General features: G+C 39.9%; 5 protein-coding genes and 1 long non-coding RNA gene across 8 annotated transcripts; 4 read left to right on the top strand and 2 right to left on the bottom strand.

Moving 5' to 3' along the window:
- Positions 1–20,470: 20,470 nt before the first annotated feature.
- LOC124869259 lies at positions 20,471–22,892 on the bottom strand. The gene is made up of 3 exons (XR_007038542.1): positions 22,316–22,892; positions 21,242–21,330; positions 20,471–21,159 (listed from the first exon to the last, which is right to left on the bottom strand). It is a non-coding gene; the product is annotated as an uncharacterized LOC124869259 (long non-coding RNA).
- A 2,882-nt stretch (positions 22,893–25,774) lies between these two features.
- LOC124870491 (tripartite motif-containing protein 16-like) lies at positions 25,775–27,329 on the top strand. The gene has a single exon (XM_047369211.1). The coding sequence runs from the start codon at positions 25,780–25,782 to the stop codon at positions 26,965–26,967; it is 1,188 nt and encodes a 395-aa protein (XP_047225167.1). The 5' UTR covers positions 25,775–25,779; the 3' UTR covers positions 26,968–27,329.
- Positions 27,330–42,059: 14,730 nt separating this feature from the next.
- Positions 42,060–45,334, top strand: LOC124870489 (tripartite motif-containing protein 16-like). The gene is made up of 2 exons (XM_047369209.1): positions 42,060–42,161; positions 43,126–45,334. The coding sequence occupies exons 1-2, from the start codon at positions 42,075–42,077 to the stop codon at positions 44,836–44,838; spliced, it is 1,800 nt and encodes a 599-aa protein (XP_047225165.1). The 5' UTR covers positions 42,060–42,074; the 3' UTR covers positions 44,839–45,334.
- Positions 45,335–52,944: 7,610 nt separating this feature from the next.
- On the top strand, positions 52,945–55,107 carry LOC124870490 (tripartite motif-containing protein 16-like). The gene has a single exon (XM_047369210.1). The coding sequence runs from the start codon at positions 52,974–52,976 to the stop codon at positions 54,660–54,662; it is 1,689 nt and encodes a 562-aa protein (XP_047225166.1). The 5' UTR covers positions 52,945–52,973; the 3' UTR covers positions 54,663–55,107.
- Positions 55,108–60,699: 5,592 nt separating this feature from the next.
- On the top strand, positions 60,700–85,848 carry stard3nl (STARD3 N-terminal like). 3 transcript variants are annotated; one of them, XM_047369212.1, is made up of 8 exons: positions 60,700–60,900; positions 65,678–65,755; positions 65,843–65,920; positions 78,788–78,841; positions 81,785–81,902; positions 82,036–82,134; positions 82,383–82,450; positions 84,999–85,848. In XM_047369212.1, exons 1-7 carry the CDS (start codon positions 60,700–60,702, stop codon positions 82,445–82,447), a joined length of 693 nt encoding a protein of 230 aa, XP_047225168.1. In that variant the 3' UTR covers positions 82,448–82,450; positions 84,999–85,848. The 3 variants fall into 3 exon arrangements, with proteins under 3 accessions (XP_047225168.1, XP_047225170.1, XP_047225169.1); XM_047369214.1 differs by lacking the exon at positions 84,999–85,848 and adding an exon at positions 84,341–84,992; XM_047369213.1 differs by lacking the exon at positions 84,999–85,848 and adding an exon at positions 83,134–84,290.
- A 1,217-nt stretch (positions 85,849–87,065) lies between these two features.
- On the bottom strand, positions 87,066–137,654 carry LOC124870081 (solute carrier organic anion transporter family member 5A1-like). Its single transcript, XM_047368549.1, has 9 exons — positions 135,774–137,654; positions 108,756–108,888; positions 105,965–106,185; positions 103,558–103,722; positions 98,245–98,443; positions 95,818–95,977; positions 94,576–94,820; positions 92,517–92,581; positions 87,066–92,380 (listed from the first exon to the last, which is right to left on the bottom strand). Exons 1-9 carry the CDS (start codon positions 136,735–136,737, stop codon positions 91,854–91,856), a joined length of 2,679 nt encoding a protein of 892 aa, XP_047224505.1. The 5' UTR covers positions 136,738–137,654; the 3' UTR covers positions 87,066–91,853.
- Between the last annotated feature and the right edge of the window lie 6,525 nt (positions 137,655–144,179).

The raw sequence follows: 144,179 nt of genomic DNA, 5'->3' as shown, positions 1-144,179 counted from the left end.
CAACTAAAAACAGGGACCTAACTGGTCCTTCAAAGAAAGAAATTACCAAAAGACTAAATGAAGAAAACAAAAATGGGAGTGGCACAAGAGTGGGAGTCGTTCTGAATGGGAGCGGGACGGGAGTGGGAGTCAATTTACCAGGAGTGGGATGGGACAGGATTTTTTTCGTTATGCTGGCCTGGGATTGGGATGGGACAACATTTTTCTGTGGGAGCGGGATGGGACAGGAGAGAAAATCCACTCCCGTGTCACCCTCTAGTCAATAACTGAACCAAACACAACTTTCAATACGAGTTAGAGAATTTAAGTGCACCCTTCCATCAAACATTTTGACAGGTGGGCGGGACTTCCGGTGAGGGCGGGACTTCCGGTGGGGGGCATATGGGCGCCATGTGGTTGCCATGTGGGCAGGGGGGGTGTGTCCAAGGGGCGTAACAGTGGATGTTGATTGGTTGTCGTCATTAGGGGCGATACCTTAAATGAGTCAATTAAAACACAGGGGTGTGTTTAAGGGTGTTACGGGGAAGGCCTTAAATGAGCCAATTAAAACACACAGGGGTGTGTTTAAGGGTGTTATTAATAATCTGTATGTTTTTTTCAGGCGTTAATACATCTAAAAAACAAAACAACAACAAAAAGACATGCATCCTTTTATATTTTTAAAGGTATAATCAACTTAATGTTGACCTATCACATGAAATCCTAATAAAGGAACTGTGTAACCTGACAGAATTGTAAGTTAATTTTTGCTTTACAGCAGGACCTATTTGTTGAATATATGAGCCAGTCTAAATCCGTTCAAAATAGAAAAGACCTAAAAAAAAGTAAATAAAAAAAATTGTGCTTCACTACATCGATGGAACGAGAAAAACCTTCAGCTTCTGCGTCAACATACTGGAAAAGCAGCTGAAAATAGGTAAGACGAATATCAGATTAACAGAAAAAAAAAAGAACATCAGTATACTGTTTCCAAGTTACAAATTGACTAGCAATGATGTGTTTGTTTTTGAATCATGAGAGACTCCATTTTAGGAAAAAGGAATGATAATTTAAGTTACCTGTAGCTTTTCTAAAAAACATTTTTACTTTTTCATCTTAGAGTTACAGGGGGTTACAACTGTTAGGGGCAATGTCAGGAAAGGGGCAGTTACGTCTGTTTCTTAGATAACATATCACCTTTGAACTCAAGAAGGGTTTTGGTCTTAAAAACATAGGCAGCTGAAATAGGTAAGACGAATATCAGATTAACAGAAAAAAAAAGAACATCAGTATACTGTTTCCAAGTTACAAATTGACTAGCAATGATGTGTTTGTTTTTTGAATCATGAGAGACTCCATTTTAGGAAAAAGGAATGATAATTTTAGTTACCTGTAGCTTTTCTAAAAACATTTTACTTTTTCATCTTAGAGTTACAGGGTTACAGTTATTCTATATCCCAACTGTTAGGGGCGATGTCAGGAAGGGGCAGTTACGTCTGTTTCTTAGATAACATATCACCTTTGAACTCAAGAAGGGTTTTGGTCTTAAAAACATAGTCTTTGCAGTTGAGATAACACTGTCATGTTCTGGTATAAATACTGTGTGTAAATGTTGGGGGCTCTGTTTCACTGGTTAACCTCAGTGTCAGGGGTCTTCAAATGCTGAATGTCATTGAACCATAACACTTGTTACATTGAAAAATACCAGTACTGACAAGAAAAAATGTCGGTAAATATTTCAGGAAACCCGGAAATTGTGGCTTCTTCTTCTGATAATTCACAAAAGCACAATGACATCTTAAAACGTAAGTAAGTAAGTAAGTATCATTAAATGCATGTGAATGTTCTCAATTTTTGTTTATATATATTGTTTATATATATATATATATATATATATATATATATTTTTGTTTCTTTGTCATAGAACCCACCGCTGATGACCTTGATGATTTCATCTTGACACAATCAGATTATGGTAAGTAAATGTTAAATGCAATAATATATATATATATATATATATATTATAGTTAACCCTTGACAATGTTTCAATTTATAGATTTGATGAGAGAGGTAAACCCGAATGATCAAGTTGGAGGATTTAGCAGCTGGAATCGACACTCTAAATTGAGAAGGCGAATTATCTCCAAACAAGAAAAACTCGCAACAACTGAACTTTCTTCTAACACAGAAATTACGACAGATTCTTTGAATACTCCTCCGCCAATTATCATCATTTCCCCTGAAGACACACCGGATAAGTTACCGGCACCTCCAGAAAGTAAGTCCTAAGAACTAACTGTTTTTCTTTGAGAGTGAATGTATTTTATTTATGTGTTATTAGAGACTTTTGTTTTAAACCTCAGATAAAACTGTTTACAGATTCGACTGAGAGCTCTGTGGAAGACATAGTTGTCGAGCAGGAGCAAGGTAAGGAAATAAAAATTAAATAAAAACAATATATATATATATATATATATATATGTATTTTAAGCATAGTTCAATAAAAATGTCATATAAACCTGTTTACAGATACATCCAAAGATGTCACATTAAATCCGCCCACCAGAAGGTCGCTTTTCAAAGATCAAGACAGCTTTCAGCAGAACGGCACAGTTTCAGTCCAACAAGAAGTGAAATCTGGAGGTTTTACCGCAAAGAATCGGAGTAAGATTAAAAAAAAAAACTTGTGTATTTTAAAAACTATTTTCGTTTTATTTATGAACGCTGTGCTGCGCAGCGTAAGATAACTTTTATTGTCTTCTGTTTTTACAGAATATTTAACCCCGGCCAAAAGACAGCGACTCTTTGCGCTACAATCCCGAGCAACGCTAGTGAGTGGTTTAATGAACGGTACGTTTTAATTCATACATACATACTGAATTAATTTTAATTCCCCTTTTTTTTTTTTTTTTTTTTTTTTTTTTTTTTCAGCTTTAATGTGATTATTTCAATATATATATATATATATATATATATATATATATATATATATATTTATTATCTTTTTATTTATTTTTTTTCTTTATCTTTTCCAGAGGCGACGTTGATGGTGGAGCAGATTTCATCGAGACCTGGACAGCGCAGGAAGACAGTCTCTACAGTCTCACGGGATCTTCGTAATAAGGCCTCATCGTTAACGCTTCTGGCAGCATGTCAGATTCTGTTAAAGAAGCATTTTGGTGACATCAAGGTGATTTTAAACTGAACTGATCACTGTGTTTTTTTTTTTTTTTTTTTTTTTTTTTTTCTGTAGGTTAGTTTTTTTTTTATTTTCGTTTCTTATGTTCATAGAAAATGGATAACCGAATCAGACTTGCCCTGGATGAAATAAGAAATTTAGTTAATGAACTTAACGAAATTCCCGTTAATGCAGAAGAAAATAGCACACCGTCTCCACACAGCATTGAGCAAAATGATCCACCTGACACTCATCATAACCCCTCTACGACACACTCCGCAGATCATCACGGGGGTCATTTCAATACGGGAGTAGCGGTTAGTTCTGATCAAGTAATCAGACTTGCCCTGGATGAAATAAGAAATTTAGTTAATGAACTTAACGAAATTCCCGTTAATGCATCTCCTGCTAACAGTGAAAATTTAATAAATGAACATCAGCACGGTGACGTTTTAAACGTAATCAATCAGGCTCTTTCCGATTTGAACAGCGAACCGTCTCCACACAGCAGCATTGAGGAAAATGATTCACCTGCACACGCCGCAGATCGGCACTGTGACGTTTTAAACGTAATCAATCAGGCTCTTTCCGATTTGAACAGCGAACCGTCTCCACACAGCAGCAGCATTGAGCAAAATGATCCACCTGACACTCATCATAACCCCTCTACGTCACACTCCGCAGATCATCACGGGGGTAATTTCAATACGGGAGTAGCGGTTAGTTCTAATCAAATAGAGCGAGATCCTCCAGCTGTGGTTGAACGTGAACATTTTAATAACCATGAAATAAGGAGACCTTTTACCATACCGCCGCCCTGTCCAAGTGACGTTCCAGATTTAGCAGCATTCTATACAGACATCATGCGTATTATAATTGAATTAGCCGACGCTGCGAGATCGTTAACCAGACGTAACGACGTTGTGCAGCTGGAATTAGTGGGTGAAAATCTCAATCGTCACATCACATTTACTGTTACAGATGATGGAAATATGATCCTGCCTGCTTTCGAAAACTTCCTCGACGATTTAGTACAATCGAATGCAAATATACCTGTAGATAATAACATGGAATTTGTTCTTCAGGTTGTTAATGACCCAGCAGGAGGTTCTAAGCGTAAAGCTGCAGGAACGTTAGACTGTGAACTGTTTAATAAGAAAATGCGTCATTTGTATATTATAAACAATACCGGTAATCAGTTATGTTTTGCAATCAGCCTCGCACACGTCTCTGACCCTGAGCTCACGGATCACCGTGCTGTAGAACTGGGGAGGAGATGGCAGCATCAGGCAGGCCTTGACGAGCAAACAGCAGTTACTTTTAGTGATATTGGTAAATTTGAAACCATTCTGAAGAGAAAAATTGTAGTGTTTCACAGAACCACGGGCTCTACTGCTCTGTGTAAATTTGAGACCAGTTTCCCCGATCGTTCAAACCCTCTGTTTTTGCTGTTATTTCAAGGTCATTACTATGGGATAAAAAATCTCAAAGGTTTTATGGGGTGCAGATATATTTGTAATTACTGTTACGCCAGCTATCAGAATGCCAATACACACCATTGTGAAGGTTATTGTCCAGTGTGTCGAACATATAAATGTATGCAAGAGATTAGCAATCCTGTAAGCTGTGCAGGCTGTCAAAGAATCTGTCGTAATTCTTCATGTTTCAGCAGACACAGGGAACCGCGCATCAGAAATAGTGCTGAAAGGCCTATCAGTGACTGTGAATTGGTAAAACTGTGTAAAGTATGCAAACGGATATACGTTATTCCAATCAGTAAACCGAATAAACCACACGTGTGTAATGTAAAATGCAGTATTTGCGGTGAAAATGTACCCCCCAGCCTAGACGTTACATGCGATGATCATAAGTGTTACATTCTGCCTTGCAGTGCAATTAATCAGCTTGATGATAAACTGATTTTTTATGATTTCGAATGCCTCGTCAATGACAGCGGCGTGCATACCCCCTTTCTGGTCTGTGCTAAAACGTTGAAAGGTGATGAATGGTACGCTTATGGACTGAATTGCACCCAAAAAATTCTCCTGCATTTCAGGAGGCCAATGTACAAAGGTTACACCTTAATAGCGCACAATGCGCGGGGGTACGATGGTTACCTGATTCTCACAGCAATGCTGCAGTTAGGCATTAAACCACATATCGTCATGGTAGGGAGTAAAGTTCTCTGTTTAACCGACCCTGATTACAGGTTAAAATACATTGATAGCCTGTCCTTCATGTGCATGAAGCTTAGTGCCATGCCGAAAGCGTTAGGCTTTACCGATCAAAGCAAGGGTTTTTTCCCCCACCTATTTTCCTCTGAACAACATCTCCAGTATGTAGGGGCTTTTCCTCCTCCATCCTGCTACGCTGTAGAACGCATGAGTCTTCAAGAACAACAGGTGTTTAGCAGCTGGTACAGAGAAGCGAGCAAAGAGGTCTTTGACTTTAAGAAAGAAGCTATTCGTTATTGTAAAAATGACGTTGAAATTCTTTTTCAAGGATGCTTAAAATTCAGAGACGAGTTCTTTAAGGAGACAAGTGTGGATCCGTTTAAAAGTATCACAATAGCATCAGCCTGCATGAAGGTTTTTGTAACCAATTTCCTTCCTCCTCAAACCTTAGCCATTCCATCACCTCTGGACTACAGAAGTAGCAGTAAAACGTTCTCCAGCGCGTCCATTCAATGGCTCGGCTGGATTGCAGACAGCAGAGCCATATTTATCGAGCATGCATTAAATAGGGGTGAAAAGAAAATCGGGCCATATTCAGTGGATGGGTATGCAGAGATTAACGGTGTCAAAGTTGCGTTTGAATTTTATGGCTGTTTTTTCCACGGCTGTAAAAAGTGTTACATGCCTCATGACAAGTGTCCGTTGAGAGGGGTCGCATTTGAACAGTTTTACGCAGCCACTGTTGAGAGAAGCAAGGTGTTACAAACTGTGTACGGCCTTCGTCTCGAAGTCATATGGGAGCATGAGTGGATTGAAATGAAAAAATCAGACCCAGGGGTGATCAGCTTTCTTGAGAAAGTTAATGCACCCGAACCGTTATCACCCCGGGATGCGCTGTATGGTGGACGCACCTGTCCTATGAAGTTGAGGTACACAGCGGAACCGGATGAAACTGTACACTATGTGGATTACACATCTCTGTACCCTTATGTAAACGCCAACTGCGTTTTTCCCCTCGGACACCCCACCATCATTTACAAAGATTTTGATGACCCCAGCAGCTACTTCGGTATAATCAAAGCTGTGGTCTACCCACCACGTAACCTGTTGTTCCCTGTTTTACCTTACAGAACATCCCAAGGTAAACTTGTGTTCACTCTCTGCCGCTCATGCGCTGAATTAAATTACCAGTCAGGTCCCTGCATGCATAATGATCAAGAAAGAGCTCTGACCGGAGTTTGGGTCACTGTAGAACTATGTAAAGCTTTGGAGTGTAGTTATCGTCTTGCTAAAATCACAGAGGTGTGGCATTTTGAAAAGAGAAGTGATACAATCTTTAAAGGTTACATTCATTGCTTTTTAAAGGGTAAGCAGGAGGCTTCAGGCTATCCATCTGATGCAGTGGATCAGGAGAGTAAGTCAAAGTATATAAGCGACTACAAACTGCATCAGGGCATCCAATTAGACCCTGAGAAAATCGAGATGAATCCTGCCAAAAGGCAGGTTGCAAAATTGTGTTTAAACAGTTTTTGGGGGAAATTTGCGCAAAGAAGTGATCTGTCTCAGACCACAGTCATCACTAACCCTGAAGACTTTTTCAGCTTCATGTTCTCGAGTAAATACAGGGTTAACTATTTTCATTTTTTCAACCCTGAAATGTGTGTAGTGCAGTGGAATTTCAATAAACATGTCATATATCCACCAAGTAAGACAAATAATGTGTTTATAGCAGCATTCACCACCGCTTATGCACGTTTAAAACTTCTCAGCAGCATGGAGAAGTTACAGGACAGATTGATTTATATTGACACGGACAGTTTGATTTATGTGACAAAAAGTGGTGAAACTCCTCTGGAATTGGGGAATTATCTGGGTGATCTTACTGACGAGTTAGATGGTGACAGCATTTCGGAGTTTGCATCGACAGGACCCAAGAGTTATGCATACCAGACCAAAAACCGTAAAAATGTAATGATACGTGCTAAAGGCATCACTCAGACGCATGAATGCAGCGAGAGGGTCAATTTTGACAGCATCAAAGGGCTGGTCGAGGGCTACTTACAGGGGTCAAGTGAGGGTGTCATTGAAATCCCTCAGCACACGATCAGGAGGGATAAAAAGAGATTCCGTTTGACAAACGCGACATTTCTTAAAAAGTTTCGACTGGTGTATGATAAGAGACGTCTTTTTTCTGACGGGACAACTCTGCCTTTCGGTTATTAGAGTTGAAGAAGAAATAAAATAAAAAGTCACATGGATTTACAGGAGATTGATTTTGATCCTAGATTTAGAGTCCCTTTCTCATGTATGATAGTTGGACCCAGCGGCTGCGGGAAAACTTTCTTTGTAAAAAGTATTTTACAAAACTGTAATCATGTCATGGATATTGTTCCAGAAAATATTGTATGGATTTACACATCTTTTCAACCCATGTATGCTGAATTGCAGAAGATGAATAAAAATATTACCTTTGTGGAAGGATTGCCTCATTCTTTTGAAGATGAAAACCTGTTTCCTCCTGATCAGAATCATTTGATTATTCTAGACGATGTTATTGCTCAAGCCTCAGATGATGAAAACGTGATGAAGGTCTTTACCCAGTTTCGTCACCATCGTAATATGAGTGTTATGATGTTGACTCAGAATGTATTTCATCAGGGAAAGTTCAGTCGCACTATTAGTTTGAACTGTAATTATATGGTGTTGTTTAAGAACCCGAGAGATAAACTCCAGCTGAATATACTGGCCCGCCAAATGTTTCCATCTCAAAAGGGTCTCTTCTTGGAGAGTTTTGAAGACGCAACGAGAGAAGCTCATGGATATTTAATCATCGATTTTACGCCTACCTGCCCAGAACATTTCAGACTGAGAACGGGGATACTTCCTCAGCAGTGGCCTGCTATGTACGTACCCAGAACAAAGTAAGTCATCATGTCAGCGCGTATAAAAAGGAATTTACCATTATTCAGAGCTTTGTACCAGGCCTGTCCACAGAAACGTAAAGATATTCTCGCACACTGCTCTCCCGACTTTATTCAGGCTCTGTGCGAGATTGCACTGAATATCCTAAAAGGTAACATTAAACTATCACCCTCTCAACACCGACAATTAAAGAAACAAAGACATATCATCAGATTGTTGGGTGATAAAAGAACCGGGATAAAAACTAAACAGTTGGCTCTCAAAAAGCAACGAGGTGGTTTTATTCTGCCCATCTTAACGGCTCTTGCACCCTTGATCGGTGATCTAGTGGGTGGAATCATCAGGAGATAATGTCTCTCAGAACATCGCAGAAGATGTTTCTCATTTCCCCTCATCAATTCAAGCGTCTGACCCAGTCAGACACGTCCATCAGACAGACGGCGGAGGAGAATTTGGATGCTGAAATGAGAGCGATATTAAACGAGCCGGGTTTGACTTCTTATGAAAAAATCAAGAGATACGATGCTCTTCTCCAGAGGTATCTGACTTTACTTAAGCAAGGTGTCAAAGAAGAAAAACAGCGGGTCAGTTTAACGCTGCAGCGTGACACAGAGGTTCCTGAACATGAGCGGTCCCAAGAAAAACAAGGCCCAGGGCAGGACGAGGCCCCTAAGGATCAGGTTCTTACGGAAGTACTGAAAAGCCTTCCTAAACACAATCGTAAAAATGCCGAGTACATTTTGAAGAAATTATCCGAAAGAAGTGAGAGTTGGACTTCGCGAGGTGAATTTGTATTTAACGGAAATATTATAAAAGGGTCCCACATGATTGATTTGTTGAAAAATCTCATGCTTCCGTTTAAAAAATCTGGAGCATCACAAACCCGAGGATGGTCTGATTTTCTACACTCCATGTCAGAAGTAAACATCCCTATATCTTCAGTCATTAACCCTTATGCTCGTGAAGAATATAGACGTTTCAAAACAGAGGGTACATCGATTGAAAATGGGGGTACACCCACCAGCGTTAAGCAGAGTAGAAAAAGAAGAAGAAGAAGGCAGATAACTCATTCTCCCTACTGGTCGAGATCTGAGCTGGAAGATCCAAAAAATGCTGATGGGAGATCAAAAAAGTCTCTTCGTAAGACGACACTACCACCCCGATGGATTACATTTTCACCATAAACCGTTATAAGAAAATGAAACATGTAGCCTATTTCTTTTTATTCAATAAAATATTTATTGATTATATTTTTCAAGTCTAACTTCGTTCTCTACTTCACACACTAACATATGATATCATTACACAAATATTAAATCATAAGAAGAAAAAAAAAAACAAACAATGAAAAAAAAAATAAGACATTTTAAATTCCATAACAATCCAGAAACATCTCCAAAGAGCATGTTCCGTGAGTATAAAATGTACAACTTTGATTAATGACACATTTCTGATATTTTTTCACAAAGTTAGATACCATTAAATCATTCTTAATCACATCTCCGGTGTATTTCGACAACACTTGCTGCATTGATAATCCGCACGCTCTATGACATAGATAAAAAATGCAATGGTGACCGCACACAGTGGACAGAGTGTTTTGAAGCTGATTATTATGATACAATATTTTTGAGGATCTGTCTTCTAAAAATGTTACGATGCTTGACGGGTAGAACTCGAAATCCGGAGAGAATCCATAAGAGTCAAAAAAGCTGGATTGACCATTCTCATCCAATGTCAGAGCTAGCCAGTGTTCCCCCGGCATGTGTGAAGGATGTGTATTCACGATAAAGTAGGCCGGCCCTGGGAATTTGTCAGCTAGCAGCGGCAGCTGGTCGCACGGCCACACACCGCAAAACAAATCTCCCAGCAGATGACGCATCAGGCTCTCAATTTCATGATTATTCATGCCTGATTAGATTAATAATAATCCACCAGCACACGCCTCTTTGAATCAATCTCTAAAATAGAATCATAACAAGCGTAGATGATCAGCGTGGTGGTATATGGCAACGGGTTTCTGAAGCGCATTTCCAATCTTAAATTCCCACTGGAAACTGGAGATAGAGCATCTGTGTCCTCACCCGGGTTAAGATTAAATGTGAATAGAGAGTATCCTTGATTAAATTCCTGACGTGATATACTCAGTGGAAGATCTTTTAGATGTCGTCCTGTAGCCGTAAACAAGTTGTAATACTCTCTCACTGAATGACCTTGGTTAAAATTTGGCTGGAAGGCTTTAGCAGGAATTTGTCTGCCATCCTTACACAAAGCTAAATATTCCATATCAAAATGATTAAAGTCAAACGGATTGAGATTGCGTGTTCCTGTAAAAGCGAAATGATCCAGTAACGCAATCACCACATACTTGGGAAAGACGCCTAAGAAAAGATTCTCTTGGTTGCATACCCTTGAATTTTCAGGGATGGAATATGTTTTTACATTCACACGTGAAAGTGGATACAGAGCATTTGCTTTCATTAAAGCTGAAGCGTGCCCCAGTCGTACAGCTGGAGAGACAGTAACTTTTTTGATAAAAAGAGATGCTCCTAATATCCTGAGTTTGTAAGTGGAGTCTCTTGCGGCCATGAGACAAAAGGCATCGTTGGCTCTTGTAAGTTTAATTTTAAGGTCAACAGAGTTTAAAAGAAGTCTCTCGCAGAAAAATATGTCGGCATGCAGGGGGCCTAGGAGATGTACCTCCCTGGAATTTGCCGTAAAGCCTGCTCTACTGTTAAGACCTTGGTTAGGGCCGTTAGTTGTAACAATAGAGTTCAGAGCACCTGCAGTGTCTTTATAAAAAAGACCAGAGCTAAACTGGGTTTTTAAAGAATCCTCAGAAAAGTTTAACAATGTCTCAATCATGGCTCTATATGGATGTGTAGCGCTGGATTGTGAAATCATTCGATCTCCGAGAGTGACGTCACACTGACTGAAGATGGTGTTTAACGGGTAGTTGATGAGCCCTACAGGTGCATCATCTGGCAGGTTTGTTCCATTCTCGTTAGTAATTTTCACTCTGAGATGCAACAGCGTATCGTTGAGATCCAGATACTTTTCTCCGTCTCCCGGAATGAAAAACTCGATCGGGCCTCCATCAGTGATTGCTGATAAAGGCTGGATCTCGGTGTAAATTTTATCTTCGATCGATAGCTGCGTCATCGGGGCAGAAAATAAGTCCAACTCTGCCAGCGTGCACTCTGATGATTTGTTATGTAAAAGAGCCATTATTTAAATATATCAAAACTTGCGGATGACTTCCTTCCTCTTCGTTTGTCAGCTGCGACTGATCTCCTTTTTCGCGTTTGTCGTTGTTTTTTAACCGTCCTTAAACGATCACCAGGGGGTCTTGTTCTGGGTCTTTTGGATAAAACCATAATTCCTGAACCTTCTTGACCGTCGATGTGTGCAGAACCACTCATTTTACTCACGGCTCTACCGATGACATCCGAAGCGATATTTGATGCAGCCGTTTTAAGATGGGGTTTTGCAATTGCAAATCCTTTTTTAACCAGAGGGGATACGAAGCGGAATAATTTTGAAAATAATGATCCAATTCCGCGTCCGTACATGACCGGGGCCCCATAAAACCCTGGCAGATTACCGCCTGATTGACTTACATAGTAATTTACAAAGCGATTTGGATCACGTCTCAGACTTAGATGTGCCATGTTCTCTCTTGCCTGCTTGATGCAGTGTTGAATGACCAGCGTAATATGAATGATAACCAATCAATCTTAGAGGTTATATACATATCTCTGGAATAGTTTATACAAATAAAATTTATCTCAGGCTACGTTGTGATATCACCGGTCTGAAGTGTAGTCTTATGACGGTCTTTCCATAGACGAAATTTACAGGAACGTTTTGGTCCGATTTAATTTCTATATGGATATTTTCAATATGTCTTCTGGAGACTGGAAGGTAGTGGGCGGGGTTAAACGTCTGAGTAATCATATCACTGAATGTGCCTTGTACTTTGACGGTCCGCAGTAAAGGTGCAAAAGTGTCGCCTACTATTTGAGGGCTGACCACGTCGCTGTAACAGTATAGGTGATAGAAACAAGCCTTTATATCTGCCGGAAAAGGAGCCAGTTTTGGTTCAGAAACATGAATCCATTCCCCTGGTTTCACGCCAATCATATAAGCTAGAGTGCTGAAGAAGCGTATTTCATACGGACTATTTGCTTGAAATGCAAATCTCTTTTGAACTTTGCTGAATTTAATGCGTAAACCCGATTTCAATTTTTTGAAAAACATTTCCATCTCTGTCTCGAGTTGAACAACGCTGTTATAGTAGCCACTTCTGATCCTTTGCGTATTGATCTCCACATCACCAACCTTCCTCCATTCAAAGTAGGCATCATAATCCGGTAAATTATGCCATGTATGAGGGTATGAAATCTCGGCTAATGCAACCATCCATTGGCCTTCTAAATCAATATGTTGAGCTAAATTTACACGGAAACTTGAACTGGTATTATTTTTAAACACTTCCATGCTAGCATTAGATGGAAGAGTAACGTAAAAGCCATCATCCTCTACCTGACGGTTCATGATGCTGTGTCAACTGTGAGGTTTAGTGCAAACCTTTTTTATACGTTTCGAAGTTCATCAAACTTGATCCAACTGTTGAATTTCTCAGGCCAGTTTTTCCAGCTTACAAAAACCTGTTTGACTCCCTTGACCGTACGTCGTTTTAATATTTTTTCCACTTGATACATCTTGTCGTTAAATATTTTTACTTTTTGAAGTTCCTCAGCGTAAAAGGAACCCTCGATAGGTTCTCCATCCAAATCTTTGAGTTTGTATACAGGAGGAGAACGGGGTATCCGGTCATAGACTGTAAACACTTCATCCGTAAAACTCTGTTCGTATTTTTTGTCAAACACTCCACGGACCTTGGATATTCTGACAAGATCCCCTTGTTTAAACGTTGTCACTGAGTCCTTGCAATATCTGTTGGACTTGACATCATACAGATTCTGAAACACTTGAAAGGCATTTTCTGGGGTCACTTCCATAGGGCTCATTTTAATGCTGGAGTGGTAGGAATGGTTGTAGCTTCTAGCTAGGTTTTGCAGTACATCGACGTACCGCCGGGTATTGTTAGCTGTAAAATATCTCCACATCCTTGTTTTTAATGTGCGGTTAAATCTCTCGACCACTGAAGCTTTTGCTTCACTCGCTGTGGCAAAATGTTCAATACCGTGTTTCTCCATTAAAACTTTAAATTTCTTGTTAAAAAATTCTTTACCGGCATCAGTCTGAAGTTTTTTGGGAATCTGGCTTTCTGTAAAAACTGATTCAAATGCCTTTACCACCTCAGCGGCTGTTTTCCTCTTCAAAACTCGTACATACGCCCTTTTTGAAAAGATGTCAATGACTGTTAATAAATAATTATAACCATCATTTTCCATGGCCAGAGCTTGCATGTCACAGAGATCAGCCTGGAACTGCCTCAATGGTCTGGTGACAAAAACTCTGTTTCTCGGGAACTTTATTCTTGCAGGTTTATGTAGAGTATATGTATCTTCTCCTGATAAAAAATCTTTAACTTTTTCAACCGCAACCTTCTTTCCCGTTTCATCTTGCATAACCCTCCTCAGCCTATCTACACCCCCAAAACTTCCCGGATTTGAAGGGCTATAATATACTTTCTTCATCAGCCGTCTTCCTGCCATCTCTGCCGATTACTTGTTAAATAATGAGAAAAAACACACAGGAGGGTAGATTTATCCTTATTTTTTTTTTATTTTTTATTTTTTATTTAATATAAACAAAAAACAACCAGAAAACAAAATCAGATAAAATGCAGATGAATTCAAACACTACTAGCTTTTTTAAACAACACTTTTTGGGAAAGGTTACTATGTTCCTACTTTAATTGTATTTAATAGTAAAAAAGAAAAAAGAAGAAAAATCATATAATGCAGATTAACTAAAGTACTGGAATACTAAAAAAAAAAAAATGATACAACAACAAGTCATCAAACATGTGAGATCAGTTTGTCAGTCCATAGCACTCTGAAACAGAGTTAAGTTGTTTGAGATGTTTCTCATCGACCATGCGATCATAAACGTGCGCTATTGCACTGTGGATGCCTTGTACCGATTTCAGTTCATATAAAACCGTCTTGGCAATCGTCTTAACTCTGAAGTCATCTGCTTGTATGCTTCGAAGTACCAGAAGATTCTGAATAGCAGGAATGAGTTTGGGGGTTACGAGTCGTCGTACGATGCGTTGAAAGTTGACTTGGTAATAATCCTCCCCCAGTACCTCCAGGCAATGGTGTTGACGCTGGCTTGGGTGGTTCGTTATACATCCATAGCAGGTTTCTCTGAGATAGTTCAAAGAGGTTATGTTGAATAAATGAAGTATCGCTGTTTTCACCGTATTGATGAGGGTGGTTGAGAACCAACCGTCAATTTCGTCCTCCTGGTTACTCTCATCCTCTGCTGAAGGCTGAGGGTCCTCCATCGGTTCCAGGGTTTGTGTAGGGGCTTCGGTAGAGGGTGAGTAGCCGGTGGCTACCTCCTCCTCCACGACCACCTTCATGTCTTCAGGCAGGACATTCGCGTCTACAGACTCAGCCATGAATAGCGGTGATGGTGAGCAGAGGTCTGGAGAAAGCGGTAGATATTTCATGTTGTATCCTGTAGGTGATGCAGGACTGTAGTGGTTTTCTGAGAATGAGGATGTTGAGGTGGATGGTGAGAAGAGGTCAGGGGAAGGCGGATGATATGGTCCAATGTTGAAGCTTTCATCGTGCTCAGGAGAGAAGTGGATCTCTGCTCGGTGGTTGTAGAGATCCCTGTATGGTGTCGGTCCACTCATTCTCATGATACGATTCTCAGTGTCTGTGAGCTTGCAGTTATCCCCCCGTATATATATCATAGGAAGGGGCGTGTCCTCAGAAGAGGGTTCGTTCTAAACGTAAAACAGGAAACGTCAGCGTTTTTTTCACTGACATGACATCGATCCAACTTCGTGACTTTTGGAAAAGGTCGGAAAGACGATGTCCAATTTCACTCATCTTCTCTGCCCAAGCTTCAAACGGCAGAGCCAGCATTGTCTTGAATACGCCGCAGTCCTGATTGAAAGCCTCCAACACAAACAGATCTGAGGGACTCGTCCGGTTGTTCCTGCGTCTGCTTGCCCGAAAAGACCAGCGGCCATTTGCTGTGGTTTTTGACCCCCACACTGCGCTAAAGAGAGGTTCTCTCTCAGCTATTTCAACATCGGATGGTATATGAAACATTCTCGCCCGTTTTACAGGTCGAGGAGACAGTTCATTTTCTTCTTCTTCTTCTTCTTCTTTCTCCCTCTCCTGCCTTGAGACTGTTTCAGGGCTATCATTAAGGTGCGGGATTGCAAGCTTTAACACAGCCCAGTCGCTGTGGGTGAGTGTACACAGAGCCAGTGATCCATTAAATACCTCGTCTTGATCCAATTGATACAGGCAAAGCTCTCCTATTTCATACATGAAAATATAACCCCAGCTGCCAACCAGGCCATATGGCTCCAAAGACCATTCTTCCTGCAGAGTCTTGAACGGGGGTCTTTGTACCCTGCAGATGTAGTATGTTGATTTCTTAGGAGCATTCAATTCACGGGATGAATACTGGTAGACGGTCACTGGGGTTTCGCACAGAACTGACATACCTCTTGGCCGAACCGAGGTCTGATTTTCAACCATGGTTGTTGAAGTTGATTTTGGATCCTCATCATCGGTAGAGTATGTCACGACGGGAATTCCGATAGGTATCTCCGTTGAGGAAGTATATGATGCAGTTGCTTGTTCATCATCATCATCTTGGCACGCGTTGCGTTTCTCCTCCGCTTGACGATAAACTCTCTTAACTCTAGCCATTGTTGAACGGGTGTCCTTTTTTTTCCAACGAATGCTGCATGTAAAGTGCAGAGTTTTATCTCTGTATTTAAAGTAAACACTAAGGCACGCCCTATTGTTTTCATTGGGTTATTCAAGGTTTAACGATGCTTACAAACACACCCCCTCTATTTTTAATTGGTGCTGATGCCAAACAGTTTCCGATAATACCATATTTGTCTTGTTCTATTTATAACAAACACACCCCTGTGTTTTAATTGACTCATTTAAGGTATTGCCCCTAATGACGACAACCAATCAGCATCCACTGTTACGCCCCCCCTTGGACACACCACCTGCTTGACCACGTGACCTCCTGCCCACGTGGCAACCACATGGAGCCCATATGGCCCCCACCGGAAATCCCGCCCTCACCGGAAGTCCCACCCACCTGTCAAAAAGTTTGATGAAAGGGTGTACTCAAATTCTCTCGAGTTTGTAGGACTAAAGCTGACAAACAACTTTGCTTCCCTGATTTTTTTCTGTCAGGGCAAAAGTTAAATGTTTGTTCCAAAACTAAATATCTGGGTCACTACATCACAGACCAGCTCTGTGATGATGATGATGATGACATTTATCGGCAGTGTCGCATGTTGTACGCCCAGGCAAACATTCTGGAGAGGAAATTCCACATGTGCACTGATGAGGTAAAAATAAGTCTATTTAAAGCTTACTGTACATCCTTGTATACAGCTCCTTTGTGGTGTAAATTTAAAAAAGCTAGTATGCAGAAGCTTAAGGTTGCCTATAATGACTCTTTGAGAATTCTGCTCAAGAAACCCAGGTTCAGCAGTGCAAGTGAGATGTTTTGTGATGCACATGTCAGAACATTCCAGGCACTTGTGAGAAATCAGATATGTGTCGTTTGTGCAGCTCATTGAACAGTCTTATTGTAATGTTTACACATCCATCTCTTAGTGCGCTAAGATACCAGTCGGCTCTGTGGAAACAATGGTATGCAAGTCTTTTATAAAAAAAAAATTATTTTTATTTTTTTTCTCTCTCTTCTCTTTTTATATGTCGTGTTGTTGTTTCCTTGTGGTCCATGAGTCTGTTGAATAAAGTAATCAATCAATCAATTTCAGGCAAATAAAAACTACACTTTCATCGTCAGAACGCACAAGCACTCATACACACAAGACTAGCAAAGGATTGGAACGGGATGCAACTCCTGCACCTTGGATGCTGCTCTCACAGCTCTGAGCCACGCTACAGAAAACAGAAAGTGACTCGCTAAGCTACAGGCGGGTGTAACTACAAACATACACGTGCATCATGGGTAATGTAGTGCTAAATCAGGGCATTGACTTTGAACAATCTGTCGACTATTTTTTTTCCCCGAGTAATCAAGTAATAATCGGATAGCAAAAGGTGCTTAAAGGGGACATATGATGCTATTAAATCCTTCCTTTTCACACCTAAATCATTCAGTTGTGGTTTATATAAAGTGGAACTGCAATGCTTTGGTCTGAATCCTTGTTATTGTAGCTCCACAGGCTCCTCTTTTATCCCTGTTCTGGGGTGCATTTTGTTGCGGTCTCTTTAAATGCTACTGAGGCACTTCACACCCCGCCCCCTCCAGGTCAAACAGCATTCCACTCCACCTCGTTTGGCCATTTTTGTAGTTTATAACAGAGATGCAATTATATACTGTAGCGCTGCAGAAACAGGACAAAAATGGCAAAAACAATGCAAAACTGTTTAGGTAATAATACTATTCATACTATAGCTAAAAGCCGCACACAGTGCTAACATAAGCAGAAGCCACATTTGCTACTGCTTTGCTGTGTCCGTTGTTTCCATAGACAGAAGGAACTGACCTCTTAATCAGATGAAGTCTTTCAGAGAATCCTTCCTGATACTGGTGAAGGTCACTGAAGCACTTGTCCTCGAAGTGGGGAAATAAGAATTTTCCCCACAGGTGAGGGCCCTCCGCTCCATGAAGGACTCCACCCATCCCACACACAGACTGTTTCAACCCCTCCCCACAGGCAGGCGGTTGAGAAGCATTCAGAGCAAGACCACCAAGCTCAGAAACACTTTCCTGAAGCTGTCAGACTGCTGAACTCGAGCCACACTCAGTAGACACTGACCTGCACTAAACACTTCACCCAGCAAAGGTGCAATATTTAACTCACTTATAGGTGCAATATTAAGGACCACCACATGCTTTACATGTGTATTTAGTTGAGTTTTCTTTTTACTTAAGTATTAGGCTTCTTAACAGGGACCTGAGTCCAAATTTCATACCTTAATGTGTAAATGTGAGCTGGTATTTCAATAAAAATCCTTGAATCCATGAAATATCATCTACCAAATTTAACATTATATGTCTCACGTGTCGAGTCATTTACATTTTTATTCAGTTAAATACATATTAGCAAGATAAAATCCAAAAGATTGTCGATTTTAATAATTTGTCTTTGAAATTTTTTTTTTTTCTCATAGCAAGCAAGTCCAACCGGTGAGGTGTTTGAGTGTCTTGCATGTGCTTCAGTGGATGACTGGGCAAGCCCACATTCCCATCCTTCCAAATGAAAAGCAACATTTTAAAGTAACATTCACGTTTGACAATGAGTGCAGGGAGCGTCAGGGCGATCACTCCATTTGCTGTCCAGGTGTGAGTGCATGTTCTTGTACAGTCACTTTTCCAGTGCAACATCTGACCACTTATTCTGAGTTTAGAAGCTTCATGACTGAAGCAGTTTGATATGGTGGTGGATTCCACAGAGGTTAAGATAAATATTCCTTTCTGAAAGCAGTACACACTGGGGGACTAATTATTCTTTCCCCTTCAGATTTTGGTACTTTGCTCACTTACAAAATAAAATGAAAATGAACATTTTCAATTTAATGGCGTAACAGAATATGAGCTAAAATTTCAGAAAAAAAAATAATTGCATTAAAGTTTCAAATTGAATTCTGTCAAATTCAGTGAAATGAAATACTTATTTCTGGTAGTGATTTATCAATAAATTATTCTGCCGCTCTCAGTGGAAGTGAAACCAACATCAGCAACCTTTCAAAGTCAGAAGGACATGAAATGAACTATCTCCTAGTAGATGATGTTCTGAAGTTTGTCCAGTGCTGATGAAACTAACAAGTCTTACTGAAACTGTCCACATGTTCAGTCTGTTCATGTTGAAATGTTGCGGTTTTGGCACCATGTGTAGTTTCAATGTACAAGTCATGGCCGTGTTCTCCAGAATGATCTGATGGATTGACGGTTCTCTGAGATTCTGCAAGGGTGTCCTCATCCTTGGGCACTCAACCTTAGGGAGCACAACTGAGTTGTTTTCTTGGAGCACTGAACTCTATTGGGGTCGTCCATTTGGGCCGACTGGGCTGCGCAGTGAACATGCGCAACTTACCCTTCGTTGCAGTGATGGACATCGAAGCTGACGTCATCAGAGCTATAAAAGCTGAAGAAACAAACTTTAAAACCGCCATTTCTCACGGGAAGATGCATTGGAGGCACATATCTGGAGAGACAAAAGCTCGCAGTCAAACTTTTCCGGTCATTCCCAGAAGAGCTTGAAAGCTGGAAATCTGTCTGATACAAGAAGGTCAGAAGATTCATATATCGATCGAAGACCACGCCGACACGGGTTGGCGCGGGTGAAAAACCTACACAGGTTTTATTTCCAAGGAGAGGAGTTTCCTCCTTGTCGATTCAGTCGACTAAACGGTTCTTCGTATTTTTCCCCATTTTGGATTTTTTTTTTTATGAGTTGATCACAGATGCGTGGTCCCCCCTCGTTTTTCTTCAGGACTGACCCATCCTCAACCAGTGGAGAGAAGAAATCAACTTCAAAGTAATTTTGTTCTATTTATATTAAATTGGGTAGGTGCATTTAGAGGTCTGGGCAGGGTGAGGCAAGAGTGATTTATCTGTCAAAATAAGGTCAAAGTTCCCCCCACCTTCGGTGAAGCGGTTGAATAAAAAGTGACATTTAGTGGTTTTGGTTAATAATTATCAATTATTAATGATAAATAGCTAAATTTAATTATTAAGAACAACACCAGAGGACATTGCCGATTTCTATTTGTACGTAATGATTTTTAGTTAAGAAATTATTTTCCTGCATTATGATTTTTAATTATAATTTTTGATAAATATTAATTAATCAATAATCATAATCCTTACAACTCTCCCAGTCAATCCCTGGGTCCTGAAGGTCCGTCAAGTCCAGACACACAAACAGTTTTCAAAACAGTGACAACAGAAACTATTTTAATTTTCTTTTCATTGTCAGCTTGTGTTAAAATAAAAAAATACATAAAAAGAATGAGTTGCTTACATTTTCTCTATGAATGACCTTTAACCTTAACTGCTGATGACTGTTTATATTTGTTGTATGCCTCCCACCACCATTTAATTCAAAGGAATTATGGATTTTAGATTTAAAAAACGTAGACCACTGCATTTTCTGGAAGTTAAAAGACAGATTGAAGCAGACATCAGATATCTGGTTTTCAGTCTTTTTAAGCAGCACAACTATTAAAACTTATTTTATGCATCTCTTATCTTTACCTCAAGTCTCTCCCCATCCTCTAGATCCTGGAGATGTCCCAAAGACCACAGCTGTTCAGGGGTCAGTCCTTCTGTCTGTAGAGGATGGTTAATCCATCCTCTCACAAGGATTTCAAGGACCACCTTCAGTCATGGGACAAAGATGTAGCAGACACTAAATAGCTAAACACCATCAGAAATGTGACCTTCCTCCTCCAGAAAGTGTTGAATGCTATGGTACTTGCTAGTAACTGCAACCCAGACATCACTCCATAGTTGTTCAATTCTCCAATTACAAATTCAAATATTTATGTAGCACTGCATTTTCTTTTAAATAATTAAAAAACACACATTGTAGTCTACAAAAATGCGGTCAGCTGAAATTTAAGAATATCCAAAGAACTAGACCTCTGATTATGAAAACTGTTTCCACAGGTGAAGCTCGCTCTCCGTTCCCCGTTTGGCCAACGTGAAACGTGCAATGTCCACGTTCTCAACTCCCTGAAATTAAAATGCATTTTAACACCATTTAGTCAGATTTACCACATTTACTTATCACATTATATAAATCAGGTCAAAATACCTTGAAGGTAATCCATAAAACTGGGTTGCTCTGTGAAAGAATGAAAAAGCTGTTTTTGCTGTTTTCTGTTGCTGCATCAAGTGTAAAATCTGCAAGAGAATAATAAAACTTTTATTTAGATCAGCTGTGAGCTTGTGATTTTGACTCCTATGTTGGAGATCTTGTGACCAATTGCCTTGTAGCTAATCCTTAGTTCTGTGAAATTTAACCGTTTTAGTTTCTTCCTTGTTGCATTTCTGTCTTCACTGTAATAAATAAAGGCAAAATGGCCATTTCAAAACTGGACGACACCAGTGTAAGCCATTGTGAATACAACATTTCTACATGAATACATTAAGAATGACATATTTAACAGTAGGAAACTATCTTTCTAGAGTAGCCATCCACTCCACCAAAGATGACCATGTTATACCTGTTCAAGGAGGGAGAAAAATGTTTCCTCAGTATTTAATTCATTCTCATTTTACATTAAGATTACTTTTTCATGGGTATATATATATATTTTACTTAAAAATTAAAAGAAATGTATTGTCTATCGTAGACCTCTGTCATTATCAATTTTACATTGCTTATTATGAGCAAATGAATTCTTGATTAATATTACTGAAAATAAGCAGGAATTGATTAACAGTCATGTGTTTAATGTAATCACAGGAAACCAATAGCTGTTACTCAGTAACAGTTCATGATTCATAAAGAAAATACCGCTTTTCATAGAGTATTCTTTAAATTTGAAAACTGTAATATTAATTAAGACCCTGATGGGCTTCCTTACAGAAATGACCTTTGACCAGTTGCCATCACAATCTCAACAACATTGTCTTGTAATACATTTATGATTATTCTAGACTATCTCATCAAATCTGTCTCCATGATTGTATGTATTGCTATGAATTTGATTCATTGTGTTTAATCAGAAATGAATTCAGCCATTTTTTTCTTGTGCCTTGAGATAGCATTCGTTGTGATTTGACACTATAAGTTCAACAAAATAGTTTCCTTTAATTTACTTTAAAAAGGACAAATCTCCTAAAATGTAACTTCTTAGACATTTCTTTAAGCAGGTTAACTCACCTTATTAATTTGTGCTTAGTGTTGATGTGGAGCAGGGAGAGTGCGCCTCACACAGAATAGCTTGTTCCCATAATGCACTTGTGATACGTGAGAAGATCCCCGCAGCATCAACTCGGTGCACTGAAGCCGTCATCCTCCACCACTGAATATGGAGACCAAATGTCCTTGGACCATTAGTAGCCAGCATTTGATGCTTGATAGATAAAATGACCTGGTTAAGATCCTGATCAGTCACTGTACTGTATGATCCTCTCACTGACGAATTAAATTCTTGCATTCTGTGATAAACCGTCCTTCTTGATGCTCCAAGGCATTAAGTTATGCAGGCAGCTGGTAGATATGTGTTCAGCAGTCTCTGCAGCGTTCCTTTCTTTAGTAAAACTCTTGGACGAGAGGAATCTGGACCAGTTTCTGTTTCATAATCAACACTACTCATTGAGTTGGCATTAATCTCACATTAAATGAGATTATAGAGATTTTGAAGTGCTTCTGAGATATCAGACACCCAACCAATTAGCTCAGATAAAAAGGCAAACATGGTTAACTCATGACGAGTCGAAAACTCCAAATAATCTAAATGAAGTTGCTGCTGGCTTAATGCAGAGTGCTGTCAGGTGAGGAGTCCCTCCATTAGCTGTTGTCTTAGTATATCCTGGTAAGAGAAATAACTGATATCAGCAACAAAGAGGGACTCTTTTGATAGAATAACAGACTTGGAAAATCTGCAATAGAAAAATACCAAAAACAAGTAATAGATCTTCTTATTCAACATTTGACAAACTGCCATTACAGCAAAAACTTACAAATAAGGCTAGAAGCTAATAAACTACAGAAAAGATTGGCTGAGGAGGAAAAACAATTCATAAAACGCTATAAACATATTTACTTAATAAATACGTACATGAGTTTACTTAAATACGTACATGTGATTGTGATGCAGACCCCATCATTGAAGTGGAGCCAACTTAAGATGTTTGAGTCTGTTTTGACATGTCACTAAGTGGCTCGAGAAAGGTTGAAATATTACCTAATGACAGTAAGCACATTTATAAACCTAACTACATATTCCTTGGCTACAAAATTCAAATGTTTACCTTATTATTTTCTCTTGTGTTTTTCATAAATTTTGTTTTGTAAATCCCACCTCTTTGTGTAGTATTTTGATTTGCTGGTTGTGATTGGTTGTTTTAATCCAACATGCAGTATTTGCAAGGAATACTCTGATTGGATGAAATTGACCTCTGTGATTGGCTGATGGTATGATTCATTTGCATTAATTGTCTAGTAGCAAGCAGAGACCAAGCTAGAGCACGGAGCAGGTGGAGCACGAGTTTGTCAGAGTTCAGCTCCACATCACTTTTTTAACAATCGAGTGTGAGATTTAAAGGCACAAACCACAAATTATTGTTTGCTCATAGATTTATAAGCTCACATGTGACCTCAGGTTGGTGGCACAAATATTACGCCATATGATCCAGGCAGCTCTGATCCTCTTCCCATCAGGAAAGTAGTGCAGACTAACAACTGCTGTTGCAGTATTTCTGTGTTAAGGGAAATTTTAGTTTTAGCTATAAATCCTTGGTTTATGACTAAAACTCTGCTGAACCTGATAAAAGTATTTAAGTCCCTTCTGTGTTGTTCTGTTACAGACTTGATCTATGACAGATGGTTCCGTTCAGTTTTAGAGAGATGACTCCTCAACATTCTCCAGAGCACCTTTATGAGATAACCTGTATGCCACACGGTGTAAGGCTCAGTTTCTATTGTCAACATATCTAGGAGAGAATTACAACAGGTTTGACCTCGTCTCCCTCAGCTGTGAGTCTGGGTATCATGAAAATCACCTTGAAAAATGCTGAAGCTGTTATAAGGAGAACTTTTCTTTTTCTAGTTGGAATGATTTGGCAGCAATCCTGAGCACAACAGTTGCAACCACCAGCAATGCACCGTTTCACTATATTAACGTTGTTTTTAATGCAACTTGGCTTCTACCTAAACAGTTTATAATTGACACACACACAATGAATGACCGGAGATTTCCCCTTTCACATCACTTCCAGATGATTTTAGACTTACAAATTTAAACCAAAAATATGCCTATTTTGTGTGACTATTGTCGTATATCACGTCTGTAATCTAGTTACTGCCCAATTTCCTTAATATTATGTTTTCTTTCAATTTCAGAATTTGTGGGAAAATGTGTGTCACAGGCACTTCAAAATAGTCTAGGATCGTCGCTGAGTTCAGTACAGAACTGGGTGTCATTTGTGGTCCAGTATTTATTTGACTTTTTTAATACTGAAATCTGTTTTGAAACTTGATTATGTTAATGCTTTTCTTGCATCTTTAATCACAGCAAGAAATGGCTTCAGGCAAATCTTGGAGAATCAGAAACCTGTTGTAAGAAGGGTTAAACTGCCAGTCTGACTTTAAAGCCACTCATCTTGCTGGAATCAAGCTGATATTCCTCTAATTCCTGCTCTAAGCTGCTCCAATCAGAACACATATTTCCTTGTTCCCCTCAGCTAATTGGCTGCATCTTCTGTACTGACACCTAGTTAATGGATCTGAGCTCAAACTTGGTATTTGACCATCACTGCTTTGTAGAACCAGATGTTGTCTAAACGGACCAGAAATCAGGCATCTTCACTCCATGGAGACTGATCAATATTAAGCAGATAAAGAACAAAACTGCTGTTTCATGTTGTTTCTCCTCAGCAAATACAACTTCTAAACCATCTCAAGTGTTTTTAAGCTCTAAAAGGAGATGTTGATAGTTTATAAAAGTGAAATTAAAGAAGGTTTGATGGTTCTTCTGTTGTTGAAGCAGAGTTTTACTCCTGAAATCATCAATGCTGGAAAGGTTCTGCTGGAGGATGGAGTTAAAGATCTCCAGGACTCGGACCTCTGCCAGACACGTTTGGTTGCAGCACCTCTATCTGCTGTGAGTTGTGTAAACGTTTTCCAGGATTTTAAAAAGATGCATTATCAGCAACCGCAAACTAAACTGATTTGAATATGATGCAAACATTGTTCTCTCTGTGTCCTGCTGCCATTATACTGCAGCTAGGAAACAGGCAACAGATTTCCCTGAACAACTAAACACATCCAGTTTCTTCAGCAGCAATGATTCTTTTATTTCAGTATCTGATACTGTGGAGAGATTAGATTTTAGAGATCTGAGTTTTGGTGACTCAGTTGTTTTCAACAAAAAAACTGTTGTAAAGACGGTTAAACTTACAGTGTTATTTTAAGAGCCCTCCTCTTCCTGGAATCAAAACTTGATCTTCCTCCCTCTTCTTTCTGCTCTCAAACACACCTTGAAGCTGGGTGGAACCAACATCTGCTGACAGCTGATTGGCTGCAGCTTCTCTGCACTGACACATGATTTGTACATCAGAGCTCAAAGTTGTTTCTATTTTCAGGAAGTGAAACTCACACAGTCACTGAGACGGAGAGGAGAAATGGAGCAGCAGGCAGTTCAGGTGGACCAAGAAACCTTCTCCTGTTCGATCTGTCTGGATCTACTGAAGGATCCGGTGACTACCTCCTGTGGACACAGTTACTGTAGGAACTGTATTAAAACACACTGGAATGAAGAAGATCAGAAAGGAATCCACAGCTGTCCTCAGTGCAGGAAAACTTTCATACCGAGGCCTGTCCTGGAGAAGAACACGATGTTAGCCACTTTAGTGGAGCAGCTGAAGAAGACTGGACTCCAAGCTTCTCCTGCTGATCACTGCTATACTGGACCTGAAGATGTGGCCTGTGATTTCTGCACTGGAAGAAAACTGAAAGCCATCAAGTCCTGTTTAGTCTGTCTGGCCTTTTACTGTGAGAAACATCTTCAGCCTCATTATGATGTGGCTCCATTAAAGAAACACAAGCTGGTGGAGCCCTCCAAGAACCTCCAGGAGAACATCTGCTCTCGTCATGATGAGGTGATGAAGATGTTCTGTCGTACTGATCAGAAGTGTATCTGTTATCTCTGCTCTGTGGATGAACATAAAGGTCACGACACAGTCTCAGCTGCAGCAGAAAGGACTGAGAGGCAGAGAGAGCTGGAGGTGAGACGAGAAGAAATCCAGCAGAGAATCCAGGACAGAGAGAAAGATGTGAAGCTGCTTCAACAGGAGGTGGAGGCCATCAATCACTCTGCTGATAAAACAGTGGAGGACAGTGAGAAGATCTTCACTGAGCTGATCCGTCTCATCCAGAAAAGAAGCTCTGATGTGAAGCAGCAGATCAGATCCCAGCAGGAAACTGAAGTGAGTCGAGTCAAAGAGCTTCAGGAGAAGCTGGAGCAGGAGATCACTGAGCTGAAGAGAAAAGATGCTGAGCTGAAGCAGCTCTCAAACACAGAGGATCACAACCAGTTTCTCCACAACTACCCCTCACTGTCAGCACTCAGTGAGTCTACACACTCATCCAGCATCAATATCCGTCCTCTGAGATACTTTGAGGATGTGACAGCAGCTGTGTCAGAGCTCAGAGATAAACTACAGGACATCCTGAGAGACACATGGACAAACATCTCACTGACCCTCACTGAGGTGGAGGTTTTACAGTCAGAACCAGAACCAAAGAGTAGAGCTGAATTCTTAAAATATTCATGTGAAATCACACTGGATCCAAACACAGCAAACAGATGACTGTTACTATCAGAGGAGAACAGGAAGGTGACAGGAATGGATCAACATCAGTCTTATTCTAGTCATCCAGACAGATTCACTGCTAGGCCTCAGGTTCTGAGTAGAGAGAGTCTGACTGGACGTTGTTACTGGGAGGTGGAGTGGAGAGGGTTAGTTTATGTAGCAGTCGCATACAAGAACATCAGCAGAGCAGGAAGTGGGAATGAATGTAGATTTGGATTTAATGACAAATCTTGGGCATTAAGATGTTCCCATAACAGTTATAAATTTGGTCACAACAACATCTGGACCTCCATCTCAGGTCCTGGTTCCTCCAGAGTAGGAGTGTACCTGGATCACAGAGCGGGTCTTCTGTCCTTCTACAGCGTCTCTGAAACCATGACTCTCCTCCACAGAGTCCAGACCACATTCACTCAGCCGCTGCATGCTGGGGTTGGAGTTGGGTTGAAATCTTCTGCAGAGTTGTGTAAACCCAAATAGATGTTCGGTCTTGTTTCTGATTGTTGATCAGGGTTCATGGTTCTGATGTCTCTGCTCTGCTGTTCTGTTCTTCTTCATTGTTCTTGTTTAAATGTAGTTCTCTGTGTCTGTGTTCCAGGAACCAGAAAGGATTTCACTGCTGATGTTTTCTTTCATTCTTATTTGACACAGAAATATTTCTCCACATGAAAATCTAAACTTCTCTGGGCTCTAATGGTTCTGGTTTCATTTTTGTATTGATGTATTTGGATGTTCTGGTTTCTCTTCCACTGTTCTGCAGAACAAATTGTCAAATGAGGTGAGATCCTCCCATGTATACATGCAAAAATAAATCCATACAATTGGAAGAAAATGTAAATGAGTAAATATTGACATTCTGATGCTGTATAGACTGGGGAGGCCCATTGTGAAATAATTTATTAATTTTCTTTTCTTTTGCAGAAGTAGGACTATGATTGTGGTTAAAGAAGTTGTTCTTAAAAGTATAAAATTAAATGAATTATTTACACTATTGAATGATTTTGTGTACAGTAATGGCATTGGTGAGATTTTCCAGTCTGGTTTTAAACATTTACACTGCACAGAAACAGCACTGATAAGGGTTTTTAATGACATCCTTTTAGCGAACGACTCTGAAAACTCTGCGATTCTTGTGCTTATAGATCTTACGTCTGCCTCACAGACTAAAACCGGGAGCTGGTTCCACAGGAGAGGAGCCTGATAACTAAAGGATCTGCCTCCCATTCTACTTCTAGAGACTCTAGGAACCACCAGTAAACCTGCAGTCTGAGAACGAAGTGCTCTGTTAGGAACATATGGACCAATCAAATCTCTGATGTATGATGGAGCTAGATCATTAAGGGCTTTATATGTGAGGAGGAGAAGTTTAAATTCTATTCTGGATTTAACAGGGACCCAATGAAGGGAAGCTAAAATTGGAGAAATATGATCTCTCTTTTTAATTTTCATCAGAACTCTTGCTGCAGCATTTTGGATCAGCTGAAAGCTTTTAACTACATTTCACGGTTGTAGGGAGGTGCAAACCAACATTACAAAATCTGAAACACTTTCACAAAGCTTGAAAAAAATTCCAATTTCAGAAAACAATTTACCAAGATGTGAAATACTTTTACATGTCCCAAAACACATTTACAAATGACAAAATCTAACGGAAAGGTAATGTACCGATGTGGAGGTTGACTCGAAAGTGATAACAAGAGCTCTCATGGTGACCCAAGATGACAGCAATCGAGTGGTGTTTTGCCAGTTTTGTGGCACACATGAGTAGATTATCACGGTTTTGTTTTTCATGTGGTTGGTCCTGAGTGTCTGAGAGATAACAAGCTCAATACGTGGCAGTGGCTGCTGGAAATGGCACTTCTGCCACCATAGGGTGCCACCGGGTGCCAGAAACAGCTGTAAAAGCCTCTAAGATGCTGTCCTGCCGGCTGTCGCTGTTTTTGTGGAAGCTAAAGCTGATTATATGCAAACAGGTTGTCATTATAGTAACTAGCTATTGACTGTTAGTCAGTAAGTACTTTCAAATTATGATGTCGTTATTGGTTATTATCTAATAAACAATGTTAGACCCATAATACAAGGTGACTGTATTTAATTGAGATAGAAACTATCCCCTAAGTAGCATTATGTGTATGTATAAGGTGCTCATGGGATGATGGAGAGACATTCAACAAACAGTCAATTCATTATAGATTATAATTGGTTACTGTGAATTGTTATGCACAGAAAATAAAAATGAATTATTTAAAAACACGCTGGCACTCTGTAGAGTCCCTGGCCATGAGGGTGTCACAGGTTGCCACAACGATGCCAGAGGGTGCCAGACCAGCTGTAAAAGCCTCTAAGACGCTGCCATGGCGGCTCCCTACACTTTGAAAACAACTGTCAAATCAGGGCTGAGAGAAGTTGACCCCCCCCCCCCCCCACCACCACAATTAAAGCCCTTAAAAGCAGTGATTACTCTCACTTCATGATGACAGGAGAACACTTTCAGATTCCTCTCAATGAATTACATAAATATCTGATGTGGAATTTCAAATTTAAAGCCTGTCAATGTTAACCATTTTCCATTTATCTTTTACTAAGTTGTCGAATATATTCATGATATCATGTTTTGTTTTCTGATCATTTGTGATCTCTTAGCACTTGAAATATGTTTCATGGTTGACTATCTGCAACGCCCACACCTATTGCAGTCCAGTATCTGAATAATTGAAAGGGTAGATGCGAACACGGGGCAATCACCACTCAATTGCTGTCCATCTTCGATCTCCATGATCGCTCCCGTTATCACTTACAGGTCAACCTCAGAGTTGGAACATTACATCTGTTTGATTTTGTCATTTGTTAATGTGTTTCGGGTGTTGTTAAATAGTTTTTTTTAAATGTACATTTCTTTTATGAAATGTTATTTTCTGAAATATTAATTCGTTTTGGTACTTGTAAAATTGTTTCACGTCTTGTTAATTTGTTTTGTGAAACGTGAATTTTGTCTCAGATTTTGCTGTGTTGGTTTGCACCTCCTGGCCACCGTACATTTATCCTTATTTAACATATTGCATTATTGTTTGTGCTAGTACATTTCCATCTTACCTGCATAATATTCTGGTGCTTCAGAGGAGAGCTGTTAGATTAGCAGCTGTTTCTGGAAGAGTGCTCCTTTAATTTTTATACTGAAATAACTGAATATATTTGCTAAAAATATTTAGCAAACTTGTACTTTTGTCTATAAAGTGAGATATTTGATATTGGATTTACAGATTGCAATTATTTTCACTTCATAATAAATCAGCAAGAGAGGCCAAGAATCTCCATCTACCATTGTTTAAAATATCACGCTGTCAGTTTTCTTTGAAGTACCACAGAGTTATTCTTTGTTCATCTTATTGGACCCATTGTCTCATTGTCTGCATAAAGAAAATTACTAAAAAGACGTTTACTGCCAAAATAATTTAGGATTTTCTTCATTTCTAGGTAGTGAAATGTTTTACATCAAACTGTTTTTCTTTTATTTTTCAATTAAGTGCTTTATGTGTATAATTGATTTATATTTGATATGTATGTATTGTTTATAGTCTGTTGTTGGGACCTCAAACATTGATGAACATGGAATCTGAAATATGCATTATCAAAGGCCACTATGAATCTTTTCACCTTTCAAAATCACCCTGACCTATTTCTACCACAGCCCGAGAAGAGCAGGAGAAAGAGCTGGAATTTCTGGCCCTAGAGCACATTTCCCCCTCTGCTCGGTCTCATTCCGGCTGCGGACAGTGGCTAATAGAGGGACCAGAGCATACGTCAGCTCGAAAGCCTTGAGACTCTTAGGCGAGTAAGGCTTCAACTGCAAAAGAATTGGATCCAAAAGTGACTACCATCACAGCGAGCGTATGCTCGGGTGGTTTTTAAACACAGATTGGTCATAACGCACCGTCATCGCTTATGCATGTTGATCCTTTTATCGATGGTATTTTAAAGATAGATGTTCGACCTTAAAGTGTCATGCCGTCATGTGTCTGTGTTTTTGTTTATTTCATGGTCTGGTCTCTGTTTTCCCTCCATTTATCACATCTGTTCCTAATCTTCCCTGATTGTCTGGTCTCGTCTCTCATTGGTTCCCTTTGCTGTTCTGTTTTGTATATATGCCTTTTTATTTTCATTGTTCCGGGCTGGATCCTCGTCTTACCCTCATCATTGTCCTGGTTCCTGTCTACTTCTGGTGGCTCTCTGTTCAGGTCTTATTTAATCTTGTAAGTTCCTGGTTTCCCTGCCTGGCTCAGTGAGTAAGGAAATATTAAAATCTGCACTTACCTTTGTGATGGAAATTATTTTATTAAGTGTTTTAAAGTGTATGAACTTTCGGTTACCTCTGAACATCTGTGTTTAGGGGAGGAAGCTGTAAAGCCATTATAAGCCATTCACATTCTTTAGGGCGATGTCTCAGGAAGAGCAGATGGTCTGCTCGTAAATAACTTTGTTACCTCTGACCAGAGGAGGGTGTAGGGCCATAAAACACAGACTCTTTGAAGTTGAGATAACACTGTCATGTTTGGTATAAATACATGTGTGGGACTGGTGTTCGTTGCTCTGCTTAACAGACTTGCTCAGACACAGTCTTCAAACGCTGATTGCCTTTGAATAAACCTTTTAAAGATAAAGTCCGGCCTTTGTCTATTAATGAGCTGACTTCTCTCTCACTTTGATAAGAAAATTCCACCACAATTTTGGCGTCACGAACAGGAGCCGATGTGCCAGAGGAACGCAGGAGGGGATAAGGACGCCTTGCCAGCCTGAAGACTTGTTGTCCTCAGTCCACCTCCATTTTTACGGAGGCAGAGTCTTCGTGCCAACCTGCGGCTTCTGACCGATTGGATCCGAACCATTTGTCTACAAATACATCTGGGTGAGAAGTTGCTCGGAATTATATAATACATATATATATATGTATATATATATATATATATATATATATATATATATATATATATATATATATATATATACATATATATATATTTTTTTACACATTAACCATCATCACCTAACTAATTGATTAGGTTCTGGAGTAAGGAGAGGGAGGACATCAGCTGAGTGCCAGGTTACCCTGTAGAAATACAGGGAGGTTCTTATTGGTAACAATAAAATAAATGCAAAACAAAGGGTTTTGCGGGTGGTTTTTTGCAATTTTCCACACCTTATAAAGGAGAAAAGCCAGTCAGCAGATGTGCCGCTGAACAGGTAAAACGGTAAAACATGGGTTCCGGAACCTCACAGGCATCAGAGCGGCCTCCTTCTCCAGACTCTGCGATTTATAAAATAATGAAAGAAAAAGGTTTGGATGATTGTGTTAAATGTGCTTTAATTTGGGAAGATAAGTTTGGTTTTCCAAAAAGTGGAAGTTTAAGTGTAATCAGTTGAATACAATAAAATAGTTGATGGATGGAGATTGGGAGAAAATAAAAAAGAATTAAAAAACAAGATATAGATCAGAGAGAAGTATGGGTGAAGTGTTGGAATGAATGGATTACAGAGGCTATACGTAGGGAAAGAAAGTCCGAATTAAAACAGATGGCAGGGGGAAAAGATTTGTCTGGGGACGTGGGAAACAGGTATGACAATGCTGGTCACACTGTTGATGACCCCACGTTTCCACCCCCATATAGACCTAGTGATGCTTCACCCTCATGTTCATATCCATCTTTACAGACGGAGTTGCGGGCCCTCCAGATGGCAGACCTTGATTTAGATTCCCATCCTCCTCCAGCAGCAGGCCAACCAGTAAATCTGCCCGCAAGTCAGTCGGGACAACTCGCCAGTCCGCTTCAGCATCAGGCCGTGAGTCTATCCACACATCCACCTGCAGTACAGGCTGACCTCACTGAGCGCAGCAGCTTCAGCGGAGCGGAAGGTGTGATTATGCGCCAGCCTACAGATGAGCAGCGGCTGGGATCATCAAAGGACCAGAAAATACATTTCCTCTCCTCTCCTGTTAGTTTTCATGAGTTTACATGGCTACGAAGTGGAAGACAACGAGGAGAAGATAAAAAAAGAGGAAGAAGAATATCAATGCCCAACGTCGGAAGAAGCCGGAACGAATGAGCCTCAGTTGGTGTTTCGACCGTGGACATCAGCAGACATCCAAGCCAGCGCTGCGTTAATTCCAGATCCCGTAGAAGATGGAAGAAAGTTTGCTACGGAACTTAAAGCTTTATGCCATGAAATGAGACCTACTGGCACAGAAATTCGCCGGCTCCTTGCAGCAAAAATTAAACCTGGAGATTTAGTTGGTCTGAGACTGCCAGATCCTGCAGTGCGCCTTGTCGTGACAACTGGTGGTGAAAATGGTGATTTAAATCATCGTAATGGGCCATGGTATAATGCCGTGGAACATTTGTGCACTGATTTGATCACAAACTTTCCACAGAGGAGTGATTGTGCTGTGCCACAACAAGTCAAACAACGTCCTGATGAGACTGTCGCTGATTTTCTTTAACGGATGGAAGAAGCGTTCAATAAAGATTCAGGTATGGAACGCCCCACTGACTTTACTGTTTTGGGCCCATGGGAAAAGATGCTGTGTGGGTATATTATGGAAGGACTTCTCCCTGAGATCGCCGCACAAACTAAGACTCTTTATGTTGGCTGGAGACACGAAGCGCATTTCGAGGAGCTGAAAAGACATGCTTTACACAGCGATGACTTTATCAACGACAGGAAGAAGAAAAAAGTGGACAAAAGAGAGACTGATTTGCAAAACGCTGCCTTGACCCTGTACTACAGTACAAATCAACGTGGTTCTTTTCCTCGAGGACGAGGCCGTGGACGCCGGGCCAGGGGTCGGGGAAGAGGACTGTGGTCCCACTCTGATGCTTGCTATAACTGTGGACAGATGGGTCACTGGAAGAATGAATGTCCGGAGAAACTGAAGCGGCCTGACAGCGGCAACTGACGAGGGGACGGGACCCTGGATCTGGCTGCCAGTCGCCTTGAGGAGGGGTCTCTTAAGGAGCGTGAGGTTTCATAAAGACACTCACAGTTGCATGAAAATACTGATTCACATAGGTTGCTTACAGAAGCCATAATACACTTAGAAAGTGCCTCTGTAGTTTTACCAGGCAAGTATCTCCATATACAGAACCCTGCTTTTAAAAGAATGCCTATGTTTTCTATGATGGTGATGGATGAAGGAATTTCTTTTGTTGTAGATTCAGGAGCGACACACTCTGTTTTATCAGCTAAATGTATTAAAGAGCAGCCAAAACTGAGTGGACGTTATGTTCATTCTGTCTCTGCTTCGGGTGAAACAGTTAGGGAAAGTTTTTCTGTTCCTCTAAAGTGTTCCACTCCACAGGGAGTGCAGTTAAAACATTCTTTCTTGGTGTCTCCTTCATGTCCTTTAAATTTGATGGGTAGAGATTTGATGTGCAGATTGAATATTGCTATTATTTCAAACCCTGATGGACTGACAGTTCACACTCAGAAGGACTTTGACTATGACTACACTGCAGTACATTGGGCTCCAGATCAACCCTTGTATGTATATCAGTGGAAGCTTCCAGTTGGTCCTGTGCCTCAATATTTTGTCACATTTTCAGTAAATGCTGTGGCACCTGGTTGTGATTTAATGAGTGCAGATGATCTGCATTGTACTTCACATGTATCTGAAGGACCTGATTTTGATTATGAGGACAGTTGGTACAAAATTACAAATGAGAGAGTGCACCTCTCTGACATGTACTGGAATGATCACACAGCAGCTTCATCTGTGACTTTGACCTCTGAACAGCTGCATTTCTTTCAAGTTTCTGGTTTGGCGCCGCATGTATTGTTGACCAAATCTGAAAACATGGAATGGATGGATGTGGGGTTTTTTGTTAGGCGTTGTCTCCTTGCCACAGATTGGAGGGAGACAGATGTCTCATATGTGTTTGTGTCTCCTTCTCAAGATGTTTTTAAAAGACATTGTCCCACTGCTGTTGCCTGTAATCGTACAGTGCAACTGATTTCACATTCACATCTGTTTTTAGCTACTGCTTCTTCTGTGGACGCAGATCTTGCAAAGCTGCCTGATTCATTGTGGGCTGCTCACAAATATGATGTTGGTCTTATTACAGATTGTGAGCCAGTTGTTATTATTCCTAAATCAAACTACAGGCCATGTCAGAAACAATACTTATGGAAAAAGGAGGCTTTGGAGGGGATTCGTCCTATTTTTGATTCCCTTCTTAAAGCTGGGGTAATTGTACCCTGTCCAAATTCACCTGTGAGAACACCGTTGTTCCTTGTAAAACAAATTAGGCCCGCTGGAGAGGCTGACGAATGGAGATTTGTCATGGACCTTCAGGCTGTCAACCAGTCTGTTGTGGCCCGCGCACATCAGTTCCAAATCCTTCTATGATTCTGTCACAAATTCCACCAGAAGCTAAATATTTTTCAGTGATAGACCTGGCAAATGTGTTTTTTTCTGTCCCTGTACACAAGGACAATCAGTATTGGTTTGCTTTTGAGTTTGATGGGAAGCCATATTGTTTTACCCGTCTTTGTCAGGACCACACTGAGAGTCCGACTATTTTTAACACAGCTCTGAAAGACTCTTTGGCTGATTTGACTCTGTCTTCTGGAACTGTCCTTACACAGTATGTTGATGATTTATTATCAGCAGGATCAGCGGATCAATGTAGGAAAGACACCTTAAAACTGCTTCAACATCTTCATTAAAAGGGTCACAAAGTTTCAAAATCTAAAATGCAGTTTGTGCAGGAAGAAGTGACATTTCTTGGTCATGTTCTCTCACATAAAAGCAGAAAACTGTCCCATCAGCGCATTGAAGCAGTTCTGAAAATCCCAAAACCTGTCACAAAGAAACAAATGATGTCATTTTTTGGTATGACAGGCTATTGCAGAGCTCACATTCTGAATTACTCTGAGCTGGAAGCGCCTTTGGCCAGTTTAATATATGGACGGAACTTGGCAGCTGCAGACAAAATTAAATGGACAGATGAGGCAGAACTGGCTTTCAATGATTTAAAAACAGCCCTGTCTTTTGTGCCTGCATTGGCTTTACCAAACTCTGACAAGCCATTTATTCAAATGGTGGATGAAAAATCTGGTTTCATGTCATCTGTGTTGTTGCAATCCCATGGTGATAAACTGCGACCTGAGACTTATTATTTCAGTAAGCTTGATCCAGTAGCAGCTGGGCTGCCTAATTGTTTGCACGCTATTGCAGCAGCTGAGAAAGCAGTGTTAGCGTCACGTGACATTGTTGGATATAATCCACTGACAAATTTTGTTCCACATTCTGTTTCCATCATTCTCCTGGAACAAAAGACGTCTCATTTATCAGCGGTAAGGTGGCTTAGATATTCTTCAATATTATAGGCATGTCCAATAATATTGAAGAATATTATTGTAATGTTAGGCATGTCCAATAATATTGAAGAATATTATTGGACATGCCTAACATTACAATTAAATGTTGTAACACTTTAAACCCAGCCACACTTCTGTCTACAGAGGAGGATGGTGAGAGTCATGACTGCGCAGCTGTCTTAAATGTTGTTTGTACTCCTTGTCCTGACTTGCAAGGCCCCCCCTTGACTAACCCTGATCTTGTTTTGTATGTCGATGGGTCTTCCTCCCGTTCTGCTATGGGTTTAAATCAAGTAGGGTTTGCAGTGTGCTCTGACTCAGCTGTTTGGCGCTCCGGTCCTTTGCCAGCGCATTACTTTGCTCAAACGGCTGAATTGATTGCTCTAACTAAAGCTTGCAAGTTGGCGGAAGGAAAGACTGTGACTATTTACACAGACTCAAGATATTGTTTTGGAGTGATTCATGATTTTGGGGCATTGTGGAAACATTGCTCCTTTTTGAAATCAGATGGAAAACCTATTTTGAATGCTAGACAAGTGTCTGATCTTTTGGATGCTATTTTGTTACCCGCACGATTGGCTGTGGTTAAGTGTGCTCTCCCTCTGGTTCTTATGTATATGCGGATGAGAAATAGATCCAGGGCTAATTTGAGTCCTTTTGAAATTCTCTTTGGGAGACCTGCAAATACAGGGGGAAGACCGAGTACTAATCTAAGTACACTAACAACTGGTCATTTTGAACATTCCATGTTGGAATATTGTAAGGTTCTGTCACGTTCTCTTTCTCTCTCCCATCAGACGGTGAAAGCTGCCATACCCCCAGTAGCTGACAGACCCCTGCACCAGTTCCAGCCAGGACAGTGGGTGCTGATTAGAGATACCAGGAGACGTCACTGGAGAGACAAATGGTGGAGAGGTCCGTTTCAAATTCTGCTGGTGACTCATACTGCCGTGAAGGTCCAGGGACGTGACACCTGGGTCCATTTTACGCACTGCAAGGTGTTCACTGGAACACCACCTAAGCAGCATCCTGGTTCTAAATCTCCTACCTAGAGGAGTTTCCAACGACCGCCCACCTGTACCAGCTTGGTAACAGGGCAGCTTGGAGCGCAGAAGCCACTCAGGAGAGGCAGCAGGATTTTTGAGTTTTGTTTATGATTTGTTTTCTTTGAAAAAAAACTGTTTGCTTTCAGTACCAGAAGAAAGGACATTCCACTTCAAGGTCACGATGCAGCTATATGGAAGATGGTCTGTTCTGATGCTGACGATTGGTATTGCAAGTATTTTTATTACTCTTGTGTTCATTTTGGGAAAAGGTGCAGCAAAGACAATGTGTGGCTAATTTGAGTAATTACGCCAATAATACTCATCAGTTGATTTGAAGAGAAATTCATCACTTTTCCGACTACTATGATCATACTGATAATGTCTGGTGGCAACTGATGCATCAAACTGTGAGGAAGATAAGAAATAACAGATGCTATGTTTGTTGTTTGATTCCACATGCTATTAATGATCAATCATTTCTGGTACCTTTTCCTATCGATACTGCTTATACTTTGGCTACTTTCTTTCCAGATAACTGATTGGTGGAAGTCATTTTTCCTTGGGTGAGGAATTTTACTGTAAGGGAAAGCAGAAATGTTAGTAGGTTTACTATTGAGACTAATTTAACATGTGCTAATACAGGAACTCTTTATAGATTTTGGGGTAATAGGAATCCGATTAAAGATCCAGATATTTGTATTGCTCAGGAAGAAAACACACCTTATTTCCTTGGAAAGACAGAGGGTTGTAAAACTATTATACCAGTTTCATGTGCCTTAACCCACAGAGATACACCTGAATCATGTCCTCCTAGAACTGATCCGTATACAATTTCAGAATCTTTGGCTCCAGAGCCTTTTGTGTTAACTCTTAATCTTACAATCTTGCCGAATGGAAGTAAATTGTATGGCCAAGCAGGTAAATTAACCAGGGTCCTTGTTACTTTTCCTAGTAGAGATGGGTATTCGTGTCCTAAGAACATGGTTTGGATGTGTGGAAATAGATCATATTTGTATCTGCCTGCTAATTGGTCTGGAGTATGTTATCTAGCTCATCTACTGCCTACAGTTACAACTTATGATTCAATCAGCCCATTATTAGAAAGGAAGACAATGTTCAAATGGCAAAAGAGAGCTAGGATTCCATATTGGAAAGGGATTTTGGGTACACTTATTCCTAGTTATGGTGCTGCTAATGCCGCCCATTCAATTCAATTCAATTCAGTTTATTTATATAGCGCCAATTCACAACACATGTTGTCTCAAGGCACTTCACAACAATCAGGTACATACATTCCAATTAATCCTAACCATTGAACAGTACAGTCAGATTCAGTTATTTATTCAAATTGGATAAAACGTTTTTCTGTCTAAGGAAATTCAGCAGATTGCATCCAGTCCGTGACTTGCAACATTCACTCCTCCTGGATGAGCATGTAGAGACAGTGGACAGTCACTGGAGTTGACTTTGCAGCAATCCCTCATACTGAGCATGCATGTAGCGACAGTGGAGAGGAAAAACTCCCTTTTAACAGGAAGAAACCTCCAGCAGAACCAGGCTCAGTGTGAGCGGCCATCTGCCACGACCGACTGGGGGTTAGAGAGAACAGAGCAGAGACACAAAGAGAACAAAGAAGCACAAAGTAAATGATAATGGATGTAGCTCCTTTAGTTGTTTCACCTAGAAAGAAGGAACAGATCAACTTTGAGCCAGTTTTCAAGGTCAGAGTCTGAAAGAAAGCACATAAAGTTAGTCACAGTAGAAGCTCAGTCAGTAGCCATGTCTAGGAGAGAGAAAGGGTTAAACACTAAAAGACAGGGCCATGTGGATCATCGGTAGAAAGTGAGCATTAAGTTGTTGACAGCAGAAACTCGGACGATTCCCCTCTCTAAGTAAAGGTTTAATTACAGCTACTTTAAAAGCTTGTGGTACATATCCATTTACTAAGGATAGATTAATCATATCTAAAATGGGGCTGGTAATCAGAGGGAACACTTCCTTAAATAATTTGGTTGGGATTAGGTCTAACATACAAGTTGAAGGTTTAGATGAAGCTAATATTTCTGATAACTCAGGAAGCTCCACAGGATCAAAACAGTCCAAACACAAATCAGGTTCTGCAGTTATTTCCAATGTTGTCTCACTTGCTGAGGATGAAGTAATCATCTTCGGGAGTATGTCAAAGATTTTATTTTTAATAGAATCAATTTTATTTAATAAGAATCCCATTAAGTCATTACTGCTGAGAGCTAAGGGAATGGATGGCTCAACAGAGCTATGACTCTGTGTAAGTTTAGCAACTGTACTAAAGAGAAACCTAGGATTATTCTTGTTCTCTTCTATTAATGATGAGAAATAATATTCAGAATCAGAATCAGCTTTATTGCCAAGTTCGTACATACAAACAAGGAATTTGCCTCCGGTACAATTTGCTCTTTTGTTCTGTTTTTGCATTACAGAATATACAAATTTACAATTTACAATGTACAATATACACATATCTAATAAAAAAGGTGCATTTGCAACATCTGTATGCTGTTGTTCTGTACTCTATTGAATGTTCATCAGAGATTAATAATAATATTATTATTTTAATAATAATATAAAAATATTAATATTAAATAATATTGTCAGATTAATAATCCTTACACTATTGAAATACTCTCATACGCACTACTGAAATGCCTTTACACACACTACTGAAATACTCTCATACACACTACTGAAATGTTTTCAAATTATTTCAGTAGAAACGGAAGGCATTTCAGTGGAAAAGGAAGTTGTTTAAGTAACAAAGGAGAGACGAAGGGCTGTGTCCTTCTAAGGTGGCATTTGCGGGTTGATTACGTCACAGTGACGCGACAAAGACTGTTCAAATTTGAAGGCTCCTCCAAAGGGAGCCAGCAAATGCGTCTTTCTTTCCCTAGATATAAAGGATCAGTCCAGCGTGTTCTTCGTGGCCCACCCTATCCAATGATTCATTGAGGGTCAAAGCAGATTGTAGAAATGAGGTAGACGAGGTAATGGTAGAGGAGAGGGAAAAGTTCTGAATAAAGTTGGATATATTACGCTTTCTGTGGAACATAAAAACCTTTTACAATGTTTTCAGGCGAGAATGTAGTTGTGTAAACCTGAAATATCTGCTCCATTTACCAAGATATCGCATAATTGCAAAGGGGGTGCGACGTGTTCGTAAATGTCCGCACCCGCTGCGCTAACAGCCGGCTTGCCTCACCAGCTGTCAGCTGACCGGGCGGCTGAGGTTTGCTATACTGGGGGAAAACTGCACTGTTGCGGTTGTTCTGATTAATTATTATGGGTATGAAAAGGAACAAAATTAATTCCTGCTTCACCAAATAGCTGCATGAGTTCAGCTTGGAGTAATGATAGGTAATAGATAATCATAGGCCAAAGAGTCTAGATTCAAGTAAGGTTTCCCAAATAATTATTTAAAGTGGATTACAGAAACTAGGGGTCATTAAATTATACAGAGCAATTACAAAAAAAAATATGGTGAACATTAAAAAATATATTCAAGAAAAGATGGATGAAAATAACATTTTATCAATAAAATGTATGAATTGTTTACAATCAGTCTAATTGCTTAAACTGTTAAAACAGTATTTTAAAATGTAGGTATTGACAAACGTGCAATAATTGTGGCATTTAATTATTTAATCAATTTGAGTCACCCAGTATTATAAAACAGCAACACTTTTCTTAGATTTTCCATGGAACATTAGGTGTATTTGCACAAAGTATTGGAAACGGATCGGTGTTGTTGACCAGCCTGAATTTTCCTCAGTATCAGATCAGAAAGGAAATCGGTGGTACTGAATATCACTAACATGAAGCAGAAAAATATGTTGCTTTTTGTCTTAATTAAAACATTTTAACAAAAAAAGGATCAATTGTTTCTCTAGTTTAAATTCCTTCTTGAATCTTCCCTCTACATAAATAATAAAAATGAACTAAAATTAATGATTGATCCTGAACGCAGCATCAGTGTTACAGGTTGTGATTTCAGTCAACAAACAGACGCAGAGTCTTTTCATTTTGAGAGCAACTGAAACCTACAAAAACAACTAAAACCTCATAACCAACACTAGAGGGCGCTGTCACCCTGGTAGCAGTGATGAAGAGGAGGTTGAAGCTCCTCGACTCAGTCTGTCAGCCTGTTGAAGATTGAGCATTAAACCTGTGAGGAAGGTTGGAGACATGTCATACAAATGGTTCTTCTAGAATAAAAGGCAGAACTGGTGCTGATCCAAATAAATGTTGTACTTACTGGGAGCTTCTGTGTAGCTCTCAGGATGTAAACAGTGACTGAGCTTCATGTGGAGGCCCAAAAGGTTCTGACCGAGAGCAGAGTGAACGGTTGGCTTCAGGTAAGTTCTGTCCAACAGCTGTATGTTGGTATTTGACCATCACTGCTTTGTAGAACCAGATGTTGTCTAAACGGACCAGAAATCAGGCATCTTCACTCTATGGAGACTCTGATCAATATTAAGCAGATATTAGAACAAAACTGCTGTTTCATCTTGTTTCTCCTCAGCAAATACAACTTCTAAACCATCTCAAGTCTTTTTAAGCACTAAAAGGAAATGTTGATAGTTTATAAAAGTGAAATTAGATAAAGTTTGATGGTTCTTCTGTTGTTTAAGCAAAGTTTTACTCCTGAAATCAACAATGCTGGAAAAGTTCTGCTGGAGGATGGAGTTAAAGATCTCCAGGACTCGGATCTCTACCAGACACGTTTGGACACCTCTGTCTGCTGTGAGTTGTGCAAAAGTTTTCCAGGTTTTTAAAAAGATGCATTATCAGCAACAGCAAACTAAACTGATATGAATACAATACAAACATTGCTCTCTCTGTGTCCTGCTGCCATTATAGTGCAATTAGGAAACAGGCAACAGATTTCCCTGAGCAATCAAACACATCCAGTTTCTTCAGCAGCAACGATTCTTTTATTTCCAGTTCAAACGGTTTGCATGTACAAAACCACATGCATACCTTTTTGGGTCCGCAACACTAATCTACAAACAAGGTGGTAATCAGATTGCGTGTGCAAAATCAGCGGAATGGCAGGTGCAAAACTTTTAGTGTGTCTGCCTTCATTCAATATGCAAAAAACATATGATACTGACCCAAATACACACATTTATGGGAGGAGGATATGCAAATGTATTTCTTTTCCACCCACAATACGATTTTCCAAGCCTGAAACGGATTGCATGCGCAATTTTTGTATGTGGAATTAGCACGTTTGAAATGCAGATGCTAACTGCAGCAGGCAGCCAATAGCACACGCAATTTCCTCATTTAAATAGGGTTAAATAGGGTCTGCACCTGTTTTGCACCTGTTATCCATAGCATGCACAATGTTTCAAAATTGCAGGCAACATGCCCACTTTATTTACAGTACACGCGAATTAGCACCCGCTATTTAGGATCATTGAAGATCAGGCTGTAAGAGTCCTCCTCTTCCTGGAATCAAAGCCGGACCTTCCTCCCTCTTCCTCCTTTCTCTCAGACACACCTTGAAGCTGGGTGGAACCAACATCTGCTGAAGATAAAAGCTGATTGGCTGTATCCTCTTTGCACTGACATGTGATTTTTACATCAGAGCTCCAACCTGTTTGTGTTTTTAGGAAATAAGGTGGTGAAACTGATTGGCTGCAGCCTCTCTGCAATGAGATGTGATTTGTAGGTCAGAGCTTCAAACTATTTCTGTTTTTAGGAAGTGAAACTAACACAGTCACTGAGATGGAGAGGAGAAATGGAGCAGCAGGCAGTTCAGGTGGACGTAGAAATCTGCTCCTGTTCGATCTGTCTGGATCTACTGAAGGATCCAGTGACTATTCCCTGTGGACACAGTTACTGTATGAACTGTATTAGAAGCTTCTGGGATGAGAAGGAGGAGAAGAAAAGCTACCACTGTCCTCAGTGCAGGCAGGCCTTCATACCAAGGCCCGTTCTGAAGAAAAGCACCATGTTAGCTAATTTGTTAGAAGAGCTGAAGAAGACTGGACTCCAAGCTGCTCCTGCTGATCACTGCTATGCTGGACCTGAAGATGTGGCCTGTGATTTCTGCACTGGAAGAAAACTGAAAGCCATCAAGTTCTGTTTATTCTGTCTGGCCTCTTACTGTGAGAAACATCTTCAGCCTCATTATGATTCAGCTCCATTTAAGAAACACAAGCTGGTGGAGCCCTCCAAGAACCTCCATGAGAACATCTGCTCTCGTCATGATGAGGTAATGAAGATGTTCTGTCGTACTGATCAGAAGTGTATCTGTTATCTCTGCTCTGTGGATGAACATAAAGGTCACGACACAGTCTCAGCTGCAGCAGAAAGGACTGAGAGGCAGAGAGAGCTGGAGGTGAGACGAGAAGAAATCCAGCAGAGAATCCAGGACAGAGAGAAAGATGAGAAGCTGCTTCAACAGGAGGTGGAGGCCATCAATCACTCTGCTGATAAAACAGTGGAGGACAGTGAGAAGATCTTCACTGAGCTGATCCGTCTCATCCAGAAAAGAAGCTCTGATGTGAAGCAGCAGATCAGATCCCAGCAGGAAACTGAAGTGAGTCGAGTCAAAGAGCTTCAGGAGAAGTTGGAGCAGGAGATCACTGAGCTGAAGAGGAAAGACGCTGAGCTGAAGCAGCTCTCAAACACAGAAGATCACAACCAGTTTCTCCACAACTACCCCTCACTGTCAGCACTCAGTGAGTCTACACACTCATCCAGCATCAATATCCGTCCTCTGAGATACTTTGAGGATGTGACAGCAGCTGTGTCAGAGCTCAGAGATAAACTACAGGACATCCTGAGAGACACATGGACAAACATCTCACTGACCCTCACTGAGGTGGAGGTTTTACTGTCAGAACCAGAACCAAAGAGCAGAGCTGGATTCTTAAAATATTCATGTGAAATCACACTGGATCCAAACACAGCAAACACACGACTGTTACTATCAGAGGAGAACAGGAAGGTGACATGGATGGGTCAACATCAGTCTTATTCTCGTCATCCAGACAGATTCACTGATTTTTCTCAGGTTCTGAGTAGAGAGAGTCTGACTGGACGTTGTTACTGGGAGGTGGAGTGGAGAGAAGAACTAGTTTCTGTAGCAGTCGCATACAAGAACATCAGCAGAACAGGAAGTGGGAATGAATGTATATTTGGTAATAATGACAAATCTTGGTCATTAGAATGTTCCCAAAAAGGTTATAAATTTGGTCACAACAACATCTGGACCTCCATCTCAGGTCCTGGTTCCTCCAGAGTAGGAGTGTACCTGGATCACAGAGCAGGTCTTCTGTCCTTCTACAGCGTCTCTAAAACCATGACTCTCCTCCACAGAGTCCAGACCACATTCACTCAGCCGCTACATGCTGGAGTTTGGGTTTGGTACATTGGAGACTCTGCAGAGTTGTATAAACCCAAATAGATGTTCTGTCTTGTTTCTGATTGTTGATCAGGGTTCATGGTTCTGATGTCTCTGCTCTGCTGTTCTGTTCTTCTTCATTGTTCTTGTTTAAATGTAGTTCTCTGTGTCTGTGTTCCAGGAACCAGAAAGGATTTCACTGCTGATGTTTTCTTTCATTCTTATTTGACACAGAAATATTTCTCCACATGAAAATCTAAACTTCTCTGGGCTCTAATGGTTCTGGTTTCATATTTGTATTGATGTATTTGGATCTTCTGGTTTCTCTTCCACTGTTCTGCAGAACAAATGTTGTTCTTGTTTAAATCAGTTGAGATTGAAGTGAACTGAACTTGCTTCTGGTTTCTTTATTGTGATCCAAAGAAGAAAACTGAAACTAACATCAACTTAGAACTGATGCTGTTTTCTTCTGAATCCTTTAGATTTAGATCAGAAAAATATATGTCTGCTGTTCTGTCTCTTTGGATTTCTTCAATAAAACAACTTGATTCCAGAGAAATGTGGAAAGTTTTCTTTTCATTCTAACAATAAATTGTGAGTTTTGTCGTCTAAAGAGCAGAAACATTTCCTTCAGAGTGTCTCATGTGATGCTGGATCAGATCAGATGTTTGGTTTCACCTTCATTCATCAAGAACATCCTCTGCTTCCACCACTGCTGCAGAGAGATTACAGAAAGAAAGCATTTATTACAGGAACTGATCAGTTCACCTGTATTAATGCATGTATAATATATGTATTTATATGTTTTATGATCTTAAGACGTGGGCAAACCACCCAGAAAAATCACTTCTCCTTCTTCCTCTTAACAAAATGTTTTGAGGTTTTAATCAAGCACAATGATGATGTCATTTCCAGGGGTGTACTTACTTTATTGGGTGGCAGCACCGGTACTAGCAAGCTACATCTTTCAGTAGCACTCATTTAGTAGACACATTTAGTAGCACACTCAGGTGACGGTTTAGCATGTTTTATTGGTCATAATCCATTTGATATTTGTTCAAAATGCATCTACGTAGGTATGCCATGGGACTGCACTGACTACAAGCAAGCAGTCCCATTTTCCACCTTTTTTTGACTCTTGTCAAATATCTACTGTTATGTTTTCATGGGATCTTTCAGCGCCTGAAAACAAAGAAGGCCTCAGGACCTGATAATGTCTCCCCATCATGCCTGAAAGCCTGCACTGACCAACTGGCAGGTGGTGCATCGGCTGGTACAATGGTGTGGTCAGAAGCACGTTCAACTTATCCCATTCAAGATTGTGGAGATGATGGTGGACTTTCGGAGAACATCCAGATACCCCCTCACAATCCTCAACCACACTGTGTCTGCTGTGGACCACTTCTGGTTCCTAGCAACCACCAACCTGAAATGGGCCTCACACATAGACAATGTTCAGAAGAAGGCCCAGCAGAGACTGTACAGCATCTAACATGAGTAACTTCATAAACATAGATAAATTATTTGCAATGTGAATCAGTCATGTTTACTTTGAGATTTTAATATTTAAATCCAAAAGTACATAAAATGATTCCATAGTGATGTATAGTTGGAGCCATTATCCAGATTACTAAACCCAGCAGAATGACTCACTCAGCCACAAAGACAGTATATTCACTAAGGCTGCTGATGTTGATGACTCAGAAATATCAATACTGAAAAAGGTTCACCTAAAATAGATTTTCCTGAATCTTTTGTTGATAATAGCATTTTAAAGAACATGCATGACATGGTTAAAGGATTTAATTTGCAGGTGTAGGACCAAACCTTATTGGTAAAATGAATAACTTGCAACAAAATGTTAATGACTGGGTTGATAACTTTACACAAACTCTTAATGTATCTGAAACTTGTAGATACAAATAAAATGTTAGATATTAAATGTAAGAAAAATACATCTGTAGACTGCAATGTAATGACACTAGTTAAGACTATCAGTAATTTCATCACAAAACCACAGACCTACATCTGTAGTTTACTCATTACTCTGCCAATTCTCCAAAATATTAGAAAAGCTGTTCATCCAAAGATTAGACCATTTCATGGAAAATAATAATTTAACGTAGGAAAGCCAGAGTAGTTTTAGTCAAAACGGATCCACCTCCATGTCAAATATTGAATTAAAAGAAGGGATCATCAGTAGCATCACCCAGCAGAGTGGCTCAGTGGTAGAGCAGGTCCACCATATGAGGAGGCTTTAGACCTGGATGCAGATGTCCTGGGTTCAGTTACTGAGTCATGTACAGCACGTCTTCCTCTTCGCTTTCTGCCTTCCCACCCTCCAGCCCAGCTACTAAACAATAAAGGCCACTAGTGCCACAAAAAGAATTTAAAAAAGAAACCCATTTTTAGACAATCTGGGTCTCCTTTCAGCTGGTAGCTCAGGGTGGGAGTTGGTGAGGAGAAGCAGCGTTTGAAATTATGAAACATGTTAATAAAAAGTGAAGTAGCATATTTTTTAATAATGTAATACAATGCAGAGTAAATACAATATCTGTAAAATGTTTTTCATCATTTAATTTGCGATGTAATTCAGGGATTGATAACTGCCTTGGAAAAGATCATATCTCTAACCAGGTCTGAAACAGTGAAACACACAGAGTAGCCAGATGAAGGAGAGGTAATAGGAGCGTCATAATCATGAAAAGAAAGAAAAAAACATCTGAATAATTCATAGATGAATGCCTTTTTTGCAGTGACAGAGGATCTTCTAATGCAACTGAGAGCAGAAATTGAGAGAGAGCATGTCTGTGAAATACAACAAAATTTATTTTACAAAGTACCACCATATTAATAAACAAGTTTAAAGCTGTACATGTTTTTACTTAAACTAGGGCCTATTTTATTGTATAGACCCCAAAACCTACACGTTTTATCCTGTTTTTAAGTTTTCTTTAAATTCTGCCTATGTGTCCTATTAGTGTAGAACAATCTACTGCAGGTTTGGAGAGTTTCACACTTGTATTTTTTGAGCTAGACCAATTCTAATGCAGTCCAGGAGCAAAGAAAGCACTAACATGGCCCTTTATCCAACTTGCACAAATTATGTAAAGCTTTGACAAATCACCAACAGGGTCTAAAAGATTCAGTTATTAGTGTATAATAACCTGTTTGGTTTTAAGAGTCAAGGTATTGTAGTTTTTAAATTAGAGCAATATTAGAGTTGTTCAAGGCAGGCAAAATTGCCAAATTGGAAGCCAGCTTCAGCTTTGTAGGTATCTCCACTCTTGAGTTTGGTCCTTCTCTAGAAGCTTAAGGAACTGTTCTGGTGAGTAATGCCAGAAAGTGCTGTAATGTGTAATTACATAGCAAAAAGCATAAAACACATTGATAGACTAGTTCATTCATGTATAAACACTGATTAAAATGAGACAAATTGTGTCAAAATCCTCAGCCGGTGATCTGCCACTTTGGTTTTCCATTCTGCATCAGGAAGAAAATAGCATGTCAGGTGTAAATTAATTTGGTCCCAATGACACACTGTGACACAGCATTACAGTGTTTTCCAGCTTTAGCATTGCTGCTAGCTAGTTAGCAGACATGGTTGCATCACAGAACAACTTATTACATGTTGCCTCCAGTTAAATTATGTCACCCTCAATGCAGCTTCATTAAAGTGTGCTAATTAATAGACAAAACTTTACTTTTAAAAATAAATAATTTAATTGCAAATTTTGATCACAAATATTTCTTTGATAAAATTACGTTTTTGTTTGATTAAATAATAAAACGGCAAATTTCCCTCCATACAGGTCCAAACTTCAACAAACAATCAGCTCTGCAGAGAGAATCATCAGAACTGACCTTCCCTCCATCCAGGACTTATACAGGTCTAGGGTCAGGAAAAGGGCAGCTAAAATCTCTGCAGACCCCACACACCCTGCACACAAACTGTTTAGGCTTTTGCCTTCAGGTGGTGCTACAGAGCGCTGTCTGCTAAAACCAGCCGCCACCGAGACAGTTTCTTCCCCCAGGCTGTTTGTCTGATGAACACTTGACAGTCAGAGTTGCAAAACAACACCATGCGTACTTAGACTGATATCACATTGTATTCTATTGTAAAGTCAATTGTGTATATGAGTACATATAAAAAGATATATTAAAAAAAACTTAACTAAGAGCAAAGTGTGCTGGAGTCAAATTCATTGTTTCTCTGTACAAACTTGGCAATAAAGCTGATTCTGATTCTGATGTGCTACTCTCTCTTACATGTTTGTCTGCTCCTGTCTCTCCCTCACTTTGACTCCCTCCCTCAAGCCCTTGATGTCCCTGCATGGCGTTCATGTATTTACAACAGAATTTCAAAGACCTTTTTATTTACTGAGTGAAAGTAACAAGATGTCACACCCAAGCTGTTTCTTTTTCATCCTTATATAATAATCATTCTAGCCTTTTTATTGGTTGGTTTCATTTTGCCGAACAGCGCTTTTGTCCAGATATGAGGGATTTAAATGTGCTTCATAAACAGGTTGACACTGACAAATAGAAGTTAGTATAATATAGCCTTAGTTCAGTATATGTTACATGCTCATCTAAGAGAAGTTAATGCTGCAGGGAAGTGACTTGATGCAACTGGCTGAGGTTCCCAAGAAAATGTTCTAACCAATTTGAACAATAAAATCAAATTTACAATATTAAATAACTAGGATCACTCTGGAATGTTTATGATTGTTTGTTTTTTTTTTCTTGTAAAGTGCCTTGAGGCGATATTTGCTGTGAATTGGCGCTATATAAAGTATGTCATGATTATTTTACTCACGAGTGGTAATCTGACCTTCTTCTAGTGACAAGCATTTTTTCAAGTTCTGGCACTAACCTGTGGGGTCTCTACTCTACAGAATAACATTTTCCTGATTGATGCTCATTTCTTGGATTACAGTAATCTGGTCCCTCATTCCCAGTTTTTGCTTAGATAACTCCTGAAGACACCCTCCCTGACTCTCCTCACTGCTTCTCAGGCTGCCCTTACAATGTACATTTTAGTACAGTGTACATTTTAGGACATCCTCAGGTCTCAGGAAAGAAAGGCATCAGATCTTAGAATAAAAGACATCAGGTATCAGACATCAGGGGTCATGTATCAGGTCTCGGAAAAAGGTTGTCAGATTTCAAGCATCAGACTAAATGAAAACTCATCATTTGCATATTAGGCAGTCAGAAGGTAGAAAATATATCACTTTTGACTGATATATTAATTGCAAAGAGAAGTAAGAAGGGATGCCAAACAATCCCAAATCTCTAAAGAACAATGTGTCAGCATTATGTGGCTGCTGAAAACACAAACTTTCAAATGTTAGCAAAAACATTCAATAACGTTTATGTTACCATTTTCAAGGGCCCTTTTCAGCTCCTCATAATCTTTCAGCTTGCCCTTTTCCTGAAACGTATACAAGGCAATTACTTACTAGCCACTAAGGCTAGCTAGAATGAATTAGCCAAACAAAATGGTGCCACTGATTCAATTTATCATACATAATTAGCTTTGCTTCTATAATTTCCCGCTATGTAAATTTCACAAACTGAACGCAACTTAATGTAACACGACAGCAATATAAACTCAACGTGGTATTACGAGCCCAAATCATTTTAAGATGATGTCATCAACCCTACGTTCTCCCAATGTTGCATGTTGATGACATATTTGTGTCACCTGCAGCAAGCTTTTCTCTCTGAGACAAATGTCTGAGACTATTTAATCTGATGCCTGAGACCTAATAACTTTGAGACCTAAGGATGTCCTAAAATGTACACTGTATGCCCTACTGGTACAAGCTGTTGGGATCTCACGCAACAATTCACCTACCTGTCCACCATCCAATGTTCCATTGTTCTGCAACTCTTACCTAGAAAGGACAAAAGAAGACTGTAATTCATCAACCACCTTCCAACCTCAGCCTCTATGGATATACTTATCTCCTCCTGGACTTCCAGCTGTTTCGCCATCAGTAAAAGTCCATCTCCTCCCATAACAGCACATGTTCTACTATTTTCTTTTTCTTTAATCTCAGATAATAACCGCCTACCTCTCCTCCTTACCCTTGTCCAGGATCCTGGCTGCACATGAGTCTCATTCTCAGTAAACATGACACTGCTGTGTTTGTGTGTAAAGAGAGAAGAACTGGCACAAATTGATGCAAATTGGCCCTATCTGCTGCACTTGATGGATGGTGTTGCACCAGCATGTATTTATTGCAGAAGTTTAATTGTACTTGGGCTAACTTTAAATTGAGGAAGAATTATCAAAAAATGTATAAATGGGAATGGTGGATTTCTACTTAAACCCAACTCAGCAGGTGGGATGAGGTCCAGGTTCCTTCAGCAGGTTTGTCAGGATCTGTTTGACACTGATAGACTCTTCGAACATGAGCTGGACCTAGATGATGGGCAAACTGAGTGCAATTTGGGAAAATCTTTCAACAATACGGCAAATGAATCCTTATTCTTTACCTATCTTAGGGATACCCAGATCGTGATTGTTCAGAGACACAGAAAGCTAACAGTCAATGGTAAACTCTTGGATTCCAGCCAGGCCCTGCCCAAAAGTATCCAATTGAATTGCACTTTGTGGGTCCTGTAGAGGAAACACCAAAACATTCTTGCTACTGGACTGATCATTATAGGACACAGGGTTGATAAACTGACTCTACAAACTTGTAATAATTACTCTTTGAAGGAGAAGACATATGTTCAGAATTGTCTCAGTGAGAACACTGTCTGTTAAAAATACAAACACCATACAAATATTTGTGGATTTGTTTGAAAAATTGTAAATATGTTTCAGTGCAGTTCAGTACAGATTAATTATATATACCCATTTTATGACAAATGTCATCTCAAGGCACTATTCAGGACAGTTTATATAAAGAAATACATAATTAGGTTCAAGTTCAAATTCAGTACATTTTAATTCAATTCTAGTTATAATACAATGCAGACAAGATCACTATATTATTCTAGCTGGTAAAAAGTGTGCTAAGGAAACTCAGCTGAATGCATTAAGTTTTTACAGCAACCCCTCTTCCTGAGGATGTGGTGACAATGCACTGCACCGAGTGTTTAACTTTGCAGCAATCTGTCATACTTAGCAAGCCTGCATTAAAACCTTCACAGCCACAAGTGTTATACAGGCTGAAAGCTGATGTGAAAACTGTAATTTGGAAAACATGATACTAAAATAGTTTTTTTTTCACATTAGTAGTATTTTTTTTTGCCTCTATGGAGGATGTAAAACTGTTTGACAACATATGGTCATTACAAGAAAAGCTTAGTAGGTTGATTTAAAAACAATAAAGTGCTATGTCCAGATTAAACAGTAACCACTGAAATGTAGCATTTATTTATGTAACTTTTATACTTTATAATACGTTTTAATCAAAGAAATGCTTTCTCTTTTAGTATATGTAGATCCTGTGGATGGACACTACTACATATTTCCTCAGAGACCTAACGCTTCATCATAGTTTTAACAACTGTCACTTCCTGTTTATATTAGTTTTCAGAGAAGCTAAAAGCTAACCAGTAGCTGCTCTTATTGTTGAATGACTTGTTAGACCTAAAGAGGATTTTTGTGACTGTAATATACTACATTTGGATATTTATGTCAACATATTAGGAAAACAGAAGCAACAATATCATATCATTTTAATAGTGTAATTTTAAAAGGAGTATTAGGCTGAATAACCTCTGCTCTGCTACTGCTACCTCTTATACTGCTCTATATTTACTCTCACTCACTTAAAACTGTGCACATATATTTATATTATATTGTAGATATGTTTATACTGTTTAATTTGTACTGTATTGCACCGACTACGCCAAAACAAATTCCTTGTATGTCCAAAAACGTACTTGGCAATAAAGCTTTTCTGATTCTGATTCTGATTCTGATAATAACTCAGCTACTAGCTAGCTAAGCTAATAGCTGTTAGCGTAACGTCACGCGATTTGGCGTAGTTCAGTCCGTAGTGCGAATACTCATAAACCCATCATGGCGGCGCCCGTGTCAGCAGTGTATTCAGAACTGATTTTCTACATGTTGGACCGGATAGTTTCCATTTTCTGTGGCGTAGCATAGGATTTATAGAGCGGTCTGGTTATAGTTTTCGTTTGGAGAAAAAATAACTAACTATTATCGTAAAATGGAGCAGAAAGAAGATCAGCTGGACAGAGAAACCTTCTCCTGTTCGATCTGTCTGGATCTACTGAAGGATCCAGTGACTATTCCCTGTGGACACAGTTACTGTATGAACTGTATTAAAACACACTGGAATCAAGAGGCTCAGAAAGGAATCCACAGCTGTCCTCAGTGCAGGGAGACTTTAACGCCGAGGCCAATCTTGAAGAAAAACACCATGTTAGCAGCTTTAGTGGAGCAGCTGAAGAAGACTGGACTCCAAGCTGCTGATCACTGCTATGCTGGACCTGAAGATGTGGCCTGTGATTTCTGCACTGGAAGAAAACTGAAAGCTATCAAGTCCTGTTTAGTCTGTCTGGCCTCTTACTGTGAGAAACATCTTCAGCCTCATTATGATTCAGCTACATTTAAGAAACACAAGCTGGTGGAGCCCTCCAAGAACCTCCAGGAGAACATCTGCTCTCGTCATGATGAGGTGATGAAGATGTTCTGTCGTACTGATCAGAAGTGTATCTGTTATCTCTGCTCTGTGGATGAACATAAAGGTCACGACACAGTCTCAGCTGCAGCAGAAAGGACTGAGAGGCAGAGAGAGCTGGAGGTGAGACGAGAAGAAATCCAGCAGAGAATCCAGGACAGAGAGAAAGATGTGAAGCTGCTTCAACAGGAGGTGGAGGCCATCAATCACTCTGCTGATAAAACAGTGGAGGACAGTGAGAAGATCTTCACTGAGCTGATCCGTCTCATCCAGAAAAGAAGCTCTGATGTGAAGCAGCAGATCAGATCCCAGCAGGAAACTGAAGTGAGTCGAGTCAAAGAGCTTCAGGAGAAGCTGGAGCAGGAGATCACTGAGCTGAAGAGGAAAGATGCTGAGCTGAAGCAGCTCTCAAACACAGAAGATCACAACCAGTTTCTCCACAACTACCCCTCACTGTCAGCACTCAGTGAGTCTACACACTCATCCAGCATCAATATCCGTCCTCTGAGATACTTTGAGGATGTGACAGCAGCTGTGTCAGAGCTCAGAGATAAACTACAGGACATCCTGAGAGACACATGGACAAACATCTCACTGACCCTCACTGAGGTGGAGGTTTTACTGTCAGAACCAGAACCAAAGAGCAGAGCTGGATTCTTAAAATATGCATGTAAAATAACCTTGGATCCAGACACAGCACACAGATATCTGTTACTATCAGAGGAGAACAGGAAGGTGACAGTGATGGATCAACATCAGTCTTATTCTAGTCATCCAGACAGATTCACTGAATGTTTCCAGGTCCTGAGTAGCGAGAGTCTGACTGGATGTTGTTACTGGGAGGTAGAGAGGAGAGCCAAAGTAGCTTATATCGCCGTCTCATACAAGAACATAAGTAGAGCAGGAAATGGAAGTGGATTTGGATATAATAACAAATCTTGGTCATTGTATTGTTACCAACGCAAATATGAATTTTGGCACAAGAAAATGTCAACCTCCATCTCAGGTCCTGGTTCCTCCAGAGTAGGAGTGTACCTGGATCACAGAGCAGGTCTTCTGTCCTTCTACAGCGTCTCTAAAACCATGACTCTCCTCCACAGAGTCCAGACCACATTCACTCAGCCGCTGCATGCTGGACTTTGGGTTTTTAACTTTGCAGATACTGCTGAGATTGGTAAACTTAAAAAAGCAAAACCTTTCAGAATTAAAAGCTAAATGTTATGTTTCTCTTTGCTTAGAAAGCTTGTTCTACCAGCTTCATGCAACAATCATCGTCTTTTTATGTTCTTATGGGGATCTCCTGAAATTTAGCTGCTGTCAGGAAACATTTTAAGCCTCAAGAGTGCTGTGGGCAAGGGACACCTCCCAATCTGAGAGATTTGGAAAACCTTTGCAAGGCAGAGGGAAAATGTTTCCAAGTCAAGAACCAAAATGGTCAATAATGGTTCTATTTTGGATTTTGTGGACATTAATCCTGTTTACTTCTACTGATTTCTTACAGTTCAACCCAAAAGCATTGACTGATGTCTTCCTTAGCCTTATATGTTTCACTTTTTCAACTTCACTCCGTTTGGACCCAGTTTGGACCCAGCTGACTGAGAGCAACCAGCATCTATTGACACACTCCGTGGTGATGTAGCTCCTTAAAGGAGAGTTGCTGTTGTCTGTTGGTCAGGTCACTGTTACAAATGAGAACTTGTTTTCAACCACCGTACCTGATTCACTACGTATGAAATAGAATCAAATAAAGAAAGAAAGAAAGCATATTCGAAGCTCTAAGTCTCCACCAGAGGGCTCTGTCTGCGTCATGTGGTGCTTTGGTGGAGCTCGCTCTGGTTCCAGCTGCATACTTCAATTCCCAGAAATCTTTGCTCCAACCTGCCTGCTAGCATGACTTCCATCCTTCCAGAGCAGCACACAAGAGAAAACAGATGACTTCTGCGCCTCTCCGAGGCTGATATTTGTCGCAAAATCGCGCCTGAGTTTTTATTAAGAGCACATTAACTCTTGACGAAGCGTCTTTAAGAGGTAGGTGTCATGGCGGAATGAAACGGTGGCTTTAAATGGGACATAAAGGAAGCTTTCTTGCTAGCTGGTTGTCAAATGAACCCAGTGATGCGGAGAAAAACGGCCTGAGAGCTGCTGATGGATCATTTCTCTCGGGTTTTTCTGTTTATTTTGTTGCTGTTCGTTTTCATATATAGCTGGAAGACTTAGGCAGCCGTTTTAAAGGACATTTTAAACGTTTTAAAGTGTTGTGGTTGTTAGGGGCCTTCTCAGCCAGTTGTTTATCTCAGCCAGCTGCATTTTCTGTGTTTCAAGCTGCTATAAAGATGCAAATAGACGTCGTTTTGTATATGCGAGCAGCAAACACTCTGTTTTTAAGCCGTTATTACAATTTGCGGGTCTGTCTAGGCTTTAAAGCAGTTTGCAGACTCAGAAGGTCAGATCGTGTTTACATAAAGACTAAAAGCCCAGTCCTAATTTGATCACCAGTTCCCTCCCAGTATGATTGTTTTACAAGGTTTCGGGTTACCTGTTGGTGCAGGTGTGTCCAAACCTTCACATCCTGGCATTTTAAAGTTCAGCCTCCTGATGTAACATCAATATGCTTTATCTTTATAGCTTATTATGTCTTTACAGACATTACAAATATGTTTGGTGTCATAAATCTGTCTCATAAAATGTTATTCAGGTCATGCACTTTACTGGCACTTTAAAGACAAATCTTCTAAAATAATATTAGAAGTGAAACTGCCCTTTGAGGTGCTCCAGTTTTATCATGATCTTTCTCTCTCATCCAAGTGTTTTTCTAAGGTTTCTCTGACAATCTGGGTTTGCTTGATCAAACCAGTGACCCCTGCACCTCCAGCATGTTCACTGGGATTATTTCCTCCTTAAACGTTTTATATCAGTGTTTATTCTAATGCAGCTTTATAAACATTATTTAAAAAAATGGGACGATACATATTAATGAACATTAGGATGTAAATACATGAGATTATAACCAAGTCTCTTGTCCCACTGGCAGGTTGGTGTTAAAAACACACTAGTGCATCTGGAAAGTATTCACAGTGCTGCACTTCTTCCACATTTAGTTAATGTAAAGCTTTAATCCAGAATGTATTAAATTAATCTTTTTCCTCAAAATTCTACACACAATACCCCATCAGAACAATGTGAGAGAAGTTGGATTGAGATTGTTGCAAGTTTATTACAAATAGAAAACTAAGAAATCACATTTAAGTGAGTATTTAAAGCCTTTGTCATGAAGTCAAACGGATTTTCTGTAGACCTCTGAGACAGGATTGTCTTGAGCCACAAATCTGGGGAAGGTTAAAGAAACATTTCTGCTGCTTTGAAGGTCCCAATGGGCATAGTGGCCTCCATTATTCATAAATGGAGGAAGTTTGGAACCACCAGGACTCTTCCTAGAGCTGGCTGGCTGTCTAAACTGAGCGATCGTGGAGAAGGGCTTTAGTCAGGGAGGTGACCAAGAACCCCATGGTCACTCTGTCAGAGGTCCAGCATTCCTCTGTGGAGAGAGGAGAACCTTTCAGAAGGACAACAATCTCTGCAGCAACCCACCAATCAGGCCGGTATGGTAGAGTGGCCAGACGAAAACACTCCTTAATAAAAGGCACATGGCACCCAGTCTGGAGTTTACCAAAAGGCACCTGAAGGACTCTCAGACCATGAGAAACAAAACTATCTGGTCTGATGAGACAAAGATTGAACTCTTTGGTGTGAATCCCAGGCGTCATATTTGGAGGAAACCAGGCACCACTCATCACCAGGCCAATACCATCCCTACAGTGAAGCATGGTGGTGGCAGCATCATGCTATGGAGATGTTTTTCAGCAGCAGGAACTGGTAGACTAGTCAGAATAGATGCAAAGATGACTGCAGCGATGAACAGAGACATCCTGGATGAAAACCTGCTCCAGAGCTCTTGACCTCAGACTGAGGCGACGGTTCATATTCAGCAGTTCGGACGTCTCTGACGCTGCCAATAACCAGATTTTTAGTTCATATTTCAGCAAATGTTTGACTTCTCTAGAATATTAGTATTATAATAAAAAATTTTTTTACAATAAACTTTCACATTTATTGCATACTGTGAAGTAACATAGAAATATTTGTTCTTCATAATACTGTATAATAAAACAATATAACTGAATTATATGTATTTATAAAGTTCTTCAGCATCATGAAATAACTAAAATGAATCCCTTAATATTTCTGTATTTACAAATAAAAAAGCCTTAGCATTCAGAATATGAAATATGATGAAACAGAACCAGAAAAAAAGTAAAATAGTCCTAATTTCTGTCATGGGTTTGACTCCACAGGAAAAAGAAACATGTTTCTATTCATCCTATTTGTTTAAAATACAATAATGAAGTGACCTGTATTTATTAAGCATATGTGTTCCTAATGAGTTTGTTTGGTTCAGATCTGACTCATATACATCAGAGTTATTCAGATTATCCACACATCCAGATGGGATGAAAACGGGATAAAGTAGGATTGATTTGGTCTGCAGCACAGAGCTGCACTTTAACACATGCAGGCTCATTAGTTGCTCCTGGGTGTCGTCTCTTCAGATGCTCGTCATGCATGCTGCTTGTGTTGCTCTGCTGATGCAACAAAATCTTTCCAAACTTCCGTTTATTGTCGCCTAACATGAAGTTCTTCCATGCGTTAGACTGCTTCAGCTTTTAAAAGCTTAGAGACCCGCTTCTAACCCGACGGAGCTGTTCAATGACTAGAGTTGTGTCTGACGGACATTTCCAGCTTGCGTACCACGTCGACGGGTTATGTCAACTAGTTGCAGCAGCCTGGAGGTCTCTGAAAGGAGCCGGTGTATTGGTTGTGTTGCTGCTAGTTTTATGGTGGTTAAAGTTATATCCACCACTTTCTTACTGTTGCACCATACTTAATGTAAAATCTGAAAGATCCCTCAAAGCAGAGCCAAACAATGCTGCCGATGGCGTCTTTTCTATCTCTGCAGCTGCTGGTCCTCATCAACCTGCCTTACAGCTGAGAGGTTTTGTCTGTTGGAAGCAAATTAAGGATTTTGACTCCCACAAATCCTCAGAACATGTCTAACTAACAATGGGCCCAGATTGAATGCAGGCACAAGTGTGAAGTTCAGAGGTCATATTTTCCTGTCAGCAGAAACGTTTTTATCACATGAATAAATAACATTAACTTCCCATGAAGGTGAAAATTTTATTGGCTCATCAGATTCTGGGAAAGCTGTAAACCACCGGTTTTTACCGGTTCTGTTTCTGAACTTCTGTCTCTCAGACACTCATATTATTACCAGATTATCTGGTAGATATGGGTACAGGTACATAAGTAAGAATAAAACAGTCCAACTGAAACTGATATATTTGTATTTAGCCGTTCTTAATCAGAGCCTAGGAAGGACAAATGTTTCTGTCACCTTATAAAAGCTAAAATGGGTTAAGTAATTACTGCTTTAATGAACCAGAATTGTGCAAATGTGGATCTTTAAAAGACCTTATTTTCTCCTACAATCATTTAGAATAAATACTGTCTTTTTTTTCAGGGTTAAAACAGTTTAAACTTATAAGTGCTCAGAGGGAAGTAAAGAGAAAGCTACAAAGTGACACTGTACATAATGTGACTCACCATTTAACTGATGGTGGGGACTTCACAGTCCATTAAAACAGTTTTTTATTGACCTGTTTTTATCTCAGTCACACAAAGGTCTGGTTTTAGTTCCGTACCGATATGAATAAGCTTTGCGTACCTTTTCTAGTTTAGTCTAAATTTACCAAATTAAACAGAAGAAAAGAAGCAGAAACATGGAGTTTATGAACCTGTGGGAAAACACTTCATCAGCAAAAAGCTGCTGGACTTTAAATCATGTGTCTTTTGGTCTGTATAAGTGTTTCTGACAGTTGATGCAAAGTTACAGTTAGTTTCACTTCCCTAAGTGAGCTGAGCAGTTTCAGCAAAGAGCTACAGCTCTCATACAAGAATAGGATAACAGTTTGAGTCATCTGTTCAATGTTTTCATAAAAATACAGCAGATATTCCAGACCAGCTCAGTGAAACTGCAGTTTGAGGTTGTTGGAACAAGGATTCCTGTTGCTGTTTAAAGCAATTATGTTGCTATTAAATGGGAGTCTGATGAAAATGAGTTAAGATAAGTTACTCAACTATAAAGTTTGAAATGGTCAAAATTGGCCATTTTTGTATGTTTATTTCTTTTGATATTTCACATATATCTATAAACTAGTAAGACATATGTTTTAAGATACACAAGTGAGTTTTCCAGCAAGCATACAGAAGTCCCCCTGACGTGATTGTAACCCTTACAGATAGTATGTTCTCCTTTCCATCTAAATCTGCGCTTGTGAACTACATTCAAGACTCTCTTGAGACAAAATAAGATATCAGAACTTTTCACCTTGTTCTGAGTTTTTTCAGACTAAGCATCAAGAATTGCCTTTAGATATGAACTACTCTTCCTGACTTACTTCTGTTTGCACATTGGAGCTGGAAATGTTGGGTTTTGTTTGTAGCTCAGGAGAGTTTACGAACACAATTTTTTTGAGCATAGTTGAAATAGTGCTATATTATAACGTGATGTTTAGTTCCAGTTTTTATACAGGGGAAATACTTTAAGTTGTAGGGGCAGATTTGATGTCCCATGGTGTTGTCTACAGCTTTGAGACTTTACTGGAAAAGACTGATGTCCCTTTTGTTATAAATTGTAGTCTGGGAACAGTTATTGGTACTGATCTGTAAGGACCTGTAGGGCAATGTTATTTCATTGTTATTTCATTCAAGAGTGGGACCCGACTCATGCAGAACTTTACAGAAAGTTTTCTTACCTATCATTCAGTTTAAGAGACATCCAGCATTTACTCCCACTAAATACTGTATGGCCAATAGGTACCAAGGTGGATGGAACTTTACACTTGAGTATCATATGTGTAAAACTGGAAAAATACACTGTGGTTGTTATTGAAAGGATTAAAAGAAAACATGTCAATGTTACAAATATGGAAGGGGACCAAGGACACGTTCCTGTGGTACACCACAACTCAGCCACGCCATCAAGGATTTATGCATATTCTTCTTCCAGGTGCAGTGAAGCAGTTTACCCCGACAAATTGACTGTAAACACCCACATGACTCACCGCTCCCGACTGTAAGAACTCCTTCTGGGCTGTGAGCTGGGCCTTCCCCTGTCCACTGGGCGGAGCCAGCAATGGACAGCAGATGCAGCAGCATCGATTCGCGGCTGACCGGCAGAGGGATGGGGTCTATTAGCAGCACGCTCCTTTCTGCTAGGGTGGAGTCGTACGAAGCCGTGGAGAAGAAGTGCATCTCAGACGTGCGGAGGACGTTCTGCCTCTTTGTCACCTTTGACCTCTTGTTCATCACTCTGCTCTGGATTATTGAGCTAAACGTAAGACAAGTGTATTTTCACTGCATGCCTTTTAAAATGTCAATGACTACAACTACTTATTGTGTTGCTTTAGTACCTAAACGTTCATGAAGGCACGATAGAAACATTAGCTGATTCATAGCCTCACGGTTAGGCTTTTCTTTTCATTTTATAATTCAGTCATCTGTCTTCTGTTGCCATCGAAATTAATTTATTTCACAAAATGTTTATGTTTAGTCATCTAAAATACTTACAGTCTTGAGGGAGTAAACCATAGAAATTTATGACGTGAACAATAAGATCAATTTTATTCAAGAAAAAGTCCTTAAACACCTTTTTTACCCCTGAGTTAATCATTTACTTTACAAACGTCCACAATCACACGTTGCCTACAGTCTGCCTGGTTGGGTTTATTACGTCACTATAATAAACTGTATGTAGAGCTGCAGACGATATCGTATGAGTCACGTTGAGGTCGGATAGGAGGTCAGGGTGCTTCGGAGGAACAGATCAAGGTCAGGCCTGTGTTCAGATTGAGGAAATAATTGTTGCAGACGTTCCCCAGAATGATCCAGTTACAACAGGTTCAACCTTCAACCCTAAGAGCCGCATGGACACAAACTGACTTGATTTCTTTTTAGCGGATTTGGTTGGATGTCCGGTTTTTGTAACGTTTTAACATTATGGGCTTAAGCACGTCCTCTAAATGGAAATTGAGTTTTCTCGTTTTTCTTTTACTTAGTTTTCTTTTTCTGCTTGGAGACATTTGAAGTTATGTTCAGACGTTTACATCCACTAATCGTTAGCCATGAATCTCATATTTTGAAATGGGACATATGGGCAGTTGCCCAGGGTGGTACTCGAAGGGGAGCGCACATACATCAGATCTTTCAGTTGAGCCTTGAACAACTGTTCTGTTGCTTTTATGCGTGTAGGGGATGGGGAGTCAGAGCCCCCAGCTTGATGCTCAGAGCAGAGATGCACCTCATTTTTCCCGCTCCAGGATTTCTTGCATTTTGCTTGATTTGGGGTCAGATCAAGCGGGATGCCACTGATGCCAGAACCGCCACTCATGCTCTCTGTATCTGATGTCAATGAGGTCACTGTCTGTGCTGGCAGCTCCAGAGCAAAACCACAGCTTTAATGTTCCAACAAATGTCTCTTTTCTGTTCACGGTCCCAGCACAGCACAGTCCAACTTTGCTTGTTCTCGCTCTACTCTGCACGCAACCTGTTGTGTTTCCATTGGCTCACTGGCAGCTGGAGGTATGGCTTAACCCTTACTGTTTTATGGTTCGGGGTAAGCTCACCAACCATGAGATAACACTCACCGTCGCCCATCATGTCCTCCTTTGAACCACCACCACAGCTTTCTGTTTGACCCACTCTGGCCATTGTGGTCCTTAATATTTTTATAGTCGCTTTTCCCAGCGGTGTGCAGGAAAATCCATAGTTTCTCATTTGCTCCTGTACCTCTGCTTATGCCCCTGACATATGGCTGACCCCTCCCACGGCCAATCAGTGAACAGCAGTCTGTTCACGTGACATTTCAGCCCCGATGGGACCTGCTCCTGAGCAGGTACCAATAATGCCAGTACCGGGCCAGAAAAGCCAGTAATGAAGCGGTCGTAAAATGGGCTGAGTGGAGCAGAGCCGGCCCAAGTAGAGCCCAAAAAAAAAGACAATAGTGTCCCTGTGTTCTAACACAATATACTAACTATGCTTGAAACATTTCTTTGGAGACAGAAGAAAAAGTCTTGAAGATATCTGCTTGGATGAAAACATTTGAGTGGAACCGTTTTAAATATTAATTATAACTCTTGATCAGACCCATACTTTTAATAATAAGGTAGTAAAAAGACTAAGACTATACGACAAATTTCGAAGTTTTTGTTTTATGATCAGACATGGAGGCCCCTAAGAAATTCAATTCAGTTTATTTATATAGCGCCAATTCACAACACATGTTGTCTCAAGGCACTTCACAACAGTCAGGTTCATACATTCCAATTAATTGTAACCATTGAACAGTGCAGTCAGATTCAGTTATTTATTCAAATTGGATAAAAAGTTTTTCTATCTAAGGAAACCCAGCAGATTGCATCCAGTCAGTGACTTGCAGCATTCCCTCCTCCTGGATGAGCATGTAGAGACAGTGGACAGTCACTGGCGTTGACTTTGCAGCAATCCCTCATACTGAGCATGCATGTAGCGACAGTGGAGAGGAACAACTCCCTTTTAACAGGAAGAAACCTCCAGCAGAACCAGAACCAGGCTCAGTGTGAGCGGCCATCTGCCACGACCGACTGGGGGTTTGAGAGAACAGAGCAGAGACACAAAGAGAACAAAGAAGCACTGATCCAGGAGTACTTTCTATGGGAAGGAAAAGTAAATGTTAATGGATGTAGCTCCTTTAGTCGTTTCACCAAGAAAGAAAGAACAGATAAACTCTGAGCCAGTTTTCAAGGTTAGAGTCTGAAAGAGAGCACATAGAGTTAGTCACGGTAGAAGCTCAGTCAGTAGCCATGTCTAGGAGAGAAAGGGTTAAACACTGAAAGACAGGGCCATGTGGATCATCTGTAGAAGGTGAGCATTAAGTTGTTGCCAGCAGAAGCTCGGACGATTCCCCTCTCCAGAAAGGTGTCACAGGTAGACACAGAGTCAGGCCAGGTGTAGCTTCTAGGAAGAGAAAAAGAGAGAACAAAGTTAAAAGCTGAAATAACAGCAAATAATGCAGAATTAGAGAGTAGTGTGAGAAGGTAGCGAAGAGGGTGAAAGTGGTCATTATGTCCTCAAGCAGCCTAAGCCTATAGCATCATAACTACAGAGATAACTCAGGATAACCTAAGCCAGTCTAACTATAAGCTTTATCAAAAAGGAAAGTTTTAAGCCTAGCCTTAAAAGTAGACAGGGTGTCTGCCTCACGGACTAAAACTGGGAGCTGGTTCCACAGGAGAGGAGCCTGATAACTAAAGGATCTGTCTCCCATTCTACTTCTAGAGACTCTAGGAACCACCAGTAAACCTGCAGTCTGAGAACAAAGTGCTCTGTTAGGAACATATGGACCAATCAGATCTCTGATGTATGATGGAGCTAGATCATTAAGGGCTTTATATGTGAGGAGGAGAATTTTAAATTCTATTCTGGATTTAACAGGGAGCCAATGAAGGGAAGCTAAAATAGGAGAAATATGGTCTCTCTTTTTAATTTTCATCAGAACTCTTGCTGCAGCATTTTGAATCAGCTGAAGGCTTTTAACTGCATTTTGTGGACATCCTGATAGTAAAGAATTACAATAGTCCAGCCTTGAAGTAACAAATGCATGGACTAGTTTTTCAGCGTCACTCCTGGACAGGATATTTCTAATTTTGGCAATGTTCCGGAGATGAAAGAAGGAAATCCTAGAAACCTGTTTAATATGGGATTTAAATGACATTTTCTGGTCAAACGTAACACCAAGGTTTTTTACTTTATTATCAGAGGTCAATTTAATGCCATCCAGGTTAAGTGATTGACTAAGCAGTTTCTTTTTTAAAGACTCCAGTCCAAAGATGACAACTTCTGTCTTGTCTGAATTTAGAAGCAGAAAATTAAAAGTCATCCAAGTTTTTATGTCTTCAAGACATGCTTGTAGTCTATCTAACTGGTTGGGTTAATCAGGATTTATGGATAAGTAAAGCTGAGTATCATCAGCGTAACAGTGAAAATGTATTCTATGCTGCCTGATAATTTGACCTATTGGAAGCATATATATAGTGAAGAGAATTGGCCCAAGTACTGAACCCTGTGGTACTCCACAATTAACAATGGAGTTTAAAGATGATTTATCATTTACATGAACAAACTGGAATCTGTCAGACAGATAAGATTTAAACCAGCCTAGTGCTGTTCCACTGATCCCTACAGCATATTCCAGCCTTTCTAAGAGAATTTTGTGATCGACTGGATCAAATGCCGCACTGAGATCTAACAGAACCAGAACAGACACAAGTCCATTATCTGAGGCCATAAGAATATCATTAGTGACTTTCAGCAGAGCTGTTTCAGTGCTATGATGAGCTCTGAAACCTGACTGAAACTCTTCAAACAGGTCATTGCTGTATAAATGTTCACACATTTGATTAGCAACTATTTTCTCAAGAATTTTAGATAAGAACGGAAGATTGGATATAGGTCTGTAATTTTTCAAGTCATCTTGATCAAGCAAAGGTTTCTTAAGTAAAGGTTTAATTACAGCTAACTTAAAAGCCTGTGGTACATATCCATTTACTAAGGATAGGTTAATCATATCTAAAATGGGGCTGGTAATCAGAGGGAACACTTCCTTAAATAATTTGGTTGGGATTGGGTCTAACATACAAGTTGAAGGTTTAGATGAAGCTAATATTTCTGATAACTCAGGAAGCTTCACAGGATCAAAACAGTCCAAACACAGATCAGGTTCTCCAGTTATTTCCAATGTTGTCTCACTTGCTGAGGATGAAGTAATCATCTTCAGGAGTATGTCAAAGATTTTATTTTTAATAGAATCAATTTTATTTCAGAAGAATCCCATAAAGTCATGACTGCTGAGAGCTAAGAGAATGGATGCCTCAACAGAGCTATGACTCTGTGTAAGTTTAGCAACTGTACTAAAGAGAAACCTTGGATTATTCTTGTTCTCTTCTATTAATGATGAGAAATAAGCTGTTCTAGCTTGGTGACGTGTCTTTTTTATACATGCAACTTTTATACAATTCTTTAAATCATAAAACTCAGCGGAGTGTTTTCTTTTAAAAGTCTCTCTTTGTGTTTGACAGGTGAATGGAGGCGTTCAGTCGCAGCTGGAAATGGAAGTTCTGCACTATAACTACCATGCCTCTTTCTTCGACATCTTTGTAAGACCTTTTTAAGCTTTCCACTCAAAAACCAAATAAAATCTAAGTTCCTGACTTTTTGAAGTTGCTCCATGTTTCATCCATCAGCTGCTGGCTGTCTTCAGGTTCGCAGCTCTCATCCTGGCGTACGCCATCTGTAAGCTGCGTCACTGGTGGGCGGTCGCTGTAAGTATTTCTGTTTTGAACATGTTTTCTTTCCCTTATCCAAATTAGCAGAGAGTGACATATTCAATTTAAATTTACGTTCTGGGAAAACCTGAGTACACCCCATGATCCAGCAGCTTATAGAAACTGTTTCTGTCGTTGCGGAGGAAGGGTGTCCCGCTCTTCTTTCCCACGTTGCTTCAGTTCATTGAGGTTTGCACACATTAGTTTCTGCACAACTATCTGAATGTCCCACCACATCGTTTCAATACGGTTAAGATTTGGACTTTGACTGGACCAAACCTGGATCCTTTTTTTTTAATACCAACCATGTTGTAGATTTGCTGCTGTATTTGGGATCATTGTCCTGTTGATGACCCAGGTTGAGTCAAGCTTCAGGTGTTAAGCAGATGGCCTTTTTCCACTTCCGCCTCTCTGCCTGTTCAGACGCTTTTCTCCTAAGCTCCCTGCTTGCTTGCATTCTTTTACTCCTAACTTTTTATCTCTTAGCCAAAATTACGGAAATATTGGACTAAAACTACTTCTAACCAGCGACTCCCAAGAATTATTATTATTTTATTTTTTCTAAAGGATTTTGATGTTTTTATAATCAAACTCGAAAGCAGGACAAGTTGACACCAGCTAATCACCACAAAATGCCTCTCTTCACCACAGAGGACTTCGACAAACTTTTACAGAAATTATCTGTTTTGGAGATGAAAATCCATGGACTAGAAGTGAATGTGGAGGTGAATATTTGGTACAACGATGATTCAACTCTGCCTGTGATCCCAAACAGTGACAGCCAGCTCAACAACTCAACCGGCAATCAGAACACTGAGAATAAACCTACCAGCAGACCCCCCTGGCATGTTTTAGACGCATGCCCAAAAAATCAAGGTGGATGACTCACTGGAAGATCTCAGCAATTAAATAAATCAGAATGGCCAGAATTACAAAGAAATGTCCCCGTTTCCCCTGGGAAAAGGAGACTTCGACAGCGAGCTGCTGTCACAACAACTGATAGGAGTGAGACAGCTGGAAATGATGGAGTTCTCCTCCAGAACAGATTTGCTCCACTACAGAATGAAAACCAGGAAAATGATACATCTTCTGAGAAGAATAAAAGGTTTGAGAACAACCTTCAGTCTAAACAGTTTTCTCCTAAGCTGCCAGATAAAAAGCGCCCCACCAGACCAAGAACCCTAATAGTGGGCAACACAGCTGTGGATGGGATTAAACACTTCTGCAACAAGAAAAACACAGAAGTTCTGATTGGTACCAGTAACGTGGTGTCTGATATCTCAGAGAATATTCTTACAATCACAGAAAAGCGCCCGTCTTTAGAAAACCTTATTATACACTGTGGAGCCATGGATGACGTGGCTAAGAAAAAATCAGAAGGACTGAAGGAGGATTTCACTCGTCTTCTGAATATTGTTGGAGGTCTCAATATCAAGGTGTTTCTCAGCGGACTGTTGTGGAATTTTCTTATCAAAGTGGGTAGAAGTTGACTCATAACAAGAGAAAATCCGGACTTTGTCTTATAAGTTTTATTCAAAGGCATTCAGCGTTTGAAGACCCTGACACTGAGGTTAGTCAGTGAAACAGAGCCCCGATCAACATTTACACACAGTATTTATACCAGAACATGACAGTGTTATCTCAACTGCAAAGAGTTTTAGAAATATGGCCCCTAGACCCTCCCCGGGTCAGAGTTAACAAAGTTATTTATGAGGGCACCCATCTACCTTCCCTTGAAATATACACTTCAGGAAGTGTTAACCATAAAACTCTCCAGCATTTGAATTTAGAGTCCATCTGCTCTAAATAACAGAACACTAATAAAACACAGAGGTCAGAGGAGAGAGGTGAAGGGAATATCAGAGCACTTTAAAAAGAATTTTCCATCACACTCCTTTCTTCTGATTACAAGATAATCACATAACTAAAAGAAAATTCTACAAAACCATCACCCAAGGAAAAATGACCTCCACCAACCTGTTATCTGGAAAGAAAGTAGCTAGAGCATAAGTAGTATCAATAGGAACTGGTACCAAAAATGGTTGATCATTAATAGCACGTGAAATCAAACAACAAACATAACAACAATCATTTCTTATCTTCCTCACAGTTTTGATGCATCAGTTGCCACCAGACATTATCAGCATGATCATAGTAGTCAGAAAAGTGATGAATCTCTCTTCGAATCCGCTGATGAATATTATTAGTCAGATTAACCACACATTGTCTTTGCTGTACCTTTCCCAAAATGAACACAAGAGTTATAAAAATACTTGAAATACCAATCATTAGCATCAGAACAGACAATCTTCCATTTAACTGCATCGTGACCTTGAAGTGGAATGTCCTTTCTTCTGGTACTGAAAGCAAACAGTTTCTTTTTTTAAAGAAAACAAATTATAAACACAACTTAAAAAACAAAGAATCCTGCTGACTCTCCTGAGTGGCTTCAAGCTGCCCTGTTACCAGTCTGGTACAGGTGGGCGGTTGTAGGAAGCTCCTCTAGAAATATATTTAGAAACAGGAACTCTAACCTGCTGGAAGTCAGGCTTCCATAGTCCAACTTATGATTTCTAACTTTCAGGCAATGCGATGGCCTTAAGTAGATTCTGAAATAACGTTGCACTGCCCAAGGGATTATTGTGCCCTTGTAAGAACAGTGTTCTTCAACCACCTCTTCAATCACTCGCCAGTGATCAGCTTACAGTTCTTTGTCTGGTGGTGGTCCGCTGTCCTCACACCTTTCAGCCGTGGATGATCCAGTTGGAAGATGACTCGTGTCCTGGAAGCCAGATGAAGCTGGAGGAGCTGGAGCTTTCCTGCAGCTTTCCTGCAGCTTTCCTGGGTGTCTAGTAGGATCTGATATGGGCCATTCCAGCCCTGGACTTCCTGTGTTTTCTCCTAGATTCTCTGACCAGAATCCAGTCGCCAGGAATAAAGGACTGGAGGGTGGAAGTGGCTGTTTCTGGTAATGCAGCCTTCACCGTCTGTGAAACTTGAGAAAACACAGTGGACAGGTTTTGACAGTAAAACAACATCCTATCTTCACACAAAGATGTGGAAGAAAATTATCTTGGCAATATCCCCATGTCCAAAATAGGAGACCTGCCACACAGCACTTCAAAAGGACTGAGATTTACCTGTGTCCTTTGTCTCAATCTTATATAAGTGAGAACAATAGGTAGAGCCTTCACAACACTTGGCTAATTTTCAATTCAAAGTCCCATTCTCAAACCTAAGTGCTTAACTACATGAACTCCATCAAAACATCCAACAAAATCCAAAGAATTGATCTTCTGACTTCACCTGATATACTAGCAGTGACCATCAGCTAAATATTCTGAATATCAAAAATGTGACATGATGTTTGTGGAAGGTCTGATTACAGGTCAACATTTCATAGTTTCAGAAAACCCAAAAAGAATTTCAAAAATGGTCTAATCTGTGGAGATATAAAATTTCACAAAAAATCAACACCATAATTTCAGAGAGGTTATCATAATGTGGTCTTAGGGAGCTATGCACCATTTATATAACAAAGTACAACGTCTCTCGCATTGTCACTAAGTCCTCACTGGAGGTATGAGCTACCCTTTTTCCCATGAGTGCTAAAACCTTTGGAACCCCATGTTACTTTATTCTGACATTCCCCTCTTCTGGCGCAGGGTCCAACCCATGCGACAATCCAGCAAAAAGTTTGTACAAAAATGTTCTAGTAACCAAGATCACATTACATAGAACCAAAGAAATGAATTCTGACATAACTATGTGTCACTATGAATTTAAGAAAAGCAACATAAAGAAAATCCAGATGTTTTTAACTGCAATTCAGTTCCATTAACAACTAAACACAAACTTTAGTTATTCACGTCATCAATGTCTCACTTAGAAATTAGTCACATATCATCCTAATTTGTCTTGTACAAAGATGAGTATTAGATTAATGGACATCTAATGTAATTTGGATGAATAAACCCTACAAATTGAATCAAATAAATAATTCCCACCAAGTATAAAGGCATGACTCTGATTCTTTATCAAAAATATATTCCTTACTTTTGCATATCTTGAACTGTCAGCTAGCTTAATGGCACCAGGGAAACTTTCAATCTAATAAATCACCAATGATTCTGCATGAAAAACTAATTCTTCAAACTAGTTTAAACTATTTCATTAACCTTTTAGTAATAAAACACATCAATCTAAAAGTCATGCTACATCCTTAATTATTATACAAAAAAAAAACATGTTTTTAAGGCAACAATCACTACAAGCATTTTGACTCTATTGTCTCTTAAACAGTGTTAAAACTCAGGAAGGGAGGTGCTGAGCGTTACCATGACAACAAAGGCATGAACCAACCTAGTAGGTGGGCGGAGTCAGGCAGAACTAACCTCTGATTGACAGCCTATGGGCGGACCCACAGTTTCTTCATCCCATCCCACATTAGTGTAACTTAAACTGCAAAACTGTTAACATGCATCTACCTCAGAAACAAGCTGCTTCTTAACTCTCCTGAAAACTCAAAGTTTTAATCAATCTGGGATTTAGAAACATTATTCTAAACATGGATTATTGTTTCATGCAACAAATAAACAAACATTAATTCCAACAAAACAAAGACAAAACATCAAAGACAGACAAATGGCCAAATTTGAAGCTTCAAGAATTCAAAGAAATTTTTAACAATCTCTTTTCAGAATATGTTTTCTCAGCCATATCTTTTAATGCTATAATTGATCAATTTTGTTATGACAATCGTCAGGATCCTTTTTAAAAATCAGTGCACATAGTCCAAAGAGATCTCAAACTATTTAGAAGCACAGCAACACTTTTCTCTTAAATGAATCCAAATTTACTGATGCTGAAACTTTTTGCTAATTCTTTGTACTGTAACTCTGTAATAATAACTACAATCCTGAGAGTTATTGTTATAATTCTCTTTTTGTTTGGCTCAATTTGATCACAGCTGCATTGCAGAATTTCAAGTTAAATGCAAAGAAGTATTTTTTATTTAATTCAATTCAAATTCAAAGATACTTTATTGATCCCCGAGGGGAAATTAGAAAAGTCGGCATTGACATTTTTATGGTATACCCAAACTAAACAAAACTGCAGTGTTTGACTTAATCAGAAATTAAGATAAGAAGCTTGTCTCCAAACTGGACTTTTTCCCACATAGTGTTTAAAAAAGAACAAACATCATTTTCTTTAATTTGGCTATTTAAATTTTGAGAGTTGGGGAAAACTTATTACTAGAACCCCTCTTTAATAATCCAAATGCTGATAAATGTTTCAATATTTTATCTCTTAATAATCTGAAATTACCTTGTGTATCTTTGTACTCCTATGTATTCTTTTAATCTTTAAACCTTAAGAAATCAAACAAGGAGACTTGAGTTTGAGCCGACCATACTCTTACTGTTAAGAGGGCATTTATTTCTTTTATTTTCCTAAAATGAAGGATTTTACTTGTCTTGATTCTGTTATAAAAATCCTAACCTTGGTTCCAAAACTAAACTCTTCAACCCCAATCTGTGTCCCCAGAGTAGAATTTTTGAGTATTATTGCATTTCAAAGTCACCAAAATGACTGGAACTCATCATTGACTTAGATCTATTCTAATAGGTAATCGGTCTACCTTTAATTAAGTATTATAATTTCATGGACCCAAAATCTATGGCTTACAGGCTTCAGGAGTCCAGGAACCACAAGTTGAGTACTACTGCATTGAACAATGGTGTTAACTTTCTGCAGAGATTGAAGGATTGGCTAAATATATTATTTCTGCTTGGACAATAATCAGATTTAAAATTATTAGTTCACAGCTCCTAATTTACCTCAGATCATATTTGCTTCTAACCCAGTTCATAAGAAGCTTCAGACAAACATTATGCTAAAAAGCCAAAAACAAAACAAAACCCAGATCTGTTTTAAAATAAAGAAAAAGCATCCTTAAAAACTTGATACTGTGGTGGAAAATAACTCCACGGTTCTGAAGGCCTTTTCATGCAGAGTCTTTTAGGAAACATGAGATTAGTTTAATTTTTGTGTGGTACCACTGTCCAAACAGATTCTTTCTAAATAACCCAATTTTTTCATACTCATTTTAAAGGTTTGTTTTACCAAGGAAAATGTGTTTAACAAAACCAATTACTCTCAAAAGTTTTAAAAGTTTTTAGCTGGTGATATCTTAGAAAACAACAAGTGTTTTAATATTTCTGTGCAGCACAGAACTGATCAGGTTTACTTTCCTTCTCCAAAGGGAGAAAAAAGAACCTGCAGAACCAAACCTTTCATAGTTTTTATCAGGACCTGATATAAGGTACAGTGTAAATCAACACGCTGCATGAATCAGAAGAGGGAAGAAAAACCTAATATAACCTCTTCCCAGCAGCTGCTGTGAAAAACAATGAATTTGTACTTTCCACAAGCGTCAGTTAACACTTGCGGACAAAAACTGCACCAAACTGTAAGTACTGTGTCAGAGACTGTATGAAGACCATCTGCAGTAGAACTAAGCCTGTTTTAATAAGGTCTCTACCCATTAGATTTATGGGATACAAACTCTGACAACAGAAAATAATATCTGAAGGAGAAACCCATCAGGTTTTACGCATGCGCTGGGTTTTAAAAAAGCTCCTTCATGAGATCTGTCCTGAGAATAACATAGAAACACTTGGTTACTGCTGAGTTTTGGAGATGTTGTAACTTCCTCTGCATTTTCATAACTTTTAATAACTATAATAATTGACCCTGAATATTCCACAACGAAAGAGAACTTGTTTCTCTAAAAGAATTAACTGGAAAGTATCAAATGAGTTAAGTTATCACCCTTTTAAAGATACTTTTCTAACCCTAAAATAATATTTTAACCCGCTATATCTGTCAACGTCAAGCAAGCGTAACATGAGCAGCGGTTAATAAGCGTTCGTCATTGCAGAAAATAGGAAAAGATTTATACAAATGTGTGTTTGTACGTTACCCCCATCAGTTTCTAAATCGCTCCAGAGTCAGACTGTCATGGCACACAGTCCTCTATCAGTCCAAAAAACAACCAGGCCCTTCCCCGGTCTGTTGGTGAGACATTCAATCATTCTTTGTCCACTTTAACTTCTCCAGGAGGGAGAAAGAAGAAACTTTGCTCCGGTTTCTCTTCTGCCCGCATAAGATGCTTTCAATATAAATCCAGTGTATCACTCTTCTGGCTCTTGCAAACAGCATGGATCGTTGTCCATCTCAGTGGGTCCAGACTTCTTCTGAGTTTCGTTTTTTTTTTTTCCTTGTAGAAAGTCATACTGCGATTTTCAACATGCAGGAAGGCAGATCTCTCTCTTTCAGGCCTTGCTGGAGAAGCGTCTCTGGTGGAGTAGACATGGAGAAGGGCAGGTTTCTAAGGTCCAGACTCAAAAACGCAGATGTTGAACTTAAATCCCATATATGTGTGTATTTGTGTGTGAGAGAGGCAAAAGAAAAGTTTAGTATAGGTTCAGATTTTGTACAAATACATATTATCAGTCAGTCAGTCAGTTGTCCCCCTGCCTGTCACTTCCTTCCACAACATGAACTATACTCCTTTCTAAAACAACTTTCTTTTCGCATCTCTATTGTCCCTTTTCAATTTTACCTTCTTTTCCGACTGATCGCAATATTTAAGACAAACAAAACTTCCTTCAGGAAAGTTTTAACTCTTTAACCCCTTAATTGATGCACTCTGTGCTTTTTAATATTCTTCTTATGTTTTTTTTATTTATTTTTCCATCAACTGTTTTACTTGAAACTTTTTAAACTATTTAACTTATTCACACTCAAACTTCCACGCTGTGAAAAACCAAACTTATCTTCCAAATTAAAGCACATTTAGCACAATCATCCCCACTTTTTCCTTTCATTATTTTATAAATCAGAGTCTGAAGAAGGAGACACCCCTGATGCCTCAAGGTTCCGGAACCATTTTTTTTTACCTGTTCAGCGGCACGTCTGCCCACTGGCTTTTCTCCTTTATGAGGTGTAGAAAATTGCTAAAAACCACCCGCAAAACCCTGTGTTTTGCTTTATCTTATTGTTACCAATAAGAACCTCCCTGCAATTCCTTTTGCAGGGTAACCGGGCCCTCAGCTGATGTCCTCCCTCTCGCAACTCTGGAACCTAATTAATTAGTTAGGAGATGATGGTTAATGTGTAATAAAAATAATAATATACATTATATCATACAGAGCAACTTCTCACCCAGATATATTTGAAGACAAATTGTTCGGATCTAATCAGCCAGAAGCCGCAGGCGGACATGAGGACTCCCCTCCGTAAAATGGAAGTGGACTGAGGACAACGTCTCCAGGCTGGCCAGGCGTCCGTGTCCCATCCTGCGGTCTCCTCTGGCACGTTAGATCCTGTTCGTGACGCCAAAATTGTTGTGGAATTTTCTTATCAAAGTGGGTAGAAGTTGACTCATAACAAGAGAAAATCCGGACTTTGTCTTATAAGTTTTATTCAAAGGCATTCAGCGTTTGAAGACCCTGACACTGAGGTTAGTCAGTGAAACAGAGCCCCGATCAACATTTACACACAGTATTTATACCAGAACATGACAGTGTTATCTCAACTGCAAAGAGTTTTAGAAATATGGCCCCTAGACCCTCCCCGGGTCAGAGTTAACAAAGTTATTTATGAGGGCACCCATCTACCTTCCCTTGAAATATACACTTCAGGAAGTGTTAACCATAAAACTCTCCAGCATTTGAATTTAGAGTCCATCTGCTCTAAATAACAGAACACTAATAAAACACAGAGGTCAGAGGAGAGAGGTGAAGGGAATATCAGAGCACTTTAAAAAGAATTTTCCATTACAGGACCCTTTGCACCGATTTTCTGTGGAGATGAGATTTTTTCCAGACTTCTGATGATTAATAAATGGTTGAAAAAAACATGCGCCACCACACCTGTGAAATTCATCAACAACTTTAATATTTTTTGGGAAAAAAGACTCAAGCAAGATGGTTTCAGTTTGAACAAGCCAGGAGTCAGACGTCTCACATCTAATCTCTTCTATTCAGTAAATAATCCACCAGCAGCTTCGACCTTCAGCAGAGAACATGGAGTATCAACAACAATGATAACGCTGCCTCTAACAGCTCCAGCAGAAACAATCAGCCAGTTGGCTGAGAAAGAGAGGTCATCACAAAAGGTCAACCCCGTCGAAATCCACAAGGGAGGTGGACTCACCCCCCTCCCCCCTCCTCCATTATACCCCCATCCCCCCAGACCCAGACTAACACCCCCACCCCAGACCCAGACCGCACAGAACTCTCCCATCTCCCCACTGAGCCGCTTTTTGCTTTACTGGATTCTGATAACATGAAAGGAGCTCTTAAAATCGGGACCCAAATGGTTCTGACATCTTCTCCATTCAACACCCCCCCGTGGCCGAGGCCCAGCTACTAAACCAACATCTTCCAAATGCCGCAGACCTCCACCAACTCCTAATCTATCTCCTCCTAATCAGGACCTTCGAATCACTTCTCTGTGATACAGTCTGGGCCCCAGTGGTAACTCTATCAGAAATGATCATGTCCAGGAAAAACTTGGGCCCCTAATAGGAGATAGTTGTAAAATCTCTGTGCTTATATGTGACAGAAAGAACAAAGTTAAAAGGATAAGAGACAGTAATAAACAATCAAACAAAAGCCATAAACTGTCAGGTACAACCAGACACAGAGTTAATATCAGCAACTAAGTCATATAAACTGGCTTTATTGAACATTAGATCTCTGTCAGGAAAATCATTTTTAATCAATGACTTCATTACTGACCACGATCTTGATGTTATGTTTTTAACAGAAACATGGTTTCATGAATTTAATGAAGCTCCCATTCTGATAGTCGATGCCTCTAAACTACAATTTTCTTTGTGAGAGCAGACAGCAAAGAAAAGGTGGAGGGGGGCCACTTTGTTTAAAGATTTATTAGAGTGTAAAAAAGTATTTCTGGGCAAATTTAACTAAGCTGAACGCAGGTGGCAAAAGACTGGACTCCAGGTTCACTATATTATCTATAAAGAGAGACTATACAGATATAACCTACAACTGAAAAATGCAAGGGAATCTTTCTTTTCTGAGATCATCAGTAAAAACATTAACAATGCTGGTGCATTATTTGCCACGGTCAACAGGTTAACAAACCCTCCTGTAACTGTAGCATCTGAACTCCACTCTACCAGGGCCTGCAATGAATTTGTTAAATTCTTTACTGAAAAAACCTAAAAGATCAGAGAGGCAGTCAGAACATCCATATCAACTCCAGTATCAATGTTGTCTCCAACTAGAACTGATTTTGACAAAGGTTCCCAATTTCACCAAATAAACTACAAAAACTTAGAAGAAATCGTACAGCAACTAAGATCTTCTTCCTGCTGTCTCGATCTTTTACCCACAGCTTTCCTTCAGAAAACTTTGCCTGTAATAACATCTGATTTAACACAAATAATAAACACGTCCCTTTTTTCAGGCGTTTTCCCCCAGGTCCTGAAAACAGCAATTATCAAACCTCTATTGAAAAAGAGTAACTTGGACAAGCTGCTACTACAGAACTACAGGCCTATATCAAACCTCCCCTTCATCAGTAAGATTATTGAAAAAGCTGTGTTTCAACAGTTAAACAACTTCCTGACAATGACCAACCGCTTCAATGTCTTCCAGTCAGGCTTCCTGCTCACCACAGTACAGAGACTGCTCTTGTCAAGGTGTTCAATGACATCCGTATAAATGCAGACTGTGGAAGAACCACAGTGCTGGTATTATTGGACCTTAGTGCAGCATTCGACACTGTTGATCACTCCATTTTATTAGAGCGCCTGGAAAACTGGGTCGGTCCTTCTGGTACAGCACTCAACTGGTTTAAATCCTACTTGAAGGACAGGGACTTTTTTGTGTCAGTAGGTAACTTTACATAAGAGAGCACAAAAATCACATGTGGCGTTCCCCAAGGGTCCATCTTAGGGCCCCTCCTATTCAATATCTACATGCTCCCCCTAACTCAGATTTTAATAAACAACAACATAAGTTATTATAACTATGCAGACGACACACAGCTATACGTTACGATGTCACCAGGTGGCCATGAACCCATTCAAGCGCTGGGTAAATGCTTAGAAGAAATCAATGCATGGATGTGCCAAAATTATCTTCAGCTGAATCAAAACAAAACTGAAGTAATAATCTTTGGACCAAAGGAAGAGCGTTTAAAAGTTAGCACACAGCTTCAGTTAATACAGCTAGAAACCACCAGTCAGGCTCGAAACGTGAGTGTAGTGAAGGACTCAGACCTGAACCTTCAGAGGAACATAAAGACAGGAACAAGGTCAGCCTTCTATCACCTAAAGAACATCTCCAGGATTAAAGGACTAATGTCTCAGCAGGACCTTGAAAAACTAATTCATGCGTTCATCTTTAGTAGAATTGATTACTGCAACAGTGTCTTCACAGGTCTGCCTAAAAAGTCGATCAGACAGCTGCAGTTGATCCAGAACGCTGCTGCCCGCATCCTCGCTAGAACTAAGAAAGTGGAGCACATCGTTCTGATGTCCCTACAATGGCTCCCTGTAGCTCAGAGAATAGACTTTAAAATACTTCTGTTAGTCTATAAATCATTGAATGGCTTAGCACCAAAATACATTACAGACTTGTTGTCAGTGGATCAACCACCCAGACCTCTCAGGTCTTCTTGCTCAAATCTACTCTGCAGAACCAGAACTAAACATGGAGAAGCAGCTTTTAGTTCTTATGCTCCACTAATCTGGAATAAACTCCCAGAAAACTGGAAAAGAGCAGAAACCCTAAATTGCTTTAAATCAAGAATAAAAACTTATTTGTTTAGAGTGGCCTTTGACTGGGCCATCTAAACATTATTAGTTACGTGTTCAGTCCAATTTTCCTTTCATTTTCTTATCCATCATTCTATTCTCTTAATTTTATTATTTTTTTTTTTTTTTAATTACCTCAGTTGTTTGATTTTCTGTATCATTGTAATGTTTTTTCTTATGTTCAGCGCCTTGAGTGCCTTGTTGCTGAAAAGCGCTGTATAAATAAACTTGACTTGAACTTGACTCAGATTTGACCCTACAACATACTGGTCTGCAGAGAAGCTCCTGGCTGACTTAGTGACAGCGAGCTGCTTGGGTCCTATGGTTGCAGAACAATCCCAAGTCATCACTCCTCCACCACTGTGCTTGGCAGTTGGTTTTAGGTGTTTGTGCTGACATGCTGTTTGGTTTTCTCCAACATGGTGCTGTGCATTATGGGTTAAATGTCTGTATTTTGATCTCATCTGTCTATGTTCTTGTTAGAGATCCTTCCAAATAAGCCATACCTGATTAGTACTTTTTTAAATTGTACTGTCATGAATTTTGACATTTAACATGCTAAGTGAGGACTGTAGTCTGAAATGGAGCTCCTGTTTTTTCCTGTTGAATGCACAACCTGAATGAACCTTTGGGTGAATTTGCTGGACATCCACCCCTGGGAAGATAAGCAGCTAAAATAAATGTTTTCCACTTGTGAATAAACTTCATCTCCAGAGAAGGATGATGTCCAGATATCTAAATGACTTGTAATCCTTCCCAGATTGATGGGAAGGCACAGTTGCTTCTCCAAGGGCATTGCTGATGTCTTTCTGACTTGGCATTGTGTTGAGTTGCATACACATACCTCTATGCTCCAAAGCAGCAAACTGCCAAAACTTCGTGCACTCGATTAGCAGCACCTGGCTGCTACTTTCCATCTTAAATCTTTGTTTTATTGAATTATTTCATGTTATATTTGTGTTAAAGGATGATATTACCAACCTGTGTGTGTTTTTCCCATTGTGCAGATAACCACTGCAGTCAGCTGTGCTTTCCTGATTTTCAAGGTCATTATATCAAAGGTGAGAGGATCGCTGCTGCTGCAGAAATAAACATTTTTGTTTTGGCTTTTCATGACCTTGCTGAAACTTCATTCAATTTCTTTTTTTTTAGAAAATATCTAATTATGTTTAAAACTGCAGCATTAGGTTTAGTTTGGTTTCTGTGTCCTTGAAAAATGTCATTTATTTCTTCATGATATTCATTTCCAGTCCTCGAAGGAGAAATGTTGCATGTTATAAAATAGCATTAGAAGCTCTGCATACCTGAGAGCACTCATTGTAAATTTTCAGTTAAAGTGTGGTTCTGAAGATGATTTGTATGACAAATTAAAATCTAAACTTGTTTCTAAAAATCCTTAAAACTTTTGAAAGCGAGATCTTATTATAGAGTTCAGGATTATGTTCATGTTGGAGTTCGTTTAAAGTCTTGAAATGTTCAGATAAGTATTGTTATGATTATGATTATTGATTAATTAATATTTATCAAGAATTATAATTTAAAATCATAATTTGAGAAAATTAATTTCTTAACCAAAAATCCTTATTTATGAATCGAAGCCAGAGATGTTCTCTGGTGTTGTAATTGTGGCTCAATGCCTTTGATTATTACCACCGTTAAATACTCAGTAATAATTGATAACTATTACCAGAGATGTCACTGTTTAATCAACCGTTTCTGACGAAACGTGGGAAACTTTGACCTTATTTTGACTGACAAATCACTCTTGCACAAAATAAACACAAACGCCTTCTCTTTATCTACGTGAACATTTATTAAATCAACAGCCTGATCCACCTCGCTATTCCGATTCAATAATCTTCACCTAATCAAACATGCTAAATTCTACACAGAAGGGTAAAAAAAAAAAGAATATCCAACTAGTCAGTCAGTCATTTTCTACCGCTTATTCCATAATGGGTCGCGGGGAAGCTGGTGCCTATCTCCAGCAGTCTATGGGCGAGAGGCGGGGTACAACCTGGACAGGTCGCCAGTCCGTCACAGGGCAACACACAGACAACCATGCACACACTCATTCATACACCTAAGGGCAATTTAGAGTGAACAATTAACCTAACAGACATGTCTTTGGACTGTGGGCGGAAGCCAGTGAGAACCCACGCATGCACAGGGAGAACATGCAAACTCCATGCAGAAAGACCCCCGGCCAGGAATCAAACCCAGGACCTTCTTGCTGCAAGGCAACAGTGCTACCAACTGCGCCACCGTGCAGCCCTAATATCCAGCTAAACAAAATAAAACAGCAGTGGGTGTGTATGGAATCAACCAGCAGTTATGGCAAAAGTGATAATCTGACAAAGGAATATGGTGTTGAACGGAGTTTTGGGAGCGTAGCCAGAAGGTGTAGCTGAGTTACAGTGAGCCATAAAACGTCCCCCACCGCTGGGGATGTTCGAGAACACAAAGGGTTGTAAAAGTTTTGGCGGCAAGCTAGTAAAGCACGAAGTTTAAGACAAAGAAAATGGTGAATTTCACCATGAGGTTATTATAGCAGTCAGTCTTACGGCGCACCTACGCTCAGGTGTTCGCACGGTAAAAACACAACTTGAGAAGCGCGTCGGCTTCAGAGTCCAACAGCAAGTTTCAAAACAATGGCATGCACATACAATTCAGAACACATTACATTCTGAGTGGGAAATCTAATCGCACTAAAATCCTATCTCTACCCTGGCCAAGCTATTCCTAATGAAGAAATAAAAAATAAAAGGTGGATTTTACTTGTCGTTGTCTCCTCTGAGCAGAGGTGGGGGGTGAAGAGCTCCACGCGTCCGCAGATACTCAGCAAAACAGTCCGTTTTCTTCCTTGGTGGCCTCCGTGGCAGAAAGGTAGAAAAATTATGACGGACCGTCACTAGTCAACTGGTACAAAACAAGGAGGGAAAGTTGTGTCTCCTTGAAACTCCGTGGTTTTTTCTTCTGTTACGTGTTAAACTCACGTCTTCGATCAGCAAAGTGAAATTTCTGGCCTTCCTATTCCAGAAACTTCTTTCATGAATTTTTTGTTTTGCCAACGGGGAGAATAAATTAAAGTCCCCGTGGGATTTTCTTCTCCAGAGGGATGCTTCAGTTGCCTGGTAACCGTGTCGAGATCCCAAGCTGAAAAGCACCTCCTTAAAGGGGCCACCTTCCTAAATAGCCTCCTGTGACGTCAGACTTGGGACGTCTCCGTCTTATCAGCCGCGGTGCCCGCTAGGATTTCAAGGAGCAGACACAAAATTTGCGGTACAAAATGGCGGATGACGTTGGAAAGGCATAGTGGCGTCCAGCAACGTGCAAATGGTCCAATATTCAGCAAACAACTGGTCCAACAGTATTGATTCATCAATTTTCATTCTCCAGATCTTATGTGTTGAAAAAAAGGAAAAGGAGTTTGGAAAAGTTCCCAGATTTTTTCCTTTTTCTAAAACATTGTAATCTAAAATAAAAAGCTTAACAGCCTTTTTTTTTTACATTGTTTTATATTCTACTTGAACTTAAACACGAAAGGATCTTGCATGTTTGGCTTTTTAAAGGAAGACATATAATGTCCTAAATTGCTTCAGGTTGATTGTTTTCTGTTGTTTTGTCTAAAAAATTGTGAGTTTTTTACTGATGTTAATCAAATAAATATATGTTTATCCAGACCCCAAAACAACAGTGAAAAAGATCAGGGCTGATTCAGAAGCTAAAATTATTGTTTTAAATTTCCTGGAACTTACAGATGATAAAACCACCATATATAACGATGAATGTAAAAATAAAAAATAAAAAACAAGCAAAAAATCCAGGAATTTGGGTCCAGAAAATTCTGGTAATTTTAAATAAAAAATGTGTTGTTTTGTTAAACTGACAGCTTTAAATTCCTGTGAGTCCCTAACATGTTTATTTGTATGGAAACCCATTTAGGACAGAACTATTCGTTCATTTCTCTGTGTGTGTGTGTGTGTGTGTGTGTGTGAGCGTAGCTGCTCCTTCAGGGCGCCTTCGGTTACCTGCTGCCCATCGTCTCCTTTGTCCTGGCCTGGATAGAGACGTGGCTGCTCGACTTCAAGGTGCTCCCCAAGGAGACCGAAGATGAAAACAGTGAGCCTCGGCGCCGCAGCTCTTCTTTAACTGTAGACTAACAAACAGCTGTCAGCGAGGACAGAAATTCATCACATTAACTCGATTCAGGAACTTTCTGATGAGACAGATCTTTGTCCCATCTTGTCTACAGGATATCAGTCATTCGTGGACGCTGCTGAGCCTGCTCCTCACATGGGTCCTGGTCCTTTATCTGACGGGCAGTTTTACTCTCCGCCGGAGTCTGTGGCAGGTCTGTTTTCTCACTCTGATAATACTAAACATATCCTAAACCAACGTTTACTTCTTTCTTATCCTTTAGCCTCTTAAATGTGGATTTCTCTTTCAGATTTAGCAATGAAAAGTCTTGATGTAAAACTCTTTATTTCCCCACATCTCCTGATGTGTCATTGTTGAATCTGGGACTGATCTGCAGCCGGTTTGTAGCTGTGGATAAGCTGTTTGGATCGTCACAATGATTCTTCTCTGTCTTGTGTTCAGACTCTGATGAAGATCTGGAGGATAAACACGATCCAGAAAAAGGCCTGATTCAGAAAGTCTCCTAACAGGTAACAAGCCCTCCATGTGGCAGTGAAAATGTACCTGATGGTTTAAGCTCTGTAGGCAAGATTGTCAGTTTAAAATGAGAGAGAGCGAAACACGGTGACTTAAACAATGTTTAAGGAATGAAAATAATAGCAGCGTAATGTTTGCGGGGATGCCTGGAAATCTGGGTTGCACACAAGCGAAGGGAAGCTCTGAATTGGAGGTCAGCAGAAGATGGAACCGGGTCACACTGAGGTCTGCTCAAAGCACAAAGAGACCTCTAGTGGTGAGAACGCCTCAATGTTTCCACCTCCAGGGCATCTAAAGCCGTGGTGTCCGTTTTTCCCTAAACTTTGAATGGAAAGTTGTTTTTTGTGAATTATTTTCTTTTTACTTGTTCAGTAATAAATTAAATATACAATATTTTAATGAATCAAAGCCGTCTGATTTTTGTAGAAAAGAACAAATTGTAGGTTTGAGAAAGGGTCCTAAACCAGGGGTCAGAAAGCTCTTTAATTTTGTCCCCGCTGCTACAAAATAACATTTAGATCTGCAAAAAATACAGATTTTATAAACGTACTAAATTAAATGTATTATTTTGACTGTTAAGGAAATTTAGTAATTCAATGTATTTCTATTTCCACATTTTGTTCAACAAAATGAATCATTAACTTTTACAAAAGATAATTTTTTTAACTCTTTTCAGCTCCATTTGCTGGAGGGCCAAATTCGTACCTTTCAACTGCGGCCGGGGGCCACACAAAATGGTCCCTGGGCCTCACTTTGGACACCCCTGATGTTCAGCTGATTTTATTTACGAAGTTCTAATTTCATAATAACCAGCTTTCTCTTAATATTGGTAAATAGCGACACAACAGAATTCCAGAAACAACATTTCCATTCGCACAGTTCCTGGTTAACTGGTTAATTCTTGGCATTAGTTAGTATTCCATAATAGCTGCAACACCTGAGCAGGAACCAACCCCTGTTCCCCTCCACCTCCCCCTCCGGTTGGCAGACCAACTATAAAGGTGCATTATCGCCACCTGCTGGACTGGAGTGGGGACAGGAATGTAACAAAAACAAATCCTTACAGGTTTGCTTTTATTTTAATGGATTAACTCCTGAAGGACTCTCAGTTGTGCAGTTAACATTTAGTTTCCTCAGTGCTTCTCCTTTCAGGTTAATGTTAATTGTACTTTATGAAAAAATGCTGTAGAGATTCAAGCAAATTGCAATGATCACATAACCCAGATGTATGCTTTCCAGTAACTTTAAATGTCATGAACTGTGTGGCCTATTCTGAGATGACAAGGAGACTGAGAGAAAGGTTTGATATTTAAAAGGCAGTGTTTATTATGCCTGAATTTAAATAGGCTGTTTACCTTTTTGACAGGTAATACGTAGATATTTTTATTTATTCTGTTTTCTGTAACTTGGCACTAAAGTTCACTACCGGGGTTCTATTTTATCTGGATAACATTTTGTATTTAGATTTTTTTATTTGATTTGATTGAATTATTTGTTTACTTGCATTTTCTCTTTCATGTATTTCTGTTATTTATGAAATGGTTTAAGTGATTAAATTCGATTGATCGTCGGAATAGTCAATACAATACTCAGTTAATCAAACAATCATTTGCTACAGCCCTACTTCAAGGTTCTCAGTATTTAAAACCAGGGTAGACCCATACAGTATGTGATGAGTATATTCAACCTTTTACCCTTTAAATGGACACACACCCTGTAGGGATAATGCATTGTTTTTATGTGCTCTGCTGTGCTGCCTTTCAATCTAATTTAGTTTGAATGGGATTCAGATTTTTCATTTCATATCAAATAAAAACTAAGATTGAAACTAAACAATGTTTTTCTGGTTCAGCTGCGTCTTCTCATTTATGTTGTTTATGTAGGAGGAAGATCTTGTAGTCCATGTTCTTCACTAAAAAGACCAGAGCTTCAGAGTTTCGTCCACCTCCAACACTTGTTTCAACCGTTCAACAGCAGTGTCATGCAGAAAGGGATCAACTTTAATGTTCATGTTTATCACAGGAGACATTTATAGTGCTGGGGAGGTTTATTTGGTTATCTGGGAGATAACTCATGATAACTCATGCAGCATCAAACTGAGGTTGAACCCAGAACTCCAGGAAGATGATTTCAGAATCAAATGATGACTTAAAATACGGAGCTTTGTGTAAGTTCTGATGTTAATGTGTTTTTGTTTTTGCTTTTTTGGACCGGTAAGTTTAAAAGATGCTGTGCTGTAAAAGCATACAAACACCGTTTAGATGCATGAGTTTTTGGCCCTGAAAAAGTGTCGCCTTAAATCAGAGGAAAGCCTGATTGAGTGATTGGAAGATTATCTAAGGGATGGTAAACGGCTTCACTGCACTTTTCTATTTATAGTAGATTTACGTCATCAGCATAGGCGAATATTAAAGGATAAATATCTGGCATGTATCCAAATTGTAAGGGACTGTAAATTTGGGGTCAGATGCTTGAATTTGACCTTTTAAAAGGTTTGAGAACCCTGGATGAGTCAGGTTTCTTCTGTTTTCTGTTCCCAAGGGTTCGTCTCCTGAAGATGGACGTGTTTTCCTGCTCCTGTCGTTCTACTGAGGGACATTAAGCCTTACATGTTCTGATACATTCATGTCAAACACCTCAGTTAGAATATCAGCCTTCTACACACACAGACTGGACAACTACTGCAGAGTCACAACTTCTGGTTTTAGCTGTTTTTCCTGTTTTTGGAGCTTATAATGGAATTAATTTTTATATGAAATGCACTTAAAGTTTGGTTGAGCAAAATTCACTTTTCTTTTCTTTTATTAAAAGGACTTTTACAATGTTCAACACTGTTACACTTTGTTTTACACATTTTTGATGGCTTCTCTTATATTCACACTATGTTGACTTTAATCTTAATTTGTTTCTGAAGTTTATAATCTGTGATTTGATGAAGGAATGTTTGTGGACCAGTTTGTATCGACAAGCACTGCAGAAGCTTGCTTTTAACATTAGATTCAAAGAGACTGAAGGAACATATTTAAGAGAACAAAATGAGCCATAAACCTGCTGTATTTCCACATGAGGGTTCCTGCACTGTATGTAACATTATACATATATATTATATATTTATATATATATATTATATATATATATATATGTATGTGTATGTATGTATATATATATATATATATATATATATATATATATATATATATATATGAAGGAGAGACAGAGAGAGATCTATATATATATATATACAGTATATATACCTGCTTTTAAAAGCTGCTGATGGGAGAAAACAAAAGTCAAACAATGTAATTAAACATGTCTTCATGCATGCCATCCAAACTGGTTTACATGGAAATCTTGTCTGTAAAAGAGAATCAATAAAAGGTGAAACCTTGTATTTCTCAGTTTTTTGCTCTTTTCCTTCCCAGCCCACAGGTTTTCGATAGGATTGAGTTGTGGAACTGAGATGCCGAGGAAGAAGGTAGAAGTCCTGTCTGGTGAATCATATCTGTGTTGATTTCTATCGTTATCCTGCTAAAGTTCTCTGACAGAGACCACTAGGTCATTATTTAAAATGTCCTGGTATTTCACGGAGTACATGATGCCATGTGCTGTAATAAGGTTGCCACAGCCTTTGGAAGAGAAATGAGCCCACAGCATTACAAATCCTCCACCATACTTAACAGCAGGCATGGATCAACCTAATCCTATCATAATATTCATCCTTTGTTTCACATCAGACCCACATGGATTGTTTATTGATGAAAAGCTCATCCTAGGTCCAATGTGACCAAACCACAAGGTTCCAGTTGATGTACCTGCAGAGCAAGCCTCAAGGTGTTTACATGTGTGATGGTAGGACAGAAAACAAACCATGGAGACATGGTGAACCCAAGATGCCAATGCAGTTCTCAAACAGTGAGCTTTGGAAAATGTTTACTTTCCTTAACCTCTTTCTCACTGTGGATGGTGTGAAGATTACCCTAACTCTTTGTCCAGCCGTGTATACCTGCTTAACCTCACACAGATCTGGCACCGATCCCCAAAGGTCACTGGGCGTACACCCTGGACAAATAATGATGCATGTACACGCAATTTAGAGTAAATAAATAACCAGCTGTGTTTGGACTGTTCGTGGGAGTCAGAGTACCCAGAGAGAACCCACTCAAGTACTGGGACAATGTGAACTCTGACGAAAGAGCCCAGTCTGGGAATTTAAACTGGGACCTTCTTGCTATAACTGTAAAATCAACTGCACCATTTCCTGGCTTCTGCAGCTCAACACATTGCCTTACTATAAGTGTCAAGAAAGATTTACCTCAGCGTCAAATAATTTCTAAACTGCAGTGAGATAAGAAAACAGGAAGTCACGAATTACTAATTACGTTCCAATGAACTTCAAAAAGGTAGTTTATAATTAATTTATTAAATAAATAATCAAAATCTAAAAACAGAATTCTATGGCAATTTAAAGAGGTGCCCAAAGTGTCTTTGCAAATGCTTTTTATGATTTATTTAAGACTTAGAATATCTTTACCAGAGTGGTTATGTCCCTAAATGTCCATAAACCCTGAATAACAAAAAAAAAAACAGAAATAAAAACAGACGCCGATGCTTTCTGTAATACTGTTTTATTCTGTTTGTCACATTTTTAGACAGAGGTCAAGCATCTGAGGCAGCTGTGAACGGTGCGTCCACAGGTCCGCATCCCGTCTCCCATCAGTGCTGCGTTTTAAATCAAAATCACTGTTCTCCAAAATAAATAAAACTGATTTCTTTTAAAAAAAAATAAAACATAAACTGCTAGCCTGAAGGAGATGCTGGATCAGTCTGGAGATGATGAGATGACCCATGTGGAGATAAACGACAATGAAAAATCTGCAGATTTTTGTGCCGTCTCAGAACAGAAATTTCAAGTTATTCAAGGTGAAGAACACAACGTTATAAATCTTCAGGCCTGTGTTTTTATTGACATGACTTTTCAGATATCAGTGATCATTCATTCTGTGAGGTGCTTTTTAATGTGAAAAGTGAGACATGAGCAGCTGAAGCAGAGAACAAACAGCGGTTTAAATACAGACGTGACAAAAGTTTCTATTACCTGCTTTTCTACATGAAGACAGAGTCGTGCTCCACAGTTTTACTTCATTCTACTACTTCTAAAGTGTTAAATACTGAAACTATGCATCAAGTTTGATTTTTTTCTTCTTTTACAGCATTATGAGATGATCATTGTCTGTTTTCTTATAATCACAAGTAACAAAAATGCTCCGTTTGCACCTCGGATCGTAAAAGCTCCCGTTGCATCAAATGAGACATTTATTCTACATCTGTGAACAAATATGCATCAATATTTAGATTCCTTTTTCCTGCATTAAAACAGGACAGGACTGTATTTTTTTATGCTTGACAACAGGTAAAACGTCAGCTGCAGAGTGTTCAGTAGTCAGCAACGGTTTTCTTCAAAAAATATCCTGAACTTTGAGACAGTTTGCAGAGTTTGGTAAAAGTCTCAACTTGCACATATGAAACGTAACACAGAAACTTGAGTTTTTAAACAGTTTGACAACAGGAGGCTCGACTCAGAAGAGAACAAAAATACTCTGCACAAAAAACTGTAAATGTAACAAATAATTGTAGATAAACTAAACCCCTAAAGGAGCAATAAAATGGTGCAAATGCTGTTTTGCTATATGTAGGTTCAAACCATCACTGAAACAGCAAAACATGTTTAAAAAAAACGTATCAAAGTGATCTATTTTCTGTCGTTTAAATAACGCAGAGACAAAATCGAAAAGTTAGTCATTTAAATTGATTTAAGACAGGTTATGGAAAATAATGTGCAGGGAAATAAGGAAAATAAGCAGGAAACCTATTTAGATTTGTGTTTTTAGTTCAAATTTCCAGCATTTCTAAAGTTTTTACAGATTGTTGCTGTGTGAAATGACTGATTTTAATGTCATTTTTTCAGGGCTCAACATCTCTGAAAGGGCAAAGCATGATCCCATCTGAATATCTGTTGATTGTCCTAAAGTGTAATTTTTAAGGTCAAGATGTATCTGGATGAATAATCAATACAGAACAAACACACAGCCTATAATAATATGTCATAGAATGAGGAAACAATCTTGGGTTTATGGATATTTGATTAAAATTTGTGCCAGTACATCTGCTGCCTTGATAAGTTTTTAACTGATGATTAAGAATAATTTAAGCAGACGATGTTTTGCACAGCTTCAACAGACGCAATAAACTGCAGTTTTCTGTCCTTCATCTGTGAAATAATTTAAAACTTTTACAAGACATTGGAATTAATGACAGAAGCGTCACATTTACACATTTATCTGCAGTTTGCTGGGTTTCAAAAGAGCTGGGCCAAGTCAGAAAGTTCTATATATTAAAAACGACATTAAATTGTCTTTACAGCTGGAAAATGAGCTCCAACTTTGCAACATACACACTAACAGCATGATCTACAGTCTGCATTCTCCAACCAAATCTGCTGGTTGCTATACAAGAAAATCTGCAGATATTAAATGATAAAATGCAAAGACAGAGACACAAATCCTCTGTCTCTGCATGCTGTTCCTAGTCTGACCAACAGGTGTCCTCAGAAAACAATTCATCTGAGATTCGAGTTTGCATGAAAGTTAAGACTTTGGTCTGTTGCAAACAAGTAAAATTACCACAATATTTATTTTATTTTTTATTTTTTACAGATAAAACACCTAAAACTAACTCATCTTATGAAGAAAAATATAGTTTGTTCTAAATGATGAAATTTAAACACTAAATCTGAAAACCCTTTGAGTTGAATGTGGTACAATCATCCTAGACTCCTTTGCATGGCTTTAGGTCAGTATATTTCCACACAGACGTTTAAAAGAGAATCACTTCTAAGATGCAGAATGATACACATCTGCTCCCTTAGTTGTTTAATTATCCTGCTAACGTAGAACTTCAATATTTAACAACAGAGCTCATACTCAGCTGGGGGCAGATAATGGGTTGATTCTGAATCAAAGCTTTTTATTAGGATTTAAATATAAAAACTAATAAAATAAATCATGTTTTTATGTTTTACCACAGAATAACATCCAACATTTATCTTAATTTGACCTCAAGCTTTGTCTGTTTAAAAAGAATCATTAAAAAATCAAATGAAATCCCAGTTTGGGAATCTAGTGAGGATACTACAGTTGAACTTTGTTTAGATGCTTAAACTGTTTTCTGCTTGGAGGCTTCATGAGATGAGGGAAAGCTCTATGTTGGACCCAACTCTTTCAGGCAGAGACTGGTCCAGAGTGTCAGACAGTTTTCACATTATGAACGCTGGAACACGTCGGAGGAATGTGCCGAGGAATGAGGTCCGGACTTTGTAAGTTTCCTGTTTACACCTTCAGCAGGAGATTCCCTATGGAAGTTCCTGTTACAGATGGGAATATTGTGTTTTTGTTGTGTAAAGTGCACAGAAGGCAGGACAGAATGCAGTGATCTCTGCAACTATGCCACATAACTGATGGGAAACTAACCTGGAAATCCCCACAATGCATCCCTCCTTGCAGTCCTGATGGCACATTTCCAAAACAAATCAGGCAGTATTTCTTTAAAGCTTTCACAGATGTTATAAAACAAAATATTCACACTTTAGTCTATGATTACGAATGCAAAAAGTAGGTTCGAGGCCAGTCTTTACCTTTTTTGGAGACTTAATTAGATTTTAAACAGTTTTACTGAGTTTTTACAGGATCTGCATCACATATAATCCAGCAGAAACCGATGAAGCAAGTTCTGCTGAACAAATAGTGATCCGTCAGCTGGATTTAAAAGATTTTAAACCAATTTAGACTTTTTTAAAAGAATAAAACAACTAAAAGTTCCATCTTATAACATAAGGAATTACTTTCTAACTTTTAGAATCTAGCTAGGCGTCTAACATTGAGATTTAGCACGCCTCCAAATTGCACCACAACTTGGCTGAGCTGGTGGCTGGGAGTGATAAAGCTCTTGTTCACCTAATGTACCAGAATAATTACCATTCCACCCTCATTTCAGACTTTGTGGGGTAAAATATGGCAGGGCTGCATAAAGAGAGAAGTCCTGCAGGTGGCGATAAAGAATGAACCTAGATCAGAGATGACCCATGAGGCGACTGTGCTGCTGATGAAAGGCTGCAGGAGAGCATCTCAGTGGGGATAAACCTATTTTACGAGCACTAACAGTGTAGGAGCATCATAAACAGGTTTCAGACTGAAAGGGCTTTTCTACATTTACTTCGATCCAGCTACGTTTGATGGGCTGAGAGCAGAGCGCCGTTTTCATGCTGCGGGAACTATTGCAAACATTTGTACTGATGACACAGATAATTCCATCATATTGTTTCAAGAAGGACGGTCATTGGAAACCCGTAAATCTGAGTTTTTGAACCAACATGATGGAATGAAAGGAAGTTTTCAATCTGCCTCTTTAGACCCGTTTTCCTTTCCCAGCTGATGATGAGGAGGTAACTTCATTAGGACTCTACATGACAGTCAGCTGTTTCTGTTCTGTTTCCTTCCAGCTTTCTTCCTTTCTTATTTGAAAGATTGCAGCTGGCTACTTCCACCAGGAATGTGGTCAGGAGGACAAATTCTGATCCTGTTCTGTTCAGCTAAAGCTGCTTATTGGGCTGCACGACACTGCTGAGATGTATGGATTCATTGTACGCAGCTGGCATAAGGGAAAACAATCCAACCTGCAGCGGTGTGTCGCTGCGTCAGGAGGGAGCAACAAAAGGCCTTACATCGGACAGGAATGTGTCCTGCTGCTCGGCCCACTGACCTGTTGGCTGCATTTAAACAGTTTCAAACATGAAACAAACAAAAACTGGACACTAAACGCTGTTTTAACATAGCACCATGCCATCGGTTTGCAGTTCCTAACACTGAATCATCCTGTTTCACATTTCCAGGAGTTCTTTTTTTTTGTTTTTCTGACAAGGACGAACATCGCTCGCGTGATGATGAAGAAAGTAACAAACGAGAAGCAGAAGCAGACAGATGTGAGGAGAAAGCTGAGGTATCCATCCAGGAAAGTCCTACAGTCTGTCGGGGTGATTTCCGGTTCTGTACATGTGAGGACTGAAGTGACAGAAGGCACGTGTAGCCAGGGTGAGGGAGGGAATTATGATCCGTGATCTTCCATCCATCCAAAGAGCTCTGAGCTTTTCTCTGCTCGCTGCATCACAAACAAAACTGCTTTCAAGCTGATTTTTCTCTTTCTCTTTTCTCACCAAGCTTTCTAAGCTCTCCGGTCACTAAAATCTGTCCAACGTTTGAATAAATCTGGGCCTCCAGTGGATGGTTTTTGACACAGACAGGGGCGCCAGCAGCCAGAAGAAGTTCTGGGATCAGTTTCAGGGATTTAAACTCGGACTGAAACGTGTTCCAGCGAGCGGGCCGGAGCGGGGTTGGGGGCGACTGCCGCTGCAGGCGAACCCGCTGGAGGAGGAGGAGGAGTTATTGCTTTCAGTTCATTACCAGGGCAACTCTGCGTGCTGACGCCTCGGTTAAGGGCACCAGCGCGCAGAGGGGCGTTAGCGTGCGGCACAGCAGGGTCGGTGCGGGGGATGTTGACAGGGCACGAACGGGTGCGGGCGTGACCCTTGTGGCCGCCCGGATGGCACACAAGACTCCCCACGGTGTCTACGGGTGACAGATGCCGTTTGAGCCAGCGCTCCACTCGCTCCTCCTTGTACTTGATGGAGTACCAGGTGAGGAAGATGAAGAAGAAGCCCAGGAACTTGAGGCTGGCGGCCAGGCCGAAGTAGACAAAGCGCAGGGAGGTAACGTCGTACTCCCAGCAGGAGCCGTGAACGCCGCAGTCCTGCTGCCATAGCATGCAGGTGGTGTCAATGACCGCGCCAAAGTAGATGGGGGTCGGGATGTACGCTGGGAGGAAGAAAACAGAGAAGAAGGGGAAAGGAAGCTTATTTATGTGAAGAAGGAAGACAGCACCAAACAAAATTCAACCAAAAAGATAAAAATATGAATCTTCAAATCTAATAGTCTATCTGCTTCTGCTCACCAAGAGTCCTGAGGAGAACAAACTGCATTCCCAAAGCGAATGGCCTTTCCTGCTCTGCAACAGACCTGCATCACACAAACACACAGAAATGGAAATCCCCTGAAGCCAATGCATATCCATGTAGCTTGTGCACCTTTCCCACCACACTTTTTCCTTCCAATCAACTTTCCATTAGAATGTTTGGATACAGCAGTCAGGCAGCTTCTTTAGCTTATCAGTGAATTTCTGCTGGAAAAACTCGTCAGTGGTCTTCCCCGTGATTGTTTAGACCATAACATTTTTGTATGAAAAACCATTTTCATTGGTTCATTTATTGAATATCTGGAGAAACTGAATGTTGGTTTTCATTAGTTATAAACCATAACCATCTAAAATAACAGAAAATTATGTTAAACTTTATTACTCTGTGTAATGAATCTATATAATGCGTTTCACTTTTTAAATGGAACTGTTTTTAGCTGTTAATTTGACAATTATTACCACCAGGATCAAATTCAGCTTAATACAACATGAGAGGTTGATGGTAATTTAATTTCTTGACAGCAGTTGATGCTTTTTGAAAGTCCAAAATGTTTTCAGAACTACCCCCTAGTGGCCACAAGTGGTACATTATTTCAGTGTATTTAGTTGTAATGCTAATGCTCTTGCATCACATTCGCCAAAGCACAGCTCTCATATGCTCCTCTGAGTGGCAAAACATTCAACATGGCTTCCATAAATCAGTATATTAAATTAGTATATTGGGACATTATTCCTTTATGGATAAAATATAGTTACTCTCAACACAGATAACTGTGACCTACCAGGAAATATTTAGACTTAGACATTAAAATCATTTTTTATATCTGTAAATGGATCTTAGATGTAAGATAAGATCATGGATTCTAGGGTAACAAAAAAGGATGAGGGAATTAAAAATCTGTATCTGTCAGGATCTGCTATTTTGGTTTTTGCGCTTGTTTACGTTTGACTGTTTTGTATATTCTGTCCCTTTGGTTTCTTTACTACGTTTCATTATTTCCTGTGTTCTCCTGTCCCCTTCTCTGTGCCCTACTAGTTCCTCCCCTTGGCCCTAGTTCCCCGTGTTAGTCTCTACTGTTCCAGTTCCTTCTGACAGGTTAGCATTTAGTTATTTGTTTGCCGCTATACTTAGTTCCACTTATTGTTCATGTTTTGGTTTGCATTTTTTCTAAGTCATCACTTTCTCTGCTTCCCTCCCAGTTAGTTCAGTATTTGTTGTGGTTTGTTTTTGCTCTCCCTTTTTCATGTCACCATAGTAACCATTCATTCCCTCAGTCTCCACAGCCAGTTCCCGCACCTGTTTCTACTTCTCCTCTGATTACCCTAGCTTCTCCCTCATTGGTCCACTCTCCTCCTCTCCCTGTTTATATACCTGGTTCTGCCAATTATTCTTCGCTGGTTCCTCAATTCTCCTGGTCATGTTTGTCACGTCAATCTTCGTGTTCCCTTGGGATTATTTCTGCCTCTGTACCTCCTACAACCTGTAAGTGCTTTTTGTGGTGCCTGAATGAAAGGACTTGTTTTCAACATGCTGCCGCCCAGTGCTTGTCTACATCTTGGTCCACAACTTGGTCCCAGACTATGACCGTATCAGTTGACATGAAATTAACATAAAAACTTTGGAGAAATACTAACTGTGGCGGCCACACTGGTCAAGTAATGGCAGCAGAGAAAATAAAGAAACAAGGAATTTGAAACAAAAAGTAAAAAGTCGTCAGCATAAAGGGGAACGTTTCAGTTTGACCTCTGAATGGCCTGAATGTGTTCACAGCATTGAAGAGATGTCACAACTTCAAATTAAAGTGGCAAATCCTGTTGTGTGCACAGATTTTTACATTTTTGAAAGGTATTCTGAGGTGCACACATCTCACCTTTTGTCTAGAATTGTTAATTACATTTATGGCCTACACAGTCCACAGTTCTCTTCCTCCAGAAGAGAAAACTTTCACATCTACATTTAAGAAAGTTGTGCCAACTCTGTGGAAGATGTCAGTTTACGATGCTGCACTTCAGGTAAAGAGATAAGAAAACTATTTACCTGAGGGTGACGATGATGGCAGAGGGCTGGGCGCAGGCGGTGATTAGTGTTACGATGAAGAGGAAGATGAGGAACGGGATGAGGGTGTTGCAGGTGCGGTCGCACTTCCCCGACACGGCATAGCCGTTCTCGTTCAGGTAGGTTTTGACGATGACGAGCTGCAGCTGGTTGTTGCCCTGACCGCTGGACGATGGCGTTATGACCTGGCGGCTCTGGACGCAGGCGCAGTCCGAGTAGTTCCGGATCTGAGCGACACACAAGGACACACGTAGCAGTTTAGATAACATGTTTAAAACATGTGAGTGAATGAGGGAAAAGTAGTGAAAGGCTAAAGAGCTGTGGAACCAGACACACAGTTTGACTGTTTGGATAATTTTGTGATTTTATTGATTAATTTGACCTGTTCCCTCCTTAGGGGGAAAACTTGCAAAACATACATCTTTAATGATTTTTGAAAACAATAACTAGGTGCATCTCCACTTATTATTTATTTAAATATCTCTGAGAAAGTTTCACAGTTACTACAATCTATCTGTTGACACAAAAACCTTCTGGCATGAATCAGCCTGGATGTTTGAATCTTCTTGACAGACGTGTCTGATGTCCAGGCACAGAACCAACTTTAAGCACAGTCCAGACATTTTAAACACAGCTGATGTCGGGTTTAGTGAAGGTACATGTAGAGCTGTTCCTTTGTGGTGGCCATGAAGTTGGTTCCTCCAGCCAAATGTCTTTTAGAGAAAGGTTTCACAGTCAGACGAGACAAAGACTGAGCTGTCTGGTCACAACGACAAGGATGATGGAAGCAGTAAAGGTGAGGCCTTCATACCTAACAACACTGCCAACTGTTAGGCATGGTGGTGGCACCATCAGGCTTGGCAGATCAAATTCTAGAACAGACATCAGAACTGGTTTTGGAATGGATAAATCAGACCTTTTAAAATGGATCAGCACCACGAAACCAACCAATTTATCGGAACTGTAGTAATATTGCCTAGAAGAGCGATCAAACATCCAATTAGAATGAAGCCAGAAGCTTGTTGATGGTTACAAAAACATGTGTTCTCTCTGCAACTTGGTAAGGGACATTGCACCAAATATTAATGGGGGAGCGTATGTTTATTTTGGAGTCCGTATGTAAAGTTTTGACTGCGTGGATTTGAGACATCCAGACCTGTGCAACCAATTCTTGTTAAAATTCAGCATTTAAACTTGATTTTACCCCCCAGCCGTCTTTCTTACCCCGTTGCTGTCGTTGGCCACGCTGCCGCAGCCGGCGAGGCAGGGGTTAAAGTATGTGATCCCGTCGGAGCCGCAGACCGGAGCGTACTCGTGAATTTTACATCCACAGTTCACATTACAACCTCCTGTCAGGTTCCTGTGAGTCATGGTGAGCGTCGGTCTGTGGAGAGGAGAACATTCACAGTCAGAGACAAGATTCATGTTACTAACAGGGTGACGTGAGGAGCAATGACCTCAGGGATCCCACATTTCCCAGATATTGGAATGCAGCAAGAGAAACATTCAGACACCATGGTGTTAGTGGATGATCTGCCCAAACTCTTACTAGAAGATGGGCTGATTTAGTGAAAAATAAGCAGAAAATGAGAGTAGACAGTAAGAAATTAGGAAAATACAATAAAAGAACTATAAAAACCTGAATAAAATAACAGAGAAACATGAAGATGTGAAGATGAATGAAGGACATGAAAAACTAGACGATGGGGAAGAAGCAGAGGAAGAAACACGTGAAAAGACAAGACAGCAAGCCAAAGACCATCTGTCCCAGGCTGTCCTTGGACTCTCTCCATCTGAGTCATGTAATCTCCCTGAGAGACACTCTGTCCAAACAGAAAACGCCTCCGTTTATGCACTCATTATGCAGCATCTCTGCACAGATCTGCAGATTCTCAGAATTTACAGACGAGCCGACAACAAAACTGCCCCTGGGGCCAAACTGGATTAGATAAAACCTTTCAGAGTTTCTGTTTACTGGTGGAGGCGGGAAAACAAGGGAGGAGGGTGTTAAAGTGTTTAAAATGCCCTGAAGCCAGAAAACATTCGTTTTTAGAGATCAGAGCAGAGGTTGATCATCTAAAAAAGTCTTTTTTCAGAGAGGTACCTGCAGCACTCCAGATATTCTCAACAGCTAAATAATAACACCAACACATAACATAAAATAATACATCTGTATTTGTTTCTAAAGCATTGGTGCCTTGTGGAAATCCGTTTCTAGGTATTTATGCTGTAATAAAGACAATAAAATCTGATGCAACCAACTGTCTTCAGATTATCTTGTTTATTCATTTATCCTCAGTATAAATGCAGCTGTTCTGTGAAGACCTCAGATGTTTGTAAGAGAACATCAGAGAACAAACAGCATCATGAAGGAGACAGGTCAGGGAGAAGGTTGTGCAGAAGTTTAAAGGAGGGTTATGCTCGAAAACAATATCCCAAACTTCAAACATTTCACAGAGTTCTGCTTGATCCATCATCTGATCATGGAGAGAGGATGGACCAACTACAGACCTACAAAGACATGGAAGAACACCTCAACTAACAGGCCGATGAACGAGAACAGAAATCACAGAAACAGTTCATGGTGACTCTGGAGAAGCAGCAGAGTTATTCAGCTCAGGAGGGAGAATATGTCCAAAGGACAGCTATTAGTCATGCACTCCATAAATCTATGGAAGGGTGGCAAGAAGAAAGCCATGGTGAAAGTAAGACATGAAGTTCACCACAAGCCACGTAGAAGACAGTAAAAATATGGAAGAAGGTGCTCCGGTCAGAGGAGACCAAAATTAAGCTTATTGGCCTTCATGCAAAACAATCTGTGTGGTGGAAATCAAGCAGCTGTTAGTGCCATGCTCTGGAGATGCTTATCTTCAGCAGGGAACTGGAAGCTGGTCAGAGCGGGTAGAGAGGTGGGTGGAGCTAGATATAAGATCATCCTGGTAGAAAACCTGTTAGATGCTGCAAAAGACTGGAGGTTCACCCTCCAGCAGGACGACCCTGAACATACAGCCAGATAAAATTACTTAGATCTAAACATATTCGTGTGTTAGAATGGCCCAGTCAAAGTCCAGACCTAACAATTTTAATCTGTGTTTTAAGAAGAGCTTAAGCTATTTTTCAAAGAGGAATGGGCCAAAATTCTCTTGATGTGTTCGGCTGATAGAGACAAGCCTTAAAATACATGCAGCTGTAAAGTACTGACTCAAGGTAGCTGAACACAGATACACGCCACACTTTTCAGATTTATAGTTGTAAAGAATTTTAAAAGCAATGTATCATTTTCTTTTCACTAGTTTGTGTTGGTCTGTCACATTTCAACAAATCCCAACAAAATACAGTGAATTTTGTGGTCGATGTTACAGAATAATTTGAGTTAATGATTGATTAAATTTCTAGTTTAAACACCAAAGGAATGAACTTGGAAATTACTGAGATCATGACTGTTTTACTTTATGTGTGTGTTGTAAAGAGTGAATTTAACTGTTTCCTCGCGGCTTCCTGTTTATCTTCTAACCTCTTTACTTCTTCCCTCCCTTCTCTCCGCCCTCCAACAACCAGCAGGAACCTTTAAACTCAGATTCTGAAACGACTCGTGTAGGATCTGCTGCTCCTGAACAACAACACAGCCACCCCTTCCCACTGTCCCCTCACCCGGTGGTGTAGGGGATGTTGATCCCTCCGAGGTTGATGCTTTCACAGCCCACGATGAAGAGCGTGGAGAAGCAGAGCAGCGACACCCCGCTGCAGATCATCGCCAGCTTGGCCGACTCCCGAGCCCCCAGCTTCAGCTTCTTAATGATGTAGCCGCCCAGCACGATGCCCACGCCGGCACTGGGCACGATGATCACACCTGAGAGAGGACACATTTTAAACGTCAGAAAGTTCACTAATTGGTCAGAAGCTTCATGGTAAACTTAATGATGCAGTTTGCAGAGTCTGGTGAGATTCTTTGCTTAGAAAATTATGGTGCAGAAACAAAACAAGTGAGATCAAAGTATTTCTATATGATATAAACAATAGCTTGATACACACCTTAAAAATGTTCAGAACTAAATACTTTTTGGATCAAATTAATAAAAATGTAAGAACTTGCATTGGTTTGTGAGTCATGTTGACTAGAGAAGGATGGTTCTGGTTCTGTTCTTTACATATTTGCTGTTCTAGCCTAATTGTACAAAAGAAGTAATTTCAGAACAAAAATTGCAACATGTAAACTGCACAACAGTGCTAAAAGCAAAACAAGGGACTGTCAGAAAAACCATAAATTACAATAAATCAAGTCACTTGTGACTTGATTTATGTATTAGTTTTTTATTTTCGGGTAGTAAAATCAAGGTTCTGTTTGTCCAGGAAAGAAAACAGAAACAATTTATTCATATTAAACGAAAGGGGAACAAAATAATTCTGTGCAAAAGGAAAACTTTCTCTCTTTGTACATTGGTCTGCCTGATATTCTGACAGGAAGTCATAACTCTTGTTGGGTATTTATTATATTTATTGCATGCGCTCCAGAGGTAATAAAGATTGTTTTTATTTTATTTTTTATTGGTATCTGTTTTTCTTTCGGACAAACCAGCTTTGATCTAAGTGCTCTGCTCCTCCTCTGCCATTAATCTCTATCAAGTTCAACTTTTCTTTGCAGCCACCCGTCTCCCCTGAACAACGAGCGCCCGTACAGAAAGCTGCAGCAGCCGCCGCCTCCGGGCAGCATTGAATCACCATGACAGCGAGCGTGGGAGGCCTCGGAGGACGGAGAGCGAGGAACCCAGGCGGAAACCGTGCCTCCTCACAGCTTCTCCTCATCCTGACTGGACGTTTTACTGAACATATCTCTAATATGAATAAACTGATAAACTGTTTAACCCTAACCCATAAACCTTACAACTCTGAGATAACTGTTTTCCGTGTTTGAGGCATTGTCATTATCACTAATATTATATATGCCTGGCGGTTTGCTGTCAGTCTGGTCAAAACTGATAAAACTCTTCTGCGTCATTAATCCTTTAACGAATTAAAAACCTCCACAGAAAAATTGAAAGCTTCCAGCTACTGGCACACAGTTCATGATAAACACTAAAACAGGAGGTCAAAGCTTTGGAGACATGAGCTAAGAACACAACTGAGAATTTCAACAATCGTTCCTTCTGTCTAACTGATTATATTCAATTTACAGCACCTGCACAATTATGGCACCTCCTGGTAAATGAATAATGAATACATTTATCTATTATTTCAGCAGAATAATCTCACATGGAAAAAAGTGAAACATTCAACCTTTAATGGCACCATTTCTTCTAGCCACTCTTCAAAATGGGAAAGAGAAGAGAACAGGCCATTCCAGAAGGCATATGTGTGCTGATCTTGACAACAAAAAATATCTGCTCACCTAAATGTGTCCCAATCTACAATTACAGCAATAATTAAAGGATTAAATCAAGTTAAACTGAGTCAAACAAGGCTGGATGAGGACCCAAGATTATCTTCTCACTACATATGGCTCTCTTCCAGTGGTACCGGCTCAGCTCGGCCCGACTCAACTCGGGTTTACATGGATCGTGTTGTTTTCCATTACAATCAACCAGTACCACCTGATGGGGCGCGGTCGTCATAGCAAGGCGACCTGAAAAGTAATGTGACATTTGTCTATGCGACACAAACCCAAAGCAGCAATGGAGGACATGGAAGCAATTATAGTCTATGGCTTTCAAAGCAAAATATTCACTTTTCAGCGATTTAAACTTCTCACGACTTTCCTTTGCTGTTTGCCGGTAGCATGAGGGTCCATCAGCAGAGTCGCTCTAGGGAAGCAAACACAGGAGCCAAACCTCTAGCCAATCAGTGACCAGCAGTCTTATGACGTCGCATTTTGAGCTCAACGCACCTCGCTTGGATCCCTGACCAAGTAGGTTCTAAAAAGGGAGCTGGTATCAAGGAACTGTTACAATGGAAAGCCTACATGATCCGTGCTGAGTAGGTACTAGTGGGAATGAGCTATACAGTTAGCAGGATGGTGAGGGAGGTAATAAAAAAACATCTCCAAAGCTCACTGTCAGAGAACTGCTACAGAGTGGCATCCTGAGGTCATCATAACAACCCTTAAACACCTCCAAACATCAACTGGTTGGTTGGGAGGGAAGCCCGGAAAAAGACTCAGCTGTCCTACAGACGCAAAGATGAGGAGGTTACTAAACGCTGCTGGGACTTTAACAGGAACAGCTCTGACATGAATCAAAGGATGAAGATGTGGAGAAGCACCTCATGACCACTGTTAAGTATGGTGTAGGATATGTGATGCTGTGGGCCTGTTTCTCTTCCAAAGCCCATGAGAACCCTGAGTGGATGAAAATGGGTCATCATTGGGTCTTAAACAGGATGAGGGTCCAAAACACACAACCAAGACCTCCAAGGGTTGCTCTGTCTGTTCCAGCCTTATGAAATGTTGTAAGAGACTCAAACAGAATAACAGTGATTATATTAATTTCCTCAGTGAGGAAATGTCCAGCCCAACATTAATCTGCAAGTAAAGATTTATTTATTTTAGGTTGTTTTAGAAATTTTTACTAAAACTCATGGAAGTTCTTATACTAAATTTCAGGACAAAAGATCTTTTTAAATGTTGGAGACATCTCTGCAGGTTTGGTTTTACTCTCTGAAGGAAGTGGAAATTAAACTGTATGTGTCTGAGTGGAAGATTAAATCACGACTTCACGGCCCACTCCTGGTCCAGCTGAGACGGTTATGCAACCAAACATTGAAAGATCTCAGATAGCAGAAGCCTCCCAAGGCCTGACTTCATGGAGAAAGACCCACTCAGTCGAGCTTGATCCGAATCTTTTGGGAACGTTTAACTTAATATCGTTTATAAACTTTACACAAAGTTCCAGCTAAGAACAAGGAGGAAAGTTATTAATGTTTCTGAAGCAAACAAGGAAAAATGCTTCATTTAAACCTCTTTTAGAAAGTGCTGCTGTACATTTTTATCCCTAAAACCTAAAATACTCAGAGAATTACTAGGATTTAAGAACAGATGTTTAAACAAAAAATCTGCAACTGCCTGTGATTCAGATGGAAGCCATTAGCTGGAAAATACACCAAAACGAAGCCTAAAGTCTCGCTTAGTGATGCTTCGCAGTTTGACAACAATGTTGCAAAAAAAAAAAAGTAATTTTCAATGTTAAAATTGTCAAATTTAGATTGAACTGTGGTGTTTTTACAAGCATCCATACAGCTCAAAATAACCAAAGGACAAATATTTATAGAAAGATGTTACATTAACTTTAAAATGAATAAACTAAACACAGAAATGACTCAATTGGTCGGGTTTATTAGAAAAACTAATTTTTCCATCATTGCAAAGGTTTCATGTTGTTCGTTGTAGTAAAATTTGAAAAGAGAAATTTACGATTCATTTATTTAATCTAAAAACCTAATTGACTTCTATATAGTAGGAATTTATAAACCTGATGAGGTACCTGTTTTTCTAAAGAATCCTGCAGGATTTGCAGTTTCAGAGAGATGCTCTGATTCAAGCTAGTGGTTTAATGGCTTAATCAATTAGCTTGGTACACAAATGTGGACAAGTCCCTGCCACTCTTCCATTAATTTATTTAAATGTTTGCATCTGTGCTTATTGAAAGGTAAATAAGCTGTAAACATTAGGGCAAAAAACTTCTGCAACTTCTTTCTAAGAATGTGAAATGTAAGAGAATATAGAAATATGTCTAAAATTAGCATTTCTTTACCCCAAGTAACATATATTTAGGAAATAACGTGAAGCGACCGATGTGATTGGGAACAGAAACTGGTTCCTCTGCTGCTACATGTTTGCTCAGAGGGTCAGCTGAGCTTCCTACCAGTTAACCAGTTAACCTGTCTGAGATGGGGATGACTGAACTGAGTGCCATCAAACACCCAGTTCGATTCATTGGTTCATTATTTAGCTGTAAAACAGGTTCTGTTTGATGCTAAAAATCAATCCGTGGATAATATGAAAGAAGTCAGTAATGCTGTGGTGGCTGCTGGGTGAAAAGGTGGAGGTGGGCACCTTTTGGACAACACTGACCCATCACCAACTGGCTCTGTGGCCCATTGGACTTCTAGTACCAAAGAACGTCTTTTAATTATTTTAATGTTTTGTGTCAAATGTTTTGTGATTTTTTCTTTATGCAAAATTCTGCTTCGCGTCTCACACAGTCTTGGGCCGGCTCTGGTTCTGTCCATGTCATCATCAGAACTATCTTGGTTTTTAATAGTACTAAATAAAATAAAATAATTTCAATTAGAGGGATAAAATCTTTCTGCTGACAGAGTTCAGGTAGAGCGCACAGCTGAGCAATAACTTAATTAGAGACCTTTGTATTAATATATTATGAGATAAATGGTCTTAAAATAATTTAATAGTTGTATTATTATCTGAACATCTTGTTGCTGGTCCCAGTTTGGGCTAGATGACTCTATTTTGGCCTTCGATTAAAGCAAAATAACTTTAATCTCCGCCTCGTCCCTCGTTGTCAGGTCTAACTTTTTATTAATTCATCCAGCAGCAGAATTGGGAAAACACGTCAGATTTCTGAGTCTGCCGGTCGACATGTTTTAGTAACATGTTGTCCAAATCCATCCCTTTCAGTCTGTGTTGATTTCTTTCCACCTCAGTGTTCAGAGGAGGGAGTTATTAGGCCAACTTATCAGCCAGCCTTGCTCCTTTTCTTCTAATCATGCAGATAAGTTGAGTTTAAACGTTATAATCTTCATGGAAAATTTGTATTAGTATATCTATGCTTATTTAGGGGTGCATGTTCTTTAATGTGTATGAAGGGCATGGCTGTGTGCTTGTGAATGGGGTTTTTATGAATATTTATGTATTTGGAGACCGGCAGTTTATTCATTATTAATGATGGCTGGCAGTCCTGAATATCTCTCGCTTGTCTGCCTCCCATCTGAGTGAAGTACACTACTCCAGCTCACCGGTGTAGATGCTGGCGCTGGAGGCCGGGATCCCGAACTGGGACTCGATAAACTTGGGGATGAAGGTGATGAAAGCGGTGACGATGGCGCTCTCGGCCGTGTAGGACAGGCTGACGAACAGGAAGGTTACGTTGCTGAGGATCTTCACCGCAGCTTTGGGAAGGTCTGGAAGACAAAGAAGTGAAAAGACGCTAAAATCAGGTTTTACTGTAAAAACATGTGCGGGGAACAAACAGAGGACTGATAAGGTTCTGCAAGAAGACATCTGCAAGACATCGCAGGAAACAGATTTTATCATAGTGTCAGTTTCAAGTTAGCAGAATGAAACTGGCTGTTTGGTCTCAAACAAATTCTTCTGAAGCAGCTTTTATGTGCAAACAGCAACAAACGGCACTTTTTGCAACATGATTTTGTTACTAAAGCTCTAAACAAAGAAGACCAACTCTGTTAGTGTCAACTAATATGTCAAAAAAGGTATTTAAGCAACTAAATCTGAAACTGTGACTAGGTTTTAAACTACCACTGGTTTCATGATCAGTATCTTACTATCATAGAACACAGCAGTGAATTTAGTTCCCATCTCTTATTTTTTGAGGCTTTTTTGCTGACATTCTGCTTTCAATGCAGCTTTAAACTCAGTGTCAAACTCACAAAGACGCAATATTTGCTCTATTGCTGCACATCTTTTGTGCGTGCTAATTTCTTGTCTGCACTGCATTCATAAAGCAGACTGCCCTGAATATGTAGACAAGCCCACCAATGGTGTCTGAGTTGCACCTATTTATGGTCAAAGGGGTCCTCTTTCCAGCCACAAACACAGCAGGTGCAGAACTGAACAAAGAGATTTAACGATGACGGTACATCTCAAATTCCAGAAGGACTTCTGACTGTATCAGAGATGAATCATTTACTTTTCCTTCCCATAGAAAGGACTCCTGGATCAGTGCTTCTTTGTTCTCTTTGTGTCTCTGCTCTGTTCTCTCAAACCCCCAGTCGGTCGTGGCAGATGGCTGCTCACACTGAGCCTGGTTCTGGTTCTGCTGGAGGTTTCTTCCTGTTAAAAGGGAGTTTTTCCTCTCCACTGTCTCTACATGCATGCTCAGTATGAGGTATTGCTGCAAAGTCAACACCAGTGACTCTCCACTGTCTCTACATGCTCATCCAGGAGGAGTGAATGCTGCAAGTCACTGACTGGATGCAATCTGCTGGGTTTCCTTAGATAGAAAAACGTTTTATCCAATTTGAATAAAAAGCTAACTCCGACTGCACTGTTCAATGGTTAGGATTAATTGGAATGTATGAACCTGACTGTTGTGAAGTGCCTTGAGACAACATGTGTTGTGAATTGGCGCTATATAAATAAAACTGAATTGAATTGAATCACTTTCTGCATAGCATCCCTGAATGAATCAGTGATGCGGATGTTTTAATGCACTGCTGAACTGATTCATTTAGTAACAAAAAGAACTGACTGAAGTATATTTATCAGAAATCTCCAGACAGTCTATAAAAAAGCACACAGTACTAACTTAAAAACAAAATATAAATAAAACATTTTCTTGACCTGGCATTCTGTTATTTTTACCCAAAATATGAATAGAACCAACAACCCCGACCCATCCTTATTAATTTCAGAGCAGGTCAAACTGCAACATTGGAATTTAGAACAAAGTTTAGACAATTTATTTGATTAGAAAACAATTTCCCAAGATATCAGGCACACTTCCCTGGAAGAGGGATACAGTCATACCTGGTGTGCCTTTTTTTATTTTTTCCCCCAATCAGCTTGTTGCAAACAGTGCTGGTCTTAGATAAATGACGCTGGCTTTAATTCACAAACAAATACAAAAACTTGGAAAGATTTTTCATAAGGTGCATTATGTTTCATTAATACCAGCCTATCTTTGCTGGGACATGAGGGGGCTGGTGTCTTGCTCTAGCAGTCATTTGGCAAGATGAGGGCTACCAGTCCATCCCAGGGCAAGACAGAGAAACACAGGGGAGACAACCCTGCACACACACTCATAGCTAAGGGAAATTTATAAAGACCAATTAAACTAATAGTCATGTTTTTGGCCTGTGGGAGGAAGCCGGAGTACCCAGAGCGAACCCACACATGCACGTGGAGAACATGCAAACTCTATGCAGAAAGACCTCATCCTGAGAATGTCTTTATTGTGCCAGAATGGCACAACTTAATATCCACAGAAACACAGCAAAAAGTTAGATTTACTTGATGTATGGGATCTTTCTTTAAAATGCAGCTCAAATCTGAATCTTCTGACATTTGACCTTTTAGGAAGAAACTGTCAACTGTTTCCGTGCATATTTCCTGTACAACCTTCCAGGAGTTATAACCCACAATTGAAATATTCAATAACCCAATAATATCGTTTTTGGTGGGTACCTTGGATGTCCTTGCCGAAGCCCATGGATGAGGTGACCGTTTGATGTTTGGTGTTGTTGCTCTTCTCCTTCAGCACGTCGTCATCGCTGGACATGTCATCCAGGCTCAGCTTTTTCCTCCTCTTCTTCTTCTTGTGTCGAGGAGGGAGCTTCTTGGGGAAGGTAAACATGGGGAATATGACCAGCAGCATGGCCACAGCGCACAGCAGGAATCCGCTCCACCTTAGACACAAATCACGCAGAAAGTTATACGTTTTTTAAACCAGAAACACCATTTGTGAGCCATTCTGCTTCATGCTGTAAGCTGAATGAATGACTGCAGGTCTCAACTCTTTCCCTGCAGTTTCTTATCAAATACACTGCATTTCATAACCATTTGTTGCATTACACCCAAACACCTTCTATGTACTTTAAGGGAATTTTCAGTATAGACAAACACAAAGTGGTACATAAATGTAAATGCGGAAGGAAAATAATCGGCTACATGGTTTTCAGAAAAGACTTTAACATCATCTGCTGGAAGGACAACCTCCGCACCAGTCTCAGCTCCTTTGCAGCCTCAGGTTTTCTGTCAAGATTGTTCTGGAAATAGCTCCATCCATCAACTCCAACCAGCTTCCCTGTCCCAGCTGAAAAATAGCACTCCCACAGCATGATGCTACCACCACCATGCTACACCACTGTTGTGTCAAGATGATTTGCAGCGTTCTTATTCCTCCACACATACGATTTTGAGCATGTAAGTCAAAAACATCAACATCATGACCAGAGCACTCTTCCACATGCTTGCCGTGTCTCCTGCATGGCTTTGCAGGCAATCAATAGTTGTCCTCTCAAAAGATTCTCCCACCTGAGCTGTGGATCTTTGCAGCTCCTCTCGGTTGTTTCTCTGATTAATGCTCTCCTTGCCCAGCCAGTCAGTTTAGGTGGATGGCCAGGTCTTGGCAGGTTTGCAGCAGTGCTATACTCAATTAATTTTCAGAAGATGGATTGAACAGAACCTCTGTGAGATGTACAAACCTTGGGAGTTTGTCTTAGAACCTAAACCTTCTTTAAACTCAACCAGAACCTGACCTGCCTGCTGTGTCCCTTGGTCTTCATGATGCCCATTAAATAAAACTGATTAATGAAAAGTTAATTTATTTCAGTGAAGCACATTATCTAGATTAACAACAGACAGAGTGATGTTTTCAAGCCTTTATTTCTGGTAATTATGATGTTTTTCTGTCTGCAGAAAATAAAGATTAGAATAAAAAACATTTTAAAGCAGAAATGTGGGCCTAATGAAAAGTATGTTAAATTCCTGCTTGAAGATCATTTTTATCTAAATGTAATTTTAAACTGACAAATGAGCCGAAAAGAATATTCTGATTTATTGAATATGACTATAATGTGACAAAATGCAACGACGTTACAGGAGTGTGAATGCTTTTTCAAGGTAAATTTAAAATATTAGAAACTCGTGTTGGTCTCAAACATGTTAGATTAACATTTTGAATTCTGATGATCGCTGAGATTGAGAGCAGATTTTGCAGGAACATTAGCAGCCCCACATTCGTCCTCACCTAACTGGGTGCAAGATGTGTTTGTTTGCATTTAGAGCAGCAAAAGGTAATCAGGAAGCACCTGAGATGGATGTGAACACACACACAAACACACCCTTACTCCAGGTGTGAAGATAAACCTCAACACTGTGATCAGATTACTTATTAATTTACCAGATCTTGAACACGCTACAGAGGCAATCTGGACTCAACATCATGTCATCTTTGTGCCTTATTATTGTGCACATTAATGCATAAATGAGCCGGAGCATTCATACCCACTCTTCCTGCCATCATCAGCTATAATTCATGCAGGAAGCCTGAGGCTGAGTCACTGGTTATGCAGTCGGTTAGATGATAGCATCACTAACAGGTCTGAACATTTGAATAATCAACGGCAGCAGCTAATGTTCAGATGGAAGTACGATGTTTTAAATAAAGTACATCCAACTAGAGTGCACCAGTACCAACATTTAAATGTCGGTACTGGTGTCTTGGATATTTATTGGCTAATTTAGTGGACTTTGCTTCCACCTATCCACATGTAAAGCTGATAAGGCAAAGAAATTAGAAGACTCTCATAGAGAATGTCTTCACCCGTGTTCTACAATAAAAGCCCAAACATCATTGCAGATTTACATTAAAATTTACATCAAAAACAATAAATTAGTATCCATGAGAGATGAGGACATGTTTTAGTTCTATGATGCATTAGTAGGAGGAAGATGGATGTATGGATGTATGGATGGATGTATGGATGGATGGATCCGTGTTCTGGCTGATTACTGCCGTTGCAGCAGAACCGGAACACCTCTACTCTGTCTGTGCAGAACTTCAGGTCCTCCAAGCTGCTTGTATTAATTAATACAAATTATCATGAAGTTTTATTGTACTTTTGAACATTGGGATACATCTTCAGTTGCTCTTAATTAAAATAAAATGAAGAAATTAAATCACGAGACCTGTAAAACTATGTTGCTGGTATTCATATGAATTCTGATTAAAGTCTGTTCAAAGCATTAAAAACAACTAGAAGTCAGAAGTGATGTTTGGTTTGGACTAGTTATAATCAAAGCAGGTAAGGATATTTGCAAACCGGTCAATGCATCCTAAAATATTGGGTCTGACAGTGAAGCTGAAGTGATGTTTCCTCCTGAAACATTTGAAAACACATTACACAGATCCCATCTTCACTACACAAACTAACTTTCCATCTCCATCCACAACAAAGCGGCTGATTGGTCTCACCAGTTGCCAATGAAGCGAGGATCGCTCTGGTCGATGTTGACCACAGTCTTGGGGTCGACGTAAAACCCAATGAGGACTCCTCCCAGCAGGTAACCAGCCGCTGGGCCCAAAGCTCCCATCACATACATGATAGCTGGAAACAGAGAAGAATGAAAAAGGGGCAATTATTAGATTTTTCTGAAGCCACCAGGGGGCATAAATACATGTTTGTATCTTTGTAAATGGTAAAGAGTTATTACAAGCTTGATTTAATTTGGATCTTGTTTCTACCAATTTTGCTGCTTCTCCTACCAGAGTTTGTACCCACAGTAAAACATTAGGAGTAAAATCGTTTGTCAAGCACACACTATTTAAAGACAGCTGTCACGGTAAAACTACAACAACATTTTTTTCCTTCTGATGTGTGAAAAAAACACATTTTATGCTTTTTAGAATCGCTATGAATCAGCTTTAATATCCAACTGTGAATGAACTCAGCGACATCTGCTGAATTTAGGGACTTGTGCAACAATCCTCACCGTGCACAAAAGGGCCATGTGTGCCAATCATATGACTCTGCAATAGGGCCCTGCTGGAGACTGAGAGTTAAGATTTCTCCAATTAGAGGGAATTAATGCGGCTAAATCCCTGGCTCGGGTTGAAAGCAAACCCAAAAATGCGATGGCGTGACTTGGAAATCAAAGCTGGGCCAGGCACAGAACCAGACTGTTAGAGTCCAGAGAATTCACTGGGAGCACTTCATTCATGTCCCCGATGACGTTCCACTTTCAATAGTGACATTTATTTTTAATTATTGAGTCTTTTGTACATGCTTTTTGATCACCTTTCTAATCATTTCTGTAATAAATACTTTAGTTTTTCACACAACTGAGTGGATCTCGTTGATTTAAGTGAGAATAAAATATCACAGCTGGCAGGTTTTCACTCATTAAACTGATGATGATTACCTCAAGTTAGAAATATAAAATATGTTCATTTAGGCTGCGACAACGCTACTCTTTCAAGGACCAAAAAGCTCCACAATACAGTAAATAAACAGTTAAAGACGTATTTACATATGTGATCACTTTAATAAAAGTTGAAATATTCCGTTTAATAAATAAATCTATCATGATTTAAATGTGCAAATCAGCTAATTATTAAATACAAATAAAAAATAAAATATGGAAATTATTACTTAAAATTTTGAAATCATTTAATGTTAAAATCAGTTTTTATTTATTAATGTTAATGTTCCGTGCAGCAGCACATCATTGTTTTTATCTGCAGGATCACAGTCAGTGGGCGGGGCTAACACTGCTGCAGATGGGGAGGCGGAGCACCATTTGTCACCTGGACAGGTAACCAGTATGGTTACCAGTGGTTTGCACACCTCTTCCATTGGGGCATCATCTGAGGGATATTGAAATTCCAACATCCACAATTAATAACTATAAGGTTCAGATGCAGTTAAATCCAGATATTTTCAAAAACTTTATGCAAACTTTAATATTTCTTCTTGCAGGTTTAGTGGTGACACAGCGAGGACAAAACGAGACATAGAAACAATGGAAATAAAAAACAATCTCTGTGGCCAAAAACAATAAAAGTTTCTTCTAATCAGAAATGATTTGCATGTGATTCAAAGGCAGCTAAGAAGAAAACATCCACGTTGGTCTGCAGAGGACCTTAATCCATTTAAACTATTTACCCAATAAAACAGAAAATGAGAGAAACAGGAAGTGACTGACCAACGTTCCGTAGAACAACCAATCAGAAGTGTTGTCTGTAAGTGTTGCTAGGATACGCCTTACAACAGGGTGAAAATGTCATGAGAAGTATTTTACAAGAAAACAACAGACAATTTTACACTTTTTCACTACTTTGCCTGTAGCAATACTGTTTTTATACCACTTTTTTCAATAACGCCTCTGAGTGTGTAATGATATATGCAAATGTTGATATTGCAATGATACCTGCAATAAAAAGTTTTTTAATATACTCTTTTGTTTTCTTTCAGGTTGAACTGAGACATTTGAATAAAACTAATGTTTAGTTAAGTAAAACTCTTTACAGTGCATACAGTGCCTCTAACAGTGCATCAAATTAAGAAATTTTAACCGGTTTTAAAATGTAAATTATGGGTTGCATCAGTGTAGAAGCACCCCAAACTGTAATGTAATTATGACACAAATTCCCATCACCCCAAAATGCAAATCAGGCTAAATAAAACTGAATTTAAATGGCCGTGTTTATGTTTTCATCTAAAAGTTGTCACATTTTTCTTTATTATGTTTCACATTATTACAACGGTTCAGAGTCAACTCGCTGCTTGCATTTTAATGCATCAGTAAGTTTGTAGAAAAAGCAGACTGATGTATTTTCAATACAAACAGCATCTCCCTGCAGACGCAGTCACTCTGTACACTAAGACCAGCAGGCAACTGCAGCGTCCTGAATCAAACATGATGCCAAACTTTTAGAAAATGATCAAACTGAGAGCTGGAAGGCAGATAGTAATTTACAATAATAAGTCCTATTTTAGGAGGTCTGTGGTAAAATAGGAAAAACATCATTCACGTATGCTGCCTCCCATCTGCAGAAGTTTTACTTTAAACATGTTTAAATGTTTTCTTAAAAGCTTAGAAGAATCCACATCGGGTGCTTTTGCTAAATTTGATGATCTATTTTTAGACCTTTATGCTACTTTTTGTCTCGATGCATCATCTTTCAAGTTTTATGCTGTGTCTTGGCCAGGTCGCTCTTTCCTAAAAATCATTGATTTCAAAGATTGAAATAAAGGTTATGAATAAATAAACACATTTTACTAAGCAAACTATAATTGATTTTTTTACACATACATTATGACAAAGATTTAAATATTATAGATAAATTAACTAAGTTGGCATATCTTAAATCCTTATTAAAAAAGATAAAATAGTGCTTTTAGACTTCCCCAGATAATCCAACACGGAGAAAAATCATATGGTTTATATTTTGAATAAAGCATTTAACTCCTTCTTATAATAAACACTCAAACTTCAGACATGACTTTTATAAAAGAGAAACAGGCCAATGGCAGCACGTTTATGTTTCATTTTAACACTAAGAAAACCAATTAGAGGGGAAGTTGTGCAACAGATTCTGCAAAATAATTCATTTATGCAACAGGACTTAATGATTAAAAAAGATGCAGCTCCAAGTCTTAAACTTAAAACCATAAATATATCCCAGAAATACCAACAGCAGCACAAACTGTTTCCTGATCCTCCATCACTGTGCTTTATTATTACATCAACTGACAGAGACAACCACAGCTCAGGATGATGAAACATAAGGTCTGCACTAACAGCTCGGCCTTCCCAAAAGGACTCAGCAGCATCGCAGATTATCCTAAATGGAGGCGGAGAGAAGGAAAACCCTCCACTGGCCTCCAGCCGTGTTACACAACGTGATGCAGACCATCGGGACGGGATAAAAGATAACCAGGCTGCGGATCCTGAGCAAGTAGACGGGGCGGCTGAGGCATCAGGCGATATGAGAAACTTGAGGAGGGAGAAGGGCTGAGGCCTGGGAACGTGATAAATACTCCAGACAAAGATAAAAGACGACAAGGGATGCAAAATGTGCATTCCTTGTAATAAAATATCCAAAAAGAAAACTGGTTTTCATTCTGGACCTTCATGAAACAGACTCATAATCATATAGTGATTCTGTAATAAAGTCCTGATTCAATTTAACTGCTTTTAATGTTCCTGGAAACAGTTGATATTTACCAATCAATTCTTCTGCTAAAACAGGACTTTGTGAGAAAAATCTATTCTAAACAGACAGTTTTATCATCTAATACCAGACATTTTAATAATTCTCCTTTATTTTAAATATGCAGGACCTTCAACAGCTAGTAGATGCAGATCTTTACAACTGGGTGATATATTTAATTTATGCTCATATTAAAGTTAGTGTTAAGGTCAGGCTGCAAAAACCTCAAAAACAGCAACAAAGCAGAGGTCTATTAAGCTAGGAAGAAGAAAAAAATCAGATTTTTATGCAAAGTTGTAGTAAAGCAACTGAATGGAAACATAGTCAGAAGATGGGAAAGAGTAAAGCATGAGAAGAGAGAGAGAGACACAGTTACAGCGGCTGAAGAGACAGGAAGCAGACAAAGATGGAGTGGTGGACACCAGCCTGCTGCTCTTATGGCAGCAATGTTTCTGCTGAGGGAAGAAAAGCTTCTAATGGTCTCAAAGCCAACTGATTTTTAGCCTCATCATTCCTGTCCATCAGCTGCGCGGTGGTTCCAGCCTGAAAGCAGGATGGACTCTGGCTCCTGGAGTACCGCCTCCACTCTGCAGCCTGAGGCCCTGCTGAGGTCCAGCCTTCCTCATGCTGGGCTGCAGCTCTCAGAAACCTACAACATGTAGTAATGTATGACTAAATGTGTTAGCAGGGAGACAGACTGAAGCCTAATCATCTCTTCAGCTCTATTTAGGTCGACAGCAGCCACAATCGAAAGATTGGACCACGGCCTGATTAGAGGTCAACTGAGAGGATCTGGTTTCCAGACCTACGCTGGAACTATAAATACTTGCTGGTAATCCCAGAAACTGACTCAGAGCACAACAGCTCTGTCTCGCTGTCAGCTTGCATCCACTCTTCCTTTGAATTAATGTCATATTCATTTTTACCTTTTAATTATTTATTTAAATCTGGCTGATAATACAACAACCAGCTGTAATGATTTCTAAAACAAGACCTGAGAGCACAAGTTTACATTTAATATGGATCACAGGCTCGATTATGCATATATACCACCTCTATTATTTAGGTAAATGTCCCTAAACAAATTGCACCTCACACTGCTTTCATCAAAGAGCTTCAGGCGTATTTCAGGCTTCATACTCGATCACTCTGCTTGGTTTCCTTTAAAGCATAGTCCAGAAATGGGTGGGTCTTGGGGAACCAGCAAGAACCATGAGGCTCAGTTCTATGATAAACCTGTTTAACATATACAGAGGTTGGACAATGAAACTGAAACACCTGTCATTTTAGTGTGGGAGGTTTCATGGCTAAATTGGACCAGCCTGGTAGCCAGTCTTCATTGATTGCACATTGCACCAGTAAGAGCAGAGTGTGAAGGTTCAATTAACAGGGTAAGAGCACAGTTTTGCTCAAAATATTGAAATGCACACAACATTATGGGTGACATACCAGAGTTCAAAAGAGGACAAATTGTTGGTGCATGTCTTGCTGGCGCATCTGTGACCAAGACAGCAAGTCTTTGTGATGTATCAAGAGCCACGGTATCCATGGTAATGTCAGCATACCACCAAGAAGGACGAACCACATCCAACAGGATTAACTGTGGACGCAAGAGGAAGCTGTCTGAAAGGGATGTTCGGGTGCTAACCCGGATTGTATCCAAAAAACATAAAACCACGGCTGCCCAAATCACGGCAGAATTAAATGTGCACCTCAACTCTCCTGTTTCCACCAGAACTGTCCGTCGGGAGCTCCACAGGGTCAATATACACGGCCGGGCTGCTATAGTCAAACCTTTGGTCACTCATGCCAATGCCAAACGTTGGTTTCAATGGTGCAAGGAGCGCAAATCTTGAGCTGTGGACAATGTGAAACATGTATTGTTCTCTGATGAGTCCACCTTTACTGTTTTCCCCACATCCGGGAGAATTACGGTGTGGAGAAGCCCCAAAGAAGCGTACCACCCAGACTGTTGCATGCCCAGAGTGAAGCATGGGGGTGGATCAGTGATGGTTTGGGCTGCCATATCATGGCATTCCCTTGGCCCAATACTTGTGCTAGATGGGCGCGTCACTGCCAAGGACTACCGAACCATTCTTGAGGACCATGTGCATCCAATGGTTCAAACATTGTATCCTGAAGGCGGTGCCGTGTATCAGGATGACAATGCACCAATACACACAGCAAGACTGGTGAAATATTGGTTTGATAAACATGAAAGTGAAGTTGAACATCTCCCATGGCCTGCACAGTCACCAGATCTAAATATTATTGAGCCACTTTGGGGTGTTTTGGAGGAGCGAGTCAGGAAACGTTTTCCTCCACCAGTATCACGTAGTGACCTGGCCACTATCCTGCAAGAAGAATGGCTTAAAATCCCTCTGACCACTGTGCAGGACTTGTATATGTCATTCCCAAGACAAATTGACGCTGTATTGGCCGCAAAAGGAGGCCCTACACCATACTAATAAATTATTGTGGTCTAAAACCAGGTGTTTCAGTTTCATCGTCCAAACCCTGTATATAGACTGAGAAGGAACCAACTAAGAAAGAAGCTCCAAATCTGACCCCTTTAAATCGAATTAAGATCTGTAGCTGCACGCATGGGGCCAAATGCCTTCTGGAGAAAAGGTTGATGGTCAGACGGGACAAAGAATGAGCCGTTTAGTCACAATGACAACAAGAGTGTTTGAAGGAGCCAAGGCGAGGCTCTGAACCTCAAGAACACCAACTGTGAGGCATGGTGGTGGCAGCAACATGCTGAGGGTCTGTTTCACTTCCAGGGGTAGTAATAAGGTAAGGTAACTAAATCCAAATCCAAATCCTTCAACTACACTTTACATCAGCAGCTAGATGCTTGAACCTTTGACACAGTTCAGGGTTCAATAGGAAGATGATCCCAAACAGACATCAAGACTAGGCTTTGAATGGAGAACATTTAAAATCCTTCTTTAATATTAAACATATGAAGAAATAAGGAGTAACTCAAGACGTTTCCTCAAAACTAAATATCTGAACGGAGTAATCTGGAATGATATTGGATGTAGGAGCCAAACGACGCTAACAGCAGATGTATTAATTTTCCAATCAGCATTCTCCTCTTGTCTTATCGTAGAAAATTTGTTTTTTCACTTTACACTGAGAAAAATGCACATGTAGCATTTAGTTTAACACTTTGATGTGCTCAGAGACATTTTCGGACCCGTCTGCATATTCACCCAGAACCATAAGCTTTACAGGTTTACACGCAGTCTGATATAACTGCTGGCAGCCTTGCATCAGAACTATAATCTCCCACACAAACGCATAAATATAACATCCTCGGCACTGCATCAGCATCATCCAGAGTGCTGAAGTGTACCTTAAACATGCTTCCTGTTATACAACAGGTAGTTTCAGCCAAGCAGTCCGATCTGGTCCGATCTGGTTTAAGACAACGCTGCAGTGTGAGTCATGTTCTGTGGCTGAAAAAAAAAACAGCTGCTCGCAGTAAGCAGGTAGAAAATTATGCTCCAGATTGCATTCTGTTTGTTCACAGATCAACGTTTGCATTTCTATTTCCACACAGTCTGCTGATTAAAATGCTGCCACACCGTAATTTGTAAAATCTTTGTTTTTCATTTTTGGTTTGAACGTGAACATCAATTTAAGACACTTTTTAAGTTTAGGTATTTTATACAGAACGCCCATCAACAACACCCGTCCATCACACACGGAGACACACAGGAGAGACAACCTCTACAGCAATTTAGGGACACCAAGCTTTCCAAGCACCAACGTTGCCTTTATGCTGACCCTGCTTGCTAATGGAAACCTGTATAAGCATTCAGTCATAGAAGAAATTAAGTACACCCCATGATTCAATAGTTTTTAGAACCTCCATTAGCAGTAAATAAGTTTCTCACTCTTCTTTCAGCTGTTTCAGTTCATTGCAGATATTTGATTCTATGCAGCATTTCTACTCTGTGTTAGGTCTGGACTTTGACTAGGTCACTGCAGCACCTTGATACTTTCCTTTTTCTTCATTCTGTTGTTAGATTTGCTCTAGATTTGGGATCGTTGTCCTGTTTTTGACCAAGTTTGTTGTTTGGGCAGGCGGACTCATATTTGACTCTAGAATAATTTGGTATACTGAGGAATTCATGGTGCATTCAATGACTGCGTAGCGATCAGGTTATATGGTTACAAAACTAACCAAAATCATCATCCTTCCACCACCGTGCTTTACAGTTTAGATGAGGCATTTGTGCTGAAATGCTGTGTTTTCTTTAAAACTGCTGTGCATTATGGTCCAACTTCTTTAGTCTCATCTGTTTAAATGACAAATTGTGCTGGATTATCATTTTGGCTACTTCATACCTCCAGGTCTGCATGAGGTAAATTTCTAAGTTAAAATGTAGTTGTTCAGCTGACCTGAAAAGCCTGACATGGATCATTCATTCAATTATTTTCTGAGCATTGAACACTTCAGCGCAGAGTTAAATGTGCTGAGACGTTCACTCATGGGAAGATTGACAGCCACAAACATTTTCCGCTTGGAAATAAACGTTCCCATTGTAGCCTGATAGCCTTATAAATTGATCATGATCTTGTAACCCTTCCCAGATCGGTTAACAGCAATCTTTGCCTCTCCAAGGTCATTGCTGATGTCTTTCCTCCCTGGCGTTGTGTTAACTCACACCTCTAGGCTCCAGATGAGCAAACTGTTAAAACTGGTGCTTTCATTCAGTTAATCAACATATGGCTGCTTTATCCTATAGAGGTGACATGGGTATACTTAGTTTTTTCCCCAGTATAGACACGAAAACGTTTTCGCCCCATGGTGTTTTATTAATGAGCAGAAAACTCTCATTACCTACAGAAAATCTGCTGATTTTGATTACTCGGGCCAATTAATCAGTGCATTCCTGTTCCCTAAGATGATTAAAGGCACACTGCTCCTGCTGTTGTTGCTGTTGTGTTGCATCAGCGTGGCCTTAAATGATGGCAGACAGCCTCTTTGGGTGTTGCTGCACCATTAAAAAATCCTTCAGCCACATTCTGGACGTCCACAACATGGATTAGATGAGCCTGAACCCAGTGGGCCAGCGACGCACTCACATTCAAAAAGCGATAAAACAGATTGATGCCAGCTGTAAATCACAAGGAATCTATGGAGGACTCAGCTGATCATAAATATATTGCATCATTTTTATATCGCTGTGTATTCGTACATGTAAAAGTCATTCAACAAGCTAAAAGCGCGTAAGCTTTCAATCAATAATGTTTGACTGGCTTTTTGCCAGTCACACGTTGGGTTTATTTAGGACATAAAGCCCTGAAGCAGCACTTTTCCTACACAACAGTCCGAGTAAATGCTGAGCGAGGAGCCATGCGGCCCTGCTTTTGTAGAGACAGACGCCACTGAGGCTGCGCCGACCCGGGTCGAGATGGAAAGAGGGCAGAGACAATGAAATGCTGACTGCTTTTTCGTGGCAGCGTGCCGACGCAGCACAACCTGCTTCCAGCTTCCCAACCAGTTTGCAGCTCCAACATCAGACTCCATGAAGACTCGTGTGAAAAGGCTTCCTGATGACTCGGACCACGTTCCTGAGGCTAAACGTTCCTGCTGTTTGGGCTGAACAATTTCCCTGTCAGCTCAGTACAAAAGAAACTATGCCCAACATTTTAAAAGGACAATTTCCTAAATTACAGAGCAAAAATGTCAATTTCTCAGCTTTATACTCTTCAATATGCATCTTATGAATAAATAGCAGGCCAGTTTAGGAGGCAGTTACTTTTTCACATAAGACCAGGTTGGTTTTTCTCTTAATAAATGAAATAATCATTTTGTGACTCACTCTGTGTGATATTTGTTTTCAGATGATCTGAAACATTTAAGTGTGACAAAAAACAAAACAAACTGAGGAAACCTGTAAGGAGGCAAATACTTTTCACAACTCTGTAGACACACTTGTTGCATTATTGGTAGGTGGATTAGCCTATCAACGCTGACCTGGTCTGCTTTGCTCTGGTAGCTGAACAGTCTGCTTGAATAGGAGAAAGTTTAAGTAAGAGCAATCGGTACAGAACTGTCTTATCGTGCTGTCAGTTAACCACAGATGACCTTTAAAACCAGTGGTTCACTCAGTAAAGTTAGCAGAGTTGCATTAGTCTCAAACCGACAGGGGCATGTTCTGTGTCAGTGATGGCTTCAGGAGGTCACCACTCACCTTTGCATGTATCAAACCGCTCAGAAAAACAAAATACGTATTTACAGAACTGGTTTGGTGCCAGTTTTTTGATTTTAAGGACTTGTGTTTTAACAACACAGTTACGATTTAATCAAAGGCACCTGGAAGAGTCCGAGCTAAACATCTAACATTTCATTTCAATCTGTATCTACTGACACAAACTGGCAGACATTAAACAGAAAATCTAAATCTGTTTAATAATAAGCTGTAGCTGGAGTGATTGTTTGATTACTGTTTGCAAATAACACTCAGGTAATGTTAAAATACAGCGAAACCCAGCCAACCTGTTTCTGCTTGTGGACAAGAAGCGCACTAACCGAGGAAGATATCGGTTTACTAAAATATTCATGTTTGTTCAGATCGAGCCACCGAGCCGAGACGACGACTGGGTTTGAAGCGGGGGCAGAAGGAGCTCCTGTGTACACACAGATCATTATGGGATGTGTGGTGCCAACGATGCCAGCAGAAAATTACTTAATACCTGTTAGAACAGTTTAGACAGTGCCTAAATTACAAGAGGTTTAGAAGTATGTACTAATACAAGGAACGCACAAACTAAGAAGTAAAACATGTCTGAAATAAACTATGTATTTACTTAAAAAATCAAAAATTATTCAATTAAGTCTGCCTTTTTTTCGGAGCTTGAAGTTCTTCCATTTGAGTCAGAGGTGTCCAAAATTTTTGCCGTGTCGGCTAAAATTGTCAGATTAAAATTATTTGAGTGCCAAATAAATCTGATTTTGCTATTAAAAATGCAAAGGTACATTTATTGTTATTTGTTTTTTTTTTCACCTACAACAAAATTATAAGTGCATTAATGCATAGAAAGGGGTTTTGCTCATATACCTAATTAAAACAAAGTCTCTCAATGTTTCTGGGCCTATTTATTTCTATTAAATCTATCGAAATTGTGTCTAAAAACTTTCCTTTTCAAAACATATAAAGTTGTCAGCAGAGATCTTGCCCTAAAAATTTTAAAAAGTGTGCATCTGCTTCAACCACGTATTCAGGTGAGCCAACATTGCATGACTCTTGAACTGTGGTCAGGGGCGTTCCACATCATTCCAAGGACCCTAAATGGCCCTCGAGTATTTTTTCCACGTGATGGATGATTTCTGCCTCAGTAACTGTAAGCACCAGTCAAACAGTTAATATTAGCATTACTGCAGCACCTGGAGGAAAGCTGCATGTTTTAAGAAATAAATACCTGAAGGTGACTCAGCCATGCTGACAAACTGCGCTTCAATAATAGTTTAAACATTAAAGACATGCTGCCAACAACATGAATGATTACTTGAAGCTATGGGTCACCTCAGAAGGTCAGAAACAACAAACCCTGCTTTGGTCTGACTCTTTTTGTTGTCTACTTAAACCGACGGGCAATGAAGTTCAACTCATCCTCAACACTGTGTCCTGATGGAGCTGAAAACATCATAACCCTTCATGGCTGGGAACTAAAACACAGACAGCTGTTCTTCTAGAGGAAAACATTTCATTCTAGCCTGTAGGCATGTAAGTGCTGTCAGACAGCAGGAACTTCATGGTTTATAAAACCAATTGAAAGGATTTCCTTTACTTATTCAGCCGTGCAAAAGAACTCCTTTATTGGGGCATTTTGGGCTCCACTCTTATGGAAGTAAACAACAACAGCCTTGATTAAAGCCAACAGGAACTCTCAGTTTTAAAGTTTAGTAGTTGTTTTATTGATTGGGCTTGACCTTTGACCTCCCATGTACAGAAGTACCCAATGAACTGCTGGTTATTGGGTCCGATGTTCTGATGATGAAAGAGCTGTTGGTTTAAGTGTTGGATTAGCATTCTTTAAACATAATAAAGCAGAGAGAAAACATAATTTGTTTCATAACAGCCGTCAATGTGTCCATGTTGGTTGAAAACCATAACAACACTTGCTGTTTATGCTTAGAGAACCTGGAAATAAGGCCCACCTGAGCGAGCAGGGGCTGAAATGTAACAGAATATCAGGCTGCAGAGAGCCCAAAATGGGATTTTATGAGGTTATCACGCCACATATGATTGCTCGGTCTGCTTAGCAGTTGTCCAGCAGACAGCCAATGACAGCCTCCACTAGGGAGGGAAGCCAAAAAAGAGCAATTGTAAAACAATCTAGCTGTTCACATAGCGCTGTATTCAAACATACTAATGGAAAGTTTAGTGGAAGGAAAAAGTATGTGGTAAAAAGGTGCACAAGCAACAGTGCTAACCTCAACATGAGAGGATTGTGAAGCAAAGTCTAGGTGAGATTCAAAAGATATGGACTGTGGTCAGAACTTCAGAACAATATTTGATTCTTTTAGCTCAAGGTCATAACCTTTGTACATTTGACCAGTCTAATTTGAATGTAATCTTATACACAGTGATAAGTATGTAAATAATGTGATTTTCATGAATGGAGAGATGTGCCACAGGTAGTTGCTGGTCCCTTGGACTGTGAGTCAAAGTAGTAAGTAAAGGTCAGGGAACAGAGGATACTTCTTAAAAGCATAGCCCATCATTACCGCTGCTTGACTGAGTTATATAAGGGTCACATTGTGGGTCACCTGGAACCCTGGTGGTTGTATCGTGTAACTGCCCAACATTTTGGTAGTACAAATGACACAGTGTTGGAGAAAATGGGCACCTGAGGACACCCATACATGTTATGTCTTCCTACCTACTATTGTAAGGAGTAGCCCCTGCATGCAGTTCCACCATGTGACCAGTCAGCTTCATGCAAACCCAAAATATAAACCTCTAAAGTCCATCAAGTGCTGGCAATGCAGTCTAAAACATGTAGAACTGGGGTCTGCAACCTGCAGATTCAGAGCCAAGAGGGGCTCTTTCGACCGTCCACAATGGCTCTTAATAAATTTGGCTAAAAATGATAAAGAGTCAACAAATGCTTCTGAAACTAGATATAATAACATGCAGGTTTTAGCAGTTTTTCAGTTGTTTCCAGGAATAATTGAACTACATTTCGACAACAGGATGACCCAAAGAACCGGTGATATTTTTTTAGATCCATATTTTTGTCATTAGGTTGGAAACTTTGTGCTTTTTACATAATTTTCCACAAATATTAACATCCCATAGCAGCAAATGTATCCATCCTCTTTTTTGCAAAGGTTTTATGTTTATCTTCATTTTAAAACCTAAAAATAGAAAAAACAAATGGTGGTTCTTTAAAAATTACAACCAAATTTCCTATTGCAGATTTTAATGAAAAAGTATAGGTTGTCTTTTTTTCAAAAAGGTCATGTAAGATTTGGCTGTGAATGATTTTTATTTAGCTGGACTTAGCTGAACCGAGGGCAGAAATGGATCTTTGGATTGTAAAAGCTGCAGCCCCTAGGTCTAGAAGGTGTCCTTGGTGTCTGGTGTCCTTCACCAACTCTTTCATCTGACTGTCGGACAGTCAGGAAACCGCCAGATAACTCGTTTATCCTGTCGGCCGTCTGTTCTTGATGAACCAGCTTTTGCAAAATGAACCATTAGAGTACTGATGTCCATGTGTACCAAATTACATCCAAAACACAACATTCCTCCTGCATGAGGAACTGATTAATTTTACTCAGTTTGACTTTTGTTTTATATATTTTCTTTGTAATTTTTTATTATACCCGTTGGTCTTTTCCTGATCCATTTATTGTCTTAAATAAAATAACTTTTTTCATACAAAACTTTACAAATAAAAGATAAAGCTCTGATGATGAAAGTTTGCATGAATCCATCATTAAGCATAATCAGAACCTCACAAAAATATATTTTTTTAAACAAAACAGAAGGATTCTGGGTAAAACAAGTAACAAAGCCAAACATACTGTATGTTTTGGGATTTGCAGACATCATGTATTTGTAGCTATATTATCCCATGATGGGTAATTTTATCAGAATATATCTTTTCTCCTGTATGACCCCTTCTCTTATCCAATGGTTATAATCAGTCTGACAGAGAGAGGTATCCCAATCCTTGTGGTTTTTAGTATAACCCACTCAACCCACTCAAGACTGTGGAAATGGTGGGGGACTTTCGGAGAACACCACCCCCATACACCCCCCTCACCATTCTCAACAACACTGTATCGGCCGTGGACCACTTCAGGTTCTTAGGAACCACCATCTCTGAGGACCTGAGATGGTCTTCACACATAGACACTGTTCGAAAGAAGGCCCAGCAGAGACTGTACTTCCTGAGGCAACTCAAGAAGTTCAACCTTCCACAGGAGCTGCTGGTCATCTTCTACACTGCCATCATTCAGTCTGTCCTGTCTTCATCCATCTCAGTGTGGTTTGGCTCATCCACAAAACAGGACAGGTCCAGACTGCAACGAATAATCAGGAATGCAGAGAGAATAATCAGGACTGACCTTCCCTCCATCCAGGACTTATACAGGTCTAGGGTCAGGAAAAGAGCTGCTAAAATCTCTGCAGACCCCACACACCCTGCACATAAACTGTATAGAGCTTTACCTTCAGGTGGCGCTACAGAGCACTGTTCACTAAAACCAGCCGCTTCCCCCAGGCTGTTTCTCTGATGAACATTCAATAGAGTACAGAACAACAGCATACAGATGTTACAAATGCACCTTTTTTATTATATATGTGTATATTGTACATTGTAAATATGTATATTCTGTAATGCAAAAACAAAACCCGAGAGCAAAGTGTACCGGAGTCAAATTCCTTGTTTGTATGTACGAACTTGGCAATAAAGCTGATTCTGATAACAATGACCATCAGTGGGACCCTTTGTGGGGTTCCTTGAGACGACATTGTTGTAGATAGGCGCCGTTTAACTAAATAATCTGGACTGAAACCATCTGTGTAGTTATGCTGCTATAAGTTTAGGCTGCTGGAGGACATAATGACCACTTTCACCCTCTTTGCTACATTCTCACACTACTCTCCAATTCTGCATTATTTGCTGTTATTTCAGCTTTTAACTTTGTTCTCTCTTTTCTCTTCCTAGAAGCTACACCTGACCTGACTCTGTGTCTACCTGTGACACCTTTCTGGAGAGGGGAATCGTCCGAGCTTCTGCTGGCAACAACTTAATGCTCACCCTCTACAGATGATCCACATAGTCCTGTCTTTCAGTGTTTAACCCTTTCTCTCTCCTAGACATGGCGATTGACTGAGCTTTTACTGTGACTAATTATACGTGCTCTCTTTCAGACTCTAACCTTGAAAACTGGCTCAGAGATTATCTGTTCTTTCTTTCTAGGTGAAATGACTAAAGGAGCTACATCCACTAACATTTACTTTTCCTTCCCATAGAAAGTACTCCTGGATCAGTGCTTCTTTGTTCTTTTTGTGTCTCTGTTCTGTTCTCTCAAACCCCCAGTCGGTCGTGGCAGATGGCCACTCACACTGAGCCTGGTTCTGGTTCTGCTGGAGGTTTCTTCCTGTTAAAAGGGAGTTGTTCCTCTCCACTGTCGCTACATGCATGCTCAGTATGAGGGATTGCTGCAAAGTCAACACCAGTGACTGTCCACTGTCTCTACATGCTCATCCAGGAGGAGGGAATGCTGCAAGTCACTGACTGGATGCAATCTGCTGGATTTCCTTAGATAGAAAAACTTTTTATCCAATTTGAATAAATAACTGAATCTGACTGAACTGTTCAATGGTTAGGATTAATTGGAATGTATGAACCTGACTGTTGTGAAGAGCCTTGAGACAACATGTGTTGTTAATTGGCGCTATATAAATAAAACTGAATTGAATTGAATAAACAAACCATAAGTTATTGGACCTAACCGAAGAAGAATGTTCTGACTCTTGTGACACAGCTTCACCAAAGTCCAGTCAAGACACAAAAGCTGCTTTAATCTACTTTAAACCTACATCTAATTAAACAGCTACATTAAATGATGCCCATCCCTTGTTATTATTGATGGCAGTACTGTGATAACTTGCACTTATGGTCTACTGAGCTGCAGCATGTTGGTACCAAGGGCACCTGGTACTGCTCGGTTAAAGCCAGTGAGGAACTCTCCATCTCTGAGTCTGTATATTCATTTTTGAAGTGTGTGGTGCAGCTTTCTGCCTTCCATGGTGGCCAAACAGAGCGTCTCTTATTGGGGTCACAAAGAAATATTGTCCTGAATTATTCTGATGGAAATCTGCTGAGCCTTCAGGCATGGTCTCATATTTAGGCTAATACAAAAAAGGGATAAAATCAACCAGATTGCTTCCTCTGAGAGAAAGATCCGTGACTTTGCCTCTTCTCGTTTCAGTTAAATTACCTCATTACTCTGCAGAAGATGCTTAAGTGCAAAATCTTGAGAGAAAATAGAATAAAGTTAATGTTTTACATTTAGTTGCTAATTAAACTGTCGCCTACGGTGTTTGCAGATTAATTTAAAGACCTCTAAAAGTCATGGTTCTCAAACTGTGGCACTGGTAAAGAAAATATCTCTAAGGACAGGTGTCAAAGCTTTCTTTCAATGTTGAATGAGATGTGTTGACTTGTTTTTACCACATATTGCAGGAAGAGTAAGAATTTAGGTCATTTTCAGGTCCCAGACCAAGCTTTGATTGGACAGCCCGTTTTCTTCTACTGGTCTCCCCAGGGCTGTGTCCTCTCAAATCTTTTATTTGTTTTAGACACTAATGACTGCCAGAGCCATCAGAAAGGACACCAAATCATGAAATTTGCTGATGATTCTGTCATTGTGTCACTTCTTAGCAGAGAAATCTCTGAACATGGCTTGGTTGTCAATGCCTTTTTAAACTGGTGTGAGAATCCTTTTTAAATATTCATGACAATATAACTAAAGTAATGTGCATAGAGTTTGGGAAAATCCCCACACTGATCTCACCAGTGGTGATCAACGACCACACAGTGGAGCTGGTGCCACGGTATAAATACCTGGGATTCATTCATTGATGAAACCCTGAGTTTGGAGTCGCAGGTGGATCGTGTGGTAAAGAAAGCACACCAGCGTATGCACTTTTATTGTAAGCTTCGTACTTTTAATGTCAGCTTTGTTTTTATGAAGATGTTTTATTCTTGTTTTATTGAATCTGTTCTCATCTTTGCTTTTATTTGTTGGTACGGGTCACTTTCCATCAAAAATAAGGATTGTCTGTAAAGTATTATCAAGCTTAACAGTAAAATTGCTGGTATATCTCCTGATGATTTGAGTGAACTTGAAAATTCTAGGTTAAAGAAAGCTAGGATCATTTTGGCTGATCCTTGCCATCTTCTGTGGGCAGAAGTCTCCCTTTCACTGTCAGGACGGAGACACAAGATGCCATATTGTAGGACAGACTAAAAAAATCCTTTATCTTCGCTGCTATTAGCCTGCTCAATTCCAGGTCCACATAGTGAGGACTAATTTTGTTTTTGTGTGTGTAGCTGTTTTTTTATGTTTTCACTGCTGTCTGCACAACAAAATGACCCTTGGGGATAATAAAGGTTACTTGACTTGACTTGTAGTAACAGCGTATCAGAAGTTCTGGCAGAAACCGCTTTTCAAAATATTGGTATGCCTTAATATTGGTACCGAGCCCAAGCCTTTCATAGACTGAGCAAGGTTTAGAAGAAACTTCTGGTTTTACAGTAATCATACTGGTTGTACTGGTAGAGATGAGCATCACCTTCAGGTGGAAGAATCTCTGTTAGCAGTTCGTAAAAAGTTTGAACCTTGAACTGGACGCTGACCACTGAGAGTACAATCACTTTCCTAATTTCATCCTTTAAATTATCCTTTACAAGCAGCACCATTAGTGCCTCTAAAAGCTGAGGCAAGTGTATAAGCAGCTGGATTATTTGTTTAAATCAGCCAACATGAAGCTCAGATCTGAAAATAAAATGCCTCATTGTGTTGCTACTGGTCATGTTCCCAGTGGGCTCAACCATGTGATTTAAGATTTACATCAAAACTTCTATCCCAGTTGGCATTTTCTCCCCATTAACACCAGAACGATTCTGATTCAGAGTCGAAAAATGTTTAAACACCAGTCTGTGCCAGGAAATGTTTTACTGGTTCCAAATTTAAAAGATAAAAATAGGTAGGGCTGGGGAGTAAATCAAACAGATGCGATCTATACGTTTAGTGTTCTACATTATGGCTTTAGATTAAATCAATCCATAATCTGTCTTGATTTATCTCGAGCTCTGCAGCTAATATAATAACCCAAGTCGGCTAAGTAGCGTAAGAGGCCTATGAATGTACAGTCAGCTCTTTGTGCACGGTCGATATCAGACACGCTGCAAGTTTCTACTCATGCAATGCCTCGACTATTAAACGACTCCCTGAAACCTGCAAAGACGTTTCCACCTTTTTAAACACATGCAGAAAATTGACAAAATGCATTATGAACCAGAAGAGTTTAAACACAAATGCAGCGAAACCAAGTTCTTCATTTCAAAAAACTGAAGGTTTTACAGGAATTTCCTGCTGATTAGAGAAATCTGATTTAAGGCTGTTTATATACACAGCATGGGTATATTTACATGAATCAGAATTTTAAGTATCGTGTTTAAATGAGTTTGGTATAATTCACTTAAATATCTGTTTAGTCAACAAAATTAAACAAATTGTGAAGAAAATGAAATATCTGAAAAAAGTCAGTATAGTTAAAACTTCAGATTTAATTAGCTGCAATATGATGCATATTGAAGTCCTGAGTTTAATACTCCAGATTTGTTTAAATTGATTTTTCCTAACGAACACTTTGACATACCCAGGCCTCACCACTAGGTGATGACGTTGAAATAAACGGCACATTGAGGCCACAGAAAGAACTTCCCAATCAAATGCAAAAATCACTTCCAAAATACCTGCAGGGAAACACAAACACACACAGCTATACACGCACATATTCATACACAGAGAGACCATTTAACCTAATGGGCAGGTCTCTGGTCTGAGGGAGGAAGACGGAGTACCCAGAGAGAACCCACGCATGCACGCGGGGAACATGCAAACTCCATGGAGAAAGACCCAAGGCTGGGATTCGAACCCAGGACCTTCTTGCTGCAAAGCAACAGTGCTACTAACTCCACCACCATGCAGCCTTGTAAACATCTTTGATGTCATATTTTTAAAAAAGAACAACCTGGTTGTGGCAAAAGCAGAAAGAACAAATACTGTTGCACATATTTTCTTTGACAATGTTTATGGGTTTCTCAGTCATTAACATCTTCTGCTGGCGTCTGAAGTTTAATGGAAGTCAAAGGACAAAGAGAGGGAGAAAGAAATCAAAATGACTCCTTTGTTTTTGAATTTTTCAAGCACAGAACGTGATGCAAAAAGCCTAAATGCCATTGTTTAGATAACCTCCAGATATCCAACACACACAAATGCATCACAAAAAGCATTTCTTATAACCTCCTGATTTCTCACCAAAAATGTCACCTGCATGAGGAGAACAGTGGCAAACGTGACGTAATAAGTTTGTTTTGCAAAATATCCAAAATGTTAGCGTGAACAGGGCTGGTTTTGCATTTGGGAATTTCTCTGGCAAACAGAGAAGAAGACAGAGTCCATCCAAATGATGGCAGCCTGAACTCCTGCATTAAACTCGGATCTGACTATTCGTCCCATAAGTGAAGTAAAACCTACAAAAATACTTCTATGAAATGGGAATTAATAAACTGGAAAATGTATTACAGGTGTTATTCTTTGTCTCCTGATGTAGCCGAAGGAGAATCTAACTCAGACTGTTTCTGCAGTGTCAATTAGCTGAAATGTTTTGTGCTCTTTCTCTGAAAGTGCAGATTATTTTAAAATAGCAAATAATCGGCCCAATTAATCTGCCAACCAATAAATCTGCCACTAATCTGGAGAATGGAAGCAGGTTCTCAACTGACCCAGATTCAAGATGATGAAAATGCATTCACAAATAAACCCTTACAAAGGGGATCTGTCGCACAAAACACTGATCTCAACGTTAAAAGCAACAGAGCAGAAGGAGGATGTGAAATCAAAGACTAAAAGCTGATTTTCAACAAACTGAGCTATGTTCCAGTAACAGGAGAAGCTGTCAGCTGGTTTTAACCTAACGGGCGCGTTTCTGGAGCCACACTGTCTGCTGCTGCTCTCAGGGACACCCGGCTCGGCTCAGCTTGGCTCAGTTCGACATCCAGCAGCCGCAGATTGTTGACTAGAGACAAAACCTCGCTTTCACTTGTCACATAAGCAGCTGAATACCAACGTTTTCTGGCCGAGTGGACTCAGGCAGACAAAAACATTCTGGGTGCCGGCCAACATGGCGGTTAGAGCAACTCTCTTCTCCTCCTGCACAAGCTTCAAGTGTAATAAATTTACTTTCACATAACAATGGCAAATTCTTGCTTCTTTACGATTTCTCTGCTGAGTTTCAGTGTTTTTTTAATTGGGGAAATATTCTTTATGGACTATATGAAATAATTTAGAGAGATTTACTGGCATAGTTTAACACTTCAACCCACAAAATGATCTCTGCATATCTGCAGCACTTTTAGTCTAAATGTGATTTTGGAGAGAATTACAAATTTCCTTAATATGGTTATGATGTTCTAAAACTAACCTGTCAGAGTAGCTGTAAAAACTTCCGTAAAGATGTTGGTGCTTCAGTATTTAGACCCTTCCAGTTTTTATTCATGGGATGAACATGCAGCAGCTTTTATTCCCTGACATTTAGAGAGGATATTCAGTATTTAGACGTTTTCCCAGAGGCTGACGCAGCTTCCTGTGGTTTTAATGAAATGCCTGTTCTGTGACACATTTTGCTTGAAATACAACAGGATTACACCCCAACACCTCCCTACTAAGCCCTTTTCCTGAGATCTCTGCTCTGCAGACAGCCTCTGCTGCCATATTGAGACAATCAGCTCTTCTTGTTCATCCTCTTCTTTGTTCTTCAGGGCCCCTAAATTCAGATGCATGTTTAATAATCAAAAAAATATACAGTTTCACGCAGGACAGTTAACAACAGCAGCCACCAAAGGTCAGACTAGCAGCCTGCAGGCTGACGATAAAACACCCAACAGGTTGTTTCCTTGTCTGATTATCAGCACAGATTAAAAGCTGCAGTTTGCACTCCCCTGGATTCATTTTCAGTTACACATTACACTGAACTTGTAAACAATCCACAGCAGATAAAAACACTAAAGTATCATTAATACACCTGGTGCAAAAGATCCTGAGTCAAACAGATAAATATCATGAATCCTGCGCTTTTTTGAAGGTTTTAAAGGGTAAGAAAACAAGGGTTTTTTGCATGTTTTACCATAAAAACAATAGTACAGCACTGGCTGGAGCACTTTTCTCAATATTTAGACACAAGAACAGAGCAAAAGGTCTGAAAATACAAATATTTTCCATTACCAGACTGTATCTTTTCCTGCCTTCTCTTCCTGACCCAGTAAAGGCTCGGTACCAGTTTTCCGACCTTTGCAGACTGTGCAGGAACCCTGACAGGCCAATATGAACAAAATCAGGACTGCTTCTGTTTTCAATCGTGCATTTAACAGGAGAGTTTGTTAAAAAAATATTGAAGATAGCCATAATTATCTTTCCTAATCTAACTGTGGTAGAGCATTAAGAGCTCATTTCTTCCTGAAGCAAAGCAAACTGTGCATTGAGCATCATTTAAAAGGTATAACTGCATGGAGAGCTGAAAATGTGATTTAATTTGTTTTCATTTATCTGAATTGATAACTGAACATAACCTCAGACTTATAGACAGGCTTTTATTTTTCCTCATTCTGAATAAATAAATAATAATAAATAAATGCTCCAGAACACAGGAAGTTTGATGATCTCTGACAGTAAACAGCTTCAGTCCCTCAGAGGTTTTGCACAGGTCTACGAATCATATCTACTTCTTTCAGGTTAGGATTAAATAAATCTGAACTTCAGACTCTGAACGTGACCAGTCATGATAAATATCCATCCTGGTGACTCCACACATCCAGCTTCTCCAAGGATCAAACCTTGTTACTATTCTGGTCATTTCCAAAAGAACATGGAGTTCCTGCTGGGTCCAACACTCTGAAGGACTTTCAGATTTCAGCTCATGTCTCCAGGAGAAGCACAGAAGCCCTCCCTGTTCACTCCACCTCCCTCACCCTCTTTCATAAACCCTGCTCCCATTTGCTGCTTTAATTACTGTAGAGCTTGTTTGAGGCTACTGGGGCGAGAGTTTCTGGGGTAGGATGTGAAAGGATCTGGGAGGTGGCAGCTCTTACAGTAGCTGATCTGCTTGCAAAACCTTCTGGACCCTAAACAATACAACTTTAGGTTTAACATCAGTGTGCACCTCATTATTCTGCAATATTGTGAGGAATGTGTTTTATATTTATGTTCTGTGCACCAATAATACAGGTCCTTCTCAAAATATTAGCATATTGTGATAAAGTTAATTATTTTCCATAATGTCATGATGAAAAGTTAACATTCATATATTTTAGATTCATTGCACACTAACTGAAATATTTCAGGTCTTTTATTGTCTTAATACGGATGATTTTGGCATACAGCTCATGAAAACCCAAAATTCCTATCTCACAAAATTAGCATATCATTAAAAGGGTCTCTAAACGAGCTATGAACCTAATCATCTGAATCAACGAGTTAACTCTAAACACCTGCAAAAGATTCATGGGGCCTTTAAAACTCCCATCCTGGTTCATCACTCAAAACCCCAATCATGGGTAAGACTGCCGACCTGACTGCTGTCCAGAAGGCCACTATTGACACCCTCAAGCAAGAGGGTAAGACACAGAAAGAAATTTCTGTACGAATAGGCTGTTCCCAGAGTGCTGTATCAAGGCACCTCAGTGGGAAGTCTGTGGGAAGGAAAAAGTGTGGCAGAAAACGCTGCACAACGAGAAGAGGTGACCGGACCCTGAGGAAGATTTTGGAGAAGGGCCGATTCCAGACCTTGGGGGACCTGCGGAAGCAGTGGACTGAGTCTGGAGTAGAAACATCCAGAGCCACCGTGCACAGGTGTGTGCAGGAAATGGGCTACAGGTGCCGCATTCCCCAGACCTGGGCTACAGAGAAGCAGCACTGGACTGTTGCTCAGTGGTCCAAAGTACTTTTTTCGGATGAAAGCAAATTCTGCATGTCATTCAGAAATCAAGGTGCCAGAGTCTGGAGGAAGACTGGGGAGAAGGAAATGCCAAAATGCCAGAAGTCCAGTGTCAAGTACCCACAGTCAGTGATGGTCTGGGGTGCCGTGTCAGCTGCTGGTGTTGGTCCACTGTGTTTTATCAAGGGCAGGGTCAATGCAGCTAGCTATCAGGAGATTTTGGAGCACTTCATGCTTCCATCTGCTGAAAAGCTTTATGGAGATGAAGATTTCATTTTTCAGCACGACCTGGCACCTGCTCACAGTGCCAAAACCACTGGTAAATGGTTTACTGACCATGGTATCACTGTGCTCAATTGGCCTGCCAACTCTCCTGACCTGAACCCCATAGAGAATCTGTGGGATATTGTGAAGAGAACGTTGAGAGACTCAAGACCCAACACTCTGGATGAGCTAAAGGCCGCTATCGAAGCATCCTGGGCCTCCATAAGACCTCAGCAGTGCCACAGGCTGATTGCCTCCATGCCACGCCGCATTGAAGCAGTCATTTCTGCCAACGGATTCCCGTCCAAGTTTTGAGTGCATAACTGTACATGATTATTTGAAGGTTGACGTTTTTTGTATTAAAAACACTTTTCTTTTATTGGTCGGATGAAATATGCTAATTTTGTGAGATAGGAATTTTGGGTTTTCATGAGCTGTATGCCAAAATCATCCGTATTAAGACAATAAAAGACCTGAAATATTTCAGTTAGTGTGCAATGAATCTAAAATGTGTGAATGTTAAATTTTCATCATGACATTATGGAAAATAATGAACTTGATCACAATATGCTTATATTTTGAGAAGGACCTGTATACTGTTTGGACGAGTCTCATATGCTCACACCTTGACTGTGTAAAACCTACACAGTCAAGGTGTGAACATATAGTGCAACAACTAGATATTACACCAGAGATAGTAAAGCTCAGAGAGAGTGATGCAAGAAAAGAACAATAAGATGCAAATGTGGGTCTATCCTAACTGGTACCATCATTTTAATTCCCAACAGTATCATGAAAGCGGGCCAGCAGAGTCTGAGGACACGAAAACAAAACCTTCCCACTGAGCATTTTCTTCGGTTAAAGATGCGCCAGAAAATGTCGATATGGTCCGTAGACGTCTATGCTAAAACTGGGTTGTTTGGTCTAAAAGTAAAAATGTTTATGTTTTTTTTGTTGTTTTTTTTAACCGTGTCCTGTCCAGCTGAGTACCGCTCAGCCCAACAGATTTACTTTCACAAGTGGAGCATTACAGCTAACGCTTCCAAGTTCTGCTTGATATTTATAAAAAGAAACTGCTTTTGGATTATTTCATTTGTTACGGACACGGAGACAGAAATGAAAAGGGGAAAAAAACAAGCACGAAAGAGAGAGAGGGTGGGCAAAAAGGAAAAGGGGAGAGAAGGAGAAAAGAATGGAGGAAAGAAAGAAGGATGAAGAGAATACAAGATAACACCCAGCTTGCTTCTACACCTGCAGAAGCATTCATATTAACAGCTATTTTACTTATCAATACAAGATGTATTTCAACCTGGAAAGACTCACAAAGAGAAGACAGGGATGCAATTAGAAAAGTTTATTAGTGAATGTTTATTTCTTTGGCACTCGGATCCCAGTGGAAGACGTGAATGCTGAGAATGACGTGCGCTTGAATGAACATCTTAGGGTTAGAATTAAAGATGTCTTCTCCCCTGGGATCCTATCCTGGTGGTGGAGTGGAGGCCTGAGGAGATTTGGAAGGAGTTTGGAAGCCAAATGGTGGAGATGGGGTGGAGGAGGGTCAAAGCTCAGCTGCAGAACGGAGGGTTCCATGGGTGAAAATCTTTTAAAGCGGAGCCTTGAAGGATGATTGGCTGGGGAGAAATGCAAACTTGACACTGATTGGTGGAACAGAGCCGCATGGAGTAATTTGACAAAGTTGGAGGTGATGGTGAGTCTTCCATGTTGAATTTTCGTTTAAACTCCATTTAGTGGTAAATGCGGCTTAATATAGAACATTTGTGTATCTGTTATCACCTGAATCTAAACACCTGTGGGTCTGAGTGTGAGAGCGCTTGTGTATACAAGGTTTCTCTATAAAAATATGCAATAGCGAGTGTGAGGAGCCACAGACATTTAAAGGCCCCCCAGACAACAGGAACCCCAGGAAAACCATCGCCCGGCCCACCACAACCCCCCCAGAGAAAAGCAGGGGGGAGTCCCAGCGGGCAGAGACACCAACCAGCCACCGGACCCTGGAGGTGTTCCCCTTCCCTGCAGGGGTGGAGACAGGCAGGCGCCCCAGCACCAGCCCAGACTAATGCCGGCACCACCCGAACCCGAGCGACCTCGCCCCGACCCCAGTGAACCCCAACCCTCATCCGGAGAGGGGGTTTATATACACAATGTTTATGTGTTTTTAGATGTTTATTTAGAAGAATAAATCTGGACCTGTTTAACATTGAAAGCAACAGAAAAAAGAGGAGCGTGAGCTGGTCTCAAACTTAGCACCTCTCAGTTACCAACCCAACACGCCACCTTGTGAGCTACACAACCACCCCCTAATCATTACGTCAACTCTACGTTACCAGAAACTCGGTCACAGAGGAGCCGCTGCCGTATGACAGATTAGCTCTGGGTAGAGATTTCATTTCTCTTATGGAACCAAGCAATCTTCACCTCTGAAGACACTGAGGAGGCCGTATGTTGTCAGTGTACAGCTTAGAATAAAATGTGGGTTATTTCCATCAGTATTTGTCATGTTTAAAACTGTTCCTGCAATTTTTAGAAATCAAATATTGAAAAACATCTTTTCTATTCTATTCTCACTGCAATATAAAGAAATATATTTATTCAAACTGCATCAAACAAATCTTTCTCCAAGTTTTATTTTATGGTTTCTGGCATTTTTCCAGCATTTACAGACCTTTGTGAGGACCTCACAAATGTCTAATTTCAATTCTACGCTTAATCCACTTTCAGACCAGGCAGTCTACACCTCTATACCTAAATCAGGCCATCAAATGGACTTAACACTTAAAGTGAGGCCTCATGTAGCCTTAACATTAACATTTGTTCCTCTTTCTCACTGGGTCTCTGCCAGCCTCACAATACTTTACAGCACTGGGATTGAGAGTGTTGAGGTGCTCCATCTCCAGCTGCAGGATGGTGGAGAAAATGGTCCTGGAGAAGATAGTGAGAGGAGCTGAGAGGTTCACAGAAGTGTCCCTGCTCTCTGTCCAGGATCTGTATTAGATGTGGTGCAGGAACTGGACTCTGAACATTGTCAGATAATCCCCACACCTTCTCCCTGAACGTTTTGAGCTGCTGTCATCAGACAAACAATACGAGGCATCAAGCTGTTAAAGGCCCGAACTGCTGTTAAGATTGTTTACTCTACATCTGTGTACATAATTCATAGTGTTTTGATCTATTTATTAATTGTTGCTAATCTGTTGAAGATGCAAGGAAATCTCAGCTGCTCTCAGATACACAATAAAACAACAATAAAGGGATTTTATTTGAAGCAATATTATCTTTTGGTCTCACCCTCCAGCTGTGGCTGTAGAGCAGCCAATGGAAACGACTTTTGTTACCAAAGATTTGGTTTAATTTTGTATTTTCAAGCATGAAGAATTAAAATCATGTCTTTTCACCAAGAACATTTTCCAGATTGTTTGCAGTCACTTCTAAACCTGAATGCGACAAACCACTGCGAGAAAACATCACAGCCTGTGCTTCATGCTTGTGCTGCATGAAACTCCGGCTCAGACTCTTGGAGGTTTCTGGCCAATCCTACCTTTAAAATCCAACATGGCTGCCGTATGTGTAGTAGTGAATGTGATGCAGTGCTTAGCTGCGAGGACATTTGCATTGTCACTTATCAGAACTCCTACTGCTTTTCCAAGTTGCAACTGGAAAACAGTTCAGCTGGGTTTAAATTCCCAGTAAAACCAAACACTAACGGAGCCTTCGGACCATTAAAAGTACCTCTTACCCAGATACAGCGAGGCGTTCTCCTTCTTGACGTTGTCATCCAGGTATGTTGGGCCCAGCGTGTAGATGGGCGTGGATCCCATTCCCACAAGGATCTGTGCGATAACGAACAGCGCCACATACAGGTGATGCTCATTGCCCTCCTGGTCCCTGGGACAGGAAGTGATGTCGACTCGATCCCTGCCGCTGGCGTTGCTGTTCATGCACAGACCTTCATTGGCCGAGGATGAGTTCAGTTCCTGGATCTGGTAGGCCGGGGAGATGAAATGAGGTAAGGAGAAGAGAGCGGCGCCCACAGCGATGAAGATCCCGCCAACCGCCAGCCAACGAGGCCTTTGACCCCGTCCACCAAAGTAGCTGATGAAGACCACCACCAGGAGGCTCCCAATGTCAAAGCAGCTGACCAGGAGGCCTGATTCTGAGCTCCTCAGGCTGTACCTCTTCTCTATGGTGGTGATGACGCTGCTGAGGTAGCCGGACACCATGAGCGACTGGATGAAAGTCAGGTAGCACATGCAGAACAGGAAGCAGCGAGAGTCCTGCAGGATAAGGCTCAGGCACTTCCTGCTCGGCAGGCGGATCTGAGCCAATCCGGACATGAAAAAGCTCGGAGGGTTGCTCCTGGCCAAGATTTCACTCCTCCGGATCTCCGTGTTCTCCATGTAGGAGCTCGGCCTGTTCAGAGCCGACTTCCCGGGCTTTGCCGGGTAGTTGGTTCTGGTTGGGGATTCAGCCTGAAAAGACTCAGTCTTGCTGGGCAGCTGGATGAACTCAGAGCTCTCCTCCGCCGTTATGGACATACGTGTTGAGCTGTCCAGTAATGCTTTCTCCTGGGGACCTGCTTCGTTTAGAACAGGCAAACTTTTGGACTTGAAGTTGGTGTCTGGCTCCTCTGGCTCACTGGAAAGACCATCCTCCTTCCTAAGAGACTCAGACAACTCTGCTGCCTCGTGTTCAGCCATCATTTCTATTAAAGCCTAAAACACACAGTCCAAGACCACAATCACAGCTCAGTCACTGCTGTCCATGATGTTTAATTCATCTGTGCATTACTTCAATAAGAAGAGGAGTCCCACAGAAGAAGAGAATGCTTGCAGCTTCTGCTTATCTGCAGTGCAGACACCACAGCCTGGGGTGGGTTTGCTTATCTGCTCATGCACACTTGCCTTCTGACACGATTTAATCCTGAGGTGGAGACCACTCAGGCCTCCTCAGCTCGACCAGCGGAGCTCCAGCACCAGGACTCCCCGCAGATGCTCCGTCCCCTCAGCGGGGTCTCTCCTGCTGCTCCGCTGCCGGCTGAGATGAAGTCCCTCTACGGGGCCCGGCCAGCGTCCCCCGGCGGTCCAGAACCGTCACAATGTCACCTCCATCAGTCCTCAGCAACACGGTGGTCCCTGCTGTCCTCTCCAACTCCCCGAGTCAAGGGCAACCCTGAGTCCGCAGCAGCTGTCCTCCCAGCGGGCAGCAGGCTGTCATTCGCGGCTCATCGTCCTGAGGTCTTCCTCTGACGATAAAAATAAAAATAACAGCTAGAGGAGGAGGAGAGGGTTCGTCTGCGGGAGATGAAGCTGCAGGATTGCAGCGATCCGCAGTGTTGCTGCTCTCAGCCGCTGATTTCAAAACAACAGCGTCAAGTTAAAGGTTAGGCACCCGGAAACAGAGAGACCAGCACTTCAAAATAAAGGCATAAAAGTGCATCGTTGAGGCACAAACAGGGGCGCGTCCAGAAAGCTGTGGATGGAGTGGCCAGATGCGTCCTTATTTTTATATTCTTCTTTGTTTTTCCCTCTTTCTTTCTCTTCCTCCTCTCTTTCTCCTTCCTCTTTTTATTTTTTCATCTGTACTGGTTTCTATATTTCCCTTTTCCTCCTACTTCCTTTCTCTTCCCTTCTCTTCGGATCAATTTACCTGTTTGTCAGTTCGTGCCCCCCTACCTGCACACTTTCCACTTCAAGGTATACTACTTCCATTTAGCACCCATGTTCCTAAACTATGTAGCCTACAAGCTTTCAGTGTAGGTCATTATTCCTATGAAATATGAAGATAAATAGATGAAACGTCCTCCTGTCCCTTTCTTCTTTTGCTCATTTAATATAACTGAACACTCAGTGTGTTTCAGTAATTACATTTAAAAAGTGAAAATTACATCTTTCTGTCTAAATGATCATTTCTGTCATTATCTGTGTTGCCTTATGAGTACAAGGAACAGCACATAATGTCCATTTGAAAGAAAATTCACTTTGAGTGTCTTTCAAATAACCCATTGCCTCTTGTTATAATAAAGGCTTTGATAGAAAATAAATTATTAAAATAATACTAATATTCGACTGCATTAATTTACTAAATTCACAAAAATGTCCCCAGTTGTATTTCAATAAAAGTGAACAGATGGTTAAAAATTATACTGCTAGAAATGATTAAGACCAAATGTTTAAAGAAAAATGTTTGACTTGAACACTTTGAGCACCTATTGGGTCAGTGGAGTTACATTGGGTTTATATATATATATATATATATATATATATATATATATATATATATATATATATATATATATATATATATATATATATATATATATATATATATATATATATACATATATATATATATATATATATAAAGCAGACTAAATGAGGAAATGTTTTATAAGTTCAAAAACTGCAATTAATTAATCAAACATTTTACTTTGAAAGTTAATCCACAGCTAACCTCTAGCATCCGAATCAATGAACCCTGCGCCCCACAAACGGCTCTGAAGCGACCAGACACCATTTAAGCGCTTATTTAAAATAAAAAAAATACTTACTGAAACAATTTGCTGATGAAAGCCTATTAAATCATTGTTTAGATGGAAAATACCACCATTTAAATATTTCTTTTGAAGGGTATCAAGTTGCAGTAAAACAGAGAAAATACGGAAAACACGAAAATGTGACTTCAAAATAAAAGATTCAAGATTCTTATTAAGTCCCCATAATGACATTTAGCTGAGACCCAGCTCGAAAGATATACATTTAGGTTATAGACACAAAATATCCCAACTTTAAAAACACTTCTAGAAAAAGAGAACATATGTTCAGGGAATGTGGCATGTAGTACTTAGTGTTTACATAAAGTGCAGCTTGTGCAGAAACAGTCTGAGATGGGCTGGTGGTTTGTTTGACTGTCAGCAGGGATGTTTAGTGTCTGCCTGCAGGGCGACAATTACCTTCACTGCTTTAGGAAATAAACTGTTTCCGGGTCTATTTGTTTTTAATGTGATGTTCAAAATAAAAGGACTGCATGAGGCCATTCATCATAAAGTTAATTTTTGCCAACGCACTCAAACAACACCTGAAAAGGATAATCATTTATTGAAATTAGCTACAATCACAAAAATGAACATCAATACAGTGCTAAAATATGGCAGATCTAAAAAACTAAATGTAATAGTCCATTAGTAAGCATTAATATGGAAAACATCTGTTAAATAAAAACGACAAATGTAAATAAGCAGCATGACACATTAAAAGAAAAAACTGAATTTTATGTTTTGAATGTATTAAGTATACCACCAATTTCGCACTGTCTGTATTTTACATTTAAAAAGTAATGATTCCACTTTGCAAGCTTTTAAAATTGTCGAAGTTTGTTTCTTTCTGCAACTCAGAGAAATTTTATTTAGTTTTTAAATGCTCGCAAGGACAAAAAATAAAGGCAATTATTTGACATAAAAAAATGTATCAAGAGTGACCTCTAGTGGCCACTAGCATGTACTGACAGCAAGTGTTTCAATCAAATCCAGAATATGGAAAGCCAAAGTGTTCAAAATTAAAGAAATAAAACATGAAATAAGTATCTACATCAATAAATTGATGTACACTATAACCAGAGTACTTTAGAATGCATATAGTGGATATTTTCCATTTTGTAAAAATTATAACTACATTTGATTAGGGTTAAGGGCAAGTAACAGAATTCTTTATATTTTATTCAACGTAGCTTTTTGTCATATTTTAGGTACTGCTTTGACAAACATGCAGAACACAGTCAGAAGACAGGAGAAGATTTATTGCATCAGTAAGATGGTGTTTACAGGAATCCGGGACCAGGAGCACCACAACTGTGTGAGGAGGAGGAGGACAGGTAAGGTTACTATCATTTGGGGATGATTTGTAGGTGTTAATCAGAACTGTTTGCTTACAGGTGGAAGGTAGATGGACCGCTGGGGGGGAGGTGCGGTTTCTGGGAGAGGAGAGTTCTGCCCACAGATAATGGATCGGAACCGAGATGACAACCGTGATTTCCAGGAGACAGGTGGGTCTGTTACTGGTGTGGGTACTTGGAGCTGGCGAGCACGGTGGAGGGTGAGCAGGGGATGTTGCAAGGTTTTGTAGGAGAGGAGCCAGGATGCTGCCAGCTGGAATTTGTCTGAACAGGTTTTCTGGAATACTTTAAGTCGACTGGGAACCAGGTAATGAACTCGAAAGGAATCCAGGACACAGGAGTCACCTGAAGAGGAGAACATAAGTCACTTTCTTAAAGATAATATCAAGCGGTTCAGAGGGCTTGAGTTTTACCACTTGTGGTCAGCACTCAGGCGCCAAACTACTGACCGAAGACTCTTCTTATACTGGTCAGATAACAAGGCTTGATGAGAATCACCTTACCTCCAGTCACCATGCTTTGTCGACACCTAGAGTGAAGCAGGTTAAGCAGCAGGAAAACAAAAAGGAGACAGAGTCTCCCAGACCCTGACACCTTTAATATTAAACAACTTTGCAAACTTTTTTTTAAGATGAACGGAAAGTTAAAAAAAAGGAACAACAGTTATCAAACCAAAATTGTATCTAAATCTAACTTGGAAAAAAGAATGCAACAACTTCAAAACCTGAAAACAGTGAATACTTTTATCAGTCCCGCACCATTCTCATCCATTCTGGCAATTCTGCAGGATCCATCTGCAGACATTGCAAATGATGCCACCGAATGCATGAGTCACACTGAATCTGTAAATATCCCACACAAATATTAAGTCAATCAGCAATATCTGTATTATGTCATGTTAATATTCATTGTAAGTTTCTTTTTGGACATTTTATAGGTGTACCCGCTCTCTATCACAAATCTTTGCTTGAGGTAGGGATCAGCCTCCTAGCAACCCTGCACAGAATTACAGGCACTTTAAAAACTTTATTGATGGATGTGATTCACATTATGAATCAAATATCGATGGTGTTTCACTTTTATGTTCATAATAAATAAACCTTTATTATATATCACCCCCCCAAAAATACTATGGGTTCTCCAGGGCATTGTGTGATGTGTCACCTCAACCTCTTCCATATTTTCATGTACTGCTCCTTTCACATCACGCTGACCTCGATCATTTGTACATTTCTACAGGCAGAATTACGTCGTGAGACAAACATTCGTATTTTTAACAAAGATTTAGCACTCTATATAAAGCATTGTGAGATTCTCAGAGCTGTTATTTCTCCAAAACACTACAGTAAAATATGAAATATTAATTCTGGGTATAGTATAGATGAGCCTTTAATATTCCATCAAGAAGAATACAAAACAAAGTTTCATCAGACATGGTGCAATTTAAAATATCAGTAAATACGACCTACATCCCTGCCCACAGAGACAACTACGGAAGCTCATTCCGTAGCATTGGACATATTCAATTCAATTCAATTCAGTTTTATTTATATAGCGCCAATTCACAACAATGTCGTCTCAAGGCTATTCACAAAGGGTCCCACTGATGGTCATTGTTATACTAAAAACCACAAGGATTGGGATACCTCTCTCTGTCAGACTGATTATAACCATTGGAAAAGAGAAGGGGTCATACAGGTAGCAGAAATGGAGGGTGTGTTTGTACCTCAACCATAGGCTAAACCTGACTCCCCCTTAATCCATCCCTTAATCTCCCTCCCTGATAACCTAAGCCACTCGAACTATAAGCTTTATCAAAAAGGAAAGTTTAAAGCCTAGCCTTAAAAGTAGACAAGGTGTCTGCCTCACGGACTAAAACTGGGAGCTGGTTCCACAGGAGAGGAGCCTGATAACTAAAGGATCTGCCTCCCATTCTACTTCTAGAGACTCTAGGAACCACCAGTAAACCTGCAGTCTGAGAACAAAGTGCTCTGTTAGGAACATATGGACCAATCAGATCTCTGATGTATGATGGATCTAGATCATTAAGGGCTTTATATGTGAGGAGGAGAATTTTAAATTTTATTCTGGATTTAACAGGGAGCCAATGAAGGGAAGCTAAAATAGGAGAAATATGATCTCTCTTTTTAATTTATACGCTGATGCTGATAACTGACCTTCCTGATGCTGTGCAGTGATTCTTCACCAGTGGCCAGTAAATGGCACCTTTCCAGTTATCTCATAATAACGAGATCCTGATCTCGTTATTATGAGAAAAGATGTCTCTTTTCTTTTTCTTTGGTGAATGCAATGAGCTTCTGTATGAACTGAATGTTTCGCTTAAAAATTAAAATCAATATTTGAAAGTTCTGTTTTATTTACTCAAGTTTTTTTATTTGATATTTTGATCATTTGAAACATTTAAGAGTGACATCACAAAATAAATGTGCATGGGGAAAAAACTGTTTTACTGCACTCTATGGAAAGTGATAGAAAATTTCAAGAAGACAGACTTTTTAGTTAGTTTTAGATGGGTTTTGACTTTAAAATTAACAAATTTTTTGCATGTATGTTTTAAATGTTAACTTAAAGTAGAGTTTATAAAACATAACAGACTGGGGTGAGATCAGGACACTGACTGTTGAGGCGTACACAGAGTTTATTAATTGTGTGGTTTTTGTTCATTTGAATTACAGAATACATTTATAATGTCATTTATTCATAAAAAAGGAAACAAACAGAAAGATGGGGGGACTGTTAGGGTTTTTATATCTTTTGTATTGTTTATCACTCATCTAACAGCTTTTCCTTCCTTACATGTCAGAGGAAGGAAGATGGGGACAAGAATGAGTTATGCTTTTATTCTTTTATTCTTTTATTATTTTATTAGCAGCATCCGGGGGCTATACACCAGGTCCCCACTTCCCACTTCCACTGTTTGTTTATAATCAAGATAAATGAACCCTAACCTTTCTGACCCCACACACACACACACCCTGAATGTTTGTTGAACTGTGTGTGACCAAGCATGTATAAATAAAGAGAGAGGGGGCTAATAGTCGTAGTCTGTACTGCAGAGCTACCCTTGCAAGTAAATTGACTGTATCGTTCCTGCCTCTGAGTTGACTAAATAATACCTGACATAATTTGGTCCTTCGGAACCGGATATTATAAGAACTAAACTGATTTTATCTTTCTTTGCAGTGACTGGCGGATCTCCGGGAACAGCCTGACGTCGAGTTAAGCGCTGCCGTACAGCCGCATCTAGGCCTGGTGGCTGAAAGTCCCGGTGTGTGACATTCGCATCTGGCCGGTGGGTTATCGTCTTACTCGGCGCCGGGTGACTCTGGAGGTCCGACAGAGTCACCTAGAAGTCAACTCCGAGGTGAGACGGTTTTAAAATACAGTACATGAGATAAGAGTAAGCGCTATATAAATGAAAGAAGAAAAGTACCTAAAAGTCGTTTGGTAGTGTGTCGCCGTAAGGACACTGCATTGGGAAGGTTTTATTTCACCGCAAAGAAATAGTGATACATTTAGGTAGTTATCTCGCCGTAAGGAGATTAAAAACGACTAGGCGCCGTAAAGTGAACTGGATTATTTGGTTGGTAACATTTCGCCGGAAGGAAATTAAATTAAGTGTTGAATAATAAAGATAGCTCATAAACTAAGCTAGGTCGACCATACATATTGCTGAAGGGACATAAATATGTTAAAATACTAACTGTATGAGTGCTGTTGTGTGTTTGGAGGACTAAACATTTTTGGAAGAATCTTAGCAAGATTCTATTGGTCCTGTTTTCTTTTGCCCAGATTAAAAATACCTTTTATCTGGGACATTCATACTCTACAAATATATCTGGGTGAGAAGTTGCTCTGTATTATTATTATTATTTTTTTTTTTTATTACACATTAACCATTATCTCATAAAAAACGAAAGGAAAATGGGGATTGTGTTAAATGTGCTTTAATTTGGGAAGATAAGTTTGGTTTTTCACAGCGTGGAAGTTTGAGTGTAAATAAGTTAAATAGTTTAAATAGTTTCAAGTAAAACAGTTGATGGATGGAGATGAGAAAAATAAAAAACATAAGAAAAAGATTAAAAAGCACAGAGTGCATCAATTAAGGTGTTAAAGAGTTAAAACTTTCCTGCAGGAAGTTTCGTTTGTTTTAAATATTGCGATCAGTTGGAAAAGAAAGGAGTATAGTGCATGTTATGCTGGACAACTGACTGACTGACTAACTGACTGATAA

Source organism: Girardinichthys multiradiatus, chromosome 6 (assembly GCF_021462225.1).
Source record: "Girardinichthys multiradiatus isolate DD_20200921_A chromosome 6, DD_fGirMul_XY1, whole genome shotgun sequence".
Classification (NCBI taxonomy): Eukaryota; Metazoa; Chordata; class Actinopteri; order Cyprinodontiformes; family Goodeidae; genus Girardinichthys; species Girardinichthys multiradiatus.
This window is presented reverse-complemented; position numbering and strand designations above follow the sequence as displayed.

What these genes read in the sequence shown, in the direction of transcription:
- LOC124870491 (XM_047369211.1), top strand. Translation starts at nt 25,780, where the DNA reads ATGGAGCAGCAGGCAGTTCAGGTGGACCAAGAAACCTTCTCCTGTTCG.
- LOC124870489 (XM_047369209.1), top strand. Translation starts at nt 42,075, where the DNA reads ATGCTGGAAAAGTTCTGCTGGAGGATGGAGTTAAAGATCTCCAGGACT. An exon ending in TTTGGACACCTCTGTCTGCT is followed by an intron (nt 42,162 to 43,125) that starts GTGAGTTGTGCA and finishes TTCTGTTTTTAG; the next exon opens with GAAGTGAAACTAACACAGTC.
- LOC124870490 (XM_047369210.1), top strand. Translation starts at nt 52,974, where the DNA reads ATGGAGCAGAAAGAAGATCAGCTGGACAGAGAAACCTTCTCCTGTTCG.
- stard3nl (XM_047369212.1), top strand. Translation starts at nt 60,700, where the DNA reads ATGGACAGCAGATGCAGCAGCATCGATTCGCGGCTGACCGGCAGAGGG. An exon ending in TCTGGATTATTGAGCTAAAC is followed by an intron (nt 60,901 to 65,677) that starts GTAAGACAAGTG and finishes TGTGTTTGACAG; the next exon opens with GTGAATGGAGGCGTTCAGTC. An exon ending in CCTCTTTCTTCGACATCTTT is followed by an intron (nt 65,756 to 65,842) that starts GTAAGACCTTTT and finishes TTCATCCATCAG; the next exon opens with CTGCTGGCTGTCTTCAGGTT.
- LOC124870081 (XM_047368549.1), bottom strand. Translation starts at nt 136,737, where the DNA reads ATGATGGCTGAACACGAGGCAGCAGAGTTGTCTGAGTCTCTTAGGAAG. An exon ending in GAACGCCTCGCTGTATCTGG is followed by an intron (nt 108,889 to 135,773) that starts GTAAGAGGTACT and finishes CTCTGTTTCCAG; the next exon opens with CTATCATGTATGTGATGGGA. An exon ending in GCCATCATCGTCACCCTCAG is followed by an intron (nt 92,582 to 94,575) that starts GTAAATAGTTTT and finishes TGTGTGATGCAG; the next exon opens with GTCTGTTGCAGAGCAGGAAA.